This window comes from Telmatherina bonti, assembly GCF_933228915.1.
Source record: "Telmatherina bonti genome assembly, chromosome: 8".
NCBI lineage: Eukaryota > Metazoa > Chordata > Actinopteri > Atheriniformes > Telmatherinidae > Telmatherina > Telmatherina bonti.
The window spans coordinates 14,369,021-14,490,916 of record NC_136626.1 but is presented as its reverse complement, the minus strand read 5'-3'; the positions used below and the strand labels follow the sequence as shown (position 1 = coordinate 14,490,916).

The 121,896-nt window shown below is 37.7% G+C and overlaps 3 protein-coding genes across 4 annotated transcripts; 2 read left to right on the top strand and 1 right to left on the bottom strand.

The window, feature by feature from the left end:
- Positions 1-226: 226 nt before the first annotated feature.
- Positions 227-24,841, bottom strand: jak1 (Janus kinase 1). 2 transcript variants are annotated; one of them, XM_079244752.1, is made up of 25 exons: positions 24,617-24,841; positions 19,091-19,300; positions 18,228-18,351; positions 16,467-16,617; positions 15,589-15,752; positions 14,092-14,360; positions 13,690-13,805; positions 13,256-13,432; positions 12,514-12,671; positions 12,040-12,154; positions 11,278-11,476; positions 9,331-9,440; positions 8,674-8,826; positions 8,416-8,503; positions 8,203-8,330; positions 7,219-7,357; positions 5,352-5,503; positions 5,015-5,165; positions 4,194-4,282; positions 3,473-3,665; positions 3,073-3,197; positions 2,774-2,946; positions 2,487-2,604; positions 1,976-2,086; positions 227-1,757 (listed from the first exon to the last, which is right to left on the bottom strand). In XM_079244752.1, exons 2-25 carry the CDS (start codon positions 19,290-19,292, stop codon positions 1,650-1,652), a joined length of 3,513 nt encoding a protein of 1,170 aa, XP_079100878.1. In that variant the 5' UTR covers positions 19,293-19,300; positions 24,617-24,841; the 3' UTR covers positions 227-1,649. The 2 variants fall into 2 exon arrangements, with proteins under 2 accessions (XP_079100878.1, XP_079100879.1); XM_079244753.1 differs by having other exon boundaries at positions 14,101-14,360.
- An 11,946-nt stretch (positions 24,842-36,787) lies between these two features.
- On the top strand, positions 36,788-45,079 carry ak4 (adenylate kinase 4). Its single transcript, XM_079245506.1, has 5 exons — positions 36,788-37,213; positions 38,178-38,297; positions 40,694-40,866; positions 43,252-43,370; positions 43,752-45,079. The coding sequence occupies exons 1-5, from the start codon at positions 37,072-37,074 to the stop codon at positions 43,873-43,875; spliced, it is 678 nt and encodes a 225-aa protein (XP_079101632.1). The 5' UTR covers positions 36,788-37,071; the 3' UTR covers positions 43,876-45,079.
- A 7,396-nt stretch (positions 45,080-52,475) lies between these two features.
- On the top strand, positions 52,476-83,382 carry dnajc6 (DnaJ (Hsp40) homolog, subfamily C, member 6; the record flags this gene model as incomplete). The annotated part of the gene is made up of 19 exons (XM_079245450.1): positions 52,476-52,680; positions 58,196-58,331; positions 65,636-65,685; positions 66,198-66,346; positions 70,365-70,487; positions 71,616-71,749; positions 71,933-72,127; positions 72,346-72,463; positions 73,535-73,614; positions 73,762-73,955; positions 74,870-74,896; positions 75,726-76,088; positions 76,249-76,392; positions 77,236-77,337; positions 77,443-77,577; positions 77,655-77,990; positions 78,613-78,761; positions 79,179-79,355; positions 83,281-83,382. The coding sequence occupies 19 exons, from the start codon at positions 52,476-52,478 to the stop codon at positions 83,380-83,382; spliced, it is 2,919 nt and encodes a 972-aa protein (XP_079101576.1).
- Between the last annotated feature and the right edge of the window lie 38,514 nt (positions 83,383-121,896).

The window sequence follows — 121,896 nt, the reverse complement described above, 5'->3', positions numbered from 1 at the left end:
TGACACATTCAATGATTGTACATAATTTTAGATTTGCGGTGTTTATTGCTCTCGAAGCTTTTGGCTTTACATGCATGTGGGGTTTTTTTTCTTTTGAGGTTAACTGTAGATTTTGTTCAATTTTATATATTTTACTGTGAATAAGGCATTTCTACAGTCATGTTAGCATGCATACATACACCTGTATAGAACTCGTTTTTAGTAGTAAATAATTTGCTGGACTTGACAAAAAAAAAAAAATTATTTATTTTTTTTTCATTGTGTATTTACGGAAAACTTGTTTGTTTTTTTTTGTTTTTTTTAAATTGTACATTTCTTTTATTTAGAGCAGAGGGAGATGTCTTTTACATTCCCAAATAAATTGTGGGCTGAAAGTGTCTTTGTCCTGTTGTCCTCCGCCTTTACCGTCACAGAACCAGCCCATACATGATGTGACCAGGTGAGTTGCTGACTACACACACCAGTGATTTTAGTGCACACAGACTAATCTCTGACCCGCATGCCAGAAAAAGGCACAGACATTAGCAACATTAAGGGTGTTTTTAGAAATAAAACAATGTAGATATTCATTCACGCCCACCCAGTCCTTCTTTTCATACAAGATCTTCAGCTTTCTTGCCATAGTATATCATGTTAAACTACAAAACTCTGAAAGGAAGAAAATAGGTTATGTCTCTTGAAATTTCTCAAATTTTTTTTTTTTTTTTTTTAAATTTCAAATAAGTACACTGATACATGATAAATGGAAGCAAAAATCTGGTTCTTGTGCAAATGCAGCTTAAGCAGCTCCTCGAGAGTTTTTTCTTTACGGTATTTTTTTTCCCCCATTGTTGGTCAATAACATTCCTAAATAGGGGAGAATGGCTCAGTTTTTTCCATTTAAAAGCTCTTTAATTCGCTTTAGTCTCTTTTCGCTCAAAATCCTCACATTTACAATAGAGAATAAGTGAATGTTTAAACGTTACATTTTTAAAGCAAAAGTATCGATAAAAGTGCCGACTGATTACTGGCTCTGGTTTAATGCCACTTCTCAGAAGCTGCATTTGCACATTACAAACAGAAATCAACTTCTACAACATAAAAAAACATTAACTATGCACTTATTTGTTTTCTTCTTCAAAAACAGGAGTCCATAAAACAGAAGCGGCACAAAGATCATCATCTGTGTTGTCCTGTTTTCCATGTCGTGTCCATCCAAGCAATCCTTCGCACTAAAAGGGATGTTTAGCTCGGCAGCCATCATAGAAGGCCACCAGATTTCTGTTAAAACTGATAACAGTTCCTTTCTCCACTTGCTTGTCATCGTCCTGGTATCCATCAGACATCCATTTCAGCGTGCTCCAAGAGTTCATGTTAGATATACAAACTGCATCTGAGATACATGATTTAAGAGCGAAGGCTACAAGGTACATTTAATCCAAAATATTTGCTCAAAGCAGGATATATCAGAATACTATGATTGTGAAAGAGAATATTTAAAATACGGCAAGCTAAAATGATAGGACTTGGATTACGGAGGAGCAAAGTGCCATGTGACCCTCACTACAGTGAAGCTGTATGAGCTAATCTGCTAATCTGGGGTTCTGTTCGGCAGCTTGCATCTGGTTTTTCAACAAACTTTACTCCCAGAACTTCCAACAGTGAGATGTTTACTGGTTCTGTTGCTGTTGCCGGACGGTCAGCTCCTCAATCAGAGACTTGAAGGTGATTCTCTTGTCAGGCTTGAACTCCCAGCACCTCCTCATCAGCTCGTATATCTGGAAACATGAACAAAGTCAGATTGCAGTCGTTAGAAATGGAAAACTGAAGGGCATTCTGACAGGAGACTGGACCTGCCTGGAAAGAAACAATGTGAAGTTGATTCTTTATTTCCCACATTAAGATTCTATATTGTCCAACTATGTGTTTAAGTAGATTTCTTTATCAGAAGACACTTGAGTCGGTTTTCTTTTAGGACAGATGAGGAATAACTTACAGATTCAGAGCATCCATCAGGACGTGGCAGCCTTTGTCCTTCCTTCAGCTTCTCATGTAAGTAGTATACGGTCAGCTGACCTTGACAGGGACCAATTATATCCATGAAGAGCTGTGAAGCGAAGACAGACAGGTTACTAATACTGTTGTATACCAAGTCTTCATTCATAATTCAGTGTAAAAAAAAAAAAGAAATAAAACACAGTTTTGGCACCAATAGGTAATCTTTGTGGCTTCTGATACAACTGCCATGATAACAGAAGGTCCTGATAAGTAGCTTCTGTTCAGTAAAAGGTCATCCAGTTAAAAGGCCTGATGTAAAAACTCGCTTTTTGTTTAGAAGACTGATCTGCATTTCGGGCCAAAGAAAATGCATGCAATAAGAGAAAGGTAAATGTCAGTTTTATTTTCTTTTTTAATGTATTATCAGCACAACTTGTCAAAAAAAAATATAGGATGACTGTAAATGAGTGCTTCAGAGTGAAGAATTAAGCAGGGGAATGCATACTAACCCTCACTGGGCTCTTGAAGTTGTCACAGTAAGTGAGGAGTTCATACATCGTTACTCCAAAGGACCAGACGTCTGAGGCCAGGTAAAACTTGCTGCCGGACAGACACTCTGGAGCATACCTGAAGGGGAATAAAATGCCATCAGCATCACTGTCAACGTTCTTCACCATGTGCAGACTTTCTCCTTCATACACAGCAGCCAGGAAGCAACTTGTATTCCTGACCTACAGCACCATCTGAACGCTTCAGTTCTCATGATCCAAGGATGAGGTTCTTCTTCTAGACTCACCAGAAGACGGGGCTGTCGATCTCCTCACCGACCTTGTAATACTCCTTGTCATCCTTGATGCTCTTGGTGAGGCCGAAATCTCCAATTTTCACTGTCCTCTCATTTTCCATCAGCACGTTGCGGGCAGCTAAGTCCCGGTGGATGTAATTTAGAGAACCCAAATAGTCCATGCCCTAAAATGAAAAAAAGGAAATTTAATATAAGAAATACTTTATTAATTCCTGAAGGGAAATTAAAGGATGAACGAGCTGCCTCTTTTTAGCAGATCCAACATTATCTCAGAGACAAGAAACTGTTACCTTGCATATCTGAATACAGTAGCTGAGCAGCGTGCTGAAGCTGGTCTCACATTTCTTTCTGGGTAGATAATCCTTCAAACTGCCCACTGGAAGATACTCCATGATCAGCTTAATGGCCTGACCTCCTATAAACACATTTCATGCGAGAGGGGTCAGAAACTGGAACCTTTCCAAACTTTGTGCATCTAATTCTCTTCCGTCGGATGAGAATTAGCCACAGATGTAAACATTAAAACACTGCAAGATCCTTTCCTTGGCAAAGCCAAAGCAAGTTTATTTGTAAAGAACATTTCTTCTCCCAGCATCCGGCAAAGTGAGAAACTCTGCAGGAGTTGGATAAATAATCGGAATTTAGCTTCAAAAGAAAGTTTAGCACATCTGTGTCTGAACTCAGTCTTACCTTCCTCTTTGCAGATGCCTTTGTATTTGACAATGTTTTCATGGTAGAGAGCCTTCAAGATGTCGATTTCGCCAGACAGGTTGTTGCACTGCTTCTTCCCAGATTCAGGTTTCAGCGACTTCACTGCGACCAGCTCGCCTGTTCTGTCTCCACGTGGATCATAGCGACACAGCTCCACCTTTCCATAGTGACCCTAGGTGGGGGGGGGGACGGACGACATAAACAAGATGTATTCAAACAGAATGTGCACCAAAAATTTCCTGTTCTATTAACTTTGTTTATGAATTTCAATTTGGGAATAACACGATTAATAATCACAGTCTTTCATAGTTGAAAACTTATCATTCAGTTACTCATTAAAAAGCCCTTAAAAGTACCTTTTAGAATAGAATAATAGAAGTACTTTATTAATCCCAACTTGGAAAATGTAGTCGTTGCAGCATTCATGTAAAATTGTGTTTATAACACAAACAAACAGAACTGTAAAATTAAAAATATTTGCAGAACAGTTAAGGAGGAGATAAATAACAATATATGATGTAAGAGTAATAGCCTGGGATGTGCTGTTGTCATATTTAAATTAAATTAGCCAAATTACTAAAGTACCTACTTGTGGAATCCATTTTGTTCATCAGCCTCTCAAAATGCTAAGTTTAGTTAAATGGACTCAAACACAGGGGGAAAAAAAAAAAAACTGGATATAAACACAGCAGCAGCTTACCTCTCCCAGGTCTCTGATCTTCCTCAGAAATCTCTTTTCAAACACGGTCGGGTCGACCACCGAGGTGGGCTTGGATTTGATGGATGGATCTGAGGGGAGAAAATACATCAAGTGAGCTGCATGGAACATGCCTTCTTCTACATAAGCACACTTGCATCATAGGAAGTCGATTGTGGTCGACCCCGTTACGGGTTTCTCTAGAATCTTCAGTGGTTTATGAAGCTGAACTGAGCAAATCTCATAAGGTATGACTGTTATAAAAGCCGGGTAAAAGAAAATAACGTTTTTTTTTATTTTTTAAACTTATTTAAGCCTTTTACCTGCAATTTTTAGGTATTGATAGAGGGGGGGTTTCCCCCAAAGAAGACTTGTCGATGTGTGACAATGTTTGATCTGGTAAAGTTGCAGTATCCTCGACAGGTCAGCAGGTGGAAGAAGTGAGTATGCTTATGTGGCCATGGGGCCCAGATGAGGGGCAGATCACAGATAATGCACCCTGTGAACTTCCTCATGAACATCCGAGCTGAGTAAACAACTCTGTGTCGTTGTGGGGCTGCTACTAGGTTAGAAACAGATCATGCAAAAACATTCAGGTCCATTTTTAGCTGTAAACAAAAACGATGCGCCTCTGGTTTGTTCCACAGAGGTGTGCAATTGCACCTTTGTGCCTGAATCTTTTAAGGTGAAGGTTTTTAAAGCAGGGTCAAGTTGCAAAGAAACTGCAGAAACCACATGTGACCTGAGGCTTTGATGAGCAATCTATCCCTTACATGTAAACAAACGTTTATATACTCTCAAGTATACACATTTCTGTAACGTACTCATTTCCTCCAACATGTCGATGTCTCTGACGATGGCCCTGAAGAAGGGTCTCTTCTTCGGATCGTAGTTCATGCACTGGGTCATGAGTTTAGCCAGCTCTTTACATTCGGGAGTTGCCAGCTGGCACTCGGCTTCATAGAATCTCTCTTTCTGCATCGAACAGAAGCATGAAGACATACATTGAAATGAGGAAATGCACAAAAAGAGAGGAATATGATCATTTTGAGGGATTTACTAAACAGAAGAGTCACAAAGCAGTAGAAACTAAAGTAACCTTGAAACGAAAGAGGATCTTTGTTTGTATGCATGTGATGTGTGTTTGTGTGTGGCCTGTACCTCGGTGAGTTTCTTATCTTGGAGAGGAACCTCCCCATCGTAACAGATCTCCCACAAGGTGGTACCAAATGCCCACTTATCAGCAGCAACGCTCAGCGATGACACATTCTTCACACACTCTGGAGCGATCCATGGAATACGAGCCACACACTCTGAAGACACAAGCAAAGTTAACTTTAGCGAACACCTCAAACTAAGTAAGAAGGAGAATCGGGTGGCAGCTTTGGAGGACTGCCTGGCTTGATGGTCAACATTATGTGAGTGTTACTGCATGTGTGTGAAGTTAAAGCCTTTTTAACTGAATGAGCTCAAGATGGCAAGATGGCTACAATTACAAGAAGTGTTTAAATTCAGAATGAATTATTTTAAATTAAATAGTTTCGAATGACCGTATTCTCCTTTGAGTTTATATGAAAATAGTCATTCTGAAATGAGGTTACATGGAAAACACATTTATTCGCTTATACTTAATTCCACTTTAGGCCTGGAAGTTAGGAAGCAAAAACACATTTCAGTGCGCAACCTTATCATTCTTTTCATTTTCCAAATACAAGGAACTAGCAATAAATTAAAGCACAAAGTGGTCGTGCCAGAAGCCAACATACTGTTGACTTGCAACGACTTGGCAAGAAGCACCTAAAATATATCACTCTGACTGGAAGACAGGTTGACTGACTGATGACCACCATGCCTGCCTTTTTGCCTCTACGAATCCATAACATCAAATAAGAGAATGCATGCTGGTAAGTAAAGAGGAAAAAATAAGACAAAGACACAGTGGGGGTGCTGAGTAGACAGAAATGAGAGGAACTGAATGTTAGAACTGAAGAAAGAAAACAAAGAGAGGGAGAAGAATAGATTTGAGGCTTTGCATAAAGCAATCAGATTGCTGGGAAGCAGAGCAGAGTGCTCCCAAAGGGTTTTCAGAGCACTTTATGCGCAGTGTTCAATCAAATCTATGTAAAAAAAAACGTCGATATACTAACTGGAAGATCAGCAGTGGCAGACACAGAAGAAGACATTTTAAAGATTTCTGGGAACAAAGAGGGGTAATCCCGCGGGTATATGGTGAGGTGCTTTTGAACAAAAACATTTCCAGTGGTTCCCAGATCCATCTAAATGGCCACACTGGTTTGTACAACAACCTCTTAATCTAACGGACAGTCAACAGAAACATAACGCTGCCGTTTGAAGGCAGCTGTGACGAGACATCTTGTAAAGTCTCCTCTAGACTCAGATCTAGCTTTTAATTCAATTCAACTTTATTTGTATAGCGCCACTTCCCAACAATGTTGTCACAGCGCACTTTACATACACGAATCAACACACACATCATTTCGGACCATCATTACAGGCCAAAGACTGACAGTCTGAGGCGGAAATGTGCCCCCTGCTATGTGTTCTGATTATATGAGAAATATGATTCCTATAACAGACTCTTGATCGGAAATGTTCTTCTTTTATTAGGTTTTCTTTTCTGTGTTGTGTGGGAAGACGAGAAGGGCTCAGATGATAATGAAATAAAAAGTTACTTTATCCTATGCTGTGCAGTCTGTAAAGGTTCGAGTCTCTCTTTGACAGATCGAGACCAGACTGTATTAATGTCTCCACGAAAATAAAATCTAGTCATAAAAACAGGTTTTTCTTTTTTACTTTCAGTTTTGATGTGTACATCTGTGGTGTATTAATGAATGCAATCTTAACTGTGTTACATTTAACTGAGAAACTAAGTTTCCACTTCGGTCTTACTTTCATCATGGCAGACAAAGTGGAAATTGTTGCGAAATATTCCATGGTAGCTGTGCTGTAACCATCTCAGTGGTATTGTGACAGATTTCAAGCGAGGTTGCCTGTACTTTGTACTCACCCTCTCGGGTAAGAACGGTAATTGGGATTCCTGGATCGCTGAGCTTGATGAAGGGCCCTCCTTCATCTGCACCCAGCCCATCTCTGGCCAACAGAATGTTCTTGGCACACACAGAGCCATGGACCAGCTTTTTGTCCTCCTAAAATACACACACAATACACACGTTCTCAAACCAGATATTTTATAAATAGCATGAGTGTGAACTCGTCTTTTGTTGTAAAGATAATACCACAGGTGAACCCTGGTTTTTGGTTCGATGTACTGGGAGTTGCAAAAGTATTCGCTCTATTTGGCATTTTTCTTATTTTGTTGCTTTAAAATTCAAAGGAATAGTGGTGAAATGCAATCAGGCAGTAAGAGGGGTTCAAACACGACTGTTGTTCCAGAGTTTCAACAAATTGTCCAACATAAATCTCTGACGGCAGTCGTGTGTCACAGAGCCTGAAAGGTGCCGATGAAAACCAAATGGGTTAAATGTTACTTTCAGTCAAAGCAACTCATTTTGTTGAGTTTTGTCAGCGGAAAAGTCTTCTGAATAACATTCTCTCCTCTCTCCGACCATGACTACAACTGTGTAACGGCATGAACAGAAATATCAGAGAAATGGTTTAGCAAACGACTACACAGTTTATTTTGTCAACTTTAAAGTCCCAGGCCAAAATTCTGCAGGTATCATCATTGTATTGTCTGCATACTTAAAACATGATTTTGTAGCAATGGTTCAATAAATGTCTGCAGCACAGCATGACGAGGAAACAGACAGTAATGCTTAGTCTGTAGCTGCCTTTAGTCATGCCAGACTGGGGTCAGCCCTTTCAGACCAATAAGATTTTTGATTAATTCATATTTGTAAATTCAAATCCCTTTGTGGAAACTGGGGGTTCTGTATCCTCAACTGGGCGAACAGGGGTGATGCACGTACGCTCACCATCATTAAGGCACCAGTATTTCTGCATAGAGTTTTTATTTATGTTTTTCTCTTACCAGGTAGCTGAGAGCTGAGGCCAGCTGCTTGGCCACCTGGAACTTCCATGGTGTGCTCAGAGGACTCTGCTGTCTCCTCATAAACACGTCCAGAGGTCCAAGCTGGATGAACTCTTCCACCATGATATCTAGTGATCCAAAAAACAAGAAAGGTCATTATGTCTGAAACACAGCCTCACATGCTTGATTACACAGCTTTGCATGTGGACTTACTCTCCTGGTGGCGTACGCATACTCCATAGAGGAGCACAATGTGTTTGTGAGACACTTGTTGCATCCGACTGGCTGTTTCAAAGAACGCCTGTCAATGGAAACACAAGCATGGCCCATTACATACAGCAGACTATGAAGACTTGCATTAAAAAGTAGATTTTGAAACAGTTTGGAGTTAGAAAGTATCATTGTCGTGTTACAGAAGGGATGTAATCTAACAAAGTCCTTTGAAGAAGAGATGTTATACGGTTGTCTCACCAAGGAGATGTCCCGGTGTCCAGAACCCAACACTTTCAGGACCACTTTAAATTCCTGAAAAGATGTATAGCCTGCATCCTCCTCCTCCTCACTCTTCACTTTGAGTGTGCCTGAGTAGATGTTGGTTTTTGTGCCCACACCAAGATGTTCCTCCTGGTTAACAGAAAAGAGAGCCAATGAGACAGCAGTTCATTTAAACAGCACACAAAATATGACAAAATATGTTTTTACAATAAAAAGTCATTTTTCACTTTAATTATCTCACTTTAAATAAAGAAAACAGAACATGTTTTAATTCCCATTAAGTACAATTTGATATTCAAATGTTTTATATATGAACTGTCTCATATTTACCAGTAAAAACAGACAATTAAATAGTAAATTTATGATGGGATAAAGCTAGAATTTGTTTGTGGGGACAAAAATCCAGTATGCTGCATGGCTGCACTTTGTTACTTTTCTCTAAGACTCAACTATGTTCAAAGATATTTTAGCATTTTGTTTACTTCATTTTCCAATTAGCATAACAAGCAGAACAGTGGAGATTCACGAGAAATTAAGCTGCTACAAAAAAGAAAATATCTTTAATTACTTAAAACAGTGTTATCATCATCCCTTTTTAACCTGGGAGATAAGTGCAGAGAACCAATGGTGTACCTGTTCAATCTCCTCCTTGAGGATGCGATGGAAGCTAAGCTGGGTGTTTTCTCTGGGACTCTGAGGAGCCAGCGCCCTGTCTTTAGTGAACACCAGCAGGTTGGAAATTTCTGCAACAGAAAACACACAGAGCTTTAGTCGGGACTTGTATACTAATCTATCCATTTTCCACTGCCTATCTGGGGATGGTTACTGGGAGCAGCTGCCTTAGTGGGGAAGCCCGCACTTCCCTCTCATCGTATTCATCTCATTCAAGTAAAGAGACATAGTCCCACCAGTGTAACCTAGATATTCACTGGGGGCTCCTCCCAGTGGGAAGTGCCTATAACACCACACCAGGCCTGACCAGATGCCCTAGACACTTCATCTCAGCGGCTCTACTCTGAACACCTCCCAGATGACAGAACTTCTCATCCTATTCAATGAGGGAGATCCCTGCGACCCTGTAGTGGGAACACATTTCAGCTGCTTGTATGTGGGAGCTCATTTTGTCAGCTTGTAACCATAGGTGAGGAAAGGAACAAAGATCGACCAGTAAATTGAGAGCGTCATCTTCTTCACCATGAAAGACCGTCACAGTGTCTTCATCCCAGCCAATGGCGTGCTTAGCCGCGTACCTCCACTACTGAACAGGAACTCTAGATATTAGAAATCCACTTGGATCAGGACCTCAATTTCAACCTAAAGAGGACACTCCACCCTTTTCTTGCTTAGGACCATGGTCTCGGATTTAGAGGAGATTGTTCTCATCCCAGCTGCCTCACATTCAGCTGCGAATCGCCTCAGTAAAATTTGGAGGTTGCAGCCCGATGAGGCGAACAGAAGCACATCAGCAGAGACCAAACTTCTGAGGCCATCACACCAGATCCCCCTCAAGAATAATGTCAACAGTAGGTTACACACCTACAAATACATGTTTATGCCAACATGCAAACACAGCTCCACCTTTCCCTGTTTGAAGTAAACAGAAGAGTGCAAGTTTGGCTCCGGAAACCCACATTTACAACTCTCTTCTTCCCGAGTACCGTTTCAAAGACAAAGACAAAAACACACGCATTGTTCCTGCCAGCACAGTTTGTCTTAACCCAACACACACATATACAAACAGTCCAGTGCTTGAAGATCAAGTTCACATTCACTTTCACACTTAGGGAAAGCTTTGTTTCTATTACGCTGAACTGTTCGAATAAATAAATGCAGTCAGATGAGGTGCCCTGGACGTGTTACCACACCCTGTTACAGTGTTGCATTGCATGAAGTAGTGTACAGGGTGTGGAATAACCATTAAAAGTGGGGGAAGCAGGATGTTTAGCTTGCTGCAGCAATCATTAGTTTGAATATAAAAGAAAAGTATCATTAAAACGCATCTGAAAAATGTCTTTCCACAATCATCATAATACACAGACTAGACTGAAGAAAGAGGTACATTGCATTACATCACATGTCAGCCTTTATCTTTACTACGCATTTCTTTATGGAGCAACATAATGCAGGTCCAAAACATAATTACAAGCACTTTAAATGCATATGCAAGTGTTAATCGGTTTATAAACTAGCAAACATGACACAGCACAAACGCTCCCCTTACTGTAATGTTAACCTTAACACTGTATACTTTAGTATTTGTATACTCAATACAATGTTTGGATACTGACTTGTCTTCCCTACTACTAACTTCTTATCATTAGAAGTTTTTTTTCCTACACAAGACAACCTGACAAAAAGAAGTCTTATTGAAAGATTGCCCTTTAGATTAGAAAAAAAAATAAAAATCACTGCATATCTTCACAAGTCATACTGATGTCAGTATTTGTTGTATCGATATCTTCACACACATTACTGTAATCTCTGCAATTAAACAAAAGGAAGCAGAAGAATGATTTCATCCTCATATTTCTCTTACATTTGTTGGGAATTCTGTCAATGATCGCAACGCATGAGGTTTACCTCTTGGCTGCGGAGGGCAGCAGCGGCTAAGCTGGAACTGAAGGTTCTCGGTGCGAAGACACTGGCCTTCCAGGTGCTCCAGAAGCTCCTTGATGGTGGGTCGCAATGTATCAGTGCCATAGAGCTGGAACCCATTCGGAACAACCTCTATCTGGAAGTTCTTATATTGGCGCACAGTACGAGACTCCTTTGGGTCAATCTGGATGAAGAAAGGGGCGAAACCTTTTAAATGACCAACAATCTTTTATAATTCATTTTAAAAAAAAAAAAAAAGACATTATGGGCATAAACCTGTCACACAGAATGGAAAATACAATAGATAAAAACCATCAACAGATGATAATGATAAAAGCATGGAAAATGTTCCAGTTCATCAACTGTCGCTTGCTAAATATTTTATGAATCATTCTTCATTACTGCCACACAACTCTGTGAGCAGTACACAGGACTCATTTTGGAATCTCTGCTTATGAATTTTTCCCTGGAGTTGTGGCTTTGATCCCATTTGGAGCTGCAGCTTCCAAAAACAGATTACATTTTAGTTTTTTACTTTTGCCAAAAAGGTTCTGTTATACTTGATGACACAGTAGCTATTTCAAGATGAATGGGGAGTGACGCAAGTCAGCAGGAATGTTCTAGTAAAAATGTCTGTAACTCAATAGCTGCATGCAAATGGATCAACTTGTAAAGTCTTGCTTGATTTTAGGGTGGGGAACAGATCAAACAATTTCACATAAGGCATCTTAAAAAGGCCAACACTACCTCATGGCAGACCACAGTGATGATGATGTACTCATAATCAGTACAGCTCCAGCGCAGGATATAGGAACCCTTTTCATTACCCTCCAGACGAAGCTTGTGAATGGCATACTCCGTACTGGGAGAGAAAAAAAACATTTTAAAATATGGCAATTTTATTACAGAGAGGTGAAAAAGGCAACTTAGTCTAGAAGACTATTATAAGTACTGCCCATTTACAATGTTTTATTTGTGTAAAGGCAAGAAGACCCGTAGAGAGCACTGACATTTTAAAAGCAGATGGGAGGTATTATGTAGATTTACAGTGAAAATGATTTTAGATTAAGATTTTTAACAGTGATCAATCTTTCAACTCTTTAATTTAGACAGATTTTAAACATTAATCTCTCCACAGTTGAAAACTTTAATGATGTAAGTAAAAAAAATAAAATAAAATAATTACACACAAATTCTACTTATACAAGTGCTAATACAAACCAGATGGGTCCATGGCAACCGTTGTTGATATTGTCCACCACTGAAGCAGGCGCCACTTCCTTGCAGAGGTAATGGTGAGCATCCACTGTCAGCCTGAAGTACCCATCCACAAGTGCTGCAAAGGACAGAGCCTCAGCACTGGAAGTCATTTGTACTTCCTGAAAAAGAAAGTTATCACATAAAAACATGGAAGGCGGTGCAGTGATTACATCGACACTTTACAATACTCCAGTGCGATGGCGATACTCCAAACCCACTCTATAAGGAAACATGGGCTCCGCATTAGTCATAACTGGTAGCATATCTCATGCTTTGCAATAGCTCCTATGTTGCTGTGGTTACATCAATAACAAATAATTAAGAAGTTTATCCTGTCAGTGAAATAAGCTGGAATTATAAATGAAACAGTAGCTACTTGGTTTGGTATGTAAACATAGAAAATAATAAATCTTCAATAATTTTTGTGGTTTCTGTCAAAATACCAAAATTATTCTGATTTTTTTTTAAATTTACAATAAAAAAATGGAGTTTGTGAATATATCTTATGCTTTAAATATTCCTGTATTAAAATATAACTAAACAGATTTCTTCCTGACAAACTAGATCTAAAAACTATTTTAAAATAACAATAAACCATAAATAAATAAATGAAGCTACAACAAATAAATGTGTATATAACTGACAGTGATGAGCCTGATGATGCATAAAAGAAAGTGGTTTAAAACTGGTGCGTCTGTCTCACCATCTTCTTGCTGTCTTGTCTTTTGATGGTGACCACTGTCTCCTTGATGACGGTGTGTGTGATCTCATGGAAGTCACAGAACAACACCCAGCTTTTGTTTGCCTCTTTGTTTTTGTTCCGTTTTGCATCCTGCTTGCCCTTTTTTGACTTACTCTTGTCTTTTGAAATCACAGAAGCCTGTTTCAAAGACAAACAATGCAGATGTTCACAACCGTTTACCCCTTAAATCAAGTTTATCATATACTAACATCTCGGTTCTGCTGTACCTACTTTACAGACAGTAAATTATATCAAACAGAGTTTAAGACCAGCCTGTTTTTCCTCTCTGGGATTACTACAAATTCTTGTTAAGATATTTGTCATCTAGTTGTCTGTCTGTACCAGTTTACATAATTAAAAACATGTCTTGAGTGTTTATTCATAGCTTTACTCACGGCAGTTGGTTTCTTCCTCCAGGAAATACCAGTCGTACCAGTGACCAGAACCTGCACGTCACGGCTTGTCTCCAAGTTTTGTTTCTGAATCTGCCCTTGGCTCTGATTAGAGTAGCCTGTAAACAACAAGTACACATGAAATCAGATCACTTGTACAAAACCGAATTTTAGAAAGATTGTTGGAAAGATATGTTGGTTTGGTTGTTAAATATTGTTTATCCACAATTTTAAAAATGAATATGCATTATGGGTGAAACCTGGAAAATGTGTCCTTAGCCAGGACTTGTTAATGCACACGCTTAAAGAAAATGTTTATCTTAATAACAGAAAAAGGCAAACGCCTGGTTGTAAACCATTTTCTCTGCTTTGGCTTTCCTCTGTTGTTAGTCTCTGTATTTTTACCATAGTAACCTCCATTGTAGGGCTCTTCCTCCTGCGTTACACTCAGAGAGACTGGCTCAAGCAGCTCGTTGCCCAGACTGCTGGTCAACCCCTCCAGTGTGGCCAGGTACTTGATCTTCAGGTCATAGGGTGTGATCTTGCTGTCCTTGACCGTGCGGGTGTTGAATTCACTGAGGAATTTCTTGAAGACGTTGTTGATGCGGACGCGTGTCAGAATGTTGCGCTGCTTAATGTCATGGTTCAGGGACTCAGGGATGAAACATTTGTAACTGGCAGGATTAAAGCAGGAAGACAGATTAAATCTTATGATTGTATAAGAATCTTGTGCAAACATCTGTACAAGGTGTTTGTGGATTCTACGCTTCACATGTGGGCATGATTATCAAATGACCTGAAGTTTAGCTAAATGTAAACATAAATGTCTGTACTTTCAAGAATTCTATATTCTCACCGATATGAATAAATTAAGGCTGTTGAGCAACAAAATCCCACTAAATATTACAGCTATATTTCTAGCTAAAGTAATCACAAAGTTATTAAAACTTTAGTTTCTATGCAAATGTGGGGAATTTTTGATCAAGTTAAATATATTTTAATACAAATAAACTAAAATACCATTAAAAGCCAATTGTTCGCCTTTAGGAAAGTCGCATTGTGCCTATATTAAACAGTGTCCTGACATACCTCCAGAGTAACTTGTTTAAAAGTTGTCAACTAAGTTTAGATCTCAGAAGCTGCTGGATAGAAATGACAGATTCTAACTGTAGCAGCAGTGGAAAGGATAAAGTCACAATACTATCACCTACATAGAAAACTACAGCAGGTTAACTGGAGGTTATTTAGTTGTTTTTCACTGATCTGTGTAGAGTATAATCAGAACATCTCTCCGCTAGTTTTGTTCTTGGATGGCATTCGATACCTTTGGCAGAAGGCATTATGCTCATAACTATTCTCACTGATTCAGAAAGTAAAAAAAGCAACTTCCTCTTCCTGACTTGCTTGGTGAGGTGGTTAGCAAACACTACTGTGATTAATGTACACCATCAGCTGTGATGGTGTACAGATTATAAATCAAACTATAAAATCGACTGCATCAATAGTGAATATTTTAATGTTGATAAAGTGAGACTGATTTTACATGTTTTGAACACATTAACTTTTGACAAGACTGATATAAATAAATAAACTACATTTATCAATACACAACATTCTGCTCTCAAAGTTAGCAGCTTACACAAGTCTCTCTGATAATTATCCGAATTATATATAGCAAATATTTTGTGATCTTTACCAAACATGTCAATGTAAATCACCAGAAGGAGTTTATATCTCTGTTTGTGCCGCTAACTGTGGAAATGCATAAAATTCTAGAGAATAAGTACATCAGTAATTGATGTCTTGCTTTAAATATCATGCCAGCGTTTGGAATATGAATCATACAAGCAGATGGAGTGTAATCTGCGTGTGTGTGTGTGTGTGTGTGTGTGTGTTTATTACCTGATTTCACGGGAAGCAGCCGACAGAGACATTTGCATGTTCATGGCAAAGTGAGTGATAGCAAGCACCGCCATGCCCAAACACTCATTTTCTATCTCATGTTGCTCGGCTTCAGACTGGGACGTTCTCAGTGGAATCATGCCTGTGTGAAAGTCATGTTGGCCCTGTCCAACAAACATTTACAGATTCAATTTTGGAAAAACCAAAATGCAAAATAAAATCTTTGATTAAACTGCAAAATGGCAAGACATTCGTAGGGAATTCGTAAATTATCTGTTATGAGCCAGGAAAACGAAGTAAACTGAACTTTTATAAAATCTTTGTATTCAAACTGATGTTGAATAGGAATATTTGGATCTGGTTTACAATGGAAAAAGTTCCAGGAAAAAAAAACATAGAAACACAGTTTAAGTTCTCCATTTTCCCATGAATTCTCTTTTAAAACTATTTTAGCTCTGCGTCTAAAACAAATTCAATCTCATATATCGGTGCAAACTGTTTGATTAAAACCTCCCTTAAAAGAAGAAAAAACTCAAATTTTAGAGAAATAGAAGAGATAAAATTGGGCTATTTTTTTACCCCTGTTTAGGACTGAATGAGAGCAAAAGAATTTAACATTTGCTTTCAGCCATTTCTTTCTTTCCTACATATACAGCGAAGCTGACAGTGTACTGTACCCAAGAGATTTTCAAAAACTAATTGCAAATTTCTTCTTTATTTAACAGATCAGTCAACTTCTTGAATTAACAATCATTTCAAGAAAACCACATTCCTATGAATAAGCTCCATCCTCTGATGAAATCCTCCAATGATTTAACAACCAATAAGGATTGCTTCAATCTTTCTGTATTCCAACTGTAAACTCCTGAAGCACACACCTGGAAGAACAAATAGTCCAGAGAACCTGCATCAAGCAGGGGTGTTCCCTCAGGTGTTTTCTGGGAACTCTGTCCTCTGAGTTTGCTAATGCAGTGCCTCCAAACTGGTGACTCTCCTTCAGTGGTGCCATGCCAGTTTCTGAAATAAAACCTTACAGAGAAACCAGACAACAGAATCAACAGAGGTAAAATGAGGAAAAGTTTTTATTGTTTGCCCATTTTTTTTTTATGTCTAACATATCAGGAAACAAATATTCATCTTGACTATGTCAACTTAGATGTCATGTTCAATTAGAAACAGTTTCTATTAATAACAGTACGCCGTCGATTTATATTGACTGGTTTTTGAATATGTGAAAATATAAGTTGGATGTTTAGAAAAAAAAAAAGTACAAACTGCCCATACTAGACATGAGCTCTGCCTCAGAGCCTGAGAGAAGGAAGGAAGTTCTATTGTTGTTCTGTGTTATAGGGTGAGAATGATGAAGTCTCCAGGGCTAACACATGACTGCTCATCTTTCCTTGTTTTGTTTTGTAGTCTAGTTTACAATTTTCCAAAATAACTTTAATACTATGTATCATTAACTTTTTTCTTTTGTTTTCATTAAATGTTTTGACCTATTTTTCTCTGATTTTTTTTTTTTTTAAATAAGAGAAAAACTGTCAAACAGCAAGTATGTTTATTCACTCACTACTTACATTCAGACAAATACATGTTATCAATTATAATTAAATAATAATTACATATAACCACACCAGCAAGAAAGTTTCCATTGCTATTTAGAGAACGTTAAGGAGGGGGAAATTAACAAAGTCAGCTGAGAGGAAAGAAAAAGAAAAAAAAAAAGAAAGGTATATGCTTGATGTGGGTTTCGCCTTTTCTAAAGTGGGCTTGATCCACATTTCGCTACGCAGAAGAGGCTGAAACAATATGCTCGCATACAGGAGCAGACACAATAGGCGCCACAGTTATGCTCTGTGCACGCTCAATTTTCTCTCGACTATCTTTGTCAAAGCAAAGCAAAACACAGAAAGAGGAAGTGTGACTGACACCGCAGTTTTCTCCCTCCATGAAAAGCTGCCTAACTTGTACAATGGATTCCCTGCAGGGAACTTACTACTCTTCAAAGTAATCAAGTCAAATACAAACATATTTTTGCTCACCTGTCACTGAAAAACTTCTCTTAAATTTATCACATAAAGTCTGAAGTAGGACTTTCTTAGTGATTCTTTAAAAAATATATTAGTTTAGGGCCAAAGGTTTCAAACTGTTTTGCTAATCTTGACCCTTTTGCAACTTCCTAAGCTTGTTTCAGATGTCTTCCTTTCCAATTCCCAGTTTTTCTTGTTAAAATCTCAAAACTGAATCCAAGGAAAACTTTCTCTCCAGTTTGGGGTTCAAACTGATCACAGAATAACTACATCATCTGAACCCTTGGCAGAGCGAATAAGGAGCAAAGCTGGCAGGACAATGCTGATGTTACTGTGGAGTTAATAACAAAGGAATCTGGGGTGTTGGGTTGTTCCCAAATCCCAGCTTTGTTCAAATGCTAAGTGTTTGCATGATCATTTAAATCTAATTCACATTTAAATGGTAAAATGGCTGCTTTCAAACAAACCTTCACTTATCAAGGTCATCACTAAGTAGGAGACATTGCTTCAGCGAGTGAGCATGCAGATCACAATCACAACCTGAGGGTTGTTTGAAATTCTATTACTGATCTTCTATTGAGTCAGTCACTTCAATGACATCATTCTTACCTCATGCGATAATGCAGCACGATGCTGGTTTCATTTGTGATGTCGAACTCATAGCTGGGAGGGTACCAAGTGGAGGTTGTCTCATCGTAAAGGGCAAACAGGTTATGGCACAAGGGAGAAATGGCTGAGAAAGAGAGACAGAGAAAAAAAAAGTAAAGTAAAAAGATCAATAGTCTGCTTTAAAGGGATCAACGAGCATGTGCAGAACGACCGGAATTAACTTAGAGTGGAATTAATGTTTACATGACAGAGGAATTAAATAGTTCGGAATTAAAATGTGAATAAACCAGCTAATTACATCGGAATTAACTTTAATTCCAAATACAAATTTGCATCAGGTGATTCAATGAATTTCTAAAAGCATCTTGTTTGAATCAAACGCATTTCATACACTGAATGGAAATCTAAATGTAAAGCTATTTAAATGCTCAACCAGGATTTGATCCACTTATCTAGAGAAAGAAACAGAAAGAAGACAACCAATCTAAACTATGATCTAAAAAAGATGACTTGTTGAAGACTTTCAAGAGTTTTCCCAACTCTGGCAGAACAGGTAAACCAAATTATAGTTTATCAAAAAAGATGGACAACTGGAAAGATCATTCTTAGAAATAGTCTGATTGTAATAGCTTAATACAAATATAGTAAAAATGTATGTGTGCCAACATGTTATAGACTTTATGATCATTTAGAAGAACATCATGTGATCCACTGTAATCAAAGCAGAGCTGACAAGAATTCCAATAACTGTTGCATTGTTTGTTATTTCATTGATTTGTCATGTGCAAATCAACCTGATATGATGAGATAAAGTTAACAAAGACAGACTTTCCCAACTAGTTTGTACTAGGTTAGTTACTCACAGCAGTTTTTGGCAGCAGCAACACAGAGCTCTTCCGCAGTGTAGCACCCTTTGTGAAACACCAGTTGGTTGATTTCCGGAACATAAAAGCGGATTTCAAGGCCCGAAGTGGAAGTAGGAGGGAAAGGGAGTTGGGCCTTCCGATTTTTCCTCATCTTTAAGCAGAGCTGCCTGCTCAACTCCATCACCCACAAAGCTGGCATTCAAGATCCTGGACAAGAGAAGCAAAACACAGAAATACGAGAAATTAGAGTGCAATAGTACATTTTTATCCCAAGGTTATGAGTACATCAATATTTTACACTTCATTTTACATTTGACTTGAGGAAAGGGCAGAAAAGTAAACGCACCTTGAACATTAAAATAGCCTATAGAATTAGGTTTCAGGCCGCAAGTTTAATTATTTTAATTCTTCCCACTTGGTCAGAAGTAGGTTTGGATGGAATCTCTTTAAATGCTGGGAATATGTTTAATAAAACTGATAGAGGTCCAAACAGACACAAACACTCATTAACTACCCCTAAAAAACATTCGCTGTTGTTAACATTTGTCTTCTACTTTGTAAGTTGGTTCACCAGTGACATTAGATCTGATGCCAACATAAACACGTCTGGGTTTTTGGACAGTTCTATAGATAAAAATAGACATCTGAAAACAGCACAATACACTTTTGGGTAAATTATAAGGTTTTTTCTGCCATCAGTGCAGACAGAAAGTAAAAAACTATGGAACTAATTCATTCTGATTTTGAAAATATCAACAAAGTTTTAATGTGAACATATGGCAGCATGAGAATGGTGTTGTTCAGTATTAATATGACTTTTTTTTTTTTTTTTTTTTTTTTTTTTACACCATCTATAATGCTTTTAAATTGTCTTGTACATGAAAAGTGCTGTACAAATAAAGTTGCCTTTTCTTAACATTCAGATTTAATTTACCAATCTTCATATTAACACATGACCACATAATAATATTGCAAAGCTTGGGCTCAATGCAACAGGAAAGCCCGTCGCTACAATGTTCAGAATATTTTTGTTTGAGATCAGGCTCTTATGAAACACCAGCCATAGCAAAAATGTGATCTACATGTGTTGGCAAGACCTTGTACATTCTATAGTGCATCTGAAGAATTACAGTATTAAATATTAGTTTAATCAATGTGAAATGCAAAACTCCGTTTAGAGAAGACATTAGCTTTCCACAGCTCTTGCCTTCTCCCCGTGGAAAACAAACAAACAAAAACTGCATTTGTAACAGGAAAAAACAAACCTATGACATATAGTTTGTTATTCAATGGTGTTTGCGTTAATCAATGTGAATCATGTGAAATCATATTTCAAAAAGCATTAAAGCAAAGTAGTCTACTCATCTCTGAACAGCATAAACCAGATTTCCACTTAAGTTCAAGGTGAATCACGTTTCTACCTCATTCATTGTTAATCATTGCGACAGTTTGTGTCACTCCTCTGCTTACCAAGCAAACTCAACTAAATAGGTCTGACAGCCTCTTTTGGTGTAATCTAAAAGCCAAAGATAAAAAAAAAACTATAAAGAAAAACAAAAAGTTTAGGAACTTTGTTATGATAGTATATATAAAAAAAATCTCTTAACAAATGACTTGGCGGAATTTTTCTTACACCAATTCCACCAGAGTTGCACTTCCGTAATGACTAGTCTCAGTGCTTATCTTTATCTTATTCTAAATATATAAACATTAAAAACAACACCAAAAATAGGCTATATTGGAGGTCATATTATGATGTGAGTGACTGACAGCAAAAGACAACAACTGCAAGTTTTCAGGTGTGGCTGAAAGACTACAGAACGAACAGGGCCTACCTGCTGCCATATCTGAAACTATGGATTTAATAACGCTGCTAATGTTCAGCAATGGTCGAAAGAGTCTTGAGTCAAGTTATTCACAGTTGCATGTCAGTTGTAGGAACCATATTGTAAGTTATTGATGTTTGGGAACACGCTGATGTGTGCACACTTGATTGGCACTTGGGTGGAGGGTGTGTATGCTGAGGTTACAAATAGTTGCACTCTCCTGAGCGCATCACTTGTCTTGCCCACTAGGGGTGGGTGAGCTCGGCAGTTAACTTTTTTTTGACCGCAAATTAGGCAACTTATGCATTCAGTACGTTGTGTGTTAGTTTGTTGCGTTAACTGATTTATTTTGCTGTAACAATGAAAATTATCAAACTTAAGACAGAGAAAATGCAACTTAGTGCGCGTTATCAATATCTCCCGCGCTTAGCCTGCTGCGGCTGAAGAAGATAATGGCGTTGGACAGTTAGCCGCAACATGAGTTGCATGAAGAGTGACTATAATGATGCAAGCGACATAATTGTTTGCAAGTTATGAAACAACAACAAAGTAATAACTTTTTCATTCAAGTAAGTCTTAATTTTCTTCTAAAAATTCTTCTGAAGTATTTTGGCAGCCATCCATTCGAATTACAGCAGTATGAAGGCCCATCAGGAAAATGTCTCTTCTTTCATACTTTGATGCGTTCTTTACATTGTTAAATGTTGCAATTAGAAAGATGCAAATGAATGCTTTCCATCTTCATGTTATATATCACACCTAACTGAGATTTAAAAACTTGCAGCATCCTCAGTATTTGCTTCAGTGGTAACTCCTGTTTTTCTTATGTGACATTCATCTGATCACCACGTCGCAGTGTATGTGAACATCAGGGTGGAACTCCACCTTGTGCAATACAGAAAATATGTAGAGAGAAAAATGACACGCTGCAGTGTAAATAAATAAAATCAGACTGATTAACATGAATTAGAGACAAAAGAACCTTAAATGACCAGGCTTCTTTGTTTTAGCCACAGGTTGCTTCTTGCAGTTGGTAAGGGAAGCCGTTTATATCTCAATTTTGAGTTCCTGGGTTAAAATATAGCGCAGTTCATATTTTGATGTTAACTCGTGATAATCCTGCATGTTATATAAAATAATATTAAAATGAAGTGAGGTGTGTCACTAGATCACTTTTATACATACACTGCTTTTCAATAATTACGCTACAACCAAGCATGCAGGATTCATGCATGAATGAGCGGCATTGAGCTCTTCCAAAACATACTGCAGTCTGACTAAAATAAACAGACAGGTACATCTCAGAATAATCTATTCTATTAGAATAATATGAAGAAGTTCAATATTTTTCATCACTCATTTCAGAATGTGAAATCCATATATCATATAGATTCAGGTTTCGGATACCTTTGCAGGTGGTTTTCAGTTAATTAGTTGATCAGGGTGTGACACCATAACTTTCTAAGATTGAAGTTTTTCACAATATTCAAATGTTCTGAGACAATGCATTTTGGGTTTTCATGCTCTATAAGCCACAATTATGAAAATTTCAAGGTTTGAATACTTGAAATGTTTCACTCTATGTGTACTGAATCTATAAAACATAAGGTTTGACATTCTGAAATGACTGACAAAAAATATTGAACTTTTTCATAATATTCTAATTTTCTGAGATGTACCTGTATATTAATCACTTTCAAAATCTTAAGCGCTGCAGTCACAGTCAGACATCAACAAAAGCTGTGAGTAAAGATTTTGCCCCATTTCCAATTGCAAAGGTATATTTTTCAACACCTCCAATCTATAGTTTTTAAATTAACCTTTATTGTCCAGAATTGTAGCATGCAGAATAGTGTTCTGGTCCAAACAAATGTGCTTTTTTCTGAGAGCTTTATGGCTACAAGGCCCCTCTTGATAATTCAAGTTTATTTATTTACATATTAATACTGGACCCAACTAGAGGGCGTGTTTTTTTTGGGTGGGGGGGGGTTGTCATACAGAATGAAAAATAAGAAAGTGAAAAGAAGAAAAAAAGAGAGAAAGGTGTAAACCAGATACAAAGGAATAGAATGAGCAGTTCAAACCAATGAGGAAAAACAAGACAACCAGCTGCTACACCTGAAAGGAAACAAAAGACCGCCTGTAATGTTTTCAAGAAAGCAAAGCTGACAATCAATATTAATCATCTTTTTTTTTTTTAAATTTATCCTTTTTGAAGTTGGTTTTCTTCTCCTTTATTCTTATTAATAATTACTTATTGCCATCTTAAGGAGTGTATATGTGTTGCTGATGATAATTATTTGTACGTCTCAATCATTTGCTGAACTGCTCCCCTTTTAATTGTTTTGATTCCCCCCCATTTTTATTTGGGGGGGGATCTACAAAAACAATAAGGTCATGCAGGCCATGTTATATGAGAAAGTCAATATGTGATTACTACTGTCTTACGATGTTAAATATCATGGTGAAAATTTGAAGGTGGTCTTTTACCTTACTTCCCTCCTACTAAACTAAGAACTATATGCTAAAAAAAAAAACTTTTGATGTTACAGTTAGGTACATTTAAACAAACACAACACATTTAATTATTATTAAACATTATGCTTTAGCCATCTAGAAAATAAACTCATTTTTATTGTATGTTCTACTGGTGTTGCTTCAGGCCCAGGTCGTCATTGCAAATGAGAACTGGATATCAATTGTTAAATTAAATGAGGGTTTAGTTATTGGTTTATAATTTCAGTCTGTGATTTAAATAATAGCATTTTGCACCGACCTGCCAGTTGCTCAACTCAACAGTAAAATACACATTTAAAAAAAAGGAATGAATATCTTATGATGATTTGTTCAGCTAAATACAGAATGGAAAAAAATATCAAGTGGAAATGTGGCAAAGGTAGTGAGAGACTATGTTGACTCATATGAACTTTATATGAAGTAGAAATATAGATGAGTTGTGTTTGAAAATATGGAAGGCAGAGATATTTTCTTCTTGTTCAGTCAGTGTTAGAGTCCAGGCACCAAAACAACTTTTACTTTAGCCATTTATTCATTACTCACTTTCACACAGTGTTTGTGGGAAGGTTTAGTGTCCAGTGTGTTAAGTTTAGTTCAAGATATAACCAAAAACACATTTCCATTTACCTCTGGACAATACTGGGGCAATAGATCAGCCTATACGGCAAAATTATTTGTATTTGTATCACTGTCTTTTTTTCGATTTTTCTCTTCTCGGCAATAATATTTAACTTTGAGTACATAATTACACTTTAAGTCTACATTATAAACTTTTATTTAATGCTCTAGTCCCGTATTTGTCTGGAAATGGCGTTGAGATTGTGTGATATGATTGCGTTGGTGCATATTTGATTGCATCACGAAGCCTATTGTATCGTTATAAAATTACAGTGAGGGGTTTTCTGCAGCGTAAAACGGTCTTAAATCTAGAATAAAGACATGGGACAAAATCATCTCAATGTACCATTAGTATGTGGAAGAACAGTCTCGATTAACTAGACTGACGTTAGTTAACATTAGCTTGTTAGCAAATAAGTTCAGGTAAATTGCAGACTTTAAAAAGCAGCTCTTCTTTATTTGTCAACAACAGGAAATATAAAAAATGAGCTATATGGCTCAAGTAACTACAAGACAAAGAGTTTTTTTGACGGAAAAGTCAATAAAGCCATTATTTACTCACCTAGCAAGCTTAGCCAGAGAGCTGGCAAGTTACTTCCGTTTCGTTTAGTACATTAGACGTCTCGACAAAGTTGAAACGCTTCTGTGCGGCTTCAATGTACGTCTTGTCGTTAATCTGAGTTGAAATGCCTTTAGAAAAATGTCCAGTTTCCACAAAAATGAGTTAAATACATATTTTATTTCATGTTATCTAGCGTGATCGGTGTCTGCCTCGGTTCCTGCATACCCTTCCTGAAAATAACCGTCCCCTTCCCGAAAATAACGCAGTAGCGATCAGAGACAGACCTACGTAACACCGCATTGGTCCCTGCTTCGTACGTCAACGGAGCCGCCATATTGGTCCTGGCAAGTTATCCATTTTCAATAGGACTGAACCGAGGACAGACGCTTGGATAGTCTGTAGTCTGGGGCTGAAGAAACTGCAACACACATGTAATGTGATCACTGGAAGTTGTTTTCAATGGCAAAAGAAAACAACGTGTTTTTTTTAATGCAGTTGTTTGTCACATAATGTTAGCCTTAACTCGGCCCCACCTAACATAATCTGACAGCATCTGAATGATCCTTGAACCTTTTCAGTGCCGCAGGGTTACCTGTATCATTTCAGTGCTGGTCTGTGCTGGTTTATGCTCAATTGATGCTGGTAAGATGTTGATTTAATAAAGTATTTTTCATTTAATTTAATTTCATTTCATTTAGCTGATTAGTCAACCAAGCTATGCTGGCACATCAGCATGGTCACTAATTATGCTAGTGGACCATCACAGTATTGCTAAAGATGCTGGTGACCAGCATAACTAGCATAGGATGCAGGTCACCAGCTTTAATCTCAACATAAGATGATACTGTTGGTGACAAGCCTTGCTCAACTATAGTGTCTTTTTTTTCCTCTCCTTAACAGAATATAATGACATTTATCATAATACTACATTATTTTTACCCTACAATTTACTACTTTTGAGATGGTTTCCTGCAAAAAAAAAATCCTAAAAATCTTTAATAGGTGGTTGTATGTTTTGTAGTAATATGTTTTAAAATCTGTGTACAATCTAAATTCTGCTGCATTTTCATTTAACTTTATCATGATCGAATAAACCTAATTTTGTATGCAACAATGCACAACTAATTCATTACTTCATAAAGGGACTCATTTCAACCAGAGGATTATAATGTAAATATTTACAGTAATAAAAGGGGGAAAATCGACCACTTTTAATCCTGACAAAGTCTATTTCCCTTTGAATCCTACAATTTTACAATTGTTTGTTTTGTTTTGTTTTTTTAATTATTATTATTAATTTCAGTTCAAACAAAGAAGAAAAAAGGCGTTCACTGTGTTCGTGTTATGAGCTTTCTTGCCAGGACCAAGATGACGGACGGGTTGACGTGTCGCAGAAGAAGGCTGAGGCGGGCGATGCGGGAGTCTCAAAGGCTGATTTGCTGATAATTATGTCACTCGTAGTGACGACATTAACCCTTTAAACAGTAACACTGCGGGTAAAAACCATTGGGTTTTTTTTTTTTTTTTTAAAACACTCGCCAATTGTTTGTCTTTTTGTTTGTTTCTCCTGTCTTTCATATCCCTAAGTTTTGAGGTAATATCAGTCACTTTGTTCATTTCTTTTTAACCAACAAATATGCAATGAAAATATTGTCTTTATAAAGATGGTTTAATTTTGGGGAGATTTTCTTTGTTCATTATTTATTTTATACAGCCAATGTTACATCGAATTTAAAACGATTGAGGAAGCTATTTTTTGTGAAACTTTGTGACTCTAATATATCCACCAAATGAAAGACTTAAACAGGAAGAGGTCTATGGCCCATTTCCAACCCACCCTCCCATATTCATTTTCACTTTTGATATATTTCAGGCTCATTAAATGATTATGTTTGTTGTGTGTCCTTGTAAGTTTGTGTGTAAGTGTGTGTCTGTATGTGTGCTTTTTTAAATGTATTTTTATTTTATTATTGTAAAAAAAAAAGGAGGGTATTCTGTTTGCTCTTTTGTTGTACGCGGTTCGGAAATGTATTACTCAAACTTTTGTGAATAAATATTTAACAACAAGTCAATAAAGTGAAGTACAACAAATCTCTTCAAACATATGTTCCACAGGCTCTTTCTCTTGCTATATTTAAAGCTTATTTGAAAATGCACTTTTACTTCTTGGCTGTTGAGCTAGTGTGAGTTGTCATCTGTGTCTTTACCCTTTGTATCTACTTGTGTTATTTTAAACTTCTAGAGCTCTTATATCATCATCATTTTAGCTTGTTTTTTTTTTATTATTTGATCTTTTATTTGAGTTTTAATAATTGTTCTTTATTTGTACAGCGCTTTGGTCAGCTACTATGTTTTGGAAAACAAATTCTAAAACTGGTAACCTTCTTTTGCAGTTTCCGTCTTGCAGGCTTTAGGTTCTTGGTCAAAAATAATTCTTATTTTGTTGTTGCAATGGTTTATGTGACAAATTTCATACATTTTGAGCTATATTGAGCTACATTGAGCTATAACTTAGGAGATATCAGGGATGCTGCTGTCCAGTTACTTTACCCCAAACTTGCACAAAATCTTGAATATGTAATATTTTGATCATTTCCTCTACGGTGTACAAAAAAAAATAAATAAATAAAAAGAGATTTGTGGTCATTTTACAGCTCTCAAAATAAGATTAATTCAACATAAGAATAACTGAATATATTTAGGCATATTTAGTATTGAGTATTTAGGCATATATGGTTTGGTTTGGTTTGGTTTGGTTTGGTTAGAGAAGATTTCTCTATCAAGTCTTATCAGAGCTAAGCTGAACCTGTCTTGGGCAAAGCACTCCATTGGTGGTTCAAATGAAGGTGCAGAGAGTGGTCGGGATTATTTAAAATAGAGAGCTGTTTGTTTTTCACAAGTTCTGAGCCAGTTGTGAACTCCTTGCACAAGTGCTGTTCCCCTACAGCATCCTGCCCTGCACTGGTCTCCACAGACAACCACAGTACTATTCAACCATTCTGCTGTGCACCATGAAGAACCTCAGCTTCCTCAGGAAATAGACTGCTCTACACACTTATATAAAGCCTACGTGTTTGTTTTCCCTCAGTTTGGGTATTTACCCAATCTTCCTCCATTTCAACATTTTTTACTTGAACAGTGGCTTTGACGGTCAGGGAACCAGGGCTCCCTGACCCCCAAATTGGTTCCTAAAGTGCACAAAGGGTCCACTAGGCTTTGAGTGTACAGAGCCAGTGTGACTGATATAATAAGGCATTGTCTAAATTAACATGTATCTTCTTAAGTATTTGTTTTCCAATCATTTGGTTTGGTTCACATGCAGAATCAATGATTTTGCGAGTCTGAAAATGCAAACTTAACCAGACCCCACAGAAAATAAATGAAGGTCATTGAAATCTGCAACACAAAAATGTTTTAAAACATATATTTTAAGTTAAAAAAAAAAACTACCCACAACTTGAGCATCTAATAGATTTCTGTCCATGCTGTGTGGTTTAGTGGTCAGTGGTAGAGTAAAAGTAGTGTAGTTCAGATTTATCTTGGTAACTTTGTTTTTTCCCCATTACAAAGTTGCATTATTTCATGACTAAAACATGTTTGAAAAATGCTACAGTGAAGATGATTCATCCATTGAAAGAAGAAGAAGAACATAAGTTGGTAGTTACCTTTAATGGTTTCATCAGAGGAGGTGACAAAATAGGATTCAGCCAGATTCCACTGTGGGGGATTCATAACTTGTTTGATAGTTGCATGTAGGGTTTCTTGAAGGAAAAAAAATGGTGACCTTTAGCCTAGAATGCAAAGGAACTATAAAACTTTGCTTACAGGAAATATGAAGATTTTTTGAACACTTCATTTTCTATCCATTCATCTATCCTAGAAACAAAATCTTAGGTTATTTAAAGTGGGGGGAAAAAAAATTCAAGATGTACATATTTTACAACTTAAAATAATCTTCAGTATAATAGTAACTTGTGGCGGGGCTAGAAACATGAGGATTATTATATTTTTATATAAATAATATTATAAAAGATGCATTGTGTCAATTGCACTTAATGCAGCAATGTGGAAAAGATTGTACCCTCTCATTCAATACTATGGTGTTAAATATATTTGTGACATGTTTTTCCCTTTTTTGGCCACTCTACTACATACTTGCTGGTGCATTTGGGATAATTATCCTGCTGCTTGATCTAGTTTTGTTCATGTGAGTTCCATGACTGCAAGGGGCAGAAAGTAAGTTCAAACCATGGTACCACTGCTGCATTTTGCACTTATTTTTGTGATGTTTGTGCTGATAAGTTGGATATGGTCTCTGCCAACCATCGCAATGTGCATCATTGCCAAAGATCTTCACTTTGATCTCAACTTTGTAAAGGGCATTGCGCCAGACGTATGAAGAAATCCAGCGCCAGTTCCTTTTTATTTTTTTTTTATTTTTTTTTGGAGAAAAAAGTCTTTACATAGAGAAGGCTTTTGCTCACAAACATTCCAAACTTTGGTCTTTTATTTATCATACTGTGATGACTTTTTATCATCAACATATTGACTGGTGTCCGTTAAATCTGAGATGTAACTTTTGGGTGTTGTGCAGTTTCTTTGATCATTAAAAAGTTTGATTTTGTGCTAACTTGTTAGGAAGTCTGCTCCTGCAAGAAAAAGTAACTACGGTTTCCACTAATGAAAAATATTTTTCACAGTAGGAATGATGGACTGCAAAATCCCTTTTAACACATATTATACTGATGTGTAGTAACAGTTGCTTCTTTAAGATCACTCTTAATATCCTTCTATCATTGCACCGTGTTAACACAAGCCTGAATGCTCCACACCAGCAAACTGACAACATCTTTTTCTTTTACTAAAATGCTTACACTGGATTGTGAATTACTGATAAAGCACATTTGCTTAAAAGCATTTCTTAACTCTTCTGCAAGCAGAAAGGATGTGCACAGTTGTCAATCACAGTTTCTGCATTTGGCTTAGTTTTGTGTATTATGTAAATTCTAATTCATATAATCATGTGTTTGTCCCCAGAGGAGCAACTGAAGGCACATAGAGCAGTTGTTAACACACACAGAAAAAGTAAATAAGTAAATAAATAAATATGATGAAAAAGAGGACACAAAAATTAATATCATTAAGGAATAAGTTGGAAAAAACTCAGTCATATAGTATACACATTTAATGTGACTTTTGATACACAAGATTATAGCAGCAAATGATTTGTGCAAAATGTCAAGCAGCAGAGTAAAAATGAATGTTGCTATGAAATAAAACTATATGCTTGTATTTAACTAAATTCAAAACCTGCAAAGAAACAGCTGCATAAAAGCTTAGAATTCCTCCTGGTAATATCATTTCAAGGGAACGGATAGCTGCACAGATAAATCTCTTGTAAATAAAAAAAACAAAACAAAAACTATTTCAAACTGATCATATCCAGAGTTACTGTGCTTAAGGATGTTCATACACAGAGAAAAAAAAATAACCTTTGATGCTATAATAAGTTCTTACAAACCAGATCATGATTCTTTGTTGAAAAGAACAACCTTAAATGTCAATTTCATGACTTTAAATGTTTTATGTTCACGATTAAGTTTCTTCTGAAATCTAATGAATAATACCTAAAGTGAAGTTTTGTTCAACAGAAGAGTTAAAAACAGCTAAATATCCTGGGGAGTTTGATATATAGGCTGTGGAATACAGCTCCACACCACTGCATATGTATGAATGATTTGTTTTTTTTATATATATAAATGAATAGCCATAAGTCTAAAAAGGTTAAAAATAACATAGAACAAATTAGGATTGTGGACATAAATTGAGGAAATCAGAGAGAAGTAATATCTAATAACCTCATCTCAGTGTCTAGATTAATAAAATAAGCACAAAGGTTAAACAAATAGGGCCATTCCCTGTTATGGACTTGACACCTGTGCAAGGCCTTATTACTACAGAACAGAGGGTTAACACTCATATTTCCCGTTCTGTAAGATTTTTTTTTTTTCTTTTTAATGGTAGGAAGGTCCCCATCTGTCATAAATTTGCATAACTGTCCTTTCCATACTGGAAACTTTGCAAATGAAATTTGGTGATAAAGAAAAAACAACTGTCTACATATCTGTTAAAGCATTTTTTCCCCTTCTATTTGCCATTAAAAGGCTTGAAGATAAGGAAGGATGAGTAGCACTTTTATAAAGGGACATTCGTGACAGACTGTAAATCAGGTAACTTGGACAAATGAGTCATACATTTGAAAATGTGATTTTTTTTTTTTCTCTCTCCAGACACCTCTGGTTTTTATTTTCAGCAAACACTGGTGCTCATGACTAGTGAGTATGGTGACCAGTTTGTGTGGAATTTGCATGCCCCCCCCCCCCCCCCCCCCCTTCTACCTGTGAGGATTTTCATTTGATGTTGGGGTCCACCTTTTCAAAAGCCAGATAAATAAAGGCAACATAGATTTGGTTTTTGATCCACAGTTAATTACAGTGTTCCGCTCCATGGACATCCAGTAAGTCAGAACTACATCTGATTAGTAAAAAGACCAACAGATAATTAAAATTGAATGCCAAATAGTTGGGTTTGTAATCTATATTATTTTATTTTTTACAACCTTTCTTCTCACATTGGTAAAAAACCAAAAAGGAGGTGGTTCTTTTTGAAGGAGGGACTTACCACATGGCACATCCCAGCAATTGCACACTGGTTTGCTTTAAGGGAAATATGAAGAAGAAAATTCCCTATGTTGATGGACATTAATGGTGACAAGACTTGAAAAATCCAAACAGTATAACAGTGTAAACTTATAAATGTCATTGGGTTCAAGTTCTGGCTTTTATTAAGAGAACAATTCACTTCATACCAAAGAGTGTATCATCACATGGCTGAGCAAAAGAAACATGTGAAAAAGAGTGAGATTAGCAGATTGAGGTTAACGTGAGACAAAAACAAATATGCTCTGTACTGTCACTCATGAGGGGATTTCCGTAGAAAACAGCAGTTTGTACCCTTTCAGTGAAACATAATAATGACAGGTGGTGACCTATAGATTGAGACATGACTCAAAAGTGTTCCAGGGGAGATGATTCGTCACAGAATACAGACATAACTGATTACAGCATCAACAAACCCAGTACGTAGAAAAACAATTAGCCACAGTCACCAAAACAGCGATTCACAGTGAAAAGGAGCCTCTTGGATACCAACAGCTGCTGGATCATTTCTCACCGATGTGTTTTCATCCCACTTTTGTTGTTCAGCCCTTTCTGTGCTATTAAACCCAGATGAGTGACCCAAACCTTTAAAATACAGGAATTATGAAAAAAAAAAAAAAAGGCCTTTTAAAACAACTTTGAAACAAATCTCTATCTGTTTAAACATGTTGAAAAAGCTGAAGAAGTGACTGTCTCAACCAGAGCGCCAGCATTGGTGCTGCAGCGCCCTCTGCTGGCAAGAATGCTGCTCAGCGGTTGCAGGCTTATTTAGGGCAGTGTCCCCAGATCTGGAGCCAAAACACACGTAGCTTCCTTCTTCTTTGGTTGTTGTTTCTTCAAGACTTATTTAGGGCAGTGTCCCCGAATCTGGACCCAAATCACGTAGCTTTCTTCTTCTTTGGTCGTTGTTTCATGGCAGTTATGACTTTACTACGTCAAAATGGTGGTTCCGTTTTGGCACTTTTGTCTTAGTATTAAATTAGACCAAATGAGTACAAACATTAATTTAAAAAAAACAACAAAAAAACAAAACAAAACAAAAAAAAACAAAAAAAAAAAAACTGAGTATGTTCTGAACTCAGTCTCTTCTAATCTATTCTCAATGTTTATACAAGTTTGCATGATTCAGACAGAATTATCAACGGGACTATGTAAAAAGGTAATCAGAAATAAAGGTTTGTAAACACGATTTTAGTTCATAGTTCTGTTCATAAGCATGTAAGATGTTTTTTCCTCACTTGTTATTCAATTTTAAAATGCTTCAGATTTCATTTAAAATAATTATAGTATTCCATAAATTATCATAACAAGGGAAGAGATAAGCTAAATTGACTATTCAAATATAATAGCCAATAGCTAATTTTAAAGCTTGCATCACACAAAAATATTTAGTTAAAATAATTTATAGCTGAATATTCTGTGCCCTCAGAAGACCCAATTTTCAAATCAGAAATAACTTTTTTTTTCAGGATATCCAGTTTCTAAATAAAATAAATTATATGAAATAAATAAATGAATAAATAAATAAATAACACCTTTCCTGAGGTAAAATTTATCTTATTAATTAAGTTAATATTATATATTGGTATGATGTACTGCAAGATTCAAACAGGTCAAATATCTTAATGAATACTCATGGACTTTTAGATATCATGTTAAACATTTATTAATTTGTAAACAATAACAAAAAAACAATGGTTTACATACTCACACGGTTCCACCTCTTCCTTGCTTGTTTGTCTTTCCAGCAGATTGTCCTCTGACTGCTGCATCAGTGTCAAGTTGGCAGCCATCCTTCAGTTATCACAGTACTGTACCTTCGATGGGGACAGCATCAGCACTGTGATAACTGAACCAGGGCAGCCTGTCAAATCTAGCAGTCTGTTGTTTCACTCCATTTCTCCTTCACCCAATATGTCCAGGCAATTCTTGATTAGTGAATTGCAGAAAAATATTGATTTCAAATATATTTTTGCAGCTCTTGGGTGGAAATTCCTGCAAATACTTAACAGCAACAGCCGCAACTATAGCACGGACATTTAGTGCTAAAACATCAAGATTCTTCATCCAAATAAATACATTCATAAAATTTCATTTTCACTCACAGTACACATCTCTTTAAACAAGGTGTTAAGAACTTTTAAAAGGACATAAAACTCAACAATACAAAACATTGAGATCAAGAGAAGATAAACAAGTAAAGCCAGAGTAGGAATAAATGTAAAAAAAAAAAAAAAAAAAAAAAAAATCTAAAATATCTTATGTTATTCTAAAAAAAAAACCCTATTACCATGACAATATTTTGTCTTGATGCTTTTCTTTATCCAACCAATAGTACCTTAACAACTGACTGAAATATCTTCAATATCTTGATTATATCTTCATTATGAGAAAAAAGTCATGACTTCATTTTCACATTACTTAACATATATATATATATATATATATATATATATATATATATATATATATATATATATATATATATATATATATATATATATATACATGTGAATAGTTTCATATTACAATTATTTATTCCTGTTTTTGGGTTTTTGTTCTCATGCATAGTAAGACACAACTGTGTATTTAAATCTTAAATCATGACTATATTTTAAAAAGAGCACAAGGAACTTTAAAAAAAAAAAGAGTTATTCCTACAAGTCTGATAGAGTGAATTACAGTCGATAATAATTTAGAAAATAATCAGTTTTAAAGGTCGGTAATGCATAATCTTGAACAAAGTTTAAACAAACTGATATTATACACGCAACTCTGTATTTATTTCCCACATTAAAAATGTTTCCCTGCCATTGCTCTGCGGGACAGAAAGTGTCCACGGTGTTTCAGCTCGTAATGCAGTCAGACAGATTTTCCTGCTGGGACTACTGTACATTATTCATAGCCAACACAAAGCTGAGTGACGTCAGACTTGTTATGATTCTGGTCGTAAGGCTCCGCCCCCTCCCCTCCGCGCGAGAAGCCTCTCGAGCGCTCGGTGTCGCTGGTAGACGTAGCAGCTCCTCCTCCTTTCTCTTCAGTCCGCCCTCTGCACTTCATGTAAACAACTCCATTAGCCCCCGATGCACAGGGCACTGGCCAGAAAATGCTCGTGTCAGACGTGCGCAGCAACGCAACATGTGCAAAAACTGTAAGGAAAGCTAAACAGGGTGAATGAAAAACACATGTATATCCACAATGCTTCATTTGTTGTCATCAGCGACTGGAATAATCCCTCTGATGAAAGCGCGTCCATGTTGCGTAAAGCTTCAATGTAAATAACAGAGGGGGGGGATAATACCAGTCACGGCAGCGTGGAAAACACTTGTGCCAAAAGAATGAACCCATCGGGAGAAGCAGAAAGAGCCACAGCTTGTTGCTGCATTTGCACACAAACATGAAAGTTCACCAAATACAAACAACACAGCCGTGTATGCCGCCAAACAATAACACACGCACTTGTTAAATCGCGCAAAAACTCTCCTAAAATAAGCCCACAGAAGATAATTACAGGAGTTGCGTTCACACTGAATGTTGTGCAGCCAAACGTTGACGCCCAGCATTGCCCACACACACACACACACACATACACACCCCTTTTTCTGAGCAAAAACAAACAGCATGCTGTTAGATCCAAATATAATATAATTTACTCTTCATTGCATTCATTCCCCGTTACAAACACAACACTAGCTGAGCAAACTTACCTGCTGTTCCTGCGTTTATCTCCCCGTGTTTACATGAATATTTTTAATGACGCAGCAAGAGCACACGGAGCAACGTGATTGTCGCCATTTTTTGTTGTTATTGAATTCTCCAAAACCATGTGACAAAAATTTTCATGATTTTAAAATACGCTTCCGGGTGCGCAGCCGAAAAAAAAAAAAAAAAAAAAAAAAAAGAGTTTCGCCAGTATAAAAAAAAGAGACAGAAAGAAAAGTAGAAAAAATGGTTAATCTTCCGAGGTGTTTGTCTGATGGATTAGTCTGCTTACTCCACAGCTGAAGGCTGTGCGCAATATTTGACAGCTCCGGGACGCTGCCGCCGCCGTATGGCTCGCAACAAGTACTCACCAGATTCCTGCCGTCAAATGACAGCAACTCCAATTTTTTTCCCCTTTTCCTTTCTTCCCTCCTCCCGCCAACAGTGCAAAACTGTAAAACTGAATATTAATGAGACCATAATATCACACGTTCCGCTGGAAAAACAAGTGGTTCATTCCTAAATTAGCTCCTTATTCTGCAAATATTGGGGTAATAGAATATGTATGCTCAACTAAAGCTCTATATGGCAGCTTTAGTAAATAATACTTTTAGAAAACAAATGCATTACAAACACAATAATGATATTGTTATATAGCATTAATTAAGCTGTTAATTAGTCGTTTTTGTTTAGTGATTTGCCTTTATACTGGTGAAGAGTCTTGGTACATAAAATTAATATCAGCACACATTACTTAATTTTTCTTTTTTTTTTTTATGAATTTTTTTCCCCTAAAGTTCAAATAATATACAGTATAATAACAAGTATTTTGGCCTATTGTCTTCATATGAAAGGCACCTCCTACCTCTGAGAATATCTTATTCAAGTAATTCCTGGGTGGGGACAGTCACATCAGATTCTCACCAACAATATGTGTTGCTTTTAACTGGGTAAACCTCAAGTGCATGTGAATGCAACATGTATTTACAAGATGTTTTACATACCAAGATCCCCTAGCAATGCAATGCTGCAATTTGATGTGATAAATCACAGATCAGATTACTGAAAATCACAACATATTTATCACAATAGGACATGAAATAGACCCTTAACTGGGACAACTTAAAGGAGCAAAGTTTGAAATGAAAACAATATAAAGTAAACAGGTAAGTGTTGACACATTAGTAAGGTGTGGCAACTTTTTTTTTTTCCACGCCACCAAAAGGGTGGTGCAAACTAATACATGATGCAAAAGTTTTAGAGTTACTGGCCAAATTTAACAAGAGTCTCCTAGACTGTACATGCACCCTTAAAGTTCCATTTATTATATGCAACTATTACTGTTACTATTATGTGCCCCCTTGAAATCCCCCCCCCCCCCCCCCCCCCCCACCCCCCCACCCCACCACCACCACCCTCAAATGCTACAGACCCATCCATGAACGAATTTTTATACTTGAAAATACATTTCCCTGATAAAATATCTAAAAACAAAAGAATTAGATTCAGTATAAGTTATTTGTAGTCGATAGATAGATAGATAGATAGATAGATAGATAGATAGATAGGGCGAGAGTATACTGGCCTAACTGGTGGGCAGCCTCATAAAAACTACATTAACCAGTTCACCCTGCGAACTTCCCTCATCCGCATATCCGTTGTGGAGACTCCCTCATTCATTGCGGAGGAAAGTCTTTCTCTTAAAGACGTACACGAGCGACATGCTTCGAGAGGGGGGCTAGAAGAGAAGGGGGGACAAGGGGAAATACATTTTTTTTGTTGCCTGGGCTGCGTGAAAGGGTAGAACAGCCCCACCGAGCAGGATCTATAACGACACGACACGCGCGCGCCACAGTGACACGCTGCAATTTGCATTTGCAGAGTTTCAAAGCGGCTTCGGACTTGTTTTAATGTTCATGCGCACAGCTGACTAGGAGTTTTGGAAAAAAAAAAAAAAAAGAAAAAAGAAGGGACAATAACATTAATAATCATCATCCTTGACTTCTGACAGTGGCAGCTTGTTTTAGCGAAGCCATGGCCAAATTATTCCGTGCTGCCATCATGGGTCCACCAGGATCAGGCAAAGGAACGATATCCAAGAGGATTGCGCAAAACTTTGGCCTGCAATACCTGTCCAGTGGCAACTATTTAAGACAAGGCATGGCAGACAATACAGGTAAGGTAGAGCTCTATGCAGCAGTCCAAACCTCAACAGGCTACTGTGGTGTCAACAGGAAGAATCAGTCTGAAATGAGTCACTTCACTTCTCTGCGCTGCTTTTGCCAGTTTCCCGACTGTTTTCCACCAACAGAAATCTTTATAACCACAATAAGAAGCAGTCATTCCTCCGAAAGCTACAATTCAAAACATTTGAAGTTTTAGTTTTTTGTCCACATTGTTTTTCCAATGAGTCAACTTTGTAACAAGTGGAAATTGCACGAGACTGAGATGATGGCAATACATTTATATATATATATATATATATATATATACATATATATATATATATATATATATATATATATATATATATATATATATATATATATATATACGGTATTCACTCATAGAACTGTTAAGAAGATGTTGCCTCATCCACAGCTTCTACAGTTTATGATCCTTTCTCCTGCATGTTGCACCGTTAGTTTAACATGTTGCAGGAAATTTCTGTAAACTTCCTCATTGTAGTTTCTCAGCTGGAATCATTTTTTATTCCAAGCACGTGCCAAGTTTAAATTTACTTATAGTAAAGTTGAGTCCAGTGCAGAGAGCTTAAGTAAAAGCATGTGTGCTCAGAAACTAAAATGAGTCAGTAAAGTTGCAGGATATAGTAATTACAAGCATTTCCCTCTTTACTTTCTGGCTTGGTAAAATTGAGAGGCTTGTTTGCTTGATGAACTCTGTGACTCTGAGTGGATATTTATGTAATGTAACAGTGGGCCTCTTAGTTTCCAGAGTGTGTTGAAATGAAAAGGATTGGAAAAGGTTACAGGCTTTGGGTTGCAGTGACAGAGTCTACTCAGGTGGTGACACTGGATCCAGCAGGCTCTGTTCCGTCATGCCGTGTCTATTGTAACTTCTTGATCAGGAAGCACAATCAAACATGCCTTGCCTATCTTTACCTGACTGTTGTTTATCAGAAACTGGGGTGATGGCAAAGACCTACATAGAGAGAGGAATGCTGGTGCCTGACCATGTGATGACCAGACTGATGCTGTCCAAACTGGAGCAGCTGAGTGGCCACAGCTGGTTGCTGGACGGTAAGAGAAGTAATGTTTTTGTTTCAGTGTATTTTAAAAATGCACAAAAGTAACCAGAATTTAAAATTGTGGTCTCTGTCCTTTGTCTTAAAATTGTGTAATAATAAATCTCTCTTTTTTTATAATGCAACCTTATTGGAGCAGCAAAAAATGCCAATCCCTTAAATCTGATTGGCCAGTACAGATTCCACCCCTCAGAAACCCACAAGTGTTAGCTATTTAAGAGGCAGGGCCATGTGCAAGCGTTTTAAAAACATGCCCACAGAGATTCATATGTTTCAGCTGAAAGCCACACTTTGTGACCTCTTACAGCTCTCAAAGAGGGGTTTTGTTTTAAAAATAAAATCAGTGATGCCCATCAGAAAGGACTTTTTCAACTTTGAACCAAGAAGATAAACCAATCATCAATCTAAAAACAGTTTTACTTGATCAATATTTCCTAGATAAATGATTCAGCAGCTTTCTTCAGGTCATAATGCATCATATAACCAAGCCACTGCAAAGTATTTATTAACCTCTCAACTATTTTATTGCTGATTTACTTGCATGTTTGAGTTTATTGTGTGGTTGCATCACCCCCTCTGCCCTGACACTCTGAAAAGTAAAATTTCTTGAAGCAAATTTGATTTTTTTTTTACCTTGAAGATGGAAGCTGTGATGCTCGCACCCTTGTGCTTTAAGGTTTGGAGTCGTCCATGTCAGTTTGCATCAACTCATTTTCCCTGTACAGTGAAAATCTTACTTTGCTGAATACCACAAGAATTTAAGTATTAATATACAAACTAAAATGAAAATGAAACAATATGACTATATTCCAGGAGTTAAAACCAAAAATGTAAAAATGAATGATGACAGACAGTGAAAAAAAACATTAAAATCCTGTTTTTGCTAGGAGAAAAAAATGATGTATATTTATATATAGCGCAGTCTGAGGTAGATGGCATACAACGTATGCAAAACTACCAGAGGTAAGTGAGATGTGAGACACTGTAAAAAGTCATGATAGTTGCTGTAGACTCATGTCAGCTGTTAAGCAGTTTGGTGGCAGAGAGAAAGAAAGAGTTCCTGAGTCTGGATGTCCTGAGCTTCAGAGTCGTGCACCTCCAACCTGAGGGGGATGATGGGGAACGGTTTGTGTTGGGGGTGGGTAGGCATAATGATCCACAGCGCTCCTGTGGACTCTGTGTCATCCGATACTCTGCAGAGAGGGGCAGAGAGTCCTGGTGATCCTGGATGCAGTCGTCACCACTCTGCAGTGCATGACGGTGGAGCTGCCGTATCACACAGTCGTGCAGCAGGTCAGGATGGTTTTCTGTAGAAATTGTTGAGGATTTGGGGTGACACTCTACACCTTCTCAGCCTCCTCAGCAAGTACACCAAACAATTATTTCCTTAAACTTTGTGCTAATTTTAAATCAAACATAAATGCAAAATTGTGCACTGAAAACTCATCAAGTAGCCAAAGATTTACCATCCCGAAGTTTTTCTTTCTTTTCTAATGTGAATTCCTAAATCTTATTTTATAAGATGATATTCATACTCATTTAAAGGGAAAATGATGAAGGGATTTAATCATTCCAAAAACATTGAACAGTATTGGTATTTGTCTAGAATTCCCACTTCAGTGCATTCCTGAAAGGTATTGTTGCAAAAACACCACATCTCACTGTTTTGTTAACATACTGCATGAGGGTATGAGGGGTCCTCTTGAAATGGCAACAAAAGCAGGTCCCAGAAACTTCTCCAAGGTTAAATATTACCTTTCATGGTTAGGAGAGATGCCTAACATTGATTAAACAAGCCAAGTTAAATAGGTTTAAACTTTGGAAGATGATTAGTAATTAACAAGTAATAATGTAAACACGAATGACAAAAAGAAATCAAGGCTACACACATGTAACTACACATGTATATTTTCTTAATTGTCATTATTAACATGTGGATTTATAGAGTTTAGATGAATAAAAATAAATAAATAAATAAAACAGCATTAAAGAGCTGCTAGCAGGACTGTTGACCGTTGTAATCCTAAAAATGTTCCTGTCAACTCTACTGAATTACTTCAGGTGGGTCCTGTACTGTTATTACTGCTGGCTGATCCATACGGCGTGACTATAATCTTTGTTTTCTTCACTGCTGCAGACCATTCGACTGGATTTCTGAAAGCAACGTGAGGCTGCTGACAGCAGCTTTTAAACTGACTGAAACCATGAAATGGCAGATTATTCATGTACAGCATGAATATAATACTTTCTTATTGAATCAGCTATTGCAGAATGATGACAAAATAACAGCAGACAAGAAAACAAAGGTCATGCCTCATTGTAATACACACCAACTTTTCCTGGTTTACAGTGTCTTACACATTTCCATCCCTCCCTCTGCTGTATATCCAGGTTTCCCCCGGACACTGGCCCAGGCCCAGGCCCTGAACAATCTGTATCAGCTTGACTTAGTCATCAGCCTCAACATCCCTTATGAGACTCTGAAGGAAAGACTCAGCGACCGCTGGATCCATCCAGCCAGTGGGAGAGTTTACAACATGGGCTTCAACCCACCCCGAGTGCAGGTGTGAGACGTCTAAAGGCCACAGTGTTTCAGATATTAAGATTTTTTCTGTTTTTCTAGCCACTCTTTCTTCCACACTTAGATTTAGTCAATGCTTTCTGAGGCTGGAAAAATATCATGTGTTGCTTTAGCAGAGTCAGAGGAGACAGAAACTTCTCCAAATCGCCTAACTAGTGAAGATGGAGGGCTGTTGACCTCAACTAGGGATATAATATGGCGGTGGGGGGATAGTTTGAAAATCTCCACAAGCAGTCTCTTATGTGCTCTGTGAGACGGGGGCCTCACAGGTTGAATGAGATTAGCCTTTAGTATTTTACAAAACTGGGGTTTTTTTTGTTATACTTTTGGGTTCCCCCTATAGTAGATGGAAGTAGCATCACTGTGATAAAAAACAAATCTTTGTCCAAGCCTCAGATGTCTACAGTCGGACAAATGTGTTTGTGTTCAAACTAAAGCAGCTGAGAAAGACAGCATTGGAAGCCTTCTGAAAATGCCAAGCGACATGGTGGGGTCATGTTACAGAGCCTGATAAGAACAAGACTGTTGTGCTATGTGTAAAAAAAAAAAAAAAATCAAAGGCTAACAAATTTAATGGCAATAAAAATTATGTTCCTATTGACATATAATATATTTACTTAAAAAAACATGTAGTTGTTCTTTTATAATGAGCCATATTTTTACTTGCTGTGGGTCCACAGTCATAGCAGTTGCCATACTTTTGTCAGTATTTTTACTATGCTGTGTCTGAATGGACAAACACCTGTGTGTGTGTGTGTGTGTGTGTGTGTGTGAAGCAAGAACTTTCTGAGCTTGAAAACTGTAGCGCTGTCTTCGATTGGTAGGTTGTCGAGCAAGTAACTTAAAAACACCACAGAAGAAGAATATACACATGTAGAGAATTTTTTATGAGTAAATAATTAGCCGTAGTGCAGTCGTTGCTGAACAAGAGGCCACTCACAGGTGAAAACATGCTTGTGTCTTAAAGAATTTTGACCGCTGACAGCCACCATCTGTTCACAACTGTGCTTGGCATTTGAAGTCATTTTTCATCGCTATATACACTACAGGTCAAAAGTTTGGACACACTTTCCCTTTAAATCCAATGGAAATATGTGTCCAAACTTTTGACTGGTAGTGTATATTGTCTTGTTCTCCAAGTCGTGTTTTCTTAGGAGCCTTAGTGGCATCTGCCATGTTTTAATTTACCCAACTTGCGTCTTTTTTTATTTTTGTTTTTTAAATCATCAGTGTACGTCGTTACATAGTTCTTGACACGTAAAAAATGACCTTAATGTTCCGAGAAAACAACATTGCTATACGCTGCTGCATCTCAGTACCGAAGCACTCGAGGCCAGTTTTTTGGGAATGTACATAAAATCGTCTCAATTTGTCTTTCAGCTACAGGGTTATAACGTTTTAAAACCTAAAATAAAAAAGTCAATGTCGGGGTTGTGGAGAGAGCAAATCTGCCGACATCTGAACCATGTATGCAGTTCGGCTCTGGGGATAAAAAACTGGATAAGTATAAAAATATTGAAGGAGGCTTAGATGTTTGTCTGTTTTGTGCACTTGGTGCAGGTTGTGTACCACATGGTGTTCTTAGCTTCTTTATTACTTGTTGGTATCACTCGGGATGTTTGGGTGTGTCTTATAAAACCAGAGCCACTATAATGGATTCTGTCCACTGAATGGGCAGATTGTTTACTTTTGATTGTTTTTTATTTCATCTTTGCATTTCTGCAGATGATGATGTGTCCTATTGGCCTGACTGTGTGTGGACCTTCTTCTTGTACTTTGGTGTTTTGCAGCTGAGTGTGAAGTGGCTTGGTAGAGATTTTGTCCCTTTTGGTCTGTGATTGTGGTTTTCATGGCCCTTCTGTTATAAAAATATTCAGTTTGAGTGTTTCGGGCATCTGGTCAGTGTGGCTTATTAATGTTTGCTGGAAGGAGGTGTTTGGAGTTTATACTATTGGGAGGAGGCTTTTGGGCACACCAAGGAGTTGCTGGAGATGTTGGTCTCAACCTGCATAACACGCCCTGGTTTTTACTCATAAAAAGCTAGAGGAAAAATAAATACAGAAAAAAGTACACTGGGGAAATTACACAAGTAAAAATGTGTCTTGAAAAATAAAACAAATTAATTAAAGGCACAGTTAAATGCAAACAAACACAAGAGAGAAATAAACAATTACATTTAGAAAAATTAAGTAGGCAAAAATATTTTTAAAAAAAACAAAAACAAGAGAAAGATACAGGACTACAGAACAAAAGTTATAAAATAGAAAGAAATTGCATTAATTTTGTTTTGATGTAATTGATTTTATTACAAGTTTTTATTTTGTGATGTATTGCTGCATTGTGGTGACCTTGGTTTGCCACCTTTCAGGGTAAGGATGACATCACTGGCGACCCACTGATTCAGCATGATGGCGACAAACCAGAAGCCCTGATGGCCAGACTCAGACACTACAAGGAAGTGGCAAAGCCAGTCATAGACTTGTACAAGTCAGTCAGAACTACCTTTTCATTGCGGATGTGTGTGTGCACAGCTTTTAACTGTGAATTTATAGGGCAGCTGGCACTTTCCTAAAATGGGAACACATTTAAATGTTTTTTCTTTTTAGAAGGATAAGTTTATTAGAATTTACATGATATGATTATTATCTTTGCGTGAGGTGGAACGTTAGCTTTGGTAGTTCTTACCATGCATCTGAATCCAAATTTGGTTTGGTTTCAGTCTTGGTGTTATATAATACAGGTTAAATATTTGTGATTTAATGACTTTTTCCTGTAAGATTAACCATTCAGAGTCAATCTTTTAATGTGTGCTCTATAATATACACCATCTGCTGTCCCACTTCTTTGTTTTCCATTGTCTTCATTCAGATCACAAGGAATCCTGCACTCTTTCTCTGGTACAGAGACAGACAGGATTTGGCCATACATCAACTCTCTCCTCAGTACCAAGATGCAAACACTGCCAGCGGACACCTGTCAACAAACACCCTGACGTTGCTTCAGATGAAAAGATTACAGTGAGGAAGTGGGGTATATCTTCAAGAACAGGACGGACGTTTAAAGAAATGCACTAATCAGCATGTTTTTTTTCTTTTAGAACACCAAAATTGTTTTCTTTTCTTTTTTTAAATTGAAGGCCAAAAATGAGGGAGGGATCATTTTACATATATGACCCTGAATCTCTAAATGTTAAGCAGACCATTGTTTCCCTTCAGCTTAACAGAGCTTCCTAACAGTTGTACAGCAGATTTCACTAAAGAAAATTCACATACCTTTTAGTCTCACAACTAACAAATCATCAATCTGAAATCTTTTATGAACCAGTTTTTAATTCTTTGTCAACTTTGTGATAATAAAAAACAAAACAATGCGCACTGTATTGATAATAATCTTTACTTTGTTACTGGGTTGCTGCAGAGTGCATGCAGACATGTTTGGGTGTGGACAAAAAGCGCTTGCAGTCACTGTGCAGCTTTCTGTGAATGCAATGCTTTAAATGTTTTTGTTGCCTTTGGAGTTTCATTCACAAAATGTGATATTTTTGTTGGGATGTTTTTGCAGTTTTAGTTTTAAATATGATCAAAATGTAAGTTTTATTATTCTGATTTTGCCTTTTATATATATGCAGTGTTTTTTCTGAGGATTTGAATGTACAGCTTTAATCAGTGACGCAGAATGAACTAGTTGTAAAACATTTGTAGTTTTAGATTTGTAGATTTTTAAAAAAAAATTATTATTGTTGGTGATTTTTTTAGGCTCATGATAACTACTCACCTAATAGCTGATGCTTATCAGCTGGAGGCACACTGCTGGTGACCAACATGAGCAGCAAACCAAACAATTCAGCTTTATGACAACGCTAGTCTTGCAGTTTTGTAACTTTATGGGGATTTTATTTCTTTTTACTATATTTAGTATTAAGCCACTGAAAATTATATTTTCCTTTTTTTTTTTTCTTTTTTAATCTGTAAGGCAGACAACTTTGGTGATGTGCTTTAGTGTATTTTGACAGTCTAAAAGTAGTAGGCCAAAGCAAAGGAAACCTAATGACAGTTTCTTAGTGTAGGATTAAACATCTACTCTGTTTTTTTTAAGTTGAATGAAAGGGATATGAAAGTTTTATAATGTAAACCACTGTATCCTGCTGCTTTAATGTTACATTAGTGATGCCTTTTTCCTGTTCTCATATCATACAAACCAGTCTTGTTACAATTCAAGCACAATAAAATACATTGGACCAACGGCTGCTTTCTCTGTGACTTGCACTGAAACTTAATTGATAGTTTTTCCTAAACATATTGTATAATATTCTGTGGTAGAAACAAATTTTTATATATATGATATGCATGTTGCAGGTATACTATTTGTAAAGCTGAAGCTTTAGTTATGAGTTAGTCTGTTCAAAAGCTAAACAAAGGAACTGTGCAGCCAACTAAACGGTTGCAAGAGCTTGTTTTCCCAACTTGAAATAACCACATACATCATAATCGGTGGCATTTATGTTTTATTCATTTTCTTCTAAAGGACACATCCATTCTAACCCAAAATAAAACCTCTGTGCAATGGAGTTTAAAGTGAAACTCTTGCCCTGTCTGGTTCTCACCTGTTACTTTTGACAGAAGCAGTTCAGTCCATTTTTCTTAGAGTCAGTTTTACATAAAACTGCTCAATAAATATTAGGCTATTGATCATATTCTGGACAAATTCTGAACAGTAAAAAGTTGATGCATGTCAGTGTCACCTATTTATTTCCTGCAGTTTGGTTGCGTGACATTTTTTTCTCCATCCAATCTTGAAGTCCAGTCCAGGTTTTCCAGTTCCTGCTGGGATGCGCTGAGCGCGGCGCGACTGTACAGATCCATAAACATCCACAGCGCTGCTGCCGTCCTGCTAACGCTCATCCACATCTTCTACAGATCTACAAACAACAACAAGCGACCTTATTTTTTGATCCTGAGCCAAAATTTGATTATATGATGATGCCGTAGTTTGGCACTTCCTCTCCGTCCACGGACAGGAATCCTGACAGAACGGCGTTGTCTCGCGGGACGTTTCACGCCTTGACCTCTGACTGGCAGCGAATGACAAATCAAAGGTCGGTGTCTGTGCGCGGAGCCGGATTTCAAAGCGCATCTCCAGCAGGGCACAAGACGGCGCTCCTGGGAGAATGATAGAGAGCGCTCAGACAGGTACAGTCATCTGCCAAATTGTCCGTTTTTCTTCATAATTATTCACATGATAAACATCTCAGCCTCGTTGCATTGTGCTCAAATCAGAGCTTGAAGTGGACAGCTTCATGATTTGTGATCTGATGTTACATAATACCAGGCTACTTCTGGAAATCGTGACCACTTCCCACAGTGCATCTGTAATCGACGTACAGCTGGTTATTTCTCTTTATTTATTTATTTTTTCATGAACATGCATTAATTCCACAGAAACATCATGTGGTTATTTTTCTTTACACACGTAGGACTATTTATTTTCAACAAGGCCTAGATACAAATTCATTTGAATTGAAAAACTTGTCCCTCAGCGCGAGGCCTGTTTGGGATGCGCACACGCGCAGTGCAAATGACATCATTTGGGATATTTCTGTCTGAAAGCATCATGTTTTTGACAGAATTTCCGATGTCCTGTATATCTTTCCTTTATGCAAGATAAAAAAAACAAAAAAACAAAGCAGGTATCATCTCAGCCTCTTTATTAATAACATCAAGCCTTCCTTAGCAGACTGAATGAACAGAAGGCCACTTTAAACTGTTGGTTATTTCTGACAGCGGAGGGTTTTACTGGATGCTTCTCGAGGGAAAACATTAAAAGCATTAAGTGTGTGAATAATTTCCAGAGGTCGGATGTTGAATATCTAGCATTAAGGTAAATAAGCTTATTTTTTTCATGAATACTGTTGGACAGAGATGTCTGTCGTGTTTTTGTAAATAGTTTAATCATAACCTCCATCTTCACCACCCAGGAACGACCATATCCTGAGAGGAAAGCTCCACTCCTCTTAGCCAATAGCGCACCATCACATCACCAAGCGTCACGCGCGTCACGTGAACAGCTTAAAGCGGCTTGGTGTGGTTTCGTGTTCTAATCGTCTGTCAGTGACACACTTCTCGTTTTGCACCAGCTTTGCAGCCATTCCAGTTATCCATCAAGATGTAGTGCTCTGAAACAGACGTTCAAGATAAACAAGCAATAACATACACGTGGATTGAATGTTAAAAACACCAAAGGCAGCCTTTGGAATCTGTACTTAAACCTGCAGGTGTGCAAAGTGGGAAAGTTATTTCAGCCTAGGGGTAGAGACACAAGAGGTATCAGGATAAATAATCCTGATACCTCTTACAAAGTCATTTAGTAGTGCTACACAGGAAAGGAATACTTGGACAGGGTCTCAAAGCTCACACACTTTGCCACCAGTTCAAGTGTAATATGAGCCTTGAAGCTGATCCAGCAGATTCCTGGTTTCTTCTTTAACTGGAATGAAGATAATCACTAATCCCCAATCTTTACTTGAGGATTGTAAAAAACTAGTAAAAATGGTGATACACCTTGAGTCAAAATGTTACAACCTGAGCATGTCGTATAAGGATCATAAAAGTGGCACTCTGCAGAATATTTAAAGGCTTATAAAGAATTTGTAAAGGAGGAATGTGTAATTTGTTATGTGTAAAATGATCATTTAAAAAGGCAAAGAATTGCTGACAATTTAAAAGCGATGCAAATCTGAAAAACCAGGTTGTTGTGATGTCAAGTTAATTATTTGTAGGTCTGAAAGGCAGGAGCAAGGTGGGGGAAGGATCAGAATCTCTGTGTTTGGGGTGACCCAGTAAGAGAGGTTGCATGTCTCGAGAAGCTTTGGCTGAAAAAATAAAACTGCAACAAATAGAAAAGAGTGTCATTTATTAAAGAAAAGCCAAGTCAAAGTTCAGAAGCAGTGTTCAAAGTGTTTATATTAAGTTCACCTTTAATGCTTCCTAGTTAGGATGATACATAACAGCCTGCTGGCTTAGACCAGTAATTATTGCTGCCCATCAGTCTGGGAAAGACCTATCCATACGTCCTACTTAATACCCGCTTAATCTGTTTATAGTTCACAGGTGTTTGGGTGAGATTTGAGGCCATTTCTGAATACTTTTGAGTTTTTATAAGATTATTCAAAAGTAAAAATAATTCAACACAGACTTTCTCTTGTACTTTCTCTTGTACTTTCTCTAAGTACAGTGGCAGTCAAAATGATTCAACCTCCAAATTAGGTTTGTTGGCAAAATGTGCAACCCAGCAGCTGTTTGCAAAAAAACAAATCAAACAAGAATGCTTTAAGTAGCGCAACACAACTAATATCATAATTGGCTTCTCCAAATTCAACGGAAAATGCCACTTTCAGTGACTGCTGCAGCCTCAAAATTATTTAGCCCCATTCAGAATGAGCATTTTAGTACTTAGCGGAGCTCCCTTTTGCTTTCATGATCTGCTGCAAACGTGACGCATAGCCAGACAGCAGTTTCTGGCAGCGTTTCTGTGGAGTCTTAGTCCATTCCTTGTGGGCAAAGTTCTCCAGTTCACTAATGTTCTTGGGTTTGCGTGCTGCAACTACCTTTTTCAAATACCACCAAAGCTTTTCAATGAGATTCAAGGCAAGCGACTGTGATGGCCACTCTGATATCTTCCAGGACTGTTTTTGAAACCAACCAAGCTCTGGTGGACTGAGGTATGCTTAGGATAATTGTTCTGTTCGAAGAGCCAAAAGCCAAGTTTCAGCTTCCCTTCTGACAGCATCACATTTTCTCTCAGGATTTCCAGATCCTTGGTTGAGTCTATCCTGCTCTCCACACATTGTGTGTTTCCAGTGCCAGAGGAAGCAAAGCAGCCCAGAGCATCACATAGTAGCATTGAGCAGACTGAACATGACTTTTCTTGTGCTTTTGGATCAGTAGTGGTTTACATCTGGAGTTCAAGCATGAAGCCCTCCAGCATCCAGTGTGCGCCTCACTGTGGAAACTGAAACTTTGATGCCTGCCGCCCACAAGTCTTGCCGCAGGTCTTTTGCAGTCAGTTGAGGGTTTTTGACTCCCTTCCTCCTTAAGAATCTGGTAGCAGCCATTGATAACTTCCTCTTTGTGCCACGTCCAGGTAGTGTGGTCACTGTTCCTTGAACTTGAAACTTGCAAACTGTGCTTCCAACTAGGAACATTCAGTGCCTTGGTTATGTTTTTGTATCCTTTTCCTTGTTTATCCAAAGCAGTGATCTCTCTTCTGAAAGTTTTGGACACTTTAATTGACTTAGCATCTCTAACATGCAATCTAATGTCAAAGTCTACGGTCTGGGTATTTGAGGCGTTCCATCTCAAGCACACCTGATGCAAATAATGAAAACCTTGGTTGGTTGTATCAGGCAAGCTTAGGACCACGCCTAATTTGCATGTGCGCTTACGGAGAATTCTGTTGAGTACCAATGACCTGGTCAGAGGCCAGACCTCAACCTGACTGAATGTCTGACTGAACTATTATAGACCTGTATGTAAACAAATCCTCTGAAACCTGAATGAACTGAAGCAACGTTGTAAAGAAAAGTGGGATCAAATGTCTCCACAAAGATTGTTTGACAGAGACAATAACATGCAGGAAAGGATTTGCTCAATAACTGATACATTAGATGTACTTACACTACCAGTCAAAAGTTTGGATTTAATGGGAAAGTGTATCCAATGTGAAACTTTGTCCAAACTTTTGACTGGTAGTGTATGTTTTTATACAATACTTGTGTAGTTCAGCAGTTTTGTGTAATATGTAAAAAGTTACTGTTTATTTGAGGTTTTATGTGCTCTGGTTTTAGACCTGGTAAGGACCAGAAGTTTTCCTTTCCTTAAAACCTGAGCGAACAAAAAGTTTGTCATACTGAAAATTACAGTTATGATAAAAAGGCACAAGAAATTTGTCAATTTCATAATATATCATTTATATCACATTGGGGAATTCTAAGAAAAAGCTGTTGACATTTTTTTTTGTGGAAATCAAAACATAGTCTTGCTAATTAAATGCTAATTTAAAATGTGGCATAATGTTTGTGATGTCATTTTCAAGGAAGATTTAGCATATTTCACCAAGACCATGTTTAGTCAAAGAATGCTCACAGCATGGCTCTTTATAAAGTATTCAGAACTGGACTTCCTGCTGTCCAGATCTGACATCCAATAAAACCATTTCTAGCATTATTTGGAAACAATTTTTTTGTTTAAAAAAAGGAAAGGGAAAAAAAGAGCAAGAAGGCCCAGAACTGTTGAGAAAGTGACATTTTCTGTCAAGTCAAAAATATAAAATACACTTGTCCTCAAAACTACAAACATAGTCCTGGTTTTCCAACACTTATGTTGGGACGATGTAACTCAGTGTTAAACAATGGCCAGCTTTGGCACAACTTTATTTAAAAGGGCAAACATTCTGAATTTCATTATTGTCTTTTTTATATATTGAATGGAAGGTTTTTTAATGAGTATTTCATACTATTTGTTCCACTCATATTGTAAGTAAATTCCCAACAAATCTTAATAACGTCTCAAAATGTCATTTAGATCTCTTTCCACAGTCTGCTTCGGCACATGTGAATACATGCCAATAAATTGCTTTCTGTTTGTTTTGTACATAGTGGCAGCAAAACAAAACCTGCTTTGCAGTTTGTCTAATTTTAACAAAGGTCACTAAGTGGTACCACAGCTTTATATTTAAAATGTAGTTTTTGGTTTGGGCCTCTTATCCGTGTTTAGACAACAGTAAACCCACATCCATAAGGATTAAACTGAGATGCATACATTTTGTAGAAACATACCAGCTCACTTGGAACAATAAACAGAGGTAGAAAATAACAACAACAAAGCAAAATAGTGACAGAGAAAATTATATCAGTAAACATTTAATATTCACACTTGAAATTAAATTGAAATAGTAAAATGTTTTTATTAATAGTGAAAACTATCCTCAAACTAATTATTTAAGCTGTTTGCTCCCATTCATGTTGCATTTACACAACCAAATACAACAAGACTTCTTTTGTAGGTGACAAAAAATTTACCAAAGAACATGTTTTTATTAATAATTTTTAATATTTAATATTAAATATTATTTAATTTAATAAGTGTGAATCAATGACCATGCATTGTGCAGTGCACCTGCTGTGCATCAAGCATGTAGGCCATCAAGTGGCAAATATTAGTAAAGACAGTTGAAGAACATGACAGGAAGCTGCTTAGTAACAATGCAATGGCAGCACGTTGCATCCGCTAATGCTGAGGGGATCGTTCTTCCCTTTTGGACATTCCATTCCCACTGTGCTTTTAGCTTCCGTCTGCTCTCCAGAAAGGGTTTCCCAGGCTCATGTCCTCTTTTTCAGAACCATGCCGGGCGTCTGTTGCCAGGGGACAGGGCACAGTAAGGGAAAAAGCTGTAGCTGATCAGGGTTTTGTCCTGCGAGAAGCCAGGCTCAGAACACAAAAAATTAGACCTTGAGTGACAAAACTCATAAAACTGACCTTATAAATGGATCAACATGCTAAGTTTTTTTTTTGTTTTGTTTTGTTTTGTTTTTTTTTAGTAATAATGCATGTATGTATGTGACAGAATTTTCTTTTTACAAACAAAAACAAAACAAAACCCCAGTATGATGTCTTGGATACTGACCTCAAAGATCATGAAAAGACAAGTGATGATAGTTCATTGCTGTTATTATGGCTGTTTTAGTGTGGTGGGTGATTGTGATTACACAATTTTCAGACATTTAAAAAAAATATACATCAATTATTAAAAAAATGCCCCCAATCAAGATATGTGACTTGAGATAAGGAGCATAAATTCCATTGAATGTCAAAAATAATGAAAATATTGTTGAGAAATGAGATGTAGGGAAACTTGAGCTTTGATGTCTATAATATGTAATATTTATGTCATATTTAATTTCTGTAATAGATTTTTTGAAAAATGTATTTATTTATCTTTTAAAGTGAATGTTAAAAAAAGCAAACAGTTAAAATTGTGCTGTAATAAAATTAAACCAACTCCTTTTGAATCCTTATAATATGCTCATAAATTTCAATTGGAGGACATTTACAACAACATCCGGTGAAATTGCTATAACCATGTAGAGAATGAGTTGAGAAAGGCCTATGGTGTCAGCTACTGATGATATGAATAATTGATGCAGCACCAACATTAGAGGACCGAGAGTTGGGGCGGATTTCCCTTTAACTCGGTCAGGAACTAACAGCGGACGCAGCAGCAGCAGCAGCTTGGTAGTAAAAATGCGGCGCTGAGAAAAAGAGGAGGCGATACAGAGGAAAGGAGAGAGAGGGAAAGAGCCAGCAGACAGACCTGCCGGTAGAATTGTCAGTCCTCAGAAATCAGAGGAGACCGGTTGTCCTCCCCCTCTCTGCCCTCGGACATGTGGAGCACTTAGCAGCAGCAGCAGCAGCAGCAGCGCGAGGAGCGACGCAGCCTGTAGCGGCGGCGGCGACGCGGCGTAGCGTTTAGCCCTGCACGTCTTTGAGGGGCTTCTTTTTGTCTTTTAATTTTGTTCACATCTTGCATTCTTTGGGAATGAGCTTGCTGGGGGCCTACAAGAAAAAGACTAGTTACGATGGCTATGAATGTTTGCAGCTGGTCGATAGCGGCGGAGACAGATTCAGCATCAGCAGAGGGAGCAGCAGCGTCGGCGGCGCTCTCGGAGGCTCCATCACGGCCACCCTCGGACCGAAGGCAGGCCCGCTGAGAGAGGAGGACTGCAGCACCATGGACAGCTCAGGTAAGCGTCCTCATCGCCTCTAATCGTTTGGAGGGTGATTGTCTGCTGACATGGAGAGAACTTAAGTAAAGATGTGATGACTTTACAGAGTGTTACCAAGGCCTGCAACTGTCCTGGTAGATAATGGCTAACAGCGGTGAAAGTAGCCTGTTCAGGGATGCTACAGCCTACACATGGGCTCCTGCATGTGCAGCCAAATCCTACACTGACAAAGATATATTTACACTATCTTAAGACGTTTTAAGTGTTAAATAAGCTTATATGATTGAACTTTCTATTATATCTTGGGTATTCTGGTGTTTCTTGGCTCATTTTATCATGTGCTCACTACAGTATAATCTCATTGGCTGATTAAATCCTGGAACAATTTCAAGCAGAAGAAGCTACAGATAATAATTCTCACAATAATCAAGTTATTATGAATGATGTCATATCATCCGGTTAATCAAACTCAAAACTGGTGTGTAATGTTTTATGAGTAATGTGCAGGATCTTATCTGTCTATCATTAATCAGATTATTCATTTCAGTCATTTATATTTCTCATAATAATAAGCAACAACCTTATTCATTGTCCACAGTATTCATTTCCCAAACAAACTATTAGATGTAAATGGCATAAGGTTAAATGACTTAGTGTTCACACATCAAATAACTATGAAAGGCAAAAGTGTAAAGTCAACAAAGATGTCTTTACGGAGAAGCTTGTGTGTAAATGATGGTTGTGCCTGTGGTCACCTCACTGCAGAGGTTTATGGAGTCATCCAGCTTCCAGGGAGCATTTGTGTGAAACAAAAGAAGTGTGGGAGGGTCAGTGGGGAAAGGGGATTGGGGTTGGGGAAAGGGTGGGGGGCACTCTAGTGTCAGATTGTGTCTAGACCGGCGGGCATAACCCACCCTTTTACTGTTGGTCTTTTTCATGTGCATTTGTGACCATCTCTGTTTGTGTGTATGAGTGTCTGAGTCCATTTGTCCTATTTTCACAAAGCGAATATTGAAGGATAAAGGTTGGCACTTATGAAACACGTGGATACTTTCAAACAAGCCAGTTTATCTTTTTGACAAAGACGAGGGTCCCCTGTGCCCCCTATGTCCACTTCTGTCTCATTTTCTGGTGGTTAAGACCTCTTCTCCTGTTTTACCTGATACAGATGGGATCAGAGCCTGGTGTCTGCATTAGCAGGGTTTGTCACTGTATCTGGCTCAGCAGTCTGCACACTCCCACATCCATCTGGACACAGCGCCACAACAACCATTTAACAGACTAGCTAGGATGCAAGTTGTGGATTCAAGTAGACATGCAGGAAAATAAATCTGGATAAATATACACTTCCTAAATACTGCAGTCATAATTTACTGCAGTTGTTCAAAAACAAGAAGAGAAACAGAAAAGAAGGTTATTTTCCTGACTGATCATCAGGTATTGATACCACTTTTGTCGTCTAACACTGATCAAAAAATATTCTTTATAATTACATCTGATTAAGTTAACAGCATTACAATATATTCATATTCATCAGGGATACGTAGCAGTATAACTTACTCCCAGTATAACAAGCAAAAACACTGGAATTAGCCTCGTGATTAGACATTTTTCAGCAGAAATAGCTCTGCCATCCCTCAGAATGACTTATGAAATGCTTGATATGTATGTATGTATGTATGTATGTATGTATGTATGTATGTATGTATGTATGTATGTATGTATATATATATATATGTATGTATATGTATGTATATATATATATATATATATATATATATATATATATATATATATATATATATTATAAATAAGCTAGAGGGATCATTTAGATGTTTAATTTTGATTCAAGCTGTACAAGCTCAATGTCAAGCATTACTTTATAGTATTATACAATTTATGACAACAAATGTTTGATACAGAGATTTTTCTTTTTTCTCATTTCCAAACTATGTATTAGTAGCTAATAGATATCACTAGGTATTAAACTAGGCATTCCTAAGTGATGTTATATGAAGGTGAAGAGGTTGCGACTTTTCACAGCTAATATTTCTGAATTTCTGTTGAACCGACAGCCTCTAGCTACCAATGTGTTTCTTGCTTTTGGTGGACGGTAATAGCTTGCTTGTCAGTCACAGGACTGGAATATACTCCGGTTAAGCTGTGTAGTAGATGATTAATCATAGGCTCCTTGTCTCATCATCGGCATCTATAACTAAGCAGATTACAGTTTGGTTGGCACCAGAGTCATTCAAGTCCAGGATGCTATGAAACCCCTGCAGACTCACAGCCCTCATGTTTGCTTGTCAGGCTCTGTTAAGTGTGTATGCAGCAATCATATGCCACTCACACTGGCCTAAGTATTGATGAAGAAAGGCTGGAGGCCGTAGGAGGAGTTTGACATATTCAGACAGCCTAATGATCTCTGTGGACATAACTAGAGCTATCTTTCACTTTATCTTTTCCCTCTCCTTTCCTCAGTAAACCCCCCCTTATGTTTTGTTCAGCTTAGTAAAAACAAGAGGTAGCTGAGGAAGTGAAGAGGAGTGAGCTATAGGCCTGGTCTTTTTTTTTTTTTTTTTTTTTTTTGGAACAGTTCTGTTTGCTGTGAGTTTTTCTTTGAAGCATGTCTGTTCCCTCAGCATCACTGGTACCTCTACCTGCGCAGGTATCAAGTATGATTGGCACATCCAGGTTGGATTCACTTAGCCTTTGATTTCAAGGTTGAGCAGGATCCTATTATATTCACTGGGTGGGAGATGCACAGTTGGAAGCTTAAAATAGGCCAGAACTTACTGGTGAAATTACAGGCTTGCTTGAAGAAAGCACAGGGGGAGTTTCAGCTTGTACATCTGAGTATAGGCAGGATATTTATGGTCAACCTATGGTCTCACATCAATTCATGAAACACATTTGACCAACTGACTCATCTCTGTGGACCCTTTGCATTAGCATAAACTTCAAGAGGAATGTTATTTATTAGCTTTAGAAATAACTTGCATGAATTCCCAGTGATAACAGTAAAAGAAAAGCACAGTTGTTGCTGTTTTTAACGGCCTAAATATGACCTTACAGCTTTTATCTTGCAAGCGAGGCCTAACTTAAACAGGGAGAAAAACTAAATCTATACAAGTTAGCTTCAAATAACGACAAATGCCAGCTAAAAACCCTTTACTTGATCTAATTATCTACAGGTAAGTAAAATATAAAAATATTCTGAACTATTTTCTGATGTAGTGGCATTAGTCAAGCAGCGTGACTTATTGTATCAAATAGGCAATTTTATATATCAAGATATGAAAAAATTGGGGCTTAGTCAGGAAACAACAGGGTGGTTTATATGTACAGCTGGTAGTAAATGGATAACACCTTTACTGGATGCTATCTAGAAGGTGTGTTAGTTTCATGAAGATGAACACACACAAGTTCAGCTTGAAAAAGTTGAAAGCAGAACATTTGTTCAGTTCCATGATAAAATGAGGCATCTGGGGGTTCAAGGATCAAGGTTAGTTTTCTTTTTTCCTGGTGGGGCAATCAGTTCTTCAGCAAGTAGTAAATGACAACTAATGACAACACAACAATAAACCATCAACCCTAAAAACATCTCAAGTCTCAAGGTTACAAGCTGCAAAAGGACAGATGTGGTTTTTATAATACTTTAGTCTGTTTGCATGTAAACAGTAAGTGTTGCTCTCATTTTCACTCATTAAAACATACATACATACAGACAGACAGACAGACAGACAGACATACATACAGACATACAGACATACAGACATACAGACATACAGACATACAGACAGACAGACAGACATACAGACATACATACAGACATACAGACAGACAGACAGACAGACAGACAGACAGACATACAGACAGACAGACAGACAGACAGACAGACAGACAGACAGACATACATACAGACAGACAGACAGACAGACAGACAGACAGACAGACAGACAGACAGACAGACAGACAGACATACATACATACATACATAAAATCCTTAGTTAGCTTTCGTTTCCATGGATTAAATTCTGAGTTTTCTGTAGAAAAGTAAGAGAGTAGAATTCAGAGTAGAATTCAGTAAGAGAGTGGTGTTTATTTATGAGTAAAATGTAAAATAAATTATAACATGTCAGCTTTCTGCTGTAATATTTTGAGCAAATAAAACACACAGTTTACTCTGTTTATTTTAACTCTGAGAGCAGACAGCACTTCTCTCTCAGTTGATGTCCTTATAGATAGTCTTTGTAAATCTTTGGATGTAAGAAAGTCTGCTCTTAACCCTTTATCAGGCAAGTGACTATTTTTTTTTTTTTATCCCTTTGTTTTCTTTCATTTTCAGTATAAAACAATTAAAAAAATGTAACAACAGAATGGAGGTCTTGGTACATACCAGAAGGATAATTTTAGGTTCAAATGTCTAATTTCAAGGTATTTCATTGAGTACCCTATAAAGGGTTACCTTTGAGAAGAGATGTTGACAAGATGTTGAGGTTGAGAAGAGATGGCCAAACTGTCCTTACAGCTGCATCATTTTAAATAGATTATATTTTTCATTCTGATTATTTTTTTTAATTTTTTTTAAGCAAGCCTGAAAGTTTTTTCAGTGCAATGTGCCATCTTCATTTACTCTTCATTTACTAACATATACTGACACATTTTAAGGAATCCCACCTGTATTCCATTCATTGTGATTGAATACAGTATAGTATAGGAATCTACTTTCCCCAGTAGATTTGCATCCACTCATTTATTATTATTTTAATAATATTTCACCAAACATTTTTTAAGAATCAACCTCTTTCTTTATGCATTCACTTCATTAACTTTTCAAGACAATGCAGTTATTTTTTATTTTTCCTTTTTAAGATAGCCCACCGACACAAACAGTGCTAGTCTAACTATGAAACATGGTACAAACCCAACCCCAAACTGCTGATTGAGACATAGGACTCCATCCTGAAGGACTGCTGCTTCAGAGCATCAGTCCACGCTAGTAAGATGATCGGTGAGGTCACTGATTGCAGGTTGAACTCTGAATGGGTTCCTGTGGAACACTACAAATATAAAAGGTTTTGGATAAATCTCTGTGCTTAGAGGTGATGCTTTAAAATACCCTGTTGAGGGTTTTTTTCTGCTACAGTGTGCATAATGCCATTTGATTTGTCAGCAAGATAACTTACATATCGAGTGATGATGCTGTGGTTGCCATGTGTGACAATGAAAGAGGGGAGAGAAATTCTCAGATCACCAGAGGGATGCTGATTCAGATGCAACACTTGGGTCTCTTCCAACATTTGCTTATTCTTCAGAGTGTGCACATACACACTATATACACATAGACAGTTCCACACAGGTCCAGATGCTGTAGTATTTTTATGAGTCTCGTTTCTCATGTCCTTGCCCATGTTTACTTTAAACCTCTATGTATTTACAATGACTTATCGCTTCCGAAGTTAAAATGAAAAAAAAAAAAGAAATTCCAGCACCCACAAATTCTTCTTGGCTAAATCTTCCATGTTTCCAGATATGGATGCTAACTATGGTGGAGGCCTGTTGGACATGGTGAAGGGAGGAGCTGGGAAGTTCTTCAGCAACTTCAAGGACAACTTAAAAGACACCTTGAAGGACACCTCCACCAAGGTCATGCATCAAGTAGCCACGTAAGTGATCTCCACATTTACAGTGTATGATCTGTAGTTTGTTACTCATGTTATCAAAGTCTGATTCGACTGAATGAATGACAGCAATATGGAGATTGTTTGTAATGCCTATCGACTAGCTATCAACTAGCCATCAACTAGCCATCGCTAGTTGATAGTCGGTATTTGCACAATATTTTGTTTTAGACATTAACTATTACATTGCAGATATTTGATTAGAAAATATTTATCATATAATCTTTACAGTATGTTGCTTGTGTGATGTAATGACTGCAGTTTGTTGGTAGTTTAATTCCTTTATAAAACGTCATCGCGCTCAGCATAACAACAGACCATCGTTTTCACTAAACCACAGTACAACTAAAAACACGATCACTGTTGCAAAGAAGTGTGTAGTGTTATTACCATATCACCCATTAAGGCAGAAATTACGTAGTTAGTCCATACTGTCAGTGTTTTGTTTTTTTGTCTAAGACTGACCTCAGATTTCTAAGCTGAAGTGATTCCCATCTTCTCCAGTCATTAAAACATGAGAAAAGATCCCAATATGAATATTTATTGATTCATCACTCTGTTATAAATCTAAGAGAACAGCTGACAGGCTGGTGTGGTTTGATTTTGCTTTTCAGTGGTTCTTATATCCCAAAAGAACTTTCCACCAAAGTTTCTGTCAAACTTGAAATGACCAAAACACCTTGAAGTTTCTGGGTGTTTCCTGTTAGTTAAAACAAACATCCCTGAAGAAAATGGTTGAGCTTATGCATAGTTCACAGACTGTAGTCCTATAAACTCTGCTACTAAGAAGAGAAACTTGCTTTTGTGGCTAATTTACAGCACCTCATTTTTTTTTTTAAATTTAGCATGTACACTAAAAATGGGGATATGGCATTACACCAATAGTATAATTGTTCAGTTAAGGGGTGCAATAATTTTACTTTATTCTTGTTGGTCTTAACGTGTCAAATATAGAATGACGCTTACAAAAAATTACAACTGCAAAAGACAAAACAAATGTCAAGCATCAGGCTTATTGTTTATACTTCCAGGAAGAGGTGTATTAAATGTAGATGCAGGTATGAATAATAAGCCCATTTTTCAGTCGCCAATTAAGATGTTTGAGTGTGACAATTTTTTGTTTCCAAAAACCATCATTTCCAAAGAAAACTTTCTTAAATCCATGTCAGTATGATATATTGGTAACACACAGACATACTTTTTAAGACAGTGAGTGGGACACTGGTAAGAAGCCAGTTACCACATCCTTTTCCTTGGGATTATCCCATCAGTGTTTTTGGTCTTTCTATGTCTGCAGAAGGGTATTAATGCAATATGACATATTGACATATCTCTAAATCGAAAATATAGACAGCCTAGCATAGAGCTAAAAATGCAATTATTTAAAACTTTCCACTTTCTCTATTTCTTTTTTATGTGTGTGTGTTTGTTTTCATATATTTTTTTTAAAAAGGGCATGTAGACTAGCTGGAATGCATTGTTGCTGTAACACCCTATATTTCACATGCGGTGACATCAGGGGCTTTTTTACTGTACGATATCAAGTAACGTAGTAAAGCTGTTAGCAGACCGAGCTGACCTGGTTGCTGCTCGTGATACACCGTAACTATGATCAGATGTTTTAATGCCTGTCAGAAATGCTACAAAACTCAGGCTGGTGTTTACAACGAGATTTTTTCCAGCAACTTTAAAAGTGAAGCAGCTCAGTAGAGATGGAAAGAGGAGGTTGCAGAGTCTGGCACAGCTCGGTCGTCCCAGTGTGTTTGTACACAGGCGTTTGGACAGGGCAGCACAAAGGGGCCTCTGTGTAGTCAGAAACACACACAGTTCCTCTCTCTCTTGACTCAGCAAATTTTAATCATGTTTATTCTTCCCTTGTGTCTCCCTTCCTCCGCCTCTCTCTTGTCCTCTCATCCCCCCCCCCTCTTTTTGCTGGTTCGCTCCTCTTCTGGCTGAATTATTCATGGAAGTCCATTGTGCCAAATGGCCAGTGCACTGCTGATACAGAAGGATTCATTTCATGAGAGCCTTGTGTGCCGGGATGTGTTAGTGGAGACTGCGTAGGCATTTGTGAATGAGGATAATGGGGCAGTGGAAGCAAGGCTGCTGCATGTGGCAAGCACCTGAAACCATAAGGAAAGAAGGTTATATGGGCAAAGCTTGCATAAAAGAAAGCCGTTTTGGATGTTTCAGAAATGCATTAATACCCTTCTGCAGACAAAAACACAGACGAGGAAATCCCAAGGAAAAGGATGTGGTAACTGGCCTCTTACCAGTGTCCCACTCACTGTCTTAAAAAGTATGTCTGTGTTACCATTTTCATGAATGTTGTTGTAGAGTATGGACTATTAAAACAACTGTCTTTTGGTCACTTTAAATGACTTAAGTGCTCAGTTTGTGAGGGTGTAACATGGAAACTTTTCAGTCAAAACCAGCAATTAATATGAAATTCAACAAAATTCCTGAGAGTTTGGTCACTTTCATCTTCCCTGCCAAGCAGGGAGTTATTTCATGTTGGTGACATCTTTCATTTTTCTTATTCTAAGCAGATGATGTTACAAAACAACATATAGGAGCCAAATGTTGGACTGTAGTTCGCCTGGTTGCTATTAGGGGGCGCTGTATTGTTATCTGAGGAGGCAATGTGTGTGAATATGAGGGGAAGATGTCATTGGGGTGATTGGATGTTTGGCCCGGAAGGGCAAAGAGTTTCTCATTGCAATTATGTGAAGATACATTGTTTGTTTGTTGGCTGAGTTGGCTGCAACTGAGTGGACATTCAGTCATTATCGGCAGTGTAAAGGTGAAACGGCACGTCAGCCTACTCCTGAGTCCTTCATTCCCAGTAGCTCAGTAATGGACCAATAGCTCCTTTATCACCATTTGCATTTTCATTCTGTGACAAGGGAACTTCTGTCTGATTTTTATTTTCTTTGTATAAATGAAGAACTAAATATTCTTATTTTTAGTCAATTTTTTGGGAAAACAAGCTAATTAACAGGCTGAACTGTGCAATCCAAAATCAATGGTCAGTTTTAACTTTAACAGTGGGTCACAAAAAGGGGTTTTCTCCTAAATATTTAATTAATGCAAAAATTTGAGTAAAGGTTGAAGAGAGAAAAAAGGATACAACTTCACTAAAAATTCCTACTCATGGATAAACATGGAGGACCAGGGAATTCCAGCTTTCGTGAAGTATAAGGGAGCAGTAAATTGCATGACGATTAGTCTTGTTAAACAGAAAATTGCACTGACATATGAAGGTTTTTCTTCTTTAGCAATATTTCTACTTGAGGTTTTTGGTGTAACTTCTTTAGCAAACTGTTCGTCTCATGACCAAATCCGATTTTACGGATTGCTCTCTGCTTCTGTCTTATCTGTAGTCAAATCTTGTTTGTCTACTTAGCAGAAGAGAAATTTAACAAGAAGAAAACACACACAATCTGTCAAAGGTATTCAGAGTAGTGTGTGTTTCTGTTTGGGGGACATGCAACTGTGCTGGAGCCAGGATGGCTGATCTGGTTTTGTATAAGACACGCTGTCCTTGGGCTGAACCCACACCTCCTCCCTACAGAACCCCCCTTACTCCAGTCTCCACATCAGACACACTCATCTCTGTTCCTCACTTAGTCACTCTGTTACTTTTTTTTTTTTTATTATTTCCAGTTTCATTAACGCCCAGTTTGATCAGTATGTCTTTCAGTGAATTATCTGAAGGGGAAATATCATCTCATAAACCACCAATACATCTTGTGAAAAAAATAAAAATATTATAATTAAAAAAAATTTTATGAAGTAAATCAGTATAACTGCAACAACAAATACTGTGTTGTCTTGCTTGAATAGACTGAAAGTGACAGAAGCTAAATTGGGAATTAAGTTTAGAAAGTTAACCAACATGCATTAAATTGCTCTTTATTTATTAACCTTTCAATTATTATGGAGACAAGCAATGAGAGAATCCTTCTCAAACAGGAAAAGAGAGAATTTTGGAGAGGTGCATGAAGGGAATGAAGACAGCCTAGATCTAAATTAATATCCATCGGGACCTAACCCACTTACACTGTTTTATGAGTGTGTGTGTGTGTGTGTGTGTGAAGTCACTGGAGACCATGTCAGAGGACCTCTTTGTTTATGGAATTTGGTCTAAAACTGCTTTCATGCTCCAGTGTTTACGTTTTAGTTGGAAAACATAAATAAAGCCCTGCAGTGGTGCTGTTATCTTCATCACGCATGTGAACATACAGCTGTGAAGTCCACATTTGGGATTTTGCTGAAACCAAACTGTTCAACATGAACTGATAAAATATTTTTAATATACAACATGAAGGACTGACAGAAGCAGTAGAAAACTAGATGCTAATTTGATGCACTGGTGTGTTTGTGCTGATTGCACCAGCTGTTGTGTACAACACTGAGTTGTTTCCTTCATCATTGTCTCACATAGCAATACTTATTTGAATAATAAAAAAAATAGCATGGCACATGCTTTTTAACCTTTGCTTGGTTCTTTGACATGCTTCACAGTGGATTTTTCATTCATACAAAACTTTTATGCAGCACTTTAAATTCTATACTTGCATGCATCATGCCCACAAACACACTGATGATAAACCTACAGGTCTCATAAAATGGACTTAAGAAGTGTTAAGTGCATCTTCTTCAACAAATCACTTAACAGAATATGTTCCCAGTGTAAAAAATATGTCTGTTACTACACCTGAGTAATTGCAATAAAGCAGAGAAAAAAAATTCCAAACTTCTGTTATTGTCTGTTTTTTCTCCCCTAGCATAACATAACATAACATAACATAACATAACATAACATAACATAACATAACATAGCATAGCATAGTGTAACATAACGTAACGTAACGTAACGTAACGTAACGTAACGTAACGTAGCGTAACGTAACGTAACGTAACGTAGCATAGCATAGTGTAACATAACATAACATAACATAACATAACATAACAAAGCATAGCATAGCATAGTGTAACATAACATAACATAACATAACGTAACGTAACGTAACGTAACGTAACGTAACGTAACGTAGCATAGCATAGCATAGTGTAACATAACATAACATAACATAACATAACATAACATAACATAACATAACATAGCATAGCATAGTGTAACATAACATAACATAACATAACATAACATAACATAACATAACATAACATAACATAACGACATAGCATAGTATAGCATAGCATAACATTCAGCAACAAAATTATGTCTAAACATTATTGTTTGCACTGAGATACATTTTGATCTTCTTTTATGAATATTAGGGTTTAAACTATTGAACAACAACAGTTATTAGCAATTTTTTTTTCATTGCAGGTGATTTTGTCTGTATTTTCATTCGGGTTTATGATGCAAAATGATGAGTGCAACACATCTTCTCATCATCTTTTCTGATCGTTGTAAAAGAAGAAATAAGTGAAAATAATACAAGATATAAAATATAAATGTTGCATGCTTCTGCATAAGGAAACATGCAGTTTTTTAGGGGGGTGAAGTTAGTCGGCTTCTTTATTATCATTTGTAAAAAGAAAAACAAGAAAAGGAAAGAAACATAAGCTCGTACACAGACAACCCCAAACATCTTACTAAGATCTCACTTCTAGTGGGTTTTATGTCAAAATCAAATCTATTCAATCAATTAATGCACTTAATAGTCATCAATACAGTTGTGATGTTGTTAAAAATCAAGTATAAGTTTGGTTTTGTAACTTTTTTTTTATGATTAAATGTTATAAACCAAAATATCAAGGAAATAATTGGATTTTTCAGGAAACCAAAAACAATCATGAATTCATTCATTTTCTATACAGACTTTATTTAATTCAGTGTTGTGGGAAGGCTGGAGCTTATCTCAGCTGCTACGAGGCGAGATGTCGGGCAAACGAAGACAACACAGACTGACATAGAGAGGCAGACTCAATGCTGACACTCAGTTTAATCACCAGTATTTACTGACTTCACACTCAAATTGAGTTTTTTCATCACCTCTAACACTGGATTATAATCAGCTGTAACTCTCATTACAAAGCCTGGGCGGTGTCTCATTTGCATACTCCATGGCTACTAGCCAAGCACATTTAAACCTGATCCCTGACTGCTTTAGTCCAGTTTATTTCAGGACAGTAGCAGATGAAACAGCAAATTATCTGTTCTTGTTGAATAACCAGTTTGGTTTCTGTTTCAGACTTTATAGAAATTATTTAGTTAAATGCAACTTTATTTCTGCAAAATAAAGGAAAGGATTGTCTCATCTTAAAACAAGATTATATTGAGTACTAAAGAATTAATTAAACTAATTTAATAAAGGTTTTAAATGTCACATTTCATATTCATTTTTTCCTTTTTTTATCTAATTGTAGCGTCAACACATAATGAAATTAAAACGGATTATTGCATAATTTGATTAAAGTTTTAAGGAAATCCTACGACACGTTCAGCCATCTCTCAGGCAGACTAGCTGAGGAGCAGAGCATTACATAAGGGACTCAAATAGTGTTGAAGCCATATGGCACTGCTTCATGACCTCAGTGAAACACCCAGATCAGTCTTTTTTGCAAGATTTTCTCAGCATGAAACAAATTAACTCAGTTTGATGCATATTAACCTACAAATACATATTTTTCCTTTGCTGTCAGTTACTGAAAGGATCGTTTTCTTTTGCTTTTGAATACAAAAAAAAATATAAATTACAATCCAACATCACGCTGCACCCACTTCATTGTCTTCACACAATGCATCTGTAGTGTAGGTACCTGTGTGTATGTGTGCAGGACAGCTGCTCCCACTAAAAAAACAGGGGGGAAAAAAGCCATATGGAAAGGCTAATTTTGGCAATGAAAGGCTATGTTGCTCATTTGAAGAACTCACATATGGCATCCCTTTGATCCGGGGCAGTAAAGCAGAGGGTGATGAGTCTGAAAAAAAGAACTTCCACACAGCCTGACATGCAGAAGCTTCCGCTCCAAAGCCTGTTGACTATGATAACTTAGATATGCACGGCATGCAGTCTGATGAACCACCAGAAAGTGGGTGGTTGAACAGCCGGTTCGATGCTCAGACACTGATCTTCCATGTTTTATAATTTGATGTTGCATTTGACCTTTTGCAGTGCGAACATCATGTTTAATGGATGTGTTTTATCCAAAGTAAAGTGCACTTATGCAAATGCTGTAGTCATGCTTTAACTTCTACTTGAGCAGAATAGGATAGTTGAATCTGTATTAAGCATCTCTCTTTTTTTTTTTTACAGGTACACCAAAGGGGAGTTGGACATTGCCTATATTACATCAAGAATCATCGGTAAAAACATTTTATTGAAGATAATAGACTTTGGAGCGTGTTGGAACAATGCACAAAACTATTATATCTTGTTCACAATATTAAAATCACACCATGAAGCACTGTCAGGATTTTGGTATGTTTTTTGTGGGGGGTCATGTGTGATTCAGATTGTTTCCACATGCACAGTTCCAACTCACACACACAGAAAAACAGACATCTGCACCTTTAGCTGACCTGCTCACGTACTGCTGCTGAAATGCCTGTAGCATTACATAATGTTGAGTGCAGAGAAGCAGCATGACTTTTAGAGGACACACTCCGTCGGACATGTTGTCACCTGAGGGCCTATATCACTCCACACTGATAACCATGCTTAAATGCAGGCCTGGTGTTCATATTTCAATTTGCAATATACCTTTTTTTTCAAGTCTGATGCCAAACTATATTGCCTTGGTACAAGTGCATTGTATTCGCATACATACGTAAATGTCTGCTTCTGTTTAAAATAGATTTTATTTTTCTTTTACCAGTGATGACCTACCCTGCGGAATCAGTACAGATTGGCTATCAGAACCACGTTGAAGATATCCGCTCCTTCCTCGACAGTCGCCATGCTGACCACTACACTGTCTTTAACCTCTCACAGCGTAACTACCGCGGCGCCAAATTCTCAAACAGGGTGAGTAAAATTACATCTCCTGAAACAACTGATGGACCACAGTTTGCTGTGGTAAAGGCTCACTTAAGGTTTGCTGGCTTGGTTTGTGGGGCGGCTAATATGTTAAAATGTTAATTGAATATAGATTAGAGGCCGTAGTGATGCCTCTAATAAGTTTTTATAATCTGGTCTGATGGCTTCAGTTCAGTCATTAAATGGCTTCTTATGGCTTTTTTTTTTTTATAGGCTGACACAGTTTTTTAAGATCTTAATGAAATATCTGTGACACAATTTAGTAAAAATAATACAAAGACGCTGATGCAGCTCCTTTTTCTTTCAGTAATTTTCACTTCTATTAAGTGGATTATTTTAGGGGTGTGAAGACACCAACTTAACTGCTGTCTGCATGTTACTTAATCTGGGTCTGCCTCTTGTGCTAAATATAGCACTTTTTTGCCACTGAAATGATTATTTCAATTTTCCTCTTCTACACCATGGATCATAGATGCATGATCCCTCTTTCTAAAATAGTTTTGTTGCTGTTCCTGCATCTTTTATTACTCAAATACTGAACACAAACTCTGCTGGTTGTTCTTTAATGTACTGTCATAATTGAGCCAAATATACCCCCATAAACAAAGAAAAAAGTCATCTCCATAATACTCTTTATCCATTGTAAATATGCAAAAGGTCATTTGGGCATGTTTACAACTAAGTAAATCAATTAGTAACAAATCTGTGTGAAATTATTAGCCAACTTTACATGTTTTTCTCTGTCAGTCCGGGTCTCATAAAAATATTAGCATTCCAGGTTTCTACAGATGTTTAAGTGTAAAAGAGCCTGGTGTCAATCCCACTTTAGTGGTACTTCATGAGCAGTGTTGATAAACAATAATGTGTAATATTTTGATGTAACATTGTGCAGGTGTCTGCAGCTTTGTTAATTACTGTGTTATTATCAGTGAACATGAAGATTTTCTTGTCGGCACACTTTTGCATGAAGACATTAGGTGCTACTAGTCCTCACTGTGTTGTCTATTCTTCACAAAATTCATATTCCCAGTTCCTGTAACAAAGGCAAAGCACTCCTTACCACTTCATCTCAACACCTTGTCAAACAGCTCTCACAGTCACATAAGTGTTTTTCACAGCACACATCAGTGTCCTAGAAATCTGCTGCTACAAATGGGCTTTCATGTGCTTGTAATCGTTTTTGCCTGACAGATCACACAAGTTCAACCCGAGATGGACAGCTAGAACCACTTCTCTGATATTTACCAGTGTGAAAGTTTTGCCCTGTGTATTGGTTGTCGAAAAAGTAACGATAATGAGCTCAGCAGCTTACTGAAAAATGTGAAGATTTTGAGCTAACTGCATGAAAAAGAGGCTTAGAAAATGCTCGAACATACTAAACAAACGATACAGACAAAAAGATTATGATGAAAATAAAGACTAGATGGTAATATTAAGGACAAGCAGTCAATACATCAATATTTTACTGAGAAATGGTTGTTGTGTTAGAGATATTGATAAGTAACTGTCCTCCTCCATCAAATTAATAGTTGTAATGTCAAGGTGACCTTTAGCTGACCTTATACAGGTCACCTCTCTCCTCTGGAAATGATTCCACAGCCACTAACTCTCTAATGTAGGATTTTTGGTGGATATGTGTGAATGTTGCCGGAGGGTGAGTTGTTTGTAGCGTTTCCACAAATGTTTTGCCATGGCATTTCAAATAGCACCTCTTTTGGGGGGGGATTTGAAATGCTTAGGTTAACAATGAGATTATATTTTGAGTTTTAAAATGGCAGTGACTGTTTTTGGTGCAACCCACATGAAAACAACCATAATGCTCGAAAACAAACACAGTGTGTGAGCGTTCTCCAAACTGAAATTCAGGAAACATAAGGGGTTTTGGAGAAACCTACATGGAAATAGTTACTGTAATGGGGTAACAAGAAAGGAAAAAAAAAAAAAAAGAAAATCCATCATATTTCATGATGTTTGTTTTTGTTATCAAAGCCTGAGAAGTCATTGATTCACAGAGTCGTGTTTCATTTTGTTGTTTATGTGACGTAACAGGGTTTGGTTTGGAGATGGAGTTGGAAGCTTTTGAAGAAACTGTTTTTAATCACATCACCATTGCAATAACTACTTGCACCCAAAACTATCTCAAAATAAACTAAATGTATATTTATGATTTATGAATCACTAATCGCATGCCCCCGATGTCGCGTGGACATCGGGGGCAGTACTGCTGGATTGGCAGACTGGGGTGGTGGTCCCCCTGTTTAAGAAGGGGGACCGGAGGGTGTGTTCCAATTACAGGGGAATCACACTCCTCAGCCTCCCTGGTAAGGTCTATTCAGGGGTTCTGGAGAGGAGGGTCCGCCGGAGAGTCGAATCCCGGATTGAGGAGGAGCAGTGTGGTTTTCGTCCTGGTCGCGGAACAGTGGACCAGCTCTTTACCCTCTTTGGGGTCCTGGAGGGGGCATGGGAGTTTGCCCAACCAGTCTACATGTGCTTTGTGGACCTGGAGAAGGCATTCGACCGTGTCCCCCGGGGGCTCCTGTGGGGGGTACTCCGGGAGTATGGGGTACCGGACCCCCTTGTAAGGGCTGTCCGGTCCCTGTATAAGGCCAAGGCCGCCAAGGCTGCCCTTTATCACCGATTCTGTTCATAACTTATATGGACAGAATTTCTAGGCGCAGCCGAGGTGTTGAGGGGATCCGACTTGGTGGCCTCAGGATTGGGTCCCTGCTTTTTGCAGATGACGTGGTCCTGTTGGCTTCATCTGGTTGTGATCTCCAGCTCTCACTTGAGCGATTTGTGGCCGAGTGTGAAGCGGTTGGGATGAGAATCAGCACCTCAAAATCTGAGACCATGGTCCTCAGCCGGAATAGGGTGGATTGCCCTCTCCGGGTCGGGAGTGAGGTCCTGCCTCAAGTGGAGGAGTTTAAATATCTCAGGGTCTTGTTCACGAGTGAGGGAAGGATGGAGCGCGAGATCGACAGACTGATCGGTGCAGCATCTGCAGTAATGCGGGCTCTGCGCCGGTCTGTCGTGGTGAAGAAGGAGCTGAGCCAGAAGGCGAACCTCTCGATTTACCAGTCGATCTACGTTCCTACCCTCACCTGTGGTCATGAGCTGTGGGTCGTGACCAAAAGAACGAGATCTCGTATACAGGCGGCTGAAATGGGTTTCCTCCGCAGGGTGGCCGGGCTCTCCCTTAGAGATAGGGTGAGGAGCTCGGTCATCCGGGAGGGGCTCAGAGTAGAGCCGCTGCTCTTCCGCATCGAGAGGAACCAGTTGAGGTGGCTCGGGCATCTGGTCAGGATGCCTCCTGGACGCCTCCCTGGTGAGGTGTTCCAGGCACGTCCCTCGGGGAGGAGACCCCGGGGAAGACCCAGGACACGCTGGAGGGATTATATCTCTCAGCTGGCCTGGGAACGCCTCGGGATCCCCCCCACAGAGTTGGCAAATGTGGCTGGGGAGAGGGAAGTCTGGGCTTCCCTGCTTAGGCTGCTGCCCCCGCGACCCGACCCCGGAATAGCGGCAGAAGATGGATGGATGGATGGATGGATGGATGGATGAATCACTAATAGAAATCTTTCTGTTTGATAAACACTTTGTTTAAAAATCTTAAAACTTTTTACTCTCTTCAGCATAGGGTCTTTGGTTCATGAAATTCTGCACTTCTGGACTTATCGACAGATACGTAGATTCCTCTGGCAGATGAATCCAAAAGTCCAGCTGAGAAGTTCATGCGACCTCAGTAGCCCCATCTGCTCAAGGAAGTTTCTATATCTGTATAAAATGACTCACGGTAACTGATGAGTCATGTTGCTTTGTGCTGCAGAGCTCCTACTAACCTCAGCCCCCCATTTCTCTCCCCTCTTTATCCTTCTTTTTTTTTTCCAAGCACTTTCTATTTTATTTTTGTCTTCTTTCCCATCTCCTCATTTTCCCCTGTTTTTTTTTTTTTTTTTTTTTGTATCCTTTTCTCCTTCTTCTACGCCTTGTGTCAACCTCTTTCCAGGTTTCGGAGTGTAATTGGCCTTCACGCCAAGCTCCCAGCCTCCACAACCTATTTGCTGTGTGTAAGAACATGCACAACTGGCTTAAACAGAATCCCAAGAATGTGTGTGTTATCACCTGCTCGGTAAGGAGGCACTCAAACACCCGAATCAATACCAATCATCCACATTCATTCAGTTTTTATTGATTGCTTGGGTTCTGACTGCCTTAAGTGCAGCCAAGTTTTCTGAAGCTGATCTGAAACTGTAGCAGCGCCGATAATCTTTATTTGACTTTACTCAGTTATGTCGCTTAATCATGAAATTCAGCTGCCTGGTAATGCATTTTGATGAGGCGGGGATTGGCTGGATCATTAAACAACACATTAGTGGAGCAGGTCTTTGTCCTGTGACCTACTTTTGGGTCCAACACGGCATTTGCAATATGCTACTGGACCACTAACTAAACAAAATGTTAAAATCCCTTGAATCCATCTGTAATTCCTTTTTTATTGAACAGTAACTTTTTTATTGCTAAAATTTGACTTAGTGATCGGAACAAATTAATCACTTTTTAAAGGTTGGAGTTAATAAACCGTCTTTGTTGTACTCTCATGTGAGCTTTTGTGTTTGATGAAAGAGTTAAGTATGCAGACAGTTTGTTTTATCAAGAGAAATCAGTTTGGATTATCCTTTGTAAGCAGCCTGTTGCATCACACCTACCATAACACCACACAGTGTCATGTATGTTTTAAAAAATAAGCCTAAACTTCAGACTCTACTGCCCAGTTCACTGACCAACAGAGTAAAACTGTCTTCACTGACAGCAGTGCAGTCCACAGGCAGGTGGTGGTGCATGTTATTGCCAACTCTCTATGGCTTTGTTTTGCCATGGTTGGCAAACTCCTTATTCTTGCATAATCAAACCAAATGTTTATTTTTATAAAATCTTATCTCTCACTCTCCCTCTCTCTCTTTCTTTTCAAGCGAGTAATGTTTTTCTCTCCGTGTAACCTGAAATAAATTAAGCAGCAGTGAGTGAATGTAGTTTCTGGGTTCTCTGAAATGTGATGCAACTTTTATACGATATACACTTTTAACTCAGTTAAATTATTTTCTTAAAGCAAAACGAGAAAAAATTCTGTGCAGGAAAATGACGCTGCAGTGCTAAGACAAAATGTACTCAAACTATAAGTAACCTAATGGTACAGTAGTGAAACTGATCAGTAAAGATTTCATCAGCGGTCAGTATTTACCTTTGTGTGTGTTCACAGGATGGCCGTGCTCCCTCTGGTGTTTTGGTCTGTGCCATGTTCTGCTTCTGCCATCTTTTCAACAACCCAATTCCTGCCATGCAGCTGCTCAGCGCCAAGAGACCAGGCTCTGGACTCTGGCCTTCACACCGCAGGTTTAAAGTCTTTGAACACTAGTGTGTGATAGAACAAGAAACCTTAAACTTATGAGCTTCTGGATATACTGTACAGACAAAATGTTCACCTTCTAAATGACTGATGTAGTTGTGAACATAATACAAATGTATACATATTGAAATATGCAAGCTGTCATTTTGCCTGTCCTTGTGTTCATGCAGATACATAGGTTATGTGTGTAGCATGGTATCGGAGAAACCCAGCCTTCCCCATTCTAAACCCTTGATGATCAAGGCTCTCACTATGAGTCCAGTCCCCTGTTTCAACAAACAACGTAGCGGCTGTCGACCCTTCTGTGATGTCCTCATTGGAGAGACCAAGATCTTCACCACTGCACAAGAATATGAGAGGATGAGGTGAATTGTAGTGATGTGACGAGTCTGCAAATTAAAACAGTGTTATACAGTGTAAAATGTGCATGATATTTATTATATACCAATTTGTTTAAAAAAATATGTTAAAAAATATGTAATATATGAGTATATGTTACCATACTGTTGCCTTATTTTCTCTCTCTCTGCCTTTACCGATAATTTGTCATGCTCGTACCTCTTGCAATGTCTACACGCCCCAGAGAGCACAGAGTCCAGGAAGGGAAGGTCGTCTTTCCTCTTGGTGTGAGTGTACAAGGAGACGTTGTAGTTTCTGTCTACCACATGAGGTCAACCATTGGAGGACGCCTGCAAGCCAAGGTACTCTCAACATGCCACTGCAGCCAGATCTGGCACAGTGGGCAGTGTTGGCTAAACCATTAGTGTCGACCCTTTGCAACATTTTCTTTGAGGTTGCAATGAGCAGCTATAAGATTAATACCTAGTTTGTAATAAATTATATGCTTTGAGTTTTTTGAACATCACTTTAAAGTTGCAATGAGCAGCTACTTATACACTTGTATATTACTGATATGATTATTGTACTGTAGTGTAGGATACTTACAATGTGTTAGTTTTAGTCATTTAAAGTTATAAAAAAAAACTTTTTTGTCAAAAACTGATAACTTATGAGGAATACAGTTTACTTTTAACCTAAAGAATAAATAGGTACAAAAGAAAGAAGCAAAACGCAAGTTGCCTTCACTCCATCAATGTTATCAGCTTCAGCTCATGTCTGTCTTGTAGTCCTTCATCCAGTGTCCTTAAATTTCACCAATGAGGACAGTTCTGTGTTTTTTCACTGTTAATCAGTTCTGCATGTTGATCGAGATCTGCTTGATGTACATGCATTATATATTACAGAAGCTTTAAACTTTCTATGAAACATCCCACACTTGGATGTTAACAAGTCCTTTAATCTATTTTCATCCTACTGCTGTTTGTTGTAGGTTATAAGAAAGACTATGACCCTATATAGGCTGCTTACACTACAGGAGGATTTCCATTTTTATATAACTTATTGGGTATAATAAAGTAAAGTCAGGGTAAAAATAGAGAGAAAACTACATGAGAAACAAAACTATATAAATATCTACAAAACAAGAACAAAACAGATAAACATTGGTTACCAGTATTTGTAATGACTTTACAAGAATACAATCAGGAACAGCGGACCTGGTGTAAAAGGGTAACTTTAATCTGGTTTATATTTATTTATCTATTTTTATTTATTGCTATGTCCATTATTTTGTTTCATCCCAGATTGTCTTATCTTATTTGAATTCTTTAACTTTCTATTACTCAGTAGCGGGTAATTATTAAATATGTTTAAAAATATGATACAAATGAAATAAAAATGCATTTTTTAAATGTTTGTTCTACTATTGTCAGGTCTCAAACACCCAGATCTTCCAGATTCAGTTTCATACTGGATTTATTGGCCCTGGAACCACCATGTTGAAATTTAACAAGTAAGAATAGTTATTTTACTTGAATTCAACTAAAATTTGTATATTTTGTTTGTCCACCTTTGTCAGTTTTGAAAGAACAAATGTTTTACTTATTTCTGTCTCTTACAATAACATGTCCTTTTCCACTCACATTATTTTTCCTATCAGACCAGAACTTGATGCTTGTGACTCCCCTGAGAAATATCCTCAGCTATTCCATGTTATACTGGAGGTGGAAGTAGAGGGGGTGGACAAACAGAAAGACCTGACACCGCCATGGGAGCAGTTTCCCTGTAAAGACCTGAGCCCCAATGTGCTCTTTTCTTGCCATCAGGAACATCAGGATGCACTGGCTATTGCTGGTAATATGGATGACTGCACCATACACTAGTGTTTACTCAGTACTGTGATCAAACTAAGATGAAAGGCCACAGGGGAAAGTATTTTATCAAAGCTTAAAGTTACACATGGGACGTGACTCTTGAAAATCTAGATCTAAACTCGCTATTTAAATGGACTAGCTCTTCCATTAACAACTTCGGTAGTTAGATTTGGGAAAACCTCTTTGTTTCAACATAGTTTTAACAATGACTGGCACCTTTCACAGCAAATGGCTTTGTATTTCAAGCTCTACTTTACCTCTAGCTGACTTAAAGGCTAATAAAGCATTGTGAAGCTGCTGGAAAACAGGCTTTTAACTCTTAAATTTACTAAAATGTGATTTTTTTTTTTTTATAAATACATGTAGCATGGATAGAGAAATAGGAAAGCTCTACAGGAAGTCCAGTTTCAGCTCACAATCATATGAGCAAACGCAAGAATTAAGCTAGTAGGATGCTAGCTGCTAACAAACACCTTATTTCCTTCATTTGAGTTTGAAATATGCAAAGTAGACAGCTTTACTACAAAAATGACTCATTTACTTATTTTTTGAATAGTGTAAACACAAAGTAAATGTTGTTTGTGAGATATTGGCTCCATGTAAAAACTAACAAAGTTCTGAAAATAACTACAATGCTAAAAAAGCACATGGATATCTAATTCTTAACCCTGAAATAACCTGACTAACTCAACAACTTAACCCTGTCCCAAAATGACTTATAAATTAGACTGTTAAGATAAGATAAGGTCATAGGCAACTGTACAAGGACACCCACTGGGTTTAACTCATACTTTAGACTAAACAAATGGCGCAAACAGCTGAAAAAACACATTTACATTTCTTAACATGCAGACACAGAAACAAACTAATGTTAACCCTTTTTGTCCTTGCAAGATGAGATGGAGGGCTTGGACCTGGAGGGTAAGGCAGAGGGAAACCACAGATCTGTTATAGGACAGTGACTTAATTGAACGGGGTTTGGTTCAATTCAATCATATACTCTTCTCCAGATGACAATTAAAATATTGACAGATACATTTTCTGTTACTGTGAAATCCAATCTGCTTCTACTGGTGACCTATATTGATTGGATTGAAATTGAACCCATCCTTGTTATGGAGTGATATATCACTTTGGTAGAAATTTGGGGGAAATGTACCATCTGTCTTGGGACCTGAGTGAAATTACTAGTTTAAATTAATCCCTTTACACACATCCCTTGACGTGTGAGTGGACAGATCAATGTTTGTTTTTTTCTTTTCTGTATCCAGAGTTATGGTTTGAAGGTAGCCTCTTCTAAAGATGGGTTGGAAAAAAACAACCATAGTGATAAATATATTCAAAGTGATCTACCAAGGTGGAATATTGCTTTCAGCCAAACTAGCTGAGGTTAACCATACACCCCTTCCCCTTTTAAAAAGCATCTAGATAACATGGATTTGGATTCTTGCAAAGAGAAATTTATTTCACCTCCTTAAAGTAGCAAGAAGCAGCTGCCAGCTAGAGCTTATTGTGGGTGTTTAGAAGCACAAAGTATTTGGCAAAAGTGATGACCTCCATAGGCTCCCATTGTTTTCTGCTTTGCATTCCTTTCCTCTTAGCCTGCGTTGTGCTTGTATCTGCCTTCAGTCCAGTTAATGCCATGCGTCTGCTTATATAGCTCTTTTTCAGCTTTATCCAGTTTGAATCCATCTCTCTCAAGACTGTCTTCTCATCTCCAACAATCTGTACCTGTTTTGTTCCTTTAAAGAACCAAGCCGGCCCCACGGAGGTACAGATGGTCGAGGCGTTGAGGAAAGTGAGCCCTCAGATGATGAGATGCTGTCACTATCCAGTCAGAGAAGCAGCATCAGTACAGCGCCGCAGAAACCCGAACCTCCAACTCCAATGCCTGCTGCAGAGGAAGTGGATCTTCTGGGCCTGGATGGGGGGGGCATCAATCGTTCACGCACCTCATCTCAGCCTCCGTCTTCAGCAGCTACAACCACCGACCTCTTAGGAGACTTGTTTGGGGCTCCACCTCAGCCGATGAGTGGACCTTCATCCACTCACTCCACTCCGCACAAAGGAAATCCAAACACTGCCTCGCCAAGTCCCTCTCCTGCTCCACCAGGTAAGATGTTTGGAAAACTCACAAAAATGACTTGAAACTTATTTGCGTTACCAAAATATATTTTCAGAAGCTGTCAGCAGGAAAACTAGCTATTAAAGTATAATTTGTCTTGTATATTTTAATAAACCCACTAACACTAGAGGTTCTTTTGATGCTACAGCATTTGATCCCTTTGGGGCGGGTCCCATGCCTAAGCCTCAGGACATGATGGATTCATTCCTTGGACCAGGTAATGTTGGGCAGCCAGACCCTTTCCTGCATGCTGCTCGCTCTCCATCACCCACCCTGCAGCCCACCAGCCAGGGTAAGGCATGCTTCTGCTGCTCTTTTGATAGTCACTCACAACATACTCTGAGATGCCATAAAGACCTTTCAAGAGTCTTTGTTTTTCTAGGCATGTTTTATATTATTTGCAAGTCTGCTTTTGCACATTGGCTTACATTGATTTAGCATCTTCTGGAACATTGCATTGTAAAAAATTAAAAAAAAAAAAAAAAAATAATAATAATCCTCCAGCTCTCCTATGACCCTGAATTGGACTAAGTGAAAATGGATGTATGGGTGGATGGATGGATGGATGACAAATCTGACTGTAAAATCTTTTGGTCTGGTTTGCAGTAACTGATTTTTCATGGCTACTTTCATATATGCTTCACAATAAATGAGTTTGCATGATGTTTGCTAATCTGCAGTCCATGCACAGCATGAATCCCAACACAATCCTTTCTGCATCATTTAACAGCATTTTGGCTAAAACCATTATTTCATCTGCATTCTTGCTGCTCTCCTACTTCAGATTTTTACTTTTATATGTCCTTTTATATGTCATTTGATGAAGAGCAGCATTTGTTTAAGATAGTTAAGTAAGTCATGTGTTATGTATGTGTTAGGCTCATTTTAGTTTTAATCATGTGTAATGTAACAAGTAAAAATCTGAACTTGTTTTGGGACAAACTGATGTGCCAAATGTGTATAAGAGGCTTTTAAAAGTGAACTTTTTTCCAGAACTGTCAGTCAGATCTTGCAGCTCTCTCACAACAGCACTAATGAATTTTGAACTTATTTTCTCTGGCTGCGTGGGTTGAGCTCACACAGTTCACATTCCCTGTGTGCTCTCTTTGTGACCAACCTTTATGTGCCTGAACAGGCCGGAGTTCTCCAGTCCCACCCACCACCCCAACTGTTAACATTCAGCAGCAAAATGCCATGGGAGGATGGGACTGGAATAGACCTGCTACCACAAGTACAGGTATTCCTAACCACATAAGCACGCACATAGACAGTGAATACACAAGCACACATTGATTAATCTGAGTGGCTCTCCTGAAGTTCTGTTTTCTGATTAATTCAGCAGGAGGCTTTGGTGTGGGCAGTCGGTCGGCCACTACGAGTCCGACTAGCTCTGTTCACAGCACTCCTACCCACCAAACAAAGCCAAATACCCTGGACCCATTTGCAGACATCGGCAACCTGAGCGGAAGCCTTGGAGGTCTGACATTAACCATTTCCTTAAAGCTTTGTCATATTTCCTACTGCTTCATGCTAAAACTGCTGTTCTTGTACCAGGAGGTTCTGGGTTTTCCAGCAAGCCCACCACTCCAACAGGAACAACCCCATCTTTCCCACCAATGGGGTCTCCTTCACGGCCTCCTCCATCTCCTCAGCATGCAGGAGGGTGGCAGCCTCACGCAGGGGCAAACTTCCCCTCATGGCAGCCCGGCACTGGAGGAGGTGGAGGGTGGCAAGCCCAAGGACAAGGCTCCACCACACAGCCAAAGCCCAGCCCCAGCCATACCTCCATGCCTCACACATCACCCCAAAACCGACCGAACTACAACGTCAGCTTCTCTGCAATGGGAGGAGGCTCTCCCAGTGCAGGGGGCAAAACACAGGCTGGAATGGGTGAGCAAAAGATGTAGATTGAGATAGATGTTTATTTTTACTGTTTATTTTTATTTTTATTTTTTTTTCTCCAGATTTCTTAAGCAGAAATGGGATCTTTCCAAAAGTTCCAGTCTTTAGCATTTTAAGAGCTCTTGTTAGGATAAAGGGGACATAATATTCAGAACTATGCTTTTGTTAGTGGACAATAATCAGTCATTGTGTTTTATATACATGCCATGACATGGAATCTTTATTTATTGATGTTACACAACATGGTTCTACAGTGCAATGCAATGTGCAGTATGACCACTACTCCCTACAGACAAATCCTTTAACTCTTAGCTGATCTGCCAAAAAGGTCATTTACAGTTGGAGAAGGAACTATACAAGGAGTTTATGTGAGATATCAAATTAGCATATAAAATCCCAAAACCTTGTTATTAAAGTGAGCTTAATTATAAAATGCATAATTCAAATTATTTAAAAGCATAAAGCTTTGGTGGAATGAGCTTGTCATTTAATTTAAAACAAAGAAACAGATTTTTTATTATAACTAACTTATAACACACTATAGTTGCTGAATAATTATATATTTTTTAGTTGTTCATTGATATGTTTTTTCCCTTTGTATTTGTGCTAGGTTCAAAGCCCAAAGCATCGGATGCCAATTTTGATGACCTGCTGTCTGGTCAGGGCTTTGCAGGGGCCAAAGAGAAGAAAGGGCCCAGGACTATAGCAGAGATGAGGAAGGAGGAGATGGCCAAAGAGATGGACCCTGAGAAAATAAAGGCAAAACCTGTTTTTTCTGGTTGTAATGTAAACAGACATCAGCTTATTTCTGTAAACATTTATTTAAGAAACAGCATCGTGTCTCAGGACTGTTGTGCCATGACATCTGTGTCGAATTTAGGCCTGATTACTTTATCGTGTGTTTATCCAGTGAAATTTGGCAGAAGTTATTCAGTCCTTTCCAAAAGTTTGATGGTGCTCTCAAAAAGCCTTTGGCTGTCAAAGCCTCTCTGTTTATTTCTGAGTTAATGAAGCAACCAATGTAGCTCTCCCACGACCAAACTTTGGTTCATCTAATTACTCCTGTAGCATTTCACCAGAGCCTAAATCCCTGAAGCATTTATGTTAATAATTGTTTCAAATCTGGCCCTCGCCAGCTAATGACTCCCCATCGTTGCCTCTCCCTTTGTATCCTAGATTCTGGACTGGATTGAAGGGAAGGAGCGTAACATCCGAGCCCTGCTGTCCACCATGCACACTGTGCTTTGGGAGGGTGAGACACGCTGGAAGCCTGTGGGCATGGCTGACCTGGTTACTCCAGATCAGGTCAAGAAGGTTTACCGCAAAGCAGTGCTGGTAGTTCACCCGGATAAGGTGAGACAGATAATGACGCATAAATCCTGAACTTGCAGAAGAAGAAATATATGTCTGTATGTGGAACAGACATATATTTCTGATGGAACAAGGGAAAGTTATAGTTGAGTAGGTTCAATCAAATGAAAGGCTTTTTTTCAGGTGATTTACTTGGTTAAAAAGTAATATCTAAATTAAATAGTATTCTGGAGATTAATAGAAAATGCAAAAATACCCCAAACAAATCAACAAGTTATAATAAAACAATATATAACTGGTTTTTATATAAAACAGTGGCTCTAACTACAGCTTATGACAGGTCTGCTCTGTGATCTTCAATCAGTTGTGCAGTTCCTCTGCCTCAGGGTTCCTCTGTGGGGAAGTGTCTTTAACTCTTTTGTTTAGCTTTGCACTCACTTGTTTATATCCACTACTATTTTTAGCCGTGTGTAAAGTAAAAAGCAGGCTGTTGTGTTTATTTATAAGAAAATCTTTGACTGATTCCATTGTGGTATTTCTACCCAGCAACATATTGCAGACTGACAAGTTCAGAAACTGGACAAGTGTTTTGCAGCTAAAGTGCTAAATGGAAATAAAACTAAGTAAATATTGAAATTAAGCCCATCAAGTGGAATCAGATGCATCCTACAAGTATAATTTATTTAGAGCAACTTGTCAAGCGTTATTAATGACCTGATTGGTTTTTTTTTCAGAGCTATTATAGTCGTGGGCGTAGGAACAGTACAGACACAACATTATTACAACACACAAAGCTGTGAACTTGTAGTACAAAAAGCAGAATTACAAAATCATATTGAAATATAAACTTTCACACAAGCATTATTGAAAACATGAACATCCACTTCTATAACTGCACAAGTCAAAACTGCTGCAGCAGCATCAAGGAACAAACGTGTCGTAGCAGGACTAGATTTGACTTTTACTCAGCTGTTCAGAGGAAAAAAAACAGGTTAGGTTGCTGTGTAGCCCAAAATTTCCTCATTCATGATTTTTGTAGAATGATTAGTTGCAGAACAAAGTGATTTGTGACATTATTTGGCCAAAAATGACTTAAAAACTGTAACAGTTTCTGCTCTGTCACAGTCTTAGTTTTAACAACAAATTAAGACAACATGTTATTGTGCAAACGTGAACAATGTATGAGAGACTAAATTCTATCACTTTAACATGTTAATTAACCATTGATGTTATGTGTGTATCTCCATTATCATTGCTTATGGATGAGACGAGAGCCTGCAGCTCAAGAGCATATGGAAAACTGCAAGATTTTTAACCTCAATTCATTTTTTTAATAAAAATTTTGGAATATTTTTGTAACGATGGCATGAGTGCAATCCTTAGAAAAGAAACTCATATGCCCGATTAAGACCTATCCCATCCCTACTGTGCATGTGTGTCTAATCATGTGACTGCACAAAGTTCAGATAAAGACTGTGTTGAAGGTGGTAACCAGATCTGACATGCTGTCACAGAAGACGGCTTCTTTGCTCATGCAGACATTACACTGATACGCTCAGTGATTGTCAGAGTAATAAAAGGTGTTTCCTGTAGTTTTACTTAAAATTTGAGGAATGAAATGGCCACATTTTTTGCAAGCTATTCAAGAAATGTTTGTGCTTTACCCCACTTTAAAGAATAACTTTTTTATACATGCCGTGAAAATAGACAAGAGCACAATGAAAATGACCAAAATAACCAGCACTTGAATAATGTGATAGGTGAAGTATCCAAAAGCGGGCTTTAAGAAGTCAAACAAAGAGCTACCATCCTGATGGACAGATTTAGCTGTTTCTTGAAGGTGGTCTACTATTTCACTAATTGTAACATTATAATCAGGCACAAAGGTGCAGCATTCAGAACCAATGACAGCACAAGTTCCTCCTCTAGCAGCTAAAAGAAAATCCAAAGCTGCTCTGTTTTGTAAAGCTACAAGTCGAACAGAGGCAAGCTCACTTGAGATGAGCATGAGAGCCTTCCCAGTTGCATTGGCTATAATCTCTACTGAAAGAGACAGATCAGCGATTTGATCTAATGCTGACATCACGCCGTAAAAAGGAAGAAGAGAACCAAGTGCATTCTTAAAAGGTGACTGATGATGCGTCCCGAATACGTCGGAAATGCCACGTCGTACTCTGTTAAGCGGCAATCTCACTGGCAGAGAGTGTGTTACTCTCATAGCAGGTACCACATATGCCAAACCACATCGGCCTCTGTAATCCACTGGAAGATAAGGGTATGCGAGGTTCCCGCACACCCAGTACATTCCTACAGGAGAGGAGATTGAGCAGCTGGCACTGCGATGAGCTAACGCATTGAGTCGAGTCTCTCCTGCTGCTTCTAAACATTGATGTGGAACAGAATCCAGAGAGCTCCATCCAGCATTAGTTGACCCTGGGCTCCTCTTAAATGTACGAAGGCAGTCTGAGTGTCCCACTGGTGTCTGGCCATCATTCTCAAGACACCAAGAAAACCTCTGGGGAATAAGCAGTATGGGAACTGGTTTTGGGGTTTGGAGACATTTGTTACAGTTTCCATGTTCTTTAGAACAACTAAGCGGTCTCATTTTAATACTGGGGCAGTCCGGATGAGAGTAAGGGTTAGACAAATGGATATGCAGCAGATGACATGTGTCACAGTCAGAGGCAGGCAAAGCCATGAGAGGTAAACCTTCTCTGGCTGTGAATGGCATCAAACCACAGACATAGCAGCTGGTGTTAGGACGGAGGTGGTTGGCTACTTGCCACGCCATGGTAAGGAAAACATTGATGTCCTCTTTTATGTCCAGGGTCTTTATGGCCTGTAGAGTTATGGACTCCGCCAGGATCAGGATGAAGAAAGGAAAGAGGAACATTGTGGCTGAAGAAAATATTTCTGCCCTCTATCTTCTGTTAGATGAATGTGGTTGTTTCATTTAAGACTAATCACCAGGCAGGCGGCACACATCAGGACCATTAAACAGAATCTGGAAGACAGAGGAGAGCTGTAAAGCCAAGGCGAGTTTATCTATATAGCACAATTCAACAACAGGTGATTCAAAGGGCATTACTGAGACAATAAAACATTAGAAAATAAGATAAAAGTCACAAAGTAAAAGGACAATGAGTACAGAGGATGCAGTGACTTCCCCATCAAGAAAATTACTATAAATCTGAATTTCAACATCGGCTTGTAATTTACTGGTCCTTACCTGTGTCAGCGTTGATGTCAGACTTTTCCTTTCTGCTAAATCTGTCAGGAATGACCTTAACTGCAATTTATGCAAGGAGAAAATGCAGTGCTTCTCTTGCTTTTATCAAACCTGCTTTTTAATGGGACAAAAGAACCAACACGGCCCAAAATGCAGCCAATCACAGGGCTACATTTTGTGACCCTATCACAAGATCAATACACGCTGATCAACTTCAGCAACACAGCAGAAATGTAATCATTCTTGAGACATCGAGGCAGCTTTGGGTCTGATGTAATTCACTTGTATACTTCAACAAAGTCTTATTTTATACAAATACATTTAGTGTGCAGGTAACTTTTGTTTCTTTACTTTTTTCTATACTTTTATCCTCCTGTTTGGGCTCTGACACACCTCCCTGAGCTGCTTCCAGCTGCTGTTACTAGTTCTTAGTCACATGCATGTCACTTGTGTTGATCTTGTGTGTAAACATGTGACCTTGCCATCCACCGTCCAAATAAATCGGTGCTAAATTTAAACACCATATCAGAAAAGCAGAAAATGCTGGTGTGTTGCTCTTTGTTGATTAGATTTGAGGCTGTTTTAGTGTTTTTTGTATTGTTTTTTTTTTCTTTGTTTAAATGTCAGGAAATTTTTTGTAACCAGATGTTTGCCAGAAAAAAAGCATGAGTGACAGTTGTTTTTTTGGTTTTTTTCAATTTTCATTTATATAAAACTGTGTGTGCTTTCTTTCCACAGGCAACAGGACAACCATACGAACAATATGCCAAAATGATTTTCATGGAACTAAATGATGCCTGGTCAGAATTTGAAAGCCAAGGACAAAAACCTCTTTACTGAAAAAGGACAAGTGAGAAGAAGTGAAGCGACATGCGGATGTTCCTGTTGATTCTGTCATCCAACCCTAAAAATATCACCACTCCTGACTGCATTTGATGGCTGCGCCCTGCAACAACATCTGCCTTTATACCTGCGCTTTGACTCGTGACTTATCTTCTTTGCCCCAAATCGATGATGGCAAAAGACTACAGAGCAATCTATGAACAGTGATACTGAACAAACAACCTTAGATGTATCCTCTGTATGCCACTCCATCTGTCTTTGAGCTCTTTGCTTTGAAACAACCTAACAACGTCACCGAGATGTCTGGGGGACAGAAAAGACAGCAAGGGACAAGGGTCTCACGAGATAAGAGAAAAACACATCAGGGAGTAAACTGAGCAAGCCTTTCAAAGACTGCATTACAGAGGAGATTATGAGTAGCAGAAAGTCTTAAGGCACAGCAAGTTTTCACCAACATTCAAGCCATTTGGGATTTTTATTTTGTTTTGTAAGCTTTGTGTTGCTGCTTAAACATTCACCTTATGTTTAAATGGCATTAGGTGTTTAAGTGTGTCCACTTAAACATACACCTTTAATGGGTTTCATCTAAGGTTTATGTTAAAGGGATCCATGGTCGAGTCCATCATATCAAATGAAGTCTTAATGCAAATAAAATTTCCTAGTAAGAATAAAGAAAACAAGAAGTTACTGTACCTTGAACTGTAAAGTTAAATGAAGCAAAGCCTGTATTCCATATAAATCTGTCTTTTTTTTATTTACAGTTACAGATTTAATCTAGTGTTATGAAAGAAATAATAGTATGAAAGCAGAGTATGATGATAACAGTTTAGCTTTTGTCTACATTCATCTGAGGAGAAAAGCATAAAGAAATTTTCTAAACTGCTGACTACAAGTTTAAGTGATACTTGAAATGTGTAGGAAGGTCTCTAATTCTCTGTGTGTTTGCTGTAATGATGCTTTGTGTGTTTCTGGGGATTGCATATGACATCATTAGCACATGCACAGTTCTGTACGTGACGCACCTTCAGGTCTCATGCATTCTCACTCATATTATAGTGTCATTTTCTAAATGAAGCTCTGCGAAGCACAAACTCCAGCTTTGGAGGAAGGACGTTTTATTTTGCTCACTTTGTTCAGAATCCTAAAGGCATATATCTATAACTCAACAACACACTTAGATAAAGACAACCAATTTTTCAGCTTATTCATATATGTAGATGATAATAATCACGTCATGCTGCTTCAGTTCTTGCTGTCTGATCCTACACATATCTGTTGTCATCACAGTTTCATCAAAGCAATAATTTGCAGCTGCTGCATTTGGTTTACTTCACATTTTTACTTGATTTATTTTGTTTGCTTTTCAGAGATTTTTCTTTCGACGCGTTGACACTTTTATTTGTAACGATCATATGTTGCTAACGCGGATCAGGCACCATTTCATATCAACGTTGAGGTACAGGACATTTGGGTCAGATGAGATGCACACGCTGTAGGTGATGTTTATAATCATTTAAATCCAAACTAATAGATGCAAAATTTTGGTGATTCGCGGTTTCCTTATCAAAAAGCTGTTTCATAATCCTAGGTTGTGGTCTGTAGGTAAATCACAAATATATATGCAAAGTCAAATATGTTTATTTAAAAACAGTCGTCTGTTTTATGTTGCGGATTCGAGGTTTTGACAGAACATTAATGTGACTTTCTTAAATCTGTGCCCTTTTTGGTCAAAAGACCCACTTAGCTTTTCTCTTCAGTACCTTAAAGAACCCATTCACTGCACAAAACATCAGCAGAATATTTGCCTTTATACATTTCTAGACTGTCAAATATTTTTCCTCATTGTTTGTTTTCCATTTGTTCACTCTACTCCGCGGTTTTCAATCTATATTTGTCTCTCTGCATTCAGGGTGTTGATGGAACTCTGACCAGCACAGAAACAAGAATGACTGCAGTAAAGTGGCATTTCTTCCAGAACGCACCACAAAAAGGGGGGAAAGACTTTGTCTCGGGTTCATGTAAAGACGCTGGGTCTCAGGCTGAAAATACTGAACTTGAAGCTTAATTTTTTTTTTTTTTTTTTTTAGTGACTTACAAGATATGAGGAGTGTGTAGTCTCTGCTTTATTTACACTGAGGACCTACATGTGAAATAACCCTCATGAGCTCCCTAGCGGACTGAATCTGCAATCTTACAGCTACTGTATGTTAAAAAGCTAATCTCTATATTGTAGTCAATGGATGTGTGTTGTTTGAAGTTGTGGTATGTATGGTTCGAGTTTGAGTACTGTATGTCATGTGTTTGCCTGTCTGCTGTTCAAGTATTACTAAATTGTGTAAAAATCCATGTGTTTCTTTCTAGTTCTGTTGACCATTACGGGATGTACATAGTTAAGAAGTGCAGTGCACAACAATAAACAGTGCAAAGAGTAAGAAAAAACACAAGTGAGCTGGAATCTTCAGTTTTCAGACAAATGTTGGTGTTTCTCCTTCTGGACACAAGAGGGCAGCAATGCACAAGACATGCTGCGCCACTGGCACAGGAAACAGTGTGCTGGGTGCTGATTGGTGGAAGTTTGCACACTTTTATTTAAGGAAAATGACCAAAATAGTCTTAAAGGACTTCATTACAAGAAACTATCCTGGAAGTAACATTCTAGAAGAACAGTAAAAAAAAAAAAAAAAAAAAAAAAAAAAAAAAAAAAAAAAAGAAAGGAAAAACCAAAAACCTTGTGCCTTATGATACTGGTATTGAATATGTTATTTGAGGATATCAGAAAATAGTTTCCCACAGTAGTTCCAGGTAAAATTCTAACTGGGATAACTTAATGGGTTGGCCATTTTAAATTTTGATTTCTGGACATCCCAACAACTTAGACATGTCCATGAGTAAAAACCAATAAATGTTTAAATATATCTTAGTTTTAATAGTTTAGCATATAAATACTTCCATAATGAACTCAATATATAAAAGATCTTTAAAAAAAACAATCATATGAAGTTATATATGCACAGGTGAAGATGCACATCCTTACAGGGATCCATATATAATATATATACATGTATCCATATATCCATATATAATCACCATCATGGAAGTCCTATATTTTATTTTTCACATCTGACAGATTGACGATATGATACCAAGCTCACACTCAGTTTCAAAATAATGTCAAAATAATGTAAATAATAAATTGCAGAAATTAAGATGCTCTGATACCAGTTAAACTTGAAATATTTATGAAATAGTTCACACAAACAAAATGGAAAGAGAGACTGCAGCACACCCTACCAGTGAAAAATGTGGATTCTCTTTGAATTTAAGTGTCCAAACATTTAACACATTTACGTGTGTGTAGAGACAGGGACTCTCACAGCAGAGGGCTCTGCCACACAAAGTGAGACCCAAAAGCAGATTGATAACGGTCAATCTTGAAATGAAGTATTTATTGTAGATGTGAGGATGTTAAAGTCTGCAATAATCCAGTTAAGTGTTTCTGTAGGACAAGAAGATGGTTAGTGAAATCCGCAAAGGTAAAAACTGACTGACCAGATGAGTTACGGTTTCCAAAGGAAGTCCAATAGTAGAAGAGGGTCTGGGTCCAGAATGGAGTCAGGCTGTAGTGCTGAACATCCATGATGATGGGACAAGCAGGCAGGTTATGGAGACTAGTTTTTCTTGTTATAATATCCATTTGTGGATTTGTTTGGTAAAAGTTGTCAAGCAACTGGTGGGTTTTTATTCATCACATGCAAATATAAAACTGGAGGGAAATTGTGAAATACTGATGAAGCTTTCAGAAAAAAAAAAAATTCCCATCATACTTTCTCTCAACCTCTAGCTTTATTACGTGTGTGCATTTGAAAAAAAAAATAAAATAAAATAAGCACATCAGGTATAATTAGGTAGGTGCCAAATTGCTGGTCTCCAAGCTACAGAGAGGACGTAGATAAATACTAAGGCAGAAAGTATGACTCAAACACAAAGCCCCCTGGATGCTCTAACCTGCTGTTTGAGTGATTCACTCAGCTTTTCTAAATGGGATGAGAACATTTAGTTTAATGCACTGTGTGCAGTGAAACAAACAAACAAACAAAAAAGGCTTTTGTGACTGCGGTGCTTGTTTTTGGTTGTGCAGTATACATGGTCATATGTACACATCAAATCATATGTACACATACCAGCTTAAAAAATCAACCTGAATACACTCCCATGGGGCTTTTGTGTGTGGAGGCTGACAGATAATACTCACTTTTTAAGATTGTGCGACCTCTAGTGGTTGTTACAGTAACTACACAAGAAGTGTACAAAGCCATCTGTGACATTACTGCTTTGTAAAAAGAATCCATTTTTGTCATATTCTTGATCATCGTTCAACCGTAATCATACTGTTTTTATTTCTCATTTCTAACACTCAGGTTTTCCCCCAAACTAGTTCTTGTTCTGGTTCAGAATTAGAGCCAGTTCTTCCCATATACTATTATGTTTGGCCCACTTTAAATCCGATGTAGTACACTTCCATCAACAGTGCAGTTAATTTAAGTAGTGCAAATATGCACTCTGGTAAGGACCAAGGACGCAAATCTGAATTGCTTGAAGACTGGCGATCTCATGTTACTTGCAAAATAACCCTGGTGCTGTTTGTTTGCAGTGTGAAGGCAAACAGATCATCCACTGAACCAAAGACAGGAAGTGATGTGAACCACTGTATAGCGCAACATGTTTAGATAGGGCTAAAATAAAAACAGAAACTTCCAAACTGCACACATTTTTAATGCTCCATTGTTCATTGGAAGTAAACAATGGAGCATTAAAACACAATCAATGAGCCCAATTGCTTTGTTTCTTGCTGGTTACTTGGTGATTCGGGGAATATTGCCCCAGTGAGCAGCTGTTGTAACTGTGTGACATTGTTCAGATAGTTCAGTCTGCATGAGTAAAGTGCAGCGTGAAAACAAGGCAAATGAGGATGCAACACTTCTTAGAATTCTCGATCCAGTTGAAGGATTAGTCTGGTATAAATACATCCTAAAACACGTCACTTCCTGATTTGATTCACGGACATTCAGTCTTAGTCTGCAAGGGCTTCTGTCCTCCAGGTTTTAGATTTTTCTTTCATGCAACACATTTGACTCAGATTATCGCCTCAGTGAGAGGCTTGGGACAAACTAGAAAACAAAGATTTGAAGAGATATACATAATTTGATGCAGATGTGTGAAGCACTGCTGCTCCTTGAGAGTCACCGTCCTGCTTTAGACAAAAAAACATGACTTCAGTCAGAAATGAAAATGGTTCAATACCATCTTTTAATAAGATCATCACTGACATAGATGACAGGCTTAAATTGTCGCACATAATACAGCAAACTTTGCCATTTCCTGGTTGAGTTTGGTTTGAAAATTCTGACTTTTTATCAAAATGACCTGATCAGGACAGGAAAAGCACCGGATTTAGGACTGAACTTTGTCATTATTTAAAGACAGTCCTCATCAAAGATATATATAATATCTCAACTTTTCAGACACACATTTTCACAAAGAATAATGTGCAAAATTAGTGAATAATAACTAAAAAGATTACATTTTAAATTCAAACAAACGCAGAGGTTATAGTGTTATAACCCAGTTATATGCTGACAGCAGTCACCAATACAATTTTGATTTGTGCCATGAGATGTGAATTTCCAGTCCAACTGATGTTCCACTTTATTGTCTTGGCTAGGAGGAGACATTTCACAATGTTTACTATAACAGCATCTGATGACGCACAAGCTTTGCACTGAATCATGGAAGATGGAACGATAATAGCCAAACCATAATCTTGTGTGTGCCTCAAAGGAGAAAAGAATAACTGAGGAGAAAGTGTTTTCAGTGTGGTTATGATGGAGAATGTGTCAGTGCACAAGCAGGGAAAGTCTGTACCTTGGAGAGTTGCGACTCGAGCTGAATGAGTGACTGTTAGGCTGTGATCATACATTCATGGTAGTACAAAAGTCCACACACTGATGTTTTTTAAAGTGCATATGAAAGTGTTGGGAAAAGAGGCAAAAAAGAAAAACAATCACATCAACAGAATCTAAAATTCCACTATTTTGTAAGTTAAAATCCCTAAAAACTTTAGTGATTTGGTGGAGTTTACCAGACCGCAAACTATTTTTTTATTGTGAAGTGGGAAAATTAAATCAGAAGATTTGAGAGTGAGAAAAACAGGATGTGCCTTACAGGAAATGTCATAAAATTATGTAACAATCTTCAGGAAGAACTCAGACAACGATGCCCACTTTCAGACAGTTTTAAAAGAAACGCTATTCTACAAGAATAATGAAAAAGTACATAAAGTTGCTGAAAAAGGGATTAGACCAAACAAATGCAGCTTCAGTTGTACCAGCCATTAAAAATTAACATGGCATTTTATTAAAAAAGGGTGGACTAACAAAATCTTCTTTCTTAAAGGTGACGTCACACAGTTATGAAATCCATCAAAACTTCATGTTGAAACACAAAAGTCTGATATGTACCTAAACAGAAGCTTATACACTACTGCAATGCCTCATAGACTGAATAGATAAATAACTAAACCACTCAAGGCAAAACAAAACATCTTGACAAGATATTTGTGATACTAATGTTAATAAATTCTTTGCTCGACAAGTTACTGTTTGTGTGGAGGCATGTCAGTGACAAGACACTCATAGCTTGGCTCTGGGAAAATAGCCAAATCAAAATAAAGAGGTTCAAAGTCCTTGCAAAACCAGGAAAACGCAGAGCTTGTTAGAATAAACATTTAATTTTTGAACATAAGTAAAATTGTGACATGTTCTGAAACCTTATGGCATAGAGACTAGAATTTGGTAAATGACAAAAATTTGGACATTATGAGTGGAATATATGTGGCATCAACCTAAGAAGAGATCTAATGTCATTACTTCTGTGGTAATTTGACATGGCTTGTATTGTCCAGTGTGATACATGGAGGGGAATGATTAAGCTTTATTCTCCTGTAAGATCAGCAATGAAAATAAACTGAGTACACAGTGAACTATTGTTCTACTTGCTCAGCAAAGTGTGTCCTCTCCTCTCCTGCAAAGTCTAAAACAACAACGCATTAGGAGTATTTAGCCACACGTTCAAAACAGTGTCTCGAACTCAAGGTTGGAAAAAGAAAATCTCAAAATGGCATTGACAGAGGTACTAAGTGGGTGAGAAACTAAAGTTCAGGCAATGTTCATGCTGTCTATTTTTAGTGAGCTACACCACAAGCTCTGTTGGTTTGTACTTGCCCTTCTTTCCTTTTCTACTTACACTCAATTCAATGACACCTGTCATGACAGGGCTCGAATTTAGTTTTAGAATTCCTGAATATTAATTTAAATCAGTCTACAGGAGGAATGAAACATCTTACAAATGATGCAGGAGAGACAGAGCACTGATTAAAAACAGCAAAAAAAAAAAAAAAAAGACCAGGATTGGAAGGGTTAATGATGAGGCTGCAGGACGTTTGACTGCTCAACAGGGAGGAGCAAACTTAAATAACACAGACATATGATGAGGATATACTGCAGCACAAATCTCTACATTAAAAACTGTGAGTCCAGCATATTATATTTGTGTTCATGTCTACATCCAGAAACAGACTACACAAGATTTAAAGAGTCTATGAGCATAAAAAAAAAACAAAAAAACAACCTCTTTTGTCATATACTTATCAGGACAGCATTTGCAAATATTAAAATTGCTAACAATAAGAATTGCCATACCATGGGCATTATTTCAACCAAAGAAATCAGAAAGATCATTTACAAAGTTCCTATTGTTTTCTGTAGTCTGACAGACCCGCACGCAGCGGTGTGTGAGGGCGAACCAGCTCAAACACACTCAGCTCAAAGCTGGGGAAGGAAACTGAATATGCATTCTACATCTGAGCACGAGGACATAAGTTTGGATTGCAGAAGAAACCAGTTGTCATTACATTATGCAGATACTGAAGGGAAACTGAAAGTGAAATCATTATTTGTTCGGTTTTGGTATCCAAGAAGCTTCGGCTGGCCTGACTTTAGACAACTCAAAAGTCCTGGTTTTAAAGGTGAAATCACCCTTTTCAAGGCACCAAAGTGCTTTACAGTGAATCCATTCATTTACACCACATTGGGTTGGTAAACTTTATGTGCCGCTTCCCAGATGACTGGTGCGGCACTCACCACCAGTGATGTAGACCCAAAATAGTTGAAATATCTTTCTAAAGACGTTCAAACCCCCAACCTTCTGGTTATTGCTTGACCCACTGCTCATAAATCAATTACTAAAGTGAATGGATGAAAGAAAACTGCTTTATTATTCCCAAAAGGGAAGTTATAATCATGTAGTTGTGTGGGATGATTTGAGGACCCCAAAGCAAACCTTGGAGAAAGGCCAGTTTATTAAGGGGGCTGAAAATGGATAAGTATCAGGACAGGTTGGCAGGTGAGCAAGAAGTGAGGAAACATTTCGGACACTGAAGCAGTGGATCAGTAGGAGAAATTCTGGACAGAAAGGAACACTGTAGATTAGATTTCACTGCGTTTAAACAGAAGGACAAACATGCTGTGGAGGCCTGATGTCACCACAGGAGTGAAAGCAGCGATCTAGCAGAGACTGGTGATCCGTTTATACACAGAAGCAGTGATGAGAGGATCGGTGTCAGCTGTGTTGAAAACCTGCTGCTAGAAACCAGAAGCTCCACCTGCAAAAGGAGACACACACCCACACACACACACATACACTACTGCAAGGATGTGCACAGCCAAGACAGCTGTGGTAGCTTTTTTTTTTTTTTTAAATCATCAAGGAAAACAATTAATGTACGATCTTGTTCAGTGACGGCCGCTGGCAGGAATGACCTTTACTTATCTATGTTGCCGTGGGCCTGAAGAAGCCTCTGATTGTATATGTTCCTACTGTTGTGTCGCGGCTGTAAACAATTCTCCATTATATCCAGAAACTGGTGCAATATTCTTCTCTGTACAATCATCTCCAGGACATTTTGAACTGTCCAGCACAGAACCAGCCATCTTGATCAGTTTGTCCCCTGCAGACGGCCGCGAAGCAGATTGAACTTTTCACAACGGACTTATGGAAAAGGTGATTGTTTATCTCACAAACTGACTAAACACATGTCTGTACTGAGCTTTTTTTTCTATGCCCAATGCAACTGCAGAGTAATCAGAGTATTTCTGCAGATGACCATAGAATTGTATTGGAAGTTGGAGGTGTACAGAGTGAAGATAAATGGTGAGAGTACAGTCCCTTGTGATTCTTCCGTACTACTGACATCCACCACAAACACACAACTTTTCAGCCACACAGATTGTGTTCAGTTTGATATCAACCTGTATTTTCTGGAGTTTCTCACATGAGAGTGCATCCTCAGTAGAAAAGTTAAGATTAATACAGAAAGAGAGACTGCAAACTGCTACAAAATGCTACAAGGCAGGACTGGATATAGTAAAATAAAAAACATAAAGAAATCTTAACACATTCAACTATCAACACATAACACATTCAGCTATCTGTAAGTAAAGTTAAACCAACAGTAGTATTGTTGGGAATTAGTCAGGATTCAGGCCGGTGCATGTAAAACCAGACGCTTCAAGCTTGTGATAGTCGCTGCAGTACACGCTGCAAGACAGATGGCAGTATTCTAACAGTAATGAGCCAAATCCATCTCAATAAAGATCAGTAGGAGGGAAACTGATGTTATGGGCCTTCATCATGATGTAAACTGAAGAAATCAATTTGCAAATAAATCTTCTCTCCTTTGCCAAACACCAAATGACGAATCTTCTGCATCATAAAGTCTTATACTGATTACAGCAACTATTTCCCTCTGGCACCCATACACATATGTATGAGGATGCTAAACTGTGTCTGCAGACTGGTATTGAATTAAAACAAAAATGAAAACGCAGCCTCAAGAATAAAGTTCTCACTTCTCATGGAATATGTGACAAGCAAATCCACATGTTATAGTAAACAGAGCTTTTCTCTGTTTGTCAGAACAGCTGGCTTTTAGAGAAGTCAATCAATCAAAGCAAAAACATGCGCTTGGATCATGTATTTGTATTGCATTCCCCCATGGTGCTTGACCCCGATTAATCCAGAACAGAGATGCTTTCTTAACCAGAATGAAGTGAAACAAAAAGGAAGAGATACTGGGCATCTCAGATTAGCTTGCATCATTCTGACCTTCTGATCTATTTATATACACAAATAAAATATGATCCAAATGCACAGTGATTGGCAGCAACAATACAAAAAACAATTGAGAAGGAAAAGCTAAACTTGCAGCTAATTTCTTTTGAATTCTTCTCAAAATGTGAATATTTTGTCTATACGAAATTATTCAGCTGCTAAGTCAAAGTGAGTTTTATGACATTTTATTTTGTCATGTTAGCAGGACAAGTGTTTCACAGATTGCAAAGAATGACCATTTTTCATTAGTGCTGTTGTAGAACTGTAAGATTTTACAGGTGAAAATGCTGTATCATTGTTTTCATTCATTCATTCATTATCCTAACCGCTTAGTCCGATGAACGGTCGCAGGGAAGCTGGAGCCTATCCCAGCAGTCTTCGGGCAAAAGGTGGGGTACACCCTGGACAGCTCGCCAGTCCATTGCAGTGTATCATTGTCTTTATTTTAACTAAACCGTTCTTAATGTAGGATTGAACAACAAGTCAAGTATTTTCTGACTTTATCACAGAGGAATGAAAAACAGAAAGCACTGTTTCTAATCAGAAAATGGTAAGACAGTGAAATTTCTATTTGTTTAGAAGATGAGGCTAATCATTGACAAATGCAGACAATGTTGGTCTCCATGAAGTGGATGGATGGATGGATGGATGGATGGTATACTGAAATGTGCAGACATACACACAGTGAATCCAATCACATGTAAAAGAAGATACTTCACAAGCTTCAACTGCAGCATACTCAAGTCTTTAAGATGAAAAGTATGAACTGTGACTGGAATTTCTTGGTTCCCAGTTATAAAGAAAAAACATAGTCTTTAAGAAAGCCGAAGAAACAAGACCAAATTCTTATTTTAGCACCTCAGCCATGATATTATAGTGACTTGAAGAGATACGTGCTTCTAGCAGTTACTAAGTACTTTTTTTCCCCCAGCTCTTTAAAAGAATTTACTCTCTTTAATAACGTACAAAGCTAAGAGGTTTTAAAAAGCTCCAAAAGTTCTCTGTAAACTCTTTTATTACATAAAAAGTATAGTTTATTTTGCCTGGTACTTGTTCAAATTAGTTACCCATTAAAACATCAAACTTTGGATGCAGTTTAGTAATATGCACCAGTCTTCATTCAGGGGATTCCAGCACCAAGAACAATTGCATTTGCATTCCTTTGTTAATGGTTGATCTTCTTTTGTTCCCTGTATAATATTAATAATGTTAAAAGTCTTTTTTCTTTGTGAGATAAAGACGTTTCTGAGTTTAACTTTGTGCTTTTTTCAGAGTTTAAATCTTGAATAATATTCTTACAATATAGTTTGCTTTTAACACTGCACACCCTCAGTACTGTTATATAAGGATACCAGACACCCAGTAATCACTGTGTTTTACAAAGTGGTTCTAACCAGTGTGGATATAGTCCTGCTGGATGCTGTGGTTAGTGATACCTACTGACTGGTTACTCTAAAATGTCTTTATCTTGGCCACTCCATTGCAGATTTCCTGCACAAACACTGTCATGTGGAGGGGATGCAGACTGAGCCATGCGTGATTGGCTGACCTTTCATAAACATCTGAGAGTTTAATTTGTATTCTGCTTTATTTCCCAGCAGAAACTATGATTCACTTATCATTTTAAGAATCTACCAGCTACACTGACTAATAATCACTAAAGTTCATTTAGAGCCAAACAAAAAATTGTAAAAAAAAAAAAAAAAAAAAATCTTCATCCTGAAACGTAGCCTATTGGTGGGCTGGGCGCGTTCGCGCGTGTGATAGGGCGCTCCTCCTCCCCTACTCCTCTTCATCAGTCCTTGCCTTCTCTTCTTCTAACTGAGAAGATGACTGGATTTTAGGCTAAAACAACGAAAGCAGCGCGCGTGATTGAAAACCTCCGTCAGGCTTCATCATCACCTTTCAGCGCACGGAGTGATGTGCGTTAGTGGACGTCACGTGACTAAAGGAAACCTGAACACTACATGAAGCTCCGCTGCAACGATGTAAGAAATCTTTTTAAATCATTACCAGTAACACTTTTTACTTTTAATACGAGTCCTATCAGGCTGTAAGACGCCTGTTCTTCCTGATCTTCTGTCTTTCATGTGCGGAATAATTCTCACATCCAACTACTTTGTTTTCTTTACTTTTTGACACACTTTGGCATTTTGTTATTCTTTTAACCTCTGGCACTTTTTTCTGTTCCTGTTTATTATCATGCACGTGAGTGTTTGCACTGAGAGGCTGTTTTCCTGATGATAATGTTAATCCCTGTGTGTGTGTGTGTGTGTGTGTGTGTGTGATTTATCTCTGCTTCACACTGTCTTCTGTCCCCTCAACTTTACCAGTTCTCCCTGCTGCTTTCGCAAACCTTGGCACACTGCCCTGCAGAGTAGCTTGAATGAGTCACCCCGGGATGAGTAACTGGGAAGGTGAAGACATAGAGCACAGGGACAGAGCAGTAATTGATGAACTTGTAAAAAAAAAAAGAAAAAAGGAAGAAAAAAAAAGAAAACAGACGTCAAACTATTTTCCAAAGTGGAAAAACTGTTTCAGATAGTTCTTTTGAACCTTTGCCAAAAAGCAAGTGCAGACTGTAAAGCGGGGCTGAATGAGCCACGAGGACTGTTTCTTCTTGCCCAACACACATGGTATTGGGCAAGAAATGATCAGTGTGAGTATGCAAATGATTATAATGTCTAATAATGTGGATCTGAACTTACATGCCTTTGGCTTTATAAGATGAAACAGTATGTGACGAACCTGGCTGTTATTTTATGACTGCTTGACAACTCCTGATCAGATTAAACCAGTGTAGGCAGTGTTGCAATTTCATGCTAATGTTTAATTCTAATCTCGTTTTTTTTTTTTTTTTAAATCTGTGGAGCGCTAGTGTTTACTGTTTACTTATAGCTAATCCATTAAATGTAATAACTGATAGACATCCTTATCTGGTGATGTTGTTCGGAAAGGATTTTTTTCAGAAAATCTGTGGTATAATTGTTAGTTCTGCATTGATATTGGCTTAAAATCACATTTACTGAAACAGAGATTATGCAAACAAGCTTTTCAAAGCATTTTCGTTTGGATTTGAAGGAATCTGGAAGCTTTTTTGTTCCATATTTTGTTTCTAAACCTCAAGAAACTTTATGTGAACAGTGTTTTTGCAGCATAAGGCTTTGGAGATTTTTGCTGGATGACACATTTTACCAGATATATATGTGCTCTGAATAAACATAGGTATGACATTATTAAATCAGTGTTTACACTGATAACACTGTGATAATTCGAGTGCACTATTTGAAAGTTAATATCAGTAGATATCCAATTTTATGTGGAAACGTGACAGAAAATGACCATTCACTAAAACATAAAATCAAACCATGCATTCAAACAAGCAATTCAAACAATAACACAAATTAAACTTTAACTCTGTCAACAATAATTGTGGTACAATTAATATTAAACATCAGTAATGTATTTCTCTCAAAGCTTCCTGCTGTAATCTGATAAGAATGCTGCTGTTTTAGACTTAAGTGAAGCTTGACCTGGACAGCATATCATGCATTGTATATGTATGTGTGTATATGTAACAGCAGCCAAAACTGTATTTCCTAATACAGTGGTGTCCAGCTCCATTCCTCAAGGGCCACAGTCCTGCAGGTTTTCCATGTATCCCTGCTGAAACGGACTTGACTCAAATGAATAATTCTAAAATTCACAGGATCTTTTTAATGGAAGCTGGGTGTGTTGGAGCAGGGATACATTAAAAACCTGCAAGATAGCAGAGGAATATGGAGGAAGATTCAAATGTTGATATGTGGGAGGGCAAAAAAAAAAGTGAGTTTCTAGTTGTAGCTACAGTCATATTGTTTATGCTCTGGTTCATGCAATGTTAATATTAAATAGAACACTTGCTGACAAAAAGCCACCAGCAGCCTCAGGTGTTGTCAGGGACACTCAGCAGGCTTTGTTTTTCCACACCTATGATTTCTGAGGATGTACCTTTAGTGTGAATATGAACTACAGCCTGGTAATGTTTGTTCTGACTGCAGTTGGTGTTTATGCAGATAGTCCCGCCTTGAAAGCCTGTGGTTGGTTATTTAAGTGGACCTTTCTGTTATCCAGAATGGAAAATCATCGAAGTGACATGAACACAATACCTGAACACTGAGTCATGACATTTCAGTCCATGTTTACTGAATCAGACTGTACAAAAGTAGACCTTATCTCGCACACAGTGAACACACACTTCAAGGTTAGTGTCTGTGAATCGGTTTTTTATATTACGTTCCAAATTAAGTACAACAGTGTCTGCACTACTTTTCTGTTTCACATGCTGAATCAAATTAGATAAAAACAGAAGCACAGTTGTGAAGATTAATCATTGTTGTCAGCCTCTTTTTTGCAATCAACTCTGTGCAGTTATTGTTGTTCTGTTTATCATTTTAATTGGATCCCAATTAGCTGAATCAAAACTGCAGCTGTTCTTCCTGGGGTCCGACACATAGACTATACATTTTCAATCATAAGCAAAAATAAAACTGTTACATAAAATAAGAAAATAAAACTAAAAACAAAATAAATGGTAATCCTGTTACACACTCAAGTATCAAAGTTAGCTGTCCTCTGGAGCCCAGCCTGGCCCTGTTGTCCCAGTCTCCCGGCCATCCTCCAGATTCAAGTCTGCCTCCCTGCCAACCTCCAGAACCAGGCCTGCCCCCGTCGTCCCGGCCGACCTCCAGAACCAGGCCTGCCCCCGTCGTCCCGGCCGACCTCAGGAACCAGGCCTGCCCCCGTCGTCCCGGCCGACCTCAGGAACCAGGCCTGCCCCCGTTGTCCCGGCCGACCTCAGGAACCAGGCCTGCCCCCGTCGTCCCGGCCGACCTCAGGAACCAGGCCTGCCCCCGTCGTCCCGGCCGACCTCAGGAACCAGGCCTGCCCCTCCGTGCCGTCTCCCAGAACAAAGTTGCCTGCCACCTTGGCCTCCTGGACTCTGTTTTGCCCTGTTCCCTCCTCCAGGCCCCCTCCTCCCACTCATCTCTGGACTCTTGGGTTTGGGCCAGCCACTAATTGGACTAAGCGGTTAGGAAAACTGCTTAGTCTGATTAAGGGTCGCGGGGAAGCAGGAGCCTATTCTAGCAATCTTTGAGACAAAAGGCAGGACAGCTCACCGGTCCATCGCAGGACCACACCGAGACAAACAACCACTCACACAAACACTCAGCTAACCTAACATGCATGTCTTTGGATGGTGGGAGGAAGCCGGAGTACCCAGAGAGAACCCACGCATACACAGGGAGAACATGCAAACTCCACACTTTCCCAAACCCTGCCCCAGCCGAGGATCAAACCAGCAACCTTCTTGCTGTGAGGCCACAGTTAACCGCTATGCCAATGCACAGCCCAGTTCAGTGTTCATGATTCTCTGCATCTCTGGCTCCTGTTCCTGCATTTAAGTCCTCACCTCCATCGACTCCTCATGACACTAATATTGTGTCTGTCGTAAGGTAGCAAAACCTAAAAAGCTTTTCTTTTGGACAGTTGTTCAAACATGGTGAAAAAAAAGGATACATCATCCAAGAAACTCAATCAGATATTTGTACATTTTTCCATTAAGTCTCAAACATGCACATAGTAGCAGCAAACATAATACGCACAGACCTTGCCACAGTCATTGACAAATTACTTTATCTTCTCTTGTATTCCAGCAACAGATAATTTGCCTCAGGTGCATCATAGCAGTATTTGGATAAGTTGGTTTATTTCTTCCAGTATGTTTTTTTTTTTTTCTATCTCGTACCGAGTGACTCACATACCTGCACCTCCCACTATTTTCCCATAAGTACCTCTTCTTGGGTAATCATTTAATTCATTACAGTCATTCATTTGTTTTTTTGTCATGAAGCATGGGTTTATACACTACCTGCATTAGATACTCACAAGCCCAGTGAGATCAGTATGAATCAGAGTTTTCAGAGCAATAAGATTTATGACTACACCAGTCAGAGCCTGCAAACCATTAAAGGTTTCAGTGAAAGCATGTTACACGCTTAATACTATAGGTAGTTTTTTTTTTCCAGTAACATTTGTTCAGGATACAACTTTTTTTTTAGATCATACAGCTTCTTTTTTTCCATCTGTCTCTGTTTTGCTTCCATTTGCTCTCTTTAATGCCTGCATGTCTCCTACAGGGTTTGGTCAGTAACGTTGACAGTCCTGATGCATATTTTCCTGATATTCCATGGTGAGTTTGCAAAGCAACACAACAGCTGTGACTTTTCATCTCGAAACTTTTGCTTTTTTTTTTCTTCTTAATGGACATGACTGACCTGATGAGAGACGACAAATCCAACATGTTTAAATGAAACAAGTAATAATCTTATTGTCACATCAAGGAGTTCCACAAAACAAACATGGTCTTTTTTTTGTTCAGCTTTTTCTTCAGAAACAAAGTCTTCAAATTGCAGAGGTAATGATGTTCAGACTAGGAAAAAAAAATCAATTCCTCTTGTTTCAGCAACAGAAAAAGTCACAGTGAGCAAAGTGACTGGATGCTCCTGCAACAGTATTATCAACCTTTAATTGCAATCAAGTTTGAAAATGTTGACAGTTTGACATGAGGCTGTCTTTGTTAGTGATTTGTCATCTAGCATGTTTCTGCTCTATCTGTTGTTTTCCCTAAATGTTTTTTTTTCTTTTGTTTCCGAGTACTTTTTCCTTTTTAATTTAATGCAGATGACTCAGTCCTGAAGAACTTGATTTTAAGCGAATCCCTCCCAGTAACGACTTGCCTACAAAGAAAGCAAAACATTGTCAGATAACGTCTTTTTCTTCTGTGTTTTGAGCAGTCAGAACGTTAATAGATCACTGTTAATAGTTCGGAAAACTTATTTAATTGTTATTTTCTTTATTTCTCATCTTTTGTCATTTTTTAATCATTGTTGCATATACAAACACTTTGATATTACCCAGTGGATATATTGCATCTAGGCTTGTCCCGGCAACAAATTTTGCCATGCAATTATTTGTCTCAGAAATTGTTGCGATAAACAATAATATTGCACTGAGCGATTATTGTTGTCATTTTGAGACTATTTTCAACAAAAATACCAATAATGCCATAATAATGCAAGTCCATCCTTCAAAGATCAACATACATTGATTTTCAAAGTCCTTTCCAGTCCTCAGTCTACTAAAACGGATCAGGATTTCTCTTAGGGGTTTGGCAACATGGTTATCTGGAACATTCTTTAAACCCTAAGTAAGACAGTTAGATAGTCTATGGTTGAGCCCATATAAAAGGACATGTTTGGACTTGACCAGAGGTGGAATGGTGAAATTTAATGTCTTTGATCACCTTCAGTCATTTTTCATGTCATTGTAAAGTTGTGGAATTGCAGTTTGTAACATGTATGTTCATCCAGGTAATTCATACTGGCTGTGAAATGTTTGCAACATTTTTCAAAATGTCACCTTATTAACAACATTAAAGGGCAGCATCGCTTTACCAACTACGTTTTCTGAGTGCACACCATGTTGCACTGTTTTGGTTGTATTTAATCTATCTGCCTGTTAAACACCCCATTGATCGTGGAACGTCGGGAAAATGGAGCTAGCCTGATCTTTTTTTTCCAGCTGGGAAAACTGCTGTTGATGTGCAGATGGAAGCTTGTTGTATGTCATGTTTAGTTAATAGGGCTGTGACGATATGCTTTTGTCCCGATTCGATTTGATTTGATTCAATTCCGAGTTTTTGGGAGACCATTATATTTAAATTGCAATTCTCACAATTCCTCAATATTGTAGACTGAAAACAAAAAAGAAATGAACAAAACTTTTTTGCTTGTCATTGTTCTTGATTTCAATTAGAGAAAAAAACAACACAGCAGCCAGACCAACATTTTGCTGCTATAACGCCCAAGATGACAAGTGAAAAGATCAATAAAAACAACAAAAATGACAAAATCTTTTATTGTGAATTATTTTTATTTATTAAAATAATAAATACATTTTTTAACAAAAAAAAAAAAAAAATCAATTTTAAAATTGTGAAGCAAAAAAAATCCCTGATATTATAGTTTTCAATTCGATTTTCCCACCCCTATTAGTTAAAATTGCCTTAAAAGAAATGTGGCACCCGAGAGAGAAAAGAAAGACAAATGAAAATGATTGCGTTCGACAAACTTATTGCACACATTTTTTTCTTATCAAGCAAATAATTGACTTATTGCTTATTGCGACAGGCCTAATTGCATCACAATAAAACGAAAGTTTAAATGGAAGGGACCTCGGAAAGAAGGGTTGATGTTGCACCAGTTTTTGGGAAAAGAAACATACCTTAATAAACTGAACTGCAATCACGTACTAATACCTGACCTTTGTTTCAGTGGAATTGAACTATCTGGATCAAGAGTTCTCTCTTAAACCCCTGCCAGCACCTTGCTCTTAGCTTTACCATGTTTTCTGCCTCTCTTTGAGCAGGGGTTCAGTGTTTGGAGCCTAAGGACAAAGCCTCTCCTCTTTCACCTGCCTTTAAGCTCCCTTGGCAGGATGAGCTGTGTTGTGACACACCTCTTGCCCAATGTGGTGTGGAACGTGGTCCCACGCGTGCAGCGAAGACAAACCGCTCTGAAACAAACCTCCCACACAGTCCCCAGTGCAACTTCAGGAATTCAACAAGGGAAATGCGGCCTAATTTCTCCAGCGGTAAGAGTCTAAGCATGACGCTTGCCTTAGTTAAACACACTCTTTATATTGTTGTAAAATGTAATATATGCTATAAAAACAGAGAAAAGGTGATCTTGTTTTTCCACTGTTCAGGTTGACAGCCCTGAAAAAGGTGGTAGAAAGTCATGATAAATTATATCTTTTTTCCACATGTTCAAATCTAGCTGAAATGTATTTTAAAAAGTGTACATGAGTCAGGATCTTCGCTGTTTGTTAAATGTCTTTATCACACAAAATCACTTTCATGAAGAAGGTTTTAATGAAAGAGATTTACAGAAGGGTCTAATCTTCTGGTTAAATTATTTAGGTTTTAATTTCCTTCTTACTGCATCGTTTAGCCGTAGACATGCAGACATGAGTTGTTTTTTCTTTTCTTTTTCTTTAAAAAATGCATCATAAAACAGAGTAATTATGCGGAGATTAAGTTGCATCTTGATGTCGATCTTTTCTGGTCCTGAAAACTAAAACTAAACCAAACTCTTTTCCATTCATAAATTTTACAGTCAGACTCAGATAAAAAATAACAGTGAAGCTGCTCCCAGTGACCTTGTTGTATACTAAATGTATAGAGATAGGGATTGAATTCAAATTAAAGATCTACATCTTCATTAGTGTTGTTTTGGACACATGACTGGACAGCTAGTATTAGTAGATCACAGTCCTCCCTAGTTGTCTGTAATAAGCACAGAACTATCACCAGTCTCTCTGAATGCATCCTGAATGTCAATTTGCTTCGCTGAAAAATGCATTTTGTTAACAGCACCAAGTAGATTCTGTTCATCACTTCAAGCCTTGCTTTTTTCATGTCATGCTCTCCAATTCAGTATTGGTGTAAGCACACCTGATGACTTATATGGTTCAATTCACTTTCTTGTGATCATAACCCCACAGCTCCTCTTTTACAAAGCAGTTAGATTTCTTTTAGATTTTTACAATCTTGTTCACAAGAGAATCCGTCGGGCTTCAGTCTATAATGCCAACGGCCGCAAGAACATGATAATTATGGATTGGTGTTCTCTTGTCCTTTTAAGGGTAATCAAAGCACTTTACACTGAAACCAATGTCCATTCATTCCATAATAATAGTTTGCAGCAATCTGCATCCTGTATTTCTAAGGCCAGGCTGCTTACAGGTGTTAAGCTGTAAAACAAACCACCTGGGCCATCAGTTTGCATCACTTGACTGTGACAGGGATTCAGGATGACACCGCTTTTTATGCTTGAATTGCGTTTCAGGAGGACTCATTGCTCCTTGTTTCAGTCCTACAACAAGGTCCAACTGGCTTCTCTTCTTCATATAATCAGAAAGTTATTAATTTGAAACAGCCAACATGAATCATTTATTCAAAAGAATAACATATGTTTTTGTTGTAGTTCTTAAAACACGATACATAAGGATTTGACTGTTTGCATCCAGCTTTGAAGCACATCAGTGATTCCACCTTTTTGTACTGTAAAAGCTTAGGTATGAACTGTGGTTCCTGACAGCAAAAGTCTGCAGAACCAGTTGCATCCCCGTCATTTTTGCCTGTCTTTGTGTAGAGTTACTGTACAGTCAGTAAATGTTAAGACAGCCATAAAATTCACTAATAAACACTGACACTATTTTTTCCAGATGAACGTTTGTTTAAAAGGCTTTAAAGTCCTAAAAAGACTGGCTGTTTTGTGTGTTTTCTGTGCACAATCTACTTATATGCCAATGTCATTTATTGTCAGGCACCTGTTGGGACGTACGGTGCAGAATTGATGAAAGCTGGGCGAATTTGACTTGTGAACTTCAGCCACACAAGCAACCATCAATAACCCTCAGCGCTGGTCTTACTGTTGTCAGTTTACAGCGGCTGTAAGTATGATGCTGTTTCCTTCTTCTGGGAAAACGAGTGCTTCATGTTCCCAAGTCTTTGTAGACTCAAGCATCTAATTGCTTTGATCAGCATAGAGGAAGATATGTGGCATAAGACTGGCTGCGGGGCGATATTATAGCAAGGAGAAAAGGACAAAAGCAGCACTGATCCTGCACTCAGAGAAGAAGGATGGTTTAAAGCGGGAATATTTCTATTTATTTGTGTAAATTGTTAAAGGTTTATTTACTTTGAATCTTTTTGTTGCACATTAGACTGTTTACTGTTCTGAACATATTTTATGTTATAAATTCAGAATCACATTGGAAAGTTTAATTCTCTAATAAAACCCATTTTCATCTATTTCCAGGTTTGAAAACAGCAACAAAGAAATGTCTGATCAGGCGTACATACATCCTGTTGTCTGTAAAGGGAAGGATTTCATAGTGTGCTCACTACCTATTGACCCTGCAACAAGTTTTGTCGCCATGGTAACTGTTAATATTTCAAACAGTGGGACCTCCTCTGTTCTGCTCAGAATTCCTGCCTTACCTGGTAAGAAACAGTTCAGAAATACCTTTAGCTTGAAATTAATATTCTAAATTTTTAAGTAGCTGTGAATATTGAAAAGGAAAGTCTGCATTATTTCACTGGGAAAATGTTGCGCCACTGATTATGTTATTAGACTACCCATGCCGCAAATTACACACAAACACAAAAACAGCTTTTTAATACATCATCAACAACAACAACAGTATAGTCGGTCAGTAACATGATCCAGTTTTTTTTTTTAAAACATTTCGTTTAAACATGATATTTTTTAAACATTACATTGATTGTTTTTTAATGTTGTGTTCGTGTTGAACACGAACACAAGCTTAGGACAGACATTAAAGATCTATCTATCTATCTATCTATCTATCTATCTATCTATCTATCTATCTATCTATCTATCTATCTATCTATCTATCTATCTATCTATCTATCTATCTATCTATCTATCTATCTATCTGTCACATGTTCTATTTTTTTCTCCATTTTTATGTATGATCATGTTGTTTTAAGTCAAAAACAGTCAGTGACCAAAGTACCAACTTCCCAGCATTTACCCTTTTTCCGAGGTGAAGATTGCTCTCAATTCTGGCTGATAATGACGATGAACCTCTCAGAGGTGAAATTTCCACCATTACTGGAACATTCTAGCGTGAAGTAATGAGTCTGGACAGATAAGGTTAGAGACTGCTGTTTAGCTGCTGCAGACATGAGTGGAATACAGCCGAGAGCAGCTGGTTCGCGGCCTTGTGTGTGTTTGTGTGTTCAGCCACAAAGAAGCTGTGAGATCTTTGCAGAACTACACAATGATTTAACTTCCTGTTTCTTCAAAAAGACCTCATGGGAAAACGTGAGAGAACGCAACAGACATTGGATGGTGATCATATGTTGTCAAGAATATAGATGTGTTTGATTGCTGATTTATTCTTCTGATCTTTTTGAAGATTGACTGAAGTGTGACAGCTACAGCTTTCATAATTTTAAATGAGCTGATTTTTTCTTTGAACAATTCACTTATTTTTGTTCCTGGGAATAAAAAGGTTTTCTTATGCAGTCATCAATAAGCCTCTGCAGGTTATTCACCAGGTTCTGCAGTTTGTACTAATTGTTCTGAGAAACGCAGTGAAGATTGTGCCAATGTTAATTTTGTTGTGAGAAACACAACAAAGGAACTGAGAACACTATAATTTCCTATGTATGATGGCATGAAAAAAAATACATGCAGGTTATAAATCCTCTGAAGGCTCTCTTGGATTCATTTTTGTAATTTGGATAAGAGGTAATCTGATTATTGATTCTGTAGATTATTGCTGTGACATGAAAACTGACAATTATCAGGGATGATTCAGAACTGTACTCTGTTGCAGTTTTGATGATGACAGGATAAAATTTGAATGGTCATTTTGAGTTGTTTGTCATACATATACAATACTGATTCTGAGTTTTTCTTTTTCTACAGTAAAGCCAAGTCCTCCTGTCAGCCTATCTCATTTTCAGACTAATAAGGCAGAACTCATTGTCCTCTGGAAAGACGCATCAGACTTTATCTCTGACCCACTGCGATATGAAGTCCAATACTACTTCAATACCAATCACCCAAACAGACAGGTAGATAGTCTCCTGGTTTACATGGAAAAAATGGTTTGTGTATGTGTGTAAATTTGTCTTCTTTTGCCTTCCTCTGTCACTAGGTGGTGTCTGTGTATCAACCCAGGATTTCCCTGCATCTGAAGCCCTATTTGAAATACACCATCCAGGTTCGCTGCTCCAGGTTGGAGGATCCTCCGCTGTGGAGCAACTGGAGCAAACCGCATTTCATCTACCTGGGTGGTAAGGAGAACCGTCGTATATATATATGGAGAAGATTAAACAAAAAAGTTGTACCCCCCATTTACTTTACATCTTCCACTTTGTTCTGTGAATATGTCACTGTCAGTTTTTGTTTTTATGTCTTATGTCTTAAAGAGACTGTTCCTCTTTAAACCACGTGTTTAGCTGGGAGGTACCTGCAGTTTTGTTGGAAAGATGCTAGTCAACAGCTTTCAATAGTACAGAGGAAATGAATGAATGAATAAATGAATGAAAAATACTTTATTAATTCAAATAATAATATTAATTAATTAATATAAATCAAATATGAAATAAAATATGTTACACAATTTCCTGCAGGTGCTCAGAGAAAGTCTCCCGAACACAGATATATATATATATATATATATATATATATATATATATATATATATATATATATATATATATATATATAACCTTATATACTTTTTTTTTTTATTGGTTGATTTCATATGACCCTACCCCATGTAATGAAAATCTACAAGGAAAATTGCTGGAGAATAAGCATGCGTCAAGAGCTTATTGTGCTTAAGGGTCTTTTATTCTATTTTATTGCCTTTGACAGCTTTTAAAAATTAGTCTTTATTTCTGAAGAGCAGCATGAGAAAAGAATGTGTCATCAAACATGTTTTTGAAAATCATCCTATCTGCAGAGGTGAGTTACATTCCTGAACAAGTGGTGGCACGACCAGGGGAGAATGTATCTGTATATTGTGTTTTCAACAACCGCAGGATGAATGCCAGCACAGCTGTGTGGAAGTTAAATGGCAAAAAGCTTGATGAGAGTCTGTCTCACCCAGTTAATGAATGGGTAAGAAAGTTCTGCATTATATAACTCTCTTACACTTTAATAAGATGTAACATGTGAAGGGAAAGATGTTTAGAAGACTGTATTTGATGATATCTTCTTGTCCTTTTCTTTAAAAAAAAAACAAACAAAAAAAAAAAAAACAGGTCAGCCAGATAATATTTCCTGCATCTGAGACTGGAATCTATGACGTGTTGCAATGCAAAAAGAATTTCTCGATACCTTACAGTCAGATCTATGTGCAAGGTGAGTTTCTGTGAATCAATATAAACAAAAGTTAATACAATTCAGAGGATTGTGGATCTGGTTTTAAGTTCAGAGAAAGGGACACATAGTTTGTTTTCATTTTCAAAGAGTAGTTGAGCTTTTCCTAAAAGTAAACCAAGAAAAAACCCAGGATATTATGCTATGTCAGGTTATTTGTGTCTTTCTGTCCCTAAACTCTGCTGCATCTACGTCTATTTCAGGGGGTTTCATTGATATAAACTGTACGACCAGCGGTGACATCGATGCTATGGAATGCAAGTGGACGAACAAAGAACGACATAAACTTACATTATTTTTTGAGTAAGGCAGCATTTGACATATTATTTTTATGCCCTATATTTTGTGCTTATGTGTGTAAACAGGCAGTGACATTGCTGTTGCAAACATTCAGGCCTTTGTGTCGGAAACCTGGAAGTCAGTGAACCCAGTGAACCGGAAACACCCTAAAATATTTATATGTGACCCTTCAGTTAGAGAAGTGATGCCAGGGAATTGCTTTTGTCAGAATGAACGGCAGGTTTGGTGTGGTTTGGATGGCAAGTATCCTTATTTTGAGAGCAAAAGATAAACTACTGAAACTCAATGCTGACAGAATGATGTAATGTTGCTGTTGTTCTTAACAGATGAGGTTCAGACGTCAGCCGTGAAAAGCCAAAATCTTGTTGTGTTCTTTCTGAACTCCGTTTTAAACTAGACAGAAACAAAGCACTTGGAGCAATTTATTGATTTGAGCAACATTTTGCTGTTTGGACATGACAGAAACTCATTTTATACAGAATCCTAATTTTTGGCAATTTTAGAATTTGGTTCATAACTTGACTACTTTTATTTCACAGAAAAGATCTGTTCACACAACAGGTGGTAGATAAAGCCCTTGGTTTACCATTTTACAAGAGGGAAAACTGGGGATTTCATGATTAGAAACAGTGCTGGATAAGCAATAGGGTCAGCAAAACCCGCTGAGCATTTTGATGACTTATTGACCTCGTCTTTTATTCCTCTTAGATTCTTCGTTATGGCTTCTCTCTACTATTTAATACATGTCTACACTTACTGTAGTGATTGTCTTAATGTCTTTTCGACTTCTGAAGATTACCAGGAACAGAAGGAATGAATGATAATGCCTTAATGAAATTGTGTCATAATCACACTGTCCATAATACAAGGAGGTTCTCAGACCACACCAACTGTGGAAAAACTACTTTCATAGTAAATCCAGAGGCCTCGTTGAGAATATCAGAGATGCTACATATGAAGAATAACTTAGAAGACAGCATCCCAATACTGTATGTGGGGAATTTATGATCAACCATTGCAGATTATTATTCTGATGCTAAAGTAAAACTCAAGTAAGAATAATGAGGAAAATAATCATCTTTTAATTTCCTTATGCAGACATCTGATACGCTGTCCTGGCAACCGCATTAGTCACATTAAACGGAGAGAAAGGATGCACAAGTGGCTTGAGACCAAAGAGGACCTCTCATTCTTTTTGTTTCTCATAGGTGGGCTTCAACATGTGATGTGATGAAGGAGATGGAGAACTCTGGCGAGGTAGTTTTGAAGAATAGCTCTTCTTGCAAAGCAGTTAAATCCTCAGACAAGTTCTGCACAATCAGTCCTCTGAAAGTAGGGTACTGCTACAAGCTATGGATGGGGCTGTGCATGAAGGATATCACCTCCGCACAGTGCAGCATCCAGTCCAAGCCCATCTACATATCGCCTTTAGATCATGGTGAGTAACATGTGTCTAACATATTTTCATAACCTAAATGTGTGTTTAACAATACTCCTCTTATGTCACCTGTGATGCTGTAATTGTTTTGTTTTCTTTACCACATCATGGTTTGTAGTTGATTTTGAGTTCACTGTTATATATCAGATAAGTGGAAATTTAATCAAGGAAACAAAAACTTTGTGCTTTTCTTTGTCCTTGCTCCAGTAAAACCTCACCGACCAACCAATGTGGTAGCGAAGACCAGCAGTGGGGTCCTCAAAGTAACCTGGGATCGTCCGAAACTGCCCGTTCAGAGTCTCCAGTTCCAATCCCGCTTCAGATCCACGGATACGGGAGACTGGAAGGTGAATTTTGTGCAACTTTCAAAGGCTTTTACCTGAAGCTTTGATGGGGAGGGATTATAACTAATAAGAATAAATAATTCGAAAATGATTTTGTCCAATTTAAAAACTGTAATGGAAATATTTCAGAAATGGAAACAAACAAACATTTATTGCTGTTTGTTTTTAAAAACATGACTTGAAAGTTCACGTACCAAAATGTTCCTTTTTCAGAGATGCATCATTTTCTTACAGGGAGTAAAGACGAAATTTAATGATGTTGTTTTTTTTTGTTTTTTTTTTATAAAAACTGACACAATTCTCTGGGGTCTTTATAACATGTCTGTAGCGTGCATTAGTTAATACAGACACTGCAGTATATTCACTTTTTTTCCCATTAATTTTTAGTCTTGATTTCAGTTTCAGTCTTATTATAGTATTATCGTATATTATAAAACTTTAAAACTTGTAAAAAAATTTTCTACATTAATAGAAGTTATACAGTAGCTAGTGGTCAACACTAATAGTTTTTTCTACATATGCTGAATGCTGATCGTAGCTAGTATGTAGGCTGATCTTTGTTGATTGGTTTGGAGAACTCAGTGCGGTTCAATGACTGAGTCTTTGATTTCATAGACTATCATTCAGAGGATTTTTGTATGTCCAATAAAGTGATCAAATTTGTTAAATATATCATTTGCCCAATAAAGGGTTAAAAAAAAACCCCAGTAACACTAGTATTATAATTCCCATTGACATATTGGATCCAAAAGAATACTTCCAGTAATAAACTGGAAATAGGAACTTCAGCTTCTTACATACTTCATAAGTATGTGTGTTTGTCAGATTTCCCTTATCAGCATAGAAAACATCAGAGTAGAGCCTTTTTAACTAATTTGTTTTCTTTATTTAAGTAAACTAAATTGATAGAAGTAATGATGAGATTTGATGCTGACAGCAATGTAAAAAGATTTTAATAGTTTCAGCACATGAAGCGCAATTAAAAGTCAAAATTAGAGAACAATATGATAAAAGTTGCTGCATAGCTTTGTTAATTAATGTAACTTTACGTCATTTTAAAAAAAGTCGTGCATTAAAACATTGTTAACCTTTCAAAACCCCAAATCCCTAATGATGGGACTTTTAGCAGCCCATGAGGACACCAGCTGAACTCTCTGTACAAATTCTTCTGTAATTTATTTGCATGTCACTTTATCAGAGTTGTCCGTTTGTAGTATAATGTTCATATGCTGTACAATGAATTGGGGAAGGTTTAAAACTGCAGCTGGATAATTCTGAGGCGATAGGGTTTATTTTAGATGAGCCTGAAACCTTTTCTGCATTTATGCAGTGATGTGCCATTTTTATTTTTTTATTCTTTGCCAGTAGTTCTTGTAATGATATTTACACATCTTAACATCTCACTGACACTGTGTTTATTATAATATCAGAAATATTCAATTTGACCTAGTTGCAGAGATATTGTTATTTTATTAAAGGTAGGCTATTTGTGAGCAGGGGCCTAAAAAGTAGGCAGGTTAGTATAGGCCTAAGTATTAAATATGAAATATTATTCCTTCTTAATAGAATATTCAATACCATGTGCTAATTTCAGTTAGTGTTGTCTGTCATTTTCCATTAAGATCTCTAAAAATGTTTTGTTTGCAGGTCCAGGATCCATTGCAGTCTCAGTTGCTCAACGTTGTAGTACCAGACATGTGTAAAGTGTACATAGTTCAAGTACGCTGCATGCTCAAAAGTGGGAAAGGCTACTGGAGTGACTGGAGTGATCCTGCTAAGTCTATACCTGAAAACAGCAGAGGTAAAACAATTCCCTCCTGATCTCTACTTAAAAAAACCCACTTTTTTTAAAACAATAATGAAAACCTTGACACATGCGGCTTGATTTAAGTGTCATCTGTTAAATAATATCAGAACTTCTGATTTAGGTTTTCATTAGCTTTTATAGCAAGGTGTCTGAGGACTAAAAGCCATTTGATGATCCGTTTCCTCCTCAGTACCCGAACGTGGCCCTGGTTTCTGGAGAATCCGTCAGGATACCCTGGACAGAAACCACTCTAACATCACTGTGCTGTTTCAGGTAGACAAACTGCTTTATTAGGAAAGATGATTTAGGGATCTTCAAAGCTGTGCTCTATCTTCTTTTGGACTTGATTGATAAAAAATATCTAAAGTATGCAGAGTAAAAAATGTCATGAGTGGCAACCACAGAATAGGTGCACTGTCATAATTCACTGTAATCGGCCACAGTCGAGCTAGCCAGTTGTACTTTGTTGCATTGCATCTGAAATAGCTGTTTGTAGTTGATGAGCTTTAAAGTTAGATTGTTTTCACATTACTACATTTATGGTTTCCCTCTCTTGTTCTGAAAATTAGAGCAATAAATACAATTCTTCGTCTTTCCAGCCATCTGAGTCATTCCCAGTATCTGGGAAGTCCTACTGTGTGGATGGATTTATTGTTCAGCATCGGTACGCGAATGGATCTGTTCGAAAAGAAAAGATGAGTCAGCTGTCTCCCTACAGCTTTGACTGGAATCAGGAGCACCAAACTGTGACCGTGGAGGCGTTTAATACTTTGGGGAGCTCCATCAACAACATGAATATGACACTGGAGAAACAACCTAAACGTAAGAAGAAATCTTACAGGGAATTTGAAGAATTTCAGAAGGAATATTGTCTGTATAAGACACATTACTTGAGAATCTACCCTCATCTCAGCGGTGTAAACCTTTTCCCTCAAAAAATACTTAATAGTTATTATATCAATAGGGTCATATCAGCCTTTAGAATCCATTTACACTGTGTACGATTGTGAGAATTTATGATCAGATATAAAACTTTGTAAGGAAAAATTTACTGATGGAATAATCTGCCCATTTAGTATATCCAGGTAGTCAGCTGACCTCATTATTTGGACACATCATGTTGCTGAACCTAGACTTCACCAACTGCAGAAACCCAAGATGACATGACTGCACTAGGCATGGTTTCATTACTTCATCTGCCTCTCTTCTGCCTCATTTCTGAATGCATTGAACACTTTCTTAACGCAGCTTCAGCAGTATCTGCAGTCTCCTTAGATGTTTTCTCTGACTGATGCAAGCCAGTGGTTTGACCCTTTTCTCCACAACCGCATGACATGAATGTTTAAGAAATGAGCAGCTACTCTTTGCAGCAGTTGGGATTAAAGAACTTGTTGCCCGCTGAAAGATAATCAGTTGTGAAGTGGTTCACCTCGTGAAAGATTAATCATCACTGACAGACTAAGGTCTAAGGGCTCACATGCACAGACACAGAAGCACATTGACTGCAAAGAAAATAAATAGACAGTTACTTGAGTTTCTGAGAAATACATTTCCAGGATGTTCAGCACATTATGGAAGGGAGAAAACATCACTATGATAAGAGTAGTGACTCATAAGAGCCATTATGCCAACGCTGTTATGTTTGATGTTATGAGCAACATGTGAAAAATTAGATTAAATGTGGAGCACACAAAAGTCCTGGTCAACTTATGTTATTGACAATAATTACTGTTGCCAGGACAAAATATACAGGAGTGTCATTATTTCAATAAACTGTTCTGTTTCTCTGCCCATTAAATCACTATTAAAATACTTAACTTGCAGAATAAAAAAAGGGGGGGAGTGACTTGAATTCGAGATAGTGCTGTTTGCCAGACAAATTGACTATTATTAGTAGTGGAAAATAACTTTTTTTCTGTAAAAATGTTTGCAGACACACTATAAAATAGTAACAGATTTACCAGCAGCTGATTCTGATGTCATTTGTGTCCTGAGCACTGCATACGTTTCAAAGTGATAAATACTCAGAACTATTTCACAGCATCATGAACCCCATCAGCATCTCCATTCTGTAAATATGAAGCTCAACTGTGGATTATTTTTTAAAATTCCCCAAACTACCATTCACATCAAATTTACAAGCCTGCATGAGGGGTTTTACCAATAAGAGTTCTTCAAACAGATAATATAACATTATTTATAGCAAAAAAAAAAAAAAAAAAAAAAGATTAGTTGTAGAGTTTTAGTTGCAGATCCTGACAGATGGTATTAAAAAAATTAGCCATGGGAAATGTGGAGGTATCATAATTTCTGCTTTGCAACATGCATCAATGACAACGGCCATCTAACTCCATCATATTTTCTATTGTCTTCTGCATTGCAGGTCGCTGTGTAAAGTCATTTCATGCGTTACTCATAAACAGCACCTGTGTGTCTCTGTCATGGAGCCTGTTGGACAGCAGCCCTGTGCCTCAGTTCATGGTGGTTCAGTGGTTCCCACAAAGGCAGCAGGACTATAAGGACTATGACTGGAGTCAATATTCATGGGTCAGACTACCCTACACTGATTTTCCCATCTATATACAGAGTAAAACATTTTTTTGCTTTCTCTTTGATGTCATTTACTTCTCTGCCCAGGCTGTCATTGAAATGACTTACATCTATTTTTATGCTTCATGTCAGGAGTTTTTTTGTTTGAGGAGTACAACTTCCATTTATACCCTGTGTTTCCTGATGGGGAAGGGGAGCCAGTAATCACTTCAGGTGTGCTCACTGCTCATAGAGTATTATATGAAACATGAAATATCAGGACTTTCATTTTCTTATTCAGTGTTTTTGTGTATTTATTTCCCAAAGCATCCAGAGGACAGCCTGCAGCCTATGGAATGCTGATGTCCATTGCTTTCCTTTGCATCTTCTTGCTGGTTACTTTGTGTATTTCCCAAAAACAGTAAGCGTTCGTGCTATTTGAATAAGAATAAGAATGGTTTCATTTAGCCCTGTATCTACCTTTGCATTTGGTGTTAATTGTTGGGCATTAAGCTAAGATTAATTAGACTATCTTCTCACACACACACACACACCTTTAAGGAATGATAAATTATGGTAATCTCTGGGTTGCTGTTTAATTAAGGACACAGTGACACTGATGGTGAAAAATTTGAAGTGTGACATTTAATAAGGACTGTAAGTCACGCTTTAGCTTGGCTAATAGGAGGTAGAGGGATGGTGCAGGAGAAAGAAAACGAGTACGGTTGCTTCAGTTATTTGCTCATCCTGAACATGTGCAATATTGAATTTACAGGGTGAAAAGACTTGTGTGGAAGGATGTTCCAAACCCAAAGAAATGCTCATGGGCTAAAGGCCTGGACCTCAAAAAGGTAAATGAAATGACTGAAATGTGAGGCTCTTTCATACCTTTACATGTCTGTGGCATGCCAGCTAAGGTCATTCCAGATGCAACAGTCACTGCTAACTATGTGAGTCAGAGTTAATGCGATGTGTTGTCCTGACTGAAATGCAGTTATTGTCTTCCCAGGTGGACCCCTCTGACAAACTCTTTCAATCTCCAGAGTTTTTGCAAGCTTTGCCGTCACTTCTGGCCTCCGAGGACATTTCCAAAGTAATCGTCACTGAAGAAGCTCCAAAGAAGTCCCTAATCCAAAAGCCCCTTGTGTCCTCAACTCAGCACTGTGCTAGTGTTTCATCTACCTCCCTTCCTGTTGTGTTTGACCAAAGGGTCAACCACCTTATAAGGAGTGAGACATTCCATGATGGATTTCCCTCCATATCCGTTGCTGTGGTTGCTTTCACAACTTCAAACCTAAATGCAGGTGAATTTCCACCGACTGATCCCCCCATTGACCAGCATCCAGGATGCTCTGACACCTCAGCCCAGTCTCCAATCATATACGCCAAAGTGCAGCATGTCGTTCAGCAGCCCATTCATACTAACCACAAGGATGATAGTGGCAGCAGCTCTAGTGATGAGGGAATTTTCTCTCCCATCAGCTCAGATATGTTACCATCTGTCAGCAGTGACGTGTGGAAGCCAGACAGTTGTCACGGTGCAGAGATCAACAGGCTTGGGCGCTCCACACCTTCCAGGATGAAGGAGGACCTTTGCAAAACATCAAAGCAAGGAGGTGAAAGGGAGCAAAGACAAGAGGAGGTTTTACATTATTTATGCATGGAACATCTAGCAGAGAGTGAGACTAATGAAGAGGAGCAGAGAGATGGGAAGACAAAATATAAGCTGCTTGGAAATGTTGCGTTGCACAAACAGGACTGTTCTGTGGTGTCATGTCCTCTGCTGGACCTGGAGCTGCAGTCAGTGTCGACTTGTGGCTTCCCCTCACTGTACATGCCTCAGTGTAGAACTGCTCCATACTCTGGGCAACTCTCAGCTTAACCACAAACATGTGCCATTAAATTAATTGCATTGTGAAGTGTTTTGCACATTGTGGATTTTCCTCACACTACTTTGAACATTAAAAGATGCAGAGTCAGGAAGTTGGGGAAAAAAACTACACACAGAAATGGATGAAAGATTTCAAAAGTCTATGTATTACTGCTGCTATTATGTTCTTTGAAAAAGCACATCAAGAGTGCACATGCCTCATTTATAGTCATTTATTGGTGTCGATGACTGATGCAGGAACATTTGCAGAAGTACAGGAAGTCAGGAAGTACAAAACAGCGAATAGGAATTCTAAAAGGATGGAAAAGAGATTTTATTTTGTAGTTGACAGGGACTTTCATTGGTCCTAGGATGGACTAGTGACCTTTCTGTTGTATACTTCATCTATCATCTGACGTCAGCTGTGCTTGGCTGCAACCCTGAACTAAAAATGAAGTGACATTCTACAGTTCACATTCAGTGTATCCAAATGGTCAAACCTTATTTGTAGATACTTAGATTCCCTATTCATCACCACTGGGTCACGGCAATTCAGTAGTACACTATATCATTATCAAGTAGAAAGGAAGAGGGTTTTTAAGAGGTTAAAAAAACCAAAATGTTATTGTCAATCATTCACTCCTGCCATCTTGCTTAAAAAATCCTTTTTTTTTCCCTGTGCTGAATTTGTTTAGTAGGATTTAAGGAAAGATGAAAAGAGATTAAAGCAGAATAAAGTAATGCACAAACAACAGAGGAAAAAGAAGCTCATAATTCACATATTTCGAACTCTCTCTAAGCACATTTGACCATGAGGTGGAGGTAACAGGTTTGAAGCTGTTGGTGAGATTAAATGAAACCAGTGAGTAAATAAAGGAATTTTTGTACATTTCATTCACTTCATTAATGTGGGGTTATTGCACTAGCACATGCTTGAACTAACGCATATACTGGAACCTTTTTTTATATATTTTCTGGTATAATGTCTTTGTAAGTTTGTTCAGTGTAATGTGATATCTGTTTGTGTCTGCAAATATAGAAACAACAGAATTTGCCTTTGTGTTTAGAAATCTTGTATCATTTTGTTTTTTGTTGTGATGATAAAGTGCGGTGAATATGTATTGTTTGTATGATAGTATCATTCAGTTGTTGTTGTTGATGAGTTAGATGCCTTTTAATCAGTGAAAGGGTTAAATCACAACTGCACATTTTCTCTGTAAATATACACTTGTATTTCTAACTTTTTCATCCAAACTATACCATTATTTCTTCTTCAGGAGCAGTTTTTATGAAGGAAGAAACAGAAATCAGACAAAGGCAGAACTTGTATAAGTGACTTATCTCTGCACCAAGTTACTTCCAGAATATTTAATGTTTGCTCACCATGTAGCTTCAGTGTGTAAATGCACCTGAAAGGCTTTAGGTTCCTTATTGTATTGTATGGTACTTGGCTCAAACCAAACTGCATTAGACATGTCCTCAGGGCCAGAATGAGACACAAATGTACTGCATGCATATGCTCACATTCATGCAAGTGTACAGACACATGGTCTAAGTCATCATCAAATGTGATAACTATAGATCAATATTCTCATAAAACTATAAAACCCTAATCCAGTGTTATTCTTTTCTCTACCCCTCATTAAAAGGTTCAATACAATAGTCAAAGTAGGACTCCTGTATTATGGTATCAGGTTTAAATAAACAACATGTTTGTATCATTTTGTCTGCAAACTAGTCAGATGCTAGTTTACTGTAGTACAGATAATACAAAAATGCCCGTTTTTGCAACCAAAGTAAAAAAATAAATAAAATAAAAAAAGTGGTCAAAAGGGACTTTCCCTGATCTGATTTATGTAATTTTAAAAAGTGAAAGTTATTTCATCTCAGAAAAGAGACTGTCCAACTTTATGGACATATCCAAAACTTTATCATGCAGCAGGTTTGTTTGGTCCAGCAAGACCCATCAATATTTCATGCAATAAAATCAGCCATGTCATTACCATGGAAACAGAAACACATCCACAAAGACACACTCCATATGAAGTTGTTAACTAAAACCTCAGTCATTAGCATTTAACCCACAAACATGAAAAGTTTCAATCATAGTTTACAAGCAGGTAAACACATCGACACATGAAATATCCCTCATTAGCATTTAAGCTGGGCTAATAGAATGTTCCAAACTGGGATGTTTTGGAGCTGTTTCTATGCTGGACAAGTACATATGTGGGCCTGAGTATAAAACTATAAAAATACCAAATATCAGTTCAGCACAGTACATTATAATAAGTAATATTTTCTCTATTTTACCAGGAAATGCCATAATGGACCTACTTTAGAAGAATGTTTAAGCTCTGAATGAAGCTTACATAGTAGTATGTGGGTCAGAATTACAGCTATATAAAAAGGGTAATGAAAAATCTCGACAAATCATTATCATGTAATGTTCCAATGTATAATGTACCACCAACCATGTAATGTACCAGCCGTCTCACCTATTCCACGCATTTATGAATATAACCAGTCTGTTGCTGCTGACTGCCGATGGGGACGAACATATCGAAATATTCCCTCATCATAAAATGCTTATTTATTTATATTAAAGCCTATCTTTACTCCCTCTTTGCTATTTTCCCGAATCCCTTTGCACCACATCCCTGTTCCGACACTGTTGATTCATATTCTAAACATCTGATTAGGCTACAGATCAATCGCTATTAGCTTATCAGAGACAGATGAGGAGAATAGTTTAGTCTGTGGGTGGATGCCAGACAGGTATCAGCACCGATGTAGAACAACATGTTTTCTTTCCTTCTTTCTTTCTTTTTTTTTTTTTTTTTATCTTTAGACAAAATGGCAAGGATTTGTCGAATTACATGGAAAGATTGGCTAAATTTGCGTTAACGGCTGGTTGCAACATCAAATGTTCCTGGGGGGACTCATTTCAAGCAGATCTCAGTGTTTGGGAATAAATGTTTTTGATTTACATCGATACGTTCTTATTATAATCACTAATGTGTTCGTGTGCAACTTTTCACATCCCGCTAAAGTTCATTTATCTACGCGCATGCGTAGTTACGTGTGCGCGTGCATGTACGCGAGTACGTAACTTTCGATTTGTCCTTTCATACGTCACAGATGACGTATCATTGCGATTAAAGCAGGGGCATTCTAACCTTTTGCCACTTTGTTCTCATTTGATTGAAAATTCTGAGGAAAGTAGGACATCAATTTTTAGAAGGAATTTGCACATAATCGATTCAGGGATTATTATCACAAAAGTAAGTAATATTTCATTTTACTGATATAAGATTAAGTCTTTACCTTTTATCAGAAATTGCCTAATGTTTTCATTATTCTCTAACTTTCAAACATTAAGAGTTCAAAACCGCTAATAAGTTTTATGTACATTGTGTCACTAACAATTTCTCCATATCTCCCTTCATGATTACAGTCATGTCAAGAAGAAGCGAAAGACTAGTATCACAAGGCTACTATGATGACAATGGTCTACCGATCATTTCTTACAAAGAGACACCTTACAGGTAAGTTAAAGTATTAATACATGCACATTTTCTTTAGAACTGTCATTTAGTTTTCCATGTAAGCTTTTAAAACTTGTAATTAACTTAATTTTATTTGTTCCATTTAGACCCTTTAAAAGGCGAAGGCGTCATCCTCGGTTCCTCGAGGCTTTTACAAAGTTCCCTCTCCACAATTGTTTCACTAATGATGATTATATTATAAATTCACAACCAGGCTCCGAGGGATTTAGCATGCAACCTTTCATCTATTTATTCATTTTAATCTTCATTGTTGGTAAGTAATATCTTCTTACTAAAGTTATTTAGGAATCACTATTTCATCATTTTGTAGAATGTGTTTCTTTTGAGTAATGTTGTTAACCTTATTATTTCATAATTCTTTTCCCCATTTCCATAAGGACTTACATTTGTGATTCCTAATGCGAGACAATTTAGGTCAGAACAGTCTTTTAAAGACCTGAATGAAGAGATACTAAGGTTAAAGAGTAAGGTTGACTGCTTTCTACCAGAAGCTCAATTTCTGCCAAACATGGCTCTGGCATCACTAGGTAAGCCATCATAATCAAAACTCAACATGAAACTCTATATATGATATGTTAAACAGCAATAGTTTGTTTTTGAGATTCCTAACTAACATTATTTGCATATGTTTTGTGCACAGGAGCAGAAATTGTACCCTGCAGGAGGTCAAAATCATACAATTGGATGAAACCACTTTCACTTTCATGCAAATTTCATGAAAAATGTAAAGGTGTTTCTCCAAAAGTGGTTATAGAGGTATGACTTACATTTGTGATTATTCACCTAGATTATTCACCTAAATATATATATATATATATATATATATATATATATATATATATATATATATATATATATATATATATATATATATATATATATATGTATATGTATATATATATATATATATATATATATATATATATATATATATACCAACTAAACATATATATATATATATATATATATATATATATATATATTTATATATATATAAATATATATATATATATATATATATATATATATATATATATATATATATATATATATATATATATATATATATATATATATACACACACACACATACATACATCATACATAATGTATGAAATCTAATAGATTTTATACATGAGACATACCAACTAAACATAATTTTTGTTTTTTTCTGTGCAGGGATCACCATATCTGCTGCCTGGAAACTGTTGGTCCTTTGCTGGTCAGGAAGGACATATAACTATTGCCCTGCCTCGAGAAGTTGCCATCAGCCATGTTACACTGGGTCACATATCAAGTTCGGTGTCTCCATCTGGCACCATTTTAAATGCTCCTAAGAAGTTTTCTGTCTATGTAAGTCACCTGTTTTTCATTACTTTAGTACCAAAATCTTGTCCAACTCTAGGACTTGACAGATACATAGAAAACAAAGTATTAACCATAAATGTACCTCTGTGATTTTTCAGGGAAAGAAAACTGTTGAAGACGAGGGAACTCTCATTGGAACCTTTTTGTACAATAAGGAGGGAGATGAATTCCAAACTTTCAAGATAGCTGTAAGTATAATGCAATGCTGTCATGCATGTGAGCATGTGCATACATACAATGTATCTAATCTGTCACTTTTATTTTAATCTTCTTCTCTTCACATGTCTCTTATCACACTAACACTCATTTGTCTTTGTTGTCCTACAGGATCATAGGAAGGACGTGTTCAGTTTTGTAAAGTTGCAAGTGAACAGCAACTGGGGTGATCCACAGTACACCTGTCTGTACAGTTTTAGAGTACACGAACAAACAAGTAACCCACACCGCTGAAAATGTGCTAGAGTAGCATAAAATCCATTTAGTTAATATGAATTTAACAACTCTAAACAAAACCTACAATATGATTGAATAGAACATATTAACATAAAGGAAAAGAATAGCACAGAACAACATCGATTAGAAATTTTAGTGTCCATGGAGACATGACAAGGAGATAGAATCCATTTGTAATACTGAGGTGAGAGACCTAGACAAGGGGAATACATTTTCTTTTAGAAAAAATAGGATAAAAGACCTGTCTAGAGACAATCCACAGTTATGACAGATATGCAAGAAAAATGCTAAGCAAACTGCAAAGACCATGAAATTAATGACTTATATGGAATTTAACCTAAGAGTAGCTTAACAGAGTCAAAGGAAATAGTTAAGAAAAAACAGACAACAAAAAATAAGACCTAAAAGACCGTAGAATGGAATATAAAATTAACATTTAAAAAACTGTAGCGGTGAACAGCATAGATTAGAATTTTTATGATCCATGAAAATTTGACTAGGATATAGGATCCAAACGTAAGACTAAATGAGATGTCAACAGATGAACACAATAACAGCAACAACAAAACAGAAACT

Excerpts from the sequence above, each read along its gene's own strand:
- ak4 (XM_079245506.1), top strand. The coding sequence starts at position 37,072 with ATGGCCAAATTATTCCGTGCTGCCATCATGGGTCCACCAGGATCAGGC. Across the intron at positions 38,298-40,693 it reads CCACAGCTGGTTGCTGGACG|GTTTCCCCCGGACACTGGCC; the intron begins GTAAGAGAAGTA and ends CTGTATATCCAG. Across the intron at positions 40,867-43,251 it reads TCAACCCACCCCGAGTGCAG|GGTAAGGATGACATCACTGG; the intron begins GTGTGAGACGTC and ends GCCACCTTTCAG.
- jak1 (XM_079244752.1), bottom strand. The coding sequence starts at position 19,292 with ATGCCAGCTTTGTGGGTGATGGAGTTGAGCAGGCAGCTCTGCTTAAAG. Across the intron at positions 14,361-15,588 it reads GCTGCTTCCCGTGAAATCAG|TTACAAATGTTTCATCCCTG; the intron begins GTAATAAACACA and ends TAATCCTGCCAG. Across the intron at positions 3,666-4,193 it reads AGATCAGAGACCTGGGAGAG|GGTCACTATGGAAAGGTGGA; the intron begins GTAAGCTGCTGC and ends CCCCCCACCTAG.